Source organism: Triticum aestivum, chromosome 5A, assembly GCF_018294505.1.
Source record: "Triticum aestivum cultivar Chinese Spring chromosome 5A, IWGSC CS RefSeq v2.1, whole genome shotgun sequence".
Taxonomy (NCBI): Eukaryota; Viridiplantae; Streptophyta; class Magnoliopsida; order Poales; family Poaceae; genus Triticum; species Triticum aestivum.
In genome coordinates this window covers 165,631,237-165,775,415 of record NC_057806.1, presented here as the reverse complement: position 1 = coordinate 165,775,415, position 144,179 = coordinate 165,631,237, and positions in this window count along the sequence as shown.

Here is a 144,179-nt window from a genome sequence, read left to right as displayed (position 1 = left end):
AGACTTGGTAGTTTAATCCTGTCCACCTTATTAATGAACTGGTTCACCGAAATGAGTTTCATATACTAGTACATGCTAAACCTGTTATGTGACTGCTTGTTTCTTCTTTTAGAATGTTGACAGAATAATGGGGAAGAGTGCCTTATTAAGCAATGGTAAAGGAAGTAATGCAGATAAGGTTCAGGATAGTGAGATATCCTTGTTGGTCTCCAACAAAGCTGATAAAATAGCTAAGGAAGACTATCTTGTAGACAGTGAGACAACTCCAAAGTCCTGTATTGGTTTAGTGTTTGAGTTACTGGCCACTACCGCTTACACAAGCTATTGAAACTCATTGTCTGAATCTGTTCGGTTTCCTGAGTCTCAACTACAAGCTGAAAGACATCGATCAGCTGTGCTGCGACAAGAAGCGGAAGGACTACGGAAGTCCCTGGAGCATTCAGATGCATACTTTCTGGTGCAATAGCAAGCGTTGGAGGATTTTAGCACCAAACAGGACAAAGCTAATAAGCTTGCTAAACTTATTTCCAACATGGTGGATACCCAGGATAATGTTTCTTCAGCTCTTCTGAAGTTGTTTCAGTTATGCTCTTGTTTTGCTGCCACGTTTATTTTCACTGGTGGCCAATTTTGACGGCCAGTGTATGTAATATGGTGCTTTGTTCCCTATATTTGCACTGGTGGCAAACTTTGATGCCTAGTGGATGTAATATGTGTAATAGTCGTAATAGGCTAGCGTTAGTTGCTTGCTTATTTATTTCCTTATTGTCTTGTTTAGTTGTTTGCTTGTAGTCACTGCAGTTCTTTTTCTGTGTTTTTCTAGTGGCCACAATAACCTATTTTTGGTAACTAGGCCACAATAATCATGGCAACAGACGGACTGTTGTAACCATGGGCCTCCTACGATCTGTAGGATCCATGGGCCTTCTACGGGCCGTAGGATCCATGGACTTTCTACGGGCCTTATGATCCATGGGCCTTCTGCGGGCCATAGGGTCCATTGGTCTTCTACGGGCCATAGGATCCATGGGCCTTCTACAGGGCATATAATCATTTCACCAAACATTGGTCATACTATTCATGGATCATAACGGGCCGTTAATAGGTCGTATTTGATAAAGCTATGAAAACAGCCCAACGGGTTAACGGGCCACGAACATGCCCAATGTAACCACGGGTTGAATTTGGCCCACAAACGGAACAGGCCAGTAAAGGGCCGTAACTAACCGAATTCTATAAATGATCCCAAGAATAAATGGGCCCTTAGAAGGCCGAAAGTTAACACAGGCTGGAAACAGCCGACGGAATAATGGGCCGTTAATGGGTATAACGTGATACACTGTTCATTATGGGCCAGTTTCATCACGGGCCGGAAGTAACAACGGGCTAGAATCATGTTGGACAGCCCAGATGAAGCTACTGGGCTTAATTCTGATAGGCCATAACGGGTTGGGAGTTAGTGGGCCATAAATGGGCGATATACGAACAGGTCGTTACAGGCTTTCCCTGGGCTGGCCCGTTACCCTTTTACCAAGTCAAACGGGTCGGCCTTTTCACCAGAATGGGCCTCTGTTGGGTCGTGCCACATGTCGACGTATCATAGGCACCTCCTGTCCAATGAGTGGATGACATCTTTCCCAACGGTGAGCCAACACGTGTTTCCTCCGGCCAATGAGAATTTTACACGTCGAAAATCCCCATTGGTCCAGGCTGTTAACGGTTATCGGATCCAAAACTAGACCCGATAGCTTAACTGCGACCTGTTATGGTGGATGCCATGTGTCGGTCATGCTTGACGAAAACACTTCTATGACACGCAATTTATCGTCATGGAAGTGGACACTTTCATGATGATAATTTTGGTAATGTCATGGAACACTTCTACGACAGCACAACTATGACTATCTTGATTCTGTCATAAAATTGTCAGGGATGTACATGCATGATAGAAAACATGACCTACTGTGACAAACACGTATCATCACAGAAGTGTCTTTTTTTTTGTAGTGCCAGGTTGGTCTGCTGAGCATGTGTTGTAGCTGGGTCTCCCCCCACTGCTTCAGCGGCCGGCATCTGAATCGGTGGTGCGTCTTCAACAGTTGTAGGCCTTGCTACTGGCTGCTCTGGGCAAAGGATGACATGGCATGTACGGCACAAATTCGGGTCGACTAATCATAGGTTGATGCATCAGCCGTCGGATTACGAGTATTAGGTTCTTTGGGGGAAGCACGCGAGAGCTGCTGTGGCAAGGAGAGCATCACCGGTTGAGAGGCGACATTGGTTGCTCTTGGGGGGGCTTTAGGGATCTCATCGATGAACTCTATTTCCTTTCGCGGCCACTGGATGTGATGTAACAGTGTTTCTCACAAGGTCCTTTTCTCATCAAAGTCTCCTAGGACATTCTTCAGGGCAAATTCATTGAATCCATGCTTTACTTCAGTCACGTAGCACTTCACAAGACATAGCCCGGCTTCAATGGCACATTGTCCAACAATAGGCCCTCTCCCAAGAAGGGTGGGAAAACCCGGGCTGTTGGACATTTTAATGTATCTTCATAATGTGTAAGCACGCCCTTCAGTCTGTCTTTCATTCTAGATAGATCAGATATAGCATCATCATGAGCAGCTACAGTCTCAGTGTCGCTGGGGTCAGCTGATGCACAACTACTCTTGTGCGGTGTTGTCACGCAATAAGCAGCATCCTCCATGCCCGCCTCCCCTCCCATGTGTTGGCTATCTCTCATTGTTAGAGTCTTCTGCATCATCATTGACTCCTCAATATCCTTTCGAACAGCAAGATACATGTCCTTCCGTAACCTTTCATACAATTCATTCTGCTTCATTTCACTCCTCGCTTTTTCCATCATGAGCCTCTCTTCTTTGTTGAGTGTGAAAGCCCTCTGGTGCGGGACATTAACACCTATACCCCTTGCATGGCCAGGGGGCTCTCTTGTTTCCAGAGCATCGAACAGAATGTCACATGGCCCTGAGTTCCTGAAGAACCTTCCAGGGATCTTGGAAGCCTCTAACATGACTTGATACAGTTCTTCATCACGTGATTTTACAAAGTAATAAGTTCTGTCATCATGCCTCTTTGTACATGCCCACAAATAGTCTCTGGCGCGTTCTCCCCTGATTTCACTAAAGGTCGGTTGCCCAGCCGCCGCTACTGCTTCTTTGTCCTCCTGGTCCCATATCAGTTTCATGCCGTAGTATCCTGCCACACCCATACGGTGGGGGTGTATGTTCTTCTTCTGAAGTTCTGATTGCTTGGCACTCTTGTCAGCAAACTCTTTAGTTGCCCTGACCCTTTTGAATTCTGCCCAGTCTGCCTTTGTAATTTGGGGGTATGCGGGGATTGGGTCCTTGCCTTCACTCAAGTACTTCTTGTACAGCACGTGCTTCCAGTTTCTCCAAGCATCCCTAGCCTTGTTCAGTGCAGCATGTTCCACCTGCATTTTCCACTGCTCTGGAATGTTGAAGTGATCCATGATCTCCCAGACTATCCTTCGTCATATTTCTGTGTCATCCTTCCGAAACCCCGGCAGATTAATGTTGAGCCTTTCCCTGCCAACAAATCCACACACACTCATAAACCTCGTGCATGCTTTATCTGGTTTAGTTGGAGCCCAATACTTTAAGTCAATCTCGGTTACTTTAGATACACTTTTAGGCTGGTGTGTGGGCTTCCTTGGAGCATTCCTTTGTGTCTTGACCGGAAGGGTAATTTCTGCAACTCTATCCCGTTCAAGATTACTTGAGCCCTCACAATCTGCTAAAGACCTAGGGTTGTAGGAATCAGATGAAGATACATCGCCTGAAGCATGAGTGTTGTCGCTGCTACTCGGCATCTACAGAGAACACATGCGAAACTCAGGAAAGGAGGATAAGCATAAAACTAACAACTTGGTATGAAGCTGTCTAAACATGTCGTTCAATAATTTAGAAAATGTACAACTAATTTGTTAAGTTTGTGTGACTTGGGCACCCGCGATCTGTAAATCGGCAGTAACTTATTGGAACATATACAACTTATATGTGCTAGTTAGGAAGGTAGATAATGAACATATATACGCTATCCATTATTTTATAGCCAATTTGGGAACACACGGAACGAAATAGGTGGAGGGATTGCGAGGAAATATGCCTCACCGCGATGGAGAGCATTAACTAACAGGCTTCTTAATGCAAACCTGGCCGGACCACGGGAGAGGCGAGGGTTACAGGATCGATATACTCGAGGGTGGTCGGTGAGCAAATGAAGACGGCGAGGCGTGGGCAGCCGCGTGTTGGGAATGATAGTGGAGGTCAGCTTGACACCGAAGAGTGGGCAGACGGCCGGGGTGAGCACGCCGGTGCCGGAGAGGGTCTGCTGTGCATCAGGGGGAGGGGGAGCTGGTGATGGAGATTCGGTGGACTAGTTGAATGAAATGAGGGCGGGCAGTGTGTGTGTGGGGGGGGTGGCGGCCTAGGTGAGTTCATCGTTTTGCCTCTAAATTTTCCCCAAGTTGAGCAATCACCATTATAACACGGGTTTGATTTGCTGGCGCATTTCAGGTCTCGTGTGCTATATTTAAGACATTTTTGGCATTTACCGTGCATTTTGGCATATAAATCAAATCCTAGCCGGACTGCATTTCCCGTCAAAAGGGATGAGGATTGCTGTTTGATCTGGTAGCATCCAACGGTGCAGACGTATGATCCATGGGCTTTGGGTTCCGGCCAATCAGAACACATGACTCAGATCGCGAGCATAGCAAGGGGGGCATCGGCCATAGTTTGGTAGGCACATGACTTTCGTGAGTGAACCGTGTGCTATTTGAAAATATTTACATGAACCGGAACTACATGTGATGTCGAATGGGATGAGGATCGCCGTTCGGTCAAGGAGCATCCAATGGTGCAGACGTACGATCTGTGGGGTTTGGGTTCTGGCCAATCAGAATGCATGATTCAGATCACGTGTGTGGCAGGGGGCGGGGGGGGGGGGCGCATCGGCCACGGTTTAGTGGACACACGTCTTTCGTGAGTGAACCACGTGCTATTTGGAAACATTTACATTAACTAACATCATATTTTTGTTTGAATCAAAACATGAGTTCATCATTGTGTGTCTCTTTACAAGTTTTCATTCATTGTCCGAGAAACGGGGAAAAACTTCAAACAATTCGGCCGCAGGGTGCAGACAGAGGCGTATGCCTTGTTGGTATTTTAATTTCAGGAAATGCATATAGAGTCCGGAAAATAACGAAAATCATTGTGTCACTTTGGCGTGCTCTCACGATCGCATGGAATTTTTTTGGTAAAGTTTGGCAAAAGTTATGGTGCTCACACCTTCCATACCAGAGCATCTCACAAGAAGGATCATAGTTTCCAAAAGGAGACGCGGCACTTTGGACTCCAAATCGTCAGTTACTACATCGTTCCTCCTCGAAAAAAAATTGGGGTAAACAATCGCGGATATACCCTTGGTTTGATTTTTTGGCCCATTTTCAGGTCTCGTCTGCTATGTTTAAGTCATTCTTTGCACTTACCTTGCATTTTAGTGCATATAAAGTGAAAAAACCTACTACAACTACATATGGGTGTTTTAAATTATAGGCTATACTTAGGCTACGCATAATGGAGAGTATCATGTACTAGTATCATGGATATATATATGATACTAGTGTATTATATTACCTTTAATTATAGTTCATACTATAATAGAGTAGTATCATAGATGATCATATTTATTGCCATGCATGACACAAATTAGCATCGCATTTAACATGATACGGTATCTACCTAAATGTCACTCTAACCCTCTCTATCTTGTTTAATTCTTTGCCACATCAGCATACTTGCTATTTCCGAGTGCATGATATCAGCTATGATACCACCACTATGACCAGCCTTATAGTGGGGAGTTTCATATAACTATAGTATCATGCATATGATACTAGTGTATGATACTACGTATGTACCTTCATAGTGCATAGTATCATAGAGTCGTATCATAGATGACCGTATTTATGGCCATGCATGACACAAAGTAGTATAGCATATTTATTATGTTAAGGTATCTACCTACGTTACTTCTTTGCCACATCATCATATTTGATATTCCCGAGTGCATGATCGATACCGGCTATGATACCCCCACCATGGCCACCCTAAGGTTTGTCGTAATGGGAGTATCATAAGCGGTATCATGCATGCCAACTACTAGACTTTTAGGATGATGTAGTGGCACACAATTAAATGAGGAAAGAGAGGGTGTGGTATCATATTAAATGGTGTACTACTTTGTGTCATGCATGGAAATTAATAAGGCAACCTAAGATACTAACTTATGATACTATGCTCGCATTACGGAGTTAGTATCATATACTATAGTATCATATGCACGATACTAGTATACGATAAGGCTGGTTGTAAGGCCCCTCCCAATGCTCCACCTTGTACAGGTGCTAAGGCTGCCATGTAGGCAAAAAATCTGATGCGGCAAGGTAATTAAGAGGAGAGAGATGAGTGTGGTGACCCCGGGAAGAAACAATGACAATCATGAGAACCTAGGAAAAACACTTAAATGGAAGAATCCCACCAATGCATGAAGAACTTTAGTTGCAAAATCATTAAATGAAGGATACTTAGCACCAACAAGTTAAGCACCTATGCATTGGGGTCTTTAGTTGCTAAAGTATTTAATATGCTTAGCACCTCATGTAAGCACCAATGCATTCGAAGCAGCCTAACGGGGAGTATCATATACTTGTATCACGCATATGATACTAGTATATGATACTACCTCTCTAATGTGTGCATAGTATCATAAGTTAGTCATGTAGTATTTTATTTATTGTCATGCATGACACATAGTAGCATAACATTTATTATGATACAGTATCATGATATGATACTTAACCCTCTCTCTCTCTTCATTTAATTCTATGACAGCTCATCAAAATTGCCTAGTTGGCATACATGATACTAGCTATGATACTCCCATTATGATCAGCCTAGAAATACAAATCATTTGTGCGTCGCTTTGTGAGTTTTCATCCGTTTTTTGAGAAGCGGGGAGAAGTTTCAAACATTTCGGTCGCGAGGTGCGGCCACTAGTGTACGCCTAGTTGGTATTTTAATCAAAGTAAATTTAGAGGGAGTCCGGACATCATCAAAATCGATGTGTGCCCGTGGCGTGCTCTCACGATCCCGTGAACCAAAATGGTAAAGTTTGGCAGAAGTTTTGATGATCGCTCCTTCCAAACCGGAGCATCTCACATGAAGGATCATGGTTTCCAAAAGGAGACGTGTCAATTCAAACGCGAGTGGCCGGTGACTTCATCATTTGGCCTCATAAAAATTTCCATGGTACACAATCACCATTATACCACGTGTTTGATTTTCTGGTGCATTTCAGGTATCCATAAGTATATTTAAGACTTTTTTTGAGTTTAACGTGCATTCTGTGCATAAAAATAAAATTACAACCGGAACTACGTGTGTTGTCGAAAGGGATGAGGATCGCCGTTCGATCTGGGAGCATCCAATGGTGCAGACGTATGATCCGTGGGGTTTGGGTTCTGGCCAATCAGAAAGCACGACTCAAATCACGGGCAGGGTTTGGTCGGCACACGGCTTTCATCAATGAACCATGTGCTATTCGCGAACCAGATTACATATTTTTGTTCACGCATACTTTAGTGAGATCAATTGATTGTGCTACCTCTATGATAAAATAATAATAATAATAATAATAACAAAAAATATTTCGTATTCATTGCCTGAGCTGACAGCATATCAATGTCAACATATTAACGGTTCTTACATCAACAGAAAACTTGGCACACAAATTCGGTACACGCGACATTTCTAAATTAATCAAATTAAATTGCAGGGTAGGCATAAAGACTAGTCTTACGGCTTAATTCCCATGTACATGGGGGAACTGGGATCATTACGTTGACCCCGAATGAACTTGGGTTTTTGATGATTTTACGCTGCTCTGTTACACGGGTGCGTGATCCCTTGGCTGGGAACTCAGCAAATTCATCGTACTTGTCCTCATCGGCAACATCCTCGATACCCAGTACCCTCCTCTTCACATGCATCACTACATGGCAGTTCTTATGCAAGATGTCTTCTGCAAAGAAAATCTAGGTAGCATCGCTGGCAAGAATGAACAGGTCCGCATGATATGCCATCATTGTCCTGTTAACACAGGTCTTCCTGTAATCATCAACCCTTACATGACCAAGAGGGATCCATGCGCACCTGAATAATGCCACCTTAACTTTCACATAGTCAAGCTCCCAAATCTCTTTGATGGTTCCATAGTATACCCTTTTATCAGGTTCATCTACAGTCATGCATTCTATTCAAACAGTGTTGTTCTGATATGAGGTCTTATGATCACGTTCCTCGGTGTAGAACGTGTATCCATTTATGTCATATGCTTGGTACGTCAACATCGTAGGTGATGGCTTTAGTGCCAACCATGTAGCAATGTCATCAATGGATCCTTGTGCCAAACGATTCTTCAACCATTCGGCTTAGTTCTTAGTGCGCTCCTTCATCTCCACATATGATGAAGGCACCATTGGTAAGAAGCTTTGGCGTATCTCCACCAAGTGTTCTTCGGCATAAGCGCTGAGAACTGGGCTGTTAAGAAGTGCCGTCAAATGGGCTTTCTCTACCAATTATCCGGGTGCATCCATTTGCGTGCCAGCAAGGACCGGCTTAGGTTTCAACCTTCCCTCGTGGCGAGAGAGGGGAAAACCTATAGGTCTTTGTTTCATGTATTTGGTGAAACACTCAACCACCACCTCCGCGGTATAACCTTGTAGGATGCTTGCCTATGGATGGTTTCAGTCCCAACATATTGCGAAGAAACACACGACCACAATACTTTATCTCGTCGACAAGGTGCACAGTGAGATGGACCATGACATCAAAGAATGACGGTTGGAAAAACATCTCTAGGTTGGACAATATTCTTGCAATATCATCTTGCATATGATCCAAATCTTCAGGATCTACAACTTTCTTCCATAGTTGGTTGAAGAAAACATAGAGATCAATGAGTGTGTTTCTTATATCTTTGTCCATTAGATTCCTGATGGCCACCGGGAGGATTTGTGTCAACATTACGTGGCAATCATGTGACTTCATGTGTCCCAACTTCATTTTACCTGAACTCACATCCACGAGAATTTTGATGTTTGCGGAGTAGGAAGAGGGTGTCTTAACTGACAACAAATAGGTGAAGAACTATGTTGCTTCTTTTGTACTAAAATTGTAACTCTGGCGAGCTTTGATGAATTTGTCATCTTGTTCTGCTTCACTCTTGCGCTTTGATTGATCAGCAAGCATATCGAGCCGTGAACCCTCACCATCCTTTCTTTTACCTTTAATCTTGAGCAGAGTACCAAGGACGCTTTCACAACCGTTCTTCTCTATGTGCATGACATCGATGCAGTGACGTACACGTAGAATCTCCCAGTAAGGTAATTTCTAGAACACCGATTTCTTCTTAAACACTCGACCCTTGGGTGTTTGTTTCACCATCAAAGGGTGGTTCTTGCTGATACGTCTCCAACGTATCTATAATTTTTATTGTTCCATGCTATTATATTATCTATTTTAGATGTTAATGGGCTTTATTTTACACTTTTATTATTTTTGGGACTAACCTATTAACCGGAGGCCCAGCCCAAATTTATGTTTTTTGCCTATTTCAGTGTTTCGTAGAAAAGGAATATCAAACGAAGTCCAAACGGAATGAAACCTTTGGGAACGTGATTTTTGGAACAAACGTGATCCAGAGGACTTGGATTGGACGTCAAGAAATGAACGATGATTTTTTTAGCGATGTTGTGGAACACCTCCCCATCATAGGGTCTTGGGCCCACACCTGCCTCTGCCATACCACAAAATTCAGCTTTCATATTTTGGTATCGGTGATTTTTCCGTAAGAACCTATGATGACGCAAATACATGGTTTTGTGCGACTTGGGAAGTCTTCTGCTAGCTGTCATATCCATGCATGTGACACACCCTGCAGCTCCCTTTGTTTTCTGCCCCGGTGTGTTGCCTAATGCCAGCATATCTTGAATGGTGTGCACCAACATTGCATGTAGATCGAAGATCTCCTTTCTGTAAGCATCATAACATTTTACAGCAGGCGCATCTATCCACACTGTCACCAATTCTTCTACTAGTAGGTGAAAGTAAATGTCGATGTCATTTCCAAGTTGCTTAGGAGCTTGGATAATCATTGACATCATAATGTATTTTTTCTTCATACACAACCAAGGAGCTAGGTTATATATGCACAGAAGCACCGACCATGTGTTGTGATTGGTGCTCATATCGCCAAAAGGATTAATCCCGTCAGTACACTCCCCAAGCCTTATACTTCTAGGATCCTTGGAAAAGTCTTCCAACTTGTTGTTGATTAATTCCCACTGAGCCCCATCTTTTGGGTGCCTCATAAACTTGTCCGCAATTCGCTCATCATGATGCCACCGCAACCTCTTTGCCTCTCTAGGGTTTGCAAACAAATGCCTCAACCTTGGAATTAAAGGCAAGTACTAAACAACCTTGAACGGGATTCCTATCTTGATCTCGTCATCCAATTTGTACTTGTCCTTTGCTCTCCTGCGCTTGTATCGTGCATGCTTGCATGTGGGACATGCACACAAATCTTTGTACTCACAACGGTACAATATACAATCATTCGCACAAGCGTGTATATTTTGTACTTCAAGTTCCAATGGGCAAACAATTTTATTCGCTTCATTCATGCTTCTGGGGAGCACATTATCTTCTGGAAGAATTTCTTTGAAAAGACCTAACATCTCTGTGAAGCCCTTGTTTGATAGACCATTTGCTGCTTTAAATCTGACAAGCGCTAGGGTGGCACTCAACCTGGCATATTTCTTTTTGCAACCTATATAGAATTCTTTCTTGGAGTCCGCATCAATGGTTGGCAGATCCTTGTACCCAATCATATCCTTTTTTGGGCCCTCGAAATCTGCAATCATAGCCACAAAATCTGGCATATCAAGATCGTTGTCATCTGCTTCGATGTCCTGGTTTTCCATTAGGCGTTTCGGCTTTCCGGTGTTCCATTAATAGCTTGACGCCTCTGCCCCGATGTTAGATTCAACATCCATGTCACATTGATCGGGGGTTGGCATCTCGCAGCCCTGGGTATCTCCATCCATGACCTCCTCTTCATCGTGTCTGGTCTAACGTGTATATCCATCCATGAATCCCCGAGAGACTAAGTGCCACTGGACATCTGCAACTACATGTGACTCTGTATTGGCACAATCAGCACATAGACACATGATGTAATCCGCGTCCAATTCTCCTCTTTGTACTTTCAGCCAAATTCATGAACTCTGTCACACCACTGATAAATTCTGTAATTTTCCAATCATTCATCCATCGAGATCGTTCTATCTGCACCACACGAATGGTAATTAAAAACAAAACAACAACATTAATACACAGATTAACTGTTGCCCAAAGATGCATGCATAAATCACAAGGTTTTATTTTCATAATCACTGAGGGCACTCTGTATTGTTATCCAAACGTGCAATAACAAAAATTTATGGCCAGTCAATTTACACAGAGAGTACTAGTACAACACTACCCTTAGGAATTGAATACCTTAATTAATCCACCCATAAAACAATACCTTAATTAATTAGCCGTGCGGTGACCTGCACCTAGTAGACAGAGAAGTGCGATGCGGCGGAGCCGAGACAGCAGGGTCAAGGAGCAAAGCTTAGTGCGGCTGGCGCCTGAAGTTTGACATCCACTATCCCACCATCGACCGCGATGGATGTGCTCGAATCACGCTGCCGCGACCTTGATGGTTGAGCTCCTCCTATCACCTGTCATAGACCGAGGATTGACCACCTATGACGCTGCCACCGCCCATCGACCGAGGATTGACCTCTTCTCCGGTAGCACTACCTAGGCCGCCGCTGCCATCTCTATATGCAGAGCGGCTATTTTTTTGGATATTCGTAGAGCGGCTGTTTACACGGTATCACTGTAACTCAATTATATGTACAAGATAGTACATCGCATAGGGTTATGTAACGGCAACCGTGTCTCACCTACGTTGTCTTCTCACAAGGTTTGGTGCGGAAATCGTGTGTGACGTTGTAATATCTAACACAAACGACATGTATAAACAGTGTGCCGTATACAACATATAGTTCCATAAGTAGTTCCCGGCCGTTAGCTTATCCCCACGGTTTCCCCATTTCCCCCAAATCCCTAGATAGCCTCCAAATTTCCTCGCGTGCTGCTGAAATTGGGGGAATGCAGACGAGTGGTGCTCATGGTTTTGGTGCGGCTGCTCCTGCTCCTGCTCGTATCACTGCCACGATGGTATTCGCCGCTGAGCACTTGCCTAAGGTCATCAGAAGGCAGGTGTACTACGGATTTGAATCGTCTTGTCAGGTTCCAATCTATCCCGATCTTTTTCAGCATGTCCAAAGTAGCTCCTTGCTGAATCCGTCCTGAATGAACCCCCCCCCTCCCCAGGAAAGAGATCTGTCGCCGGATCCGGAGCATGACTCCAGACTCCTGCAACACGAGTTCAACTCCGAGTTTTGTGCCACCGAAAGTACCAAAAGCTGAGTTGTGTGCATGGGCACACTCCCGCTCGACGTGGATGCACAGAGGGATTTGACATTGGCAGGCGGTTTCTTAGTTGCCCCTTAGAGGTTAGTGCTAAGTTCATCATTTTACTTGAGTTAATGCCACCACTCATCCTGCATACTATTTAACATTGGCACGGATATGAGGCTTATGCCTTTGTTAACTGGCTGGATGAAGAATGGCATGGCAGGGCTCAGAGTGCTATCACCAAGCTCACAGAAGATAACATAAAGCTGAAGAAGAAACTGGCTGATCTGGAATGTACAATAAGTACAATGAAGCAAGAAAAAATCAATCACAGGCAACAGATGAAAGCAAGAGACAAGAAGGAACTAGCATGTGTAGTTGTGGTTGTTGCATTAGCCATGTTCTATGCGCTTTTGCAATTATGATTAGTGGTTTTGTTTGACAGTATTGCTAAAGCACATCTAGATGTGCTCTAAGTAATGCACATCTAGATGGGCTCTAAGTAATGCACATCTAGGTCATATGCCATTGATGTTACGCGAAGATTCATGCAAATATTTTCCTTTGTCTTTTTTTATTTTTCTTTATAGTTTGATTATTACTGGATTTATCAATAAGAAGAGCTCAATGATTGCTTGCCAACTGTCCTACTCCATTCGTACCGGTACCGGTGCTTAATCCCAAAACTCGTTCCTGGTTTTTTTCCTGAAAAAAGAAACCTACCAAATAGCCAATATGAGTCATGCGCAACCCCGGGAATTTGGAGCGACTGGGTACACATAATTGCAATTGATTATAACAACGGTTACATAATACCTCAACCCCACCTTCAATTGTCATTTCCTCTTCTCTGCATACCCCGCTTAAGTGTCCACCATCTTCAACGTCCCCGGCAGGCCGCGCTACACACTGGCACACACTCTGCAGCCATGTCAAGCGACAGCGAGGATGACAGTTCGGCCAGTAGTCTGGCGCCCAATGATAGGTCAACATCAGAATCATCCCGCTCAAATTCCATGAGTCCGACGTCAAGCCCAGACCTCGATTATATCTAGATCATGGAAGGGACGCCGCCTCCAAAGTCGTCAGACGACAAGCAGACGAATGAGGAGCCGTCTGAGGACGAAGAAGAGGACGACAATGATGAGGAGGAGGAATGGTCGAATGAGGAGGACGTCGAAGACAACAACGACGATAATGCGGCGGCGGCGATGAAAAGCCAACGGTCAGCGGCAAGAAGAGTCCTCTCCAAGACGATGTCGCGGGGCCATCCAACAACAACAACAACAACAACAAGAACGACTAAATTAAGCCATCTGTATATATCTTTGTTTCTGTTTGCTCATATTAATTTGTTATCTCTGTTTATCCTATCAATCTCATTGCAGACGGTTAGTAATACATATTCAACAGAGATCTTCTACATTATCGCCCATAGGTTGGTTTGTTGAACTGTGTGCCCTGACGAGTACACAATTAACAAAAAAAACACCGTATGGGCTGTCTATAATGATCACACACAATTCTAATCACCGACCTGTTTACCCGGTATCACACACATCTTGTTACGCCGAATCATTTGTGTTCACCTCGATTAACACAAACGGTTCATCGGATCAAACTGTGTGCTGTATATCACAGACACCTTGATCTGGATGCCCATTTCTGTTGTTCTGTCTCATCACAAACGGTTCGTATGGATCAACTGTATGCCCAACATCGCACACGCAACTAAAATCCGAACCGTGTTTGATGTATCATTCATCGCAAATGTTTTGCGTCTTTTTTGACGGGTTTTTACATCACCGTTTGCGATTAATGCATCGCACAAAGTTTCGTCAAAGGGTCTCTGATCGTAGTGGTGCGATAGCAGCAACCAGCAGTAGTGTATGCTTGATTTCTTGGGTGACTATATGTGTAGAACTGTTAATGATCTCAAGATTATCAGTAAACATGCTTCCATGGTAAAAACTCCAGTAGAACAAGTTCTCAGGGGACAAAATGATTTGTTGAATGAGTTGAATACTAAGAACAATGATCATGCTGTTAGAGTTATTACTAGAGGAGATAACATGACTCAGGAACCTTTGTATCCTAAGGGCCATCCTAAGAGTGTAGAACAAGTCTCTCAGAGAATTAATATTGATGAACCTAGTCCTTGTAAAAAGAAAAAGAAAGATGATAGGACTTTGCATGCTTCTAGTGAACCTGTTATAGACACACCTGAGAATCCAAATGATATTTCTATTTCTGATGCCGAAACACAATATGGTGAAGAACATGAACCTAGTGATAATGCTAATGATGATGTTCATATTGATGCTCAACCTAGTAATGAGAATGATGTGGAGATAGAAACTTTTGTTGATCTTGATAACCCACAACCAAAGAATAAAATATATGATAAGAGAGACTTCATTGTTATGAAACATGGTAAAGAAAGAGAACCATGGGTTCAGAAACCCATGCCCTTTCCTCCTAAACCATCGAGAAAAAGGATGACGAGGATTTTGAGCACTTTGTAGAAATTCTTAGACGTGTCTTTTTGTGTATGTGTTTGACTGATATTTTGAAAATGTCTCCTTATGCTAAGTATATGAAAGATATCGTTAGAAATAAAAGAAAGATACCAGAAGCTGAAATTTCGACCATGCTTGCTAATTACACTTTTAAGGGTGGAATACCAAAGAAACTAGGAGATCCAAGAATACCAACTATACCATGCTCCATTAAAAGAAACTATGTTAAAACTGCTTTATGTGATTTGGGAGCCGGTGTTAGTGTGATGCCCTTCTCTTTATATCGTAGACTTGACTTGAATAAGTTAACACCAACTGAAATCTCTTTGCAAATGGCCGATAAATTAACTGATATACCCATCGGTATTTGTGAGGATGTACCTGTTGTAGTTGCAAATGTTACTATCTTAATGGACTTGGTCATTCTTGATATTCCCGAGGACGATAGTATGTTGATCATCCTTGGCAGACCCTTTTTGAATACTGCAGGGGCTACGATATACTTTCCAAAGAAACAACCTCAAGTAAATAGCATCATTTCTATTGGAAAAATTTCAACTATTGCTATTGGAGGTTTTGAATTCCCTATTCATACTATCAAAAAGAAATATGATATGCTTATTATTGGGGACATGAATGTTCTCGTTGAGGTAACGTAGTGTTATACGAAGATTCTCGAGTTTCATGTCATTCGGAAGAAGTTTATTAATAAGACTTGATCAACCTTGTTAATGGATTCCTTTTGATGGACATGAGATGGATGAGTTTAGTAAACACAACTTTCTGTACCCAATTTTTACTACCTATTATTTAGAATAAATAAAGCAAAAATACTATTATTTTTCTGTTTTCTGAATTATCCATGCAATAAAAATGACTAGAAATAAAAGTTCTCCAAATGCCTTCAAATTTAGTATGATTTTTTATAGAATATTTGAGATTTTTTGGCATTGAAAACACGTCAGGGGGTGCACCAGTGGGCCACAAGCCCACAGGGCGCGCCTACAGGGCTTATGGGTCCCACGTGGGTCCCCTCCAATTATTCCAGCACCCATTCACTTCGTCTTCCTCCAGAAAAAATCCCACTGATGTCTGCTAGAACTATGTCGGTATTTCCCCAAAGAGGAAGGGATGATGCAGCACAACGACGATAGGTATTTCCCTCAGTGATGAGACCAAGGTTATCGAACCAGTAGGACAACCAAGCAACACTACATAAATAGCAAATGCACACAAATAACAAATACTCGCAACCCGACGTGTAAAAGGGGTTGTCAATCCCTTTTGGGTAACGGCGCCAGAAATTGGCAAACGGACGTGATAAAAATATGATAGATGGGATAAATAGATCTCGGATAAAATAAATTGCAGCAAGGTATTTTTGTTTTAATAGATCTGAAGATAAAAGCAAAGGGAAATAGATCACAAAGGCAAATATATTAAAGAAGACACCCGAGGGCCGTAGTTTTCACTAGTGGCTTCTCTCGAGAAACAATAGCAAATGGTGGGTGAGCAAATTACTGTTGGGCAATTGATAGAACTTCAAATAATCATGACGATATCTAGTCAATGATCGTTATATAGGCATCACGTCCAAGATTAGTAGACCGACTCCTGCCTGCATCTACTACTATTTCACCACACATCGACCGCTATCCAGCATGCATGTAGTGTATTAAGTTCATGGAGAAATGAAGTAATGGAATAAGAACGATGACATGATGTAGACAAGATCTATTTAAGTAGAAATAGACCCCATCTTGTTATCCTTAATAGCAACGATACATACGTGTCAGTTCCCCATCTGTCACTAGGATCAAGCACCGTAAGACCGAGCCTATAAAAAAGCACCTCTTCCCATTGCAAGATAAATAGATCAAGTTGGCCAAACAAAACCCAAATATCGTAGAAGAAATACGAGGCTATAAGCAATCATGCATATAAGAGATCAAAGAAGACTCAAATAACTTTCATGGATAAAAAGAGATAGATCTGATTATAAACTCAAAGTTCATCGGATCCTAACAAACGCACCACAAAAGAATTACATCATATGGAAGATACCATTGTATTGAGAATCAAACGAGAGAGAGGAAGCCATCTAGCTACTAACTGTGGACCCGAAGGTCTGCAAAGAACTACTCACACATCATCGAAGAGGCACCAATGGACATGATGAACCCCTCCTAGATGGTGTCTAGATTGGATCTGGTGTTTCTGGAACTTGCGGTGGCTGGAATTGATTTTCGTCGACTCCCCTAGGGTTTCTGGGATATTGGTGTATTTATAGAGTAAAGAGGCAGTCTGGGGGGCACCCGAGGTGGGCACAACCCACCAGGGCGCGCCTGGGCCTCCAGGCGTGCCCTAGTGGGTTATGCTCCCCTCGGAGCACTCTCCTGGCATTTCTTCGACCCATTGGATGTCTTCTGGTCCAAAAAAATCCACAAAATGTTTCGCTGCGTTTGGAATTCGTTTGGTATTGGTTTCCTACAATGTAAAAACATGCAAAAAAACAGCAGCTGGCACTTGGCACTATGTCAATAGTTTAGTATAAAAAATGATATAAAATGACTATAAAATGATTATAAAACATCCAAGAATGATAATATAACAGCATGGAATAATAAAAAATTATAGATATGTTGGAGATGTATCAGCATCCCCAAGCTTAATTCATGCTCGTCCTCGAGTAGGTAAATGCTAAAAAACAGATTTTTTGATGTGGAATGTTGCCTAACATGTTCATCTCATATTCTTTTCTTTATAGCATGGACATTTGGACTTCTATATGATTCAAAGCAATAGTCTAGTTTTGACATGAGACTTAAATACTCAAGCATATCAACAAGCAACCATGTCTTTCAAAATATCAACGCTAAAATTAGTTATCCCTAACCCATCATGCTCAATCATTGATCCATTCATGAAACGCACTCGCATATGAGCTACACCCAATTCTCAAGTACGATCATAGTGCCCCTAGTTGGTGCTTTATAAGAGAAGATGGAGACTGAAATAAAAAAAAATTGCATAAAGTAAAAGGAAGGCCCTTCTCGGAGGGAAGTAGTGATTTGTAGAGGTGACAGAGCTCAAAGCGAAAATTGAGAGATAAAAATATTTTGGGAGGCATACTTTTCCCACCAACGAAAATGACTTAGAGTTCCCCACACTTTCCATGCTAGATATATCATAGGCGGTTCCCAAACAGAAACTAAAGTTTATTCCTTTTTCCACCATACTTTCACTTTCCATGGCTACCTATATCCACGGGTGCCTTCCATTCCAACACTTTCCAAGAATTTATTATTAGACAACATAAAGTAAATTCATTTTTCATTTCGGGACTGGGAATCCCTAATACCTTTGCCTTACTCTCATGCAATGACAAGTGAATAAACACTCATCGTGAGAATAACACATCTAGCATGGAAAATATCAGCCACCCCTCACCGCCTCGCGAGCGGTACGAGCACACAAAAGAGAAATTTATTTTGAAAATTAGAGATGGCACATACAAATCTTCTTATAACAGCAAAAGAATACCACATATAGGTAGGTATAGTGGACTCATATGGCAAAACTAGTTTAAAGGATTTTGGATCACAAGTAGTGATCATACTTAGTGCAAAATGAAGGCTAGCAAAAGATTGAGAAGCGACAAGCCAAGAAACGAATAATCTCATAAGCGAGCATTAAGCATAATTAACACCGAATAATGCACCACAAGTCGGATGTAATTTCATTGCACAACTTTTGACTTTCGTTCTTGCATAAGGAATCACAAACCTTAACACCAATATTCTTACTAAAACATAATTACTCATCAAGAGGACTCACATATCACACAATCATATCTCAAAACTATTACAAGGAATCAGGTTTATTTTGTCCAATGATCAGCATGAAAGTTTTTATTCTATCCTTCTTGGATATCTATCACTTTGGAACTAATTTTCATCTGTTTCTTTTGATAATCTCAAACAAATATAAGTGAAGATCATGAGCATAATATTTCTTTCTCTTAAATTAATTTAAGTGAAGCAAGAGAGAATTTCATAATTTTTTACTAACTCTCAAATAAATCTAAGTGAACCAAGAGAGCATTTCTTCAAAAATACGAAAGCACACCGTGCAAAAAAAGATATAATTGACACACTAGAGCAATTCCATAGCTCATAAAGATTTAAGTGAATCATAGAGAGCAATTCTAACAAGTCATGGCATAATTTTGGCTCCCTCAAATAGGTGTGTCCAGCAAGGATTCAAGACTTAAAAGACAAAGCAAAACAAGCAAAGACTCATATCATACAAGACGCTCCAAGCAAAACTTATAGCATGTGACGAATAAAAATATAGCTTCGAGTAAAATACCAATGGTCATTAGAAGAAAGAGGGGATTCCACTCGGGGCATCCCCAAGCTTAGTTGCTTGCTTCTCTCTAGATAATATCTTGGGATGCCATGGGCATCCCAAGCTTAGGCTCTTCTTACTCCTTATTCCTTCATCCATAGTAACATCACCCAAAACTTGAAAACTTCAATCACACAAAACTCAACAAAACCATTATGAGATCTGTTAGTATAAGAAAACAAATCACTACTATAAGTGTTGTTGCTAACCAATTCATATTTTATTATTACATTGTATCTACTGTATTCCAACTTTTCTATGGCAAAAACTCTTCAAAGAAATGTAGCGATCTGACCTCAGACGGTGAAATCTCTATGCTTAAGTGTCATCCCTGGATCGGTAATGCTGACACACACAGTACTTGAAGGATTTATAACAGAGTTGCAAACACACTCTTATTACATCGAATGTCTCAAAAGAGAACTTATTACAATAATATGGCTTAAGGCCATCTAAATGCGATAACAGCGGAAGGCTTGGAAGATAAAGTGAGTCCATCAACTCCAAAGGCATAGCTGAGTGCACGACAACGACCTAGCGCATCTTACTCTTCGTCTGAAAAGTTTGAATCATAATACGTTGCAGCCCGAAAACGGTTCAGCACATGGAATATGCTGGCAAAATAACACTGTAGAGCAATGAACAAGTACCAGCTACAACTATATGCACATTTGGCTGGTGGAGGCTCTACGGTTAATATGTTTTTGTGAAAAGCCAATTTTTCCCTACAACAAAGGAATATATTTTGTTTAACTATCATGGTAGTTGATAAACATTGAGAAGGTTCCTCCAACTCAATCCAAATTAAGCATTATTAATAACCCAACAAATTAATTTAGAGTGATGAGATAAACATGACAATCCAAGAACCAGATACTCGATATGACCATAACCAGGGACACGGCTAACCATGGTTAGTTTGTACACTCTACAGAGGTTTGCGCACTTTTCCCGACAAGACTCGATCTCCTCTGTTGGATTTCTCGTACTACATAGTGTTTGAGAAATGGATGACCAAGACACAGTCTTTCAGAAGCATTAAATCTTTACTCTGGGTAGACAGTACCAACCTACATCGCCTACATCTTCTAGCCTGCCACTGAAAGAGGTCACACAACATGCTCAACTATGCCAGAGCCCATAATGGCTTGTGGCTGCACACGGAAGTTTCTAGCATGAATAATCTTATGACCCCTTTGAGCCTCGGTGGTGAACCGTAGGATGATCACACGGGTACTCCGGGATATCCTAGGACAACACTGGATTCTCTAGGTGCGCACAACCAATCCACCCATATGTGTATTTAAGTAGCCACATTAAGTTAACCATTAATTAAGAATCTCACATCTGTCATGGATACACTCAAACCCAATCCACGTCTACAAGCATAGCATAGCAGTATAATCATAACGTAGAAGTAACTCCCAGGGTTTGATAATAAAAGGGCAATAGGTTCTACCTCATCATCTACTTCCCAAACCCTCATGTTAAGAGATCCTACTCATGCAATGTTTGAGGATTGTAACTAATGCATAAAAAACGGGTGATAAAGGATATGATCAAAGTGTTACTTGCCTTGCGGACGATCTGCAAACCCTAGAGACTCGTAGTAGCACCCTTCACACTCCGGAAACTCTATCGCAAATAAACCGTAGCATACATAAGCAATCAAGCAATGATGCAAGGGTAAAACTCAGATATGAAATTCCAAACTGAAAGTTCAACTGAAGAGCTCCGAAAAGCAAAAAGAATCAATCGAATCGGAGCTACGGAACTGAAACTACGATCAAAAGAACTTCGAATACAAATATGCTTGAAACCAAATTTTAAATTGTCAAAACCATGTTCAAGTTGATTAACTGGAAAGAGGACTTCAAGGAAAAGATTTTGGTGTTGGTTTCACTGGATTTGGATGAACGGTTGAAAAGTTGCGAGGGTTTGAAGATCAGGGGCTAATGTGCGCTAAATGTAATCGCGGATAGGTCCCTGGCGAAAAAAACAGAAAAAAGAAAAAATCTATCGGACGAACGTCCACTAACAGAGGAAAACGACCGAATTCGTTCGTTATTAGATTTAAACAAACGAACGTTCGCGGAATAGATCTAAACAGAGAAAAAAACAAAAAATTGATTTAAACCGGCGAAACCGAGAAAAGCCGAACCGATCTACTCGAAATAAAACCGGATCTAGCGTTTACCGGAGAACCAAAAAAACGGCGGCGGCGTGACGCTTCCCGCGAACTCTGGTGAACGGGCGGCGGCGGCGGCGGTCTGCAGCGGCGGCGGCAGGCGGTAGCGGCGGTGGCGGGCGACAGCAACGCGGTGGCAGCGCGGTGGAGCAGTGATGTCTACTACACAACCTTCTTCTTGTAGACGTTGTTGGGCCTCCAAGTGGAGAGGTTTGTAGGACAGTAGCAAATTTCCCTCAAGTGGATGACCTAGGGTTTATCAATCCATAGGAGGCATAGGATGAAGACGGTCTCTCTCAAGCAACCCTGCAACCAAATAACATAGAGTCTCTTGTGTCCCCAACACACCCAATACAATGGTAAATTGTATAGGTACACTAGTTCGGTGAAGAGATGGTGATACAAGTGGTATATGGATAATAGATATGGGTATTTGTAATCTGAAATTATAAAAACAGCAAGATAATGAATGATAAGAGTGAGCGTAAACGGTATTGCAATGCTAGGAAATAAGGCCTAGGGTTCATACTTTCGCTAGTGTAAGTTCCCTCAACAATACTAACATAATTGGATCACATAACTATCCCTCAACATGCAACAAAGAGTCACTCCAAAGTCACTAATAGCGGAGAACGAACGAAGAGATTATGGTAGGGTATGAAACCACCTCATAGTTATTCTTTCCAATCAATCCGTTGGGCTATTCCTATAAGTGTCACAAACAGCCCCAGAGTTCGTACTAGAATAACACCTTAAGACACAAATCAACCAAAACCCTAATGTCACCTAGATACTCCAATGTCACCTCAAGTATCCGTGGGTATGTTTATATGATATGCGTCACACAATCTCAGATTCATCTATTCAACCAACACAAAGGACCTCAAAGAGTGCCCCAAAGTTTCTACCGGAGAATCACGACGAAAACGTGTGCCAACCCCTATGCATAGGTTCATGGGCGGAACCCGCAAGTTGATCACCAAAACATACATCAAGTGGATCAATAGCATACCCCATTGTCACCACGGGTATCCCACGCAAGACATACATCATGTGTTCTCAAATCTTTAAAGACTCAATCCGATAAGATAACTCCAAAGGGGAAACTCAATTCATTACAAGAGAGTAGAGGGGGAGGAGAAACATAAGATCCAACTATAATAGCAAAGCTCACGATACATCAAGATCGTGCCAAATCAAAAAGACGAGAGAGAGAGAGAGAGAGAGAGAGATCAAGCACATAGCTACTGGTACATACCCTTAGCCTCGAGGGTGGACTACTCCCTCGTCGTCATGGAGAGCGCCGGGATGATGAAGATGACCACCGCTGAGGGATCCCCCTCTGGCAGGGTGCCGGAACAGGGTCCCGATTGACTTTTGGTGGCTACAGAGGCTTGCGGCGGCGGAACTCCCGATCTAATCTCCCTTCTTGAAGTTTTAGGGTACGACGATATATATGGGCGCAGGAAGTACGTTGGAGGAGCCACGGGGGCCCCACGAGGCAGGGGGGCGCGGCCCCACCCTCGTGGGCAGCCCGTGTCTCCCCTGACATGCACTCCAAGTTCCCTGGGTTGCTTTCCTTCCAAAAATAACTTCTCTAGTTGATTTCGTTCCGTTTCGACTTCATTTGATATTCCTTTTCTTCGAAACACTGAAATAGGCAAAAAACAGCAAATCTGGGCTGGGCCTCCGGTTAATAGGTTAGTCCCGAAAGTAATACAAAAGTGGATAATAAAGCCCAATATTTCCCAAAATAGTAGATAATATAGCATGGAGCAATCAAAAATTATAGATACATTGGAGACGTATCAAGCATCACCAAGCTTAATTCCTCCTCGTCCTCGAGTAGGTAAATGATAAAAAGATAATTTTTGATGTGGAATGCTACTTGGCATAATTTCAATGTAATTCTTCTTAATTGTGGCATGAATATTTAGATCCATAAGATTCAAGACAAAAGTTCATATTGACATAAAAACAATAATACTTTAAGTATACTAACAAAGCAATCATGTCTTCTCAAAATAACATGGCCAAAGAAAGTAATCCCTACAAAATCATATAGTCTGGCTGTGCTCTATCTTCACCACACAAAGTATTTAAATCATGCACAACCCCGATGACAAGCCAAGCAATTGTTTCATACTTTTGATGTTCTCAAACTTTTTCAATCTTCACGCAATACATGAGCGTGAGCCATGGACATAGCACTATAGGTGGAATAGAATGGTGGTTGTGGAGAAGACAAAAAGGAGAAGATAGTCTCACATCAACTAGGCGTATCAATGGGCTATGGAGATGCCCATCAATAGATATCAATGTGAGTGAGTAGGGATTGCCATGCAATGGATGCACTAGAGCTATAAGTATATGAAAGCTCAAAAAGAAACTAAGTGGGTGTGCATCCAACTTGCTTGCTCATGAAGACCTAGGGCAATTTGAGGAAGCCCATCATTGGAATATACAAGCCAAGTTCTATAATGAAAGATTCCCACTAGTATATGAAAGTGACAACATAGGAGACTCTCTACCATGAAGATCATGGTGCTACTTTGAAGCACAAGTGTGGTAAAAGGATAGTAGCATTGTCCCTTCTCTCTTTTTCTCTCATTTTTTTATTTGGGCCTTTTCTCTTTTTTTATGGCCTCTTTTATTTATTTTTCGTCCGGAGTCTCATCCCGACTTGTGGGGGAATCATAGTCTCCATCATCCTTTCCTCACTGGGACAATGCTCCAATAATGATGATCATCACACTTTTATTTTCTTACAACTCAATGATTACAACTCGATACTAGAACAAAGTATGACTCTACATGAATGCCTCCGGCGGTGTACCGGGATATGCAATGAATCAAGAGTGAAAAGTATGAAAAAAAATATGAACGATGGCTTTGCCCCAAATACTATGTCAACTACATGATCATGCTAAGCAATATGACAATGATGGAGTGTGTCATAATAACGGAACGGTGGAAAGTTGCATGGCAATATATCTCAGAATGGCTATGGAAATGCCATAATAGGTAGGTATGGTGACTGTTTTGAGGAAGATATAAGGAGGTTTATGTGTGACAGAGCATATCATATCACGGGGTTTGGATGCACCGGCAAAGCTCGCGATACATCAAGATTGTGCCAAATCAAGAACACGAGAGAGAGAGAGAGAGAGAGAGATCAAACACATAGCTACTAGTACATACCCTCAGCCCCGAGGGTGAACTACTCCCTCCTCGTCATGGAGAGCGCTGGGATGATGAAGATGGCCACTAGTGAGGGATCCCCCCTCCGGCAGGGTGCCGAAATAGGGTCCCGAATGACTTTTGGTGGCTACAAAGGCTTGCGGCGGCGGAACTCCTGATCTAATCTCCCTTCTTGAAGTTTTAGGGTACGACGATATATATGGGTGCAGGAAGTACGTCGGAGGAGCCACGAAGGCCCCACGAGGCAGGGGACGCGCCCTAGGGGGGTGGGCGCGCCCCCCACCCTCGTGGGCAGCCCGTGTCTCCCCTGACGTGCACTCCAAGTTCCCTGGGTTGCTTTCCTTCCAAAAATAACTTCTCCAGTTGATTTCGTTCCGTTTCGACTTCGTTTGATATTCCTTTTCTCCGAAACACTAAAATAGGCAAAAACAGCAAATTTGGGCTGGGCCTCTGGTTAGTAGGTTATTCCCGAAAGTAATATAAAAGTAGATAATAAAGCCCAATATTGCCCAAAACAGTAGATAATATAGCATGGAGCAATAAAAAATTATAGATACGTTGGAGACGTATCAAGCAGCTACGGTGGCGCGGCGGAGCAGCGGCAGCGGCGGCTTTGGGCTGGGGCGTCTTGGGGCAGGGGCGGCTTAGGCCACACCTTATAAAGGGGCTGGGCGAGACGTGTCCGGCTCGGGAACGGCCCAGAGTCGGTTCGCGTCTTTTTATTAATTCCGCCGAAGGAAAAATCCTAAAAAAATATGAACACAATTCTAAAAATGCCAAAAACAATTTTCATCGTCTAAATAAAATATTGAGAACAAAGTGAACATTTTTCTGTCCTAAAAATGCATATTTTTCTAATTCAAATAAAATAGCAAAAAAATCCAAATAAAAATATTTATTTCATTTAAACATTTTTCCTCCAATATTTCCTTTATTTTGGAGAAGTCCTTTTATCTCCTCTCTTTTATTTTTATAGTGTAAATATTTCGGAGGGAAAAAATTAAAAGAAAAGTGAACCTCTTTTCAAATTTGAGAAAAAATTCAGATATGAAAATAGTGAAACCCCCCAACTCTCTCTGTGGGTCCTTGAGTTGCTTAGGATTTCTAGGATCGCGAACGAGATGCAAATAAAATATGATATGTATATGATGACCTATGTATAACATTCCAAATTGAAAATTTGGGATGTTACAAACCTACCACCCTTAAGATGAATCTCGCCCTCGAGATTCGGGTTGGCTAGAAAATAGGTGCGTGTGGTCTTTCTGTAGGTCTTCCTCTCGTTCCCAGGTGGCTTTATCCTCGGTATGGTGGCTCCATTGAACTTTGCAAAACATAATAACCTTGTTGCAGGTAACTCAGCTGGCAAACTGAAGAATCTTGACGGGTTTCTCCTCGTAGGTCAAATCACTATCCAACTAAATTGCTTCTAGAGGCACTGTGTCTCTCAGAGGAATATCGGCCATCTCTGCATGACACTTCTTCAACTGGGAAACGTGAAACACATCATGAACTCCTGACAGTCCTTCGGGTAACTCCAACTTGTAGGCAACTTCTCCCATACGTTCCAAAACTCGGTATGGTCGTACAAATCTCTGGGCTAATTTTCCCTTGACTCCAAAACGTTTAACTCCTCGGAGAGGTGACACATGAAGCTATGCTTTATCTCTGATTTCATAGACTACCTCCTTGCATTTTGAATCTGCGTAACTCTTCTGCCTGGACTGAGCTACCTTTAATCTGTCGCGAATCCACTTGACCTTCTCTTCGGATTCTTTGATCAAATCCGGTCCAAACAACTGACGGTCTCCAACTTCATCCCACATTAACGGTGTCCCACACCTTCGTCCATGCAAGGCTTCAAAAGGTGCCATGTTCAAACTGGCTTGATAGCTATTGTTATATGAGAACTCAGCATAAGGCAAATTATCATCCCAACTAGATCCATAATCTAGCGCACAAGCTCTCAACATGTCCTCCAGAATCTGGTTGACTCTCTCTGTCTGTCCATCTGTCTATGGATGAAAGGTTGTACTGAACTATAGCCTGGTACCCAAAGTCTAGTGCAGCTGATGCCAAAACTTCAAAGTATACTGGGTCCCTCTATGTGATACGATGGTCCTTGGAACTCCATGCAGACATATGATCCTGGTCATATATATCTTGGACAACTTCCCACTTGTACAGGTGGTCTTAACTGGGATAAAGTGGGCTACCTTTGTCAAACGATCTACTACTACCCAGATAGAATCATATCCTGATCGGGTCCTGGGTAATCTGGTGATGAAATCCATGCCAAGCTTATCCCACTTCCAGTTGGGTATTGGCAAAGGCTGCAGTAATCCTGCTGGCTTCTGATGTTCTGCCTTCACTCTCTGACATACATCACATACTGCTACATACTCGGCAATATCCTTCTTCATACCCATCGACCATAAATGCTCCTTCAAATCCAAATACATCTTGGTGTTTCCAAGGTGTATCGAGTATGGCGAGTCATGGGCCTCCTGAAGTATTAACTTCCTAATCTCCGCATTATTGGGTACGTATACATGGTCCTCAAACCATAAGGTGTCGTGCTCATCCTCACGAAAACATTTGTCTTTTCCTTCACTCATTTTCTCCTTTATCTCAGCAATCTCCTTATCATCCTTCTGAGCTTATCGAATCTTCCCCAATAATGTTGACTGAACCTCCATTGCTGCAACAAAACCTTATGGTACTATCTCCAAACGAAGCTCCTTGAGACCGTCAACTATCTCCTGCGGAAATCCTCCACTTACGAGGGTATTGGCATAACCCTTCCGGCTCAAAGCGTCTGCTACGACATTGTCCTTTCCTAGATGATAGTGTAGCTTCATATCATGATCCTTTATAAGCTCCAACCATCTCCTTTGTCTGAGATTCAGCTCCTTCTGTGTGAAAAAGTAATTCAAACTCTTGTGATCCGTGTACACATCACAACGGTTTCCAATAATAAAATGTCTCCAAGTTTTGAGTGCATGAACTATAGTTGCTAACTCCAAATCATGTGTGGCATAATTCAACTCATGCGGTTGAATCTATCGTGAGGCATATGAAATAACTCTTCTGTCTTGCATAAGTACACCTCCAAGTCCTAAGCGAGAAGCATCGCAATACACATGGAAATCCTTGCGTATATTCGACAGAATCAACACTGGGGTTGTAACCAAACGTTTCTTCAACTCCTGAAAACTTGCCTCGCATTCATCTGTCCATTTGAACTTAGTGTCCTTATTCAAAAACTCCGTCATGGGCTTCGCAATTTTGGAGAAATTCTCAATGAATCTCTAGTAGTATCCCGCGAGTCCAAGAAAGCCGCGGATCTCCCCTACTGAAGTGGGTGCTAGCCAATCAATGACTGACTGAACCTTGGTAGGGTCTACTGCTATACCCTCTCCTGATATAACATGTCCAAGAAATCCAACTTCTTTCAACCAAAACTCACATTTGCTGAACTTGGCATAAAGCTGATGTTCCCTGAATTTCTCGAGAACTTAACGCAACTGCTCCTTGTGTTCCTCTTCATTCTTCGAGTATACGAAAATATCATCAATGAACACCACAACTGTCAGGACCCTGACTCAATGCCACATCGATCTAGCATGTAACACCTCATATCACTTTGCGGCCTCACGCACGGTATTCCCACGGGTGTCGCCTTACCTTTGCCCGGGACCGTTTGCGCCTTTTGGCACACATATATGATAGTGTCGCTAGCATCCATATGATAAGGAGCCCGGGCTGACATGGCTAGTCGTAAACCCAAAGTGGCACAAACTTACAGGGACAGGCATCCATGACCCAGCATCGAACGTGTCGGTCATCAGCGAGTGAATCCAGGCTGTAGCACTGGACTGGCAGGACTCCGGTGAACCGGGCTGTAGCGGGCTAACAGGACTCTGGTATTCATCGCGTGACATTTCCCCGAAGGGACAGACACAGGAACGAAGAAGGACACATGCCGGCCAGCCTAAGTGTTCCGGAGCAGTAGCAAGCTACCATGGCTCAGTGGAAACACTAGGAGACATTTCCCGGTAAGAGAGGCTACAAAGAATAAACAACTAGATAGTCAGATCCCACACATACCAAGCATTTCAATAACATACACACAATATGCTCGATATGTGCAAATACAACATGGCATCACAACATGACTCTATAACTCAAGTATTTAATCAATAGGCTCCGAGGAGCGAGATATTACAAACAGGGGTCTCATGACCCAACATTCAGAGCATACATATCAAAGCACAAGCGGAAGCTATCATGTCTGAGTACAGACATCTATAAATGAAAAAGGCTGAGAAGCCTGACTATCTACCAAATCCTGCCGAGGCACAAGACCGTAGCTGAGGTAACAAGCTAAACGTCGAAGTCCACGTGGAACTACTAGTGAGACCGAAGTCTCTCTGCAAAAACATAAAATAGGCAAACGTGAGTACAAATGTACCCAGCAAGACTTACATCAGAACTAACTACATATGCATCATTATCAACAAGGGGATGGTGGGGTTTAACTGCAGCAAGCCAGCTTTGACTCGGTGGCTATCCTAAACTACGACTGCAAGCAACTCTTTTGAGGTGGCGCACACGAGTCCACATATTCACCATATCAATACACCACTATGGATCCGCTCCCGTCTCCCTACGAGAACGCCATCCATAGCACTCACGCTTATCTTGCGTATTTTAGAGTATCCACTTTCACTTGTCTATGAACTGATATAAGCAACCCAGAAGTCCTTTACCGCGGACACGGCTATTCGAATAGATGATATTAACCCTGCAGGGGTGTACTTCTTCATACATGTTTCCACCACTTAGCGTCTGCACACGACATGTGCTCGGCAGACTTCAAGCGAAAGCCGACGTGGGTGTAGACCACGACCTACCTAAACACCTAAGTCTCTAGTCCAGGTTTATTGCCTATTCGGGTTCCATCCATGAGGAGATCCGGCCGGAGTTTCGCTCACAGCCCCAAACGATGTGAACAGGGTTCCCGAGACACCAAACGGGCATCCGGTACACCGTGCCACGTACCTACCGCATCACAGCCCACCCCTACGGTCAGCGCTGTCCACGGCCTCCAGTAAGCTACAAACACCAGAAACTACTTGCAACTCCTGGACAGAGGACAAGGGTGAATAAGAAGTCGAGCGGGGTCATATTTCAGGGCCCAATGTATGGTAGTAGCTGAATCATGGATCACCAACACAGAACTCAGTTCCTGAGGACGGCTGCAATGAGACAACCCACCATGTACTCCTACATGGCCTCTCACCGCTACCTTTACCAAATCGTGTTCACACACTTAGCTCACACACAGTAGGACATGTTCACACACCTCTGATTCATCCCCGATGAATCAGACCTGACTCAACTCTAAGCAGTAGCAGGCATGACAAACAAACATGAATGAGTAGGCACAACAGGGCTCAAACAACTCCTACTCATGCTAGTGGGTTTCATCTATTTACTGTGGCAATGACAGGTCATGCAAAGGATAAAGGGGTTCAGCTACCGCAGCAAGTAACAGTTGAATCGTTGTTGTCCTAATGCATTAAAAGAGAGCAGGAGCGAGAGAGTAGGATTGTATCGGAATGAACAAGGGGGTTTTGCTTGCCTGGCACTTCTGAAGATAACATTGAGTCTTCATCAGTGTCAACGATCACAACGTCGGAACATCGTCTACCGGGAGGGAACAGATACCGGCAACAAAGAAGAACACAATCAATGCAATGCACAAAATGATGCATGCTATGACATGGCAATATGAATGTGTTTTGAGCTAATGCAACTAGCAACAGATTAAATGAAGTTGGTTTGAATACAAGATTCAAATTCAAACTCCATATGTGATTATTCAAATGCCATTTATATGATTTGTGCTAAACAGCATCTATAAGTTGTTCTAACATGCATGAAAATGGTACAGATGGATTCCTTGAATTTTTCTGATAATTTTTCATATATAAATTATTTAATTTGGAGTTACGGTTGAATTACTATGAATTATTGAAGTTTTTTACAAATTTCTGGAATTTCCTGAATATTTATAAAATGAACTAAATTCCAGAAAAGGAATATTGCGTCAGCATGGCGTAAGGCTGAGGTCAGCAGGTCAACTGGGTCGCCCAGAGTCAAACCTGACGTGTGGGGGCCACACGTCAGTGACACAGGTTAGACAGGGGGGGTTAGTTTAGTTTAATTAAAGATTAGGGGCACTAGGGCCCACATGTCAGTGTCAGGGGGTTAGATTAGGTGGTGATTAGCTTAAACTAATCACCTGATGGCGGGGGCCCACCTGTCATAGACCCAGGGGAGGTCAAACCCCTGGTCAAACGACTCAATCCCGCCGGCGTTGAGTCGCCGGCGAGGCCGAGGCGGCGGAGGCCTTCGGGTTTCTTGCTCCGGCGACCAAATGGCCGGCGGAGGGCATCTACGGAATGCCCAGGCTCGCGCGCATCTAACAGGGCAAACGGGAGAAGCTAGGGCGGCCGTAATCCTCGCCGGCGTCGAGCTCAGCGGCTGCCGGACCTCGGGCGTTGGCGGGAACGGCGCTACGGTGCACAAGAGGGGAAACGGAAGGGCGCTGCGGCCTCCTGGGGTTGCGGTGAGCACGACGGTGGGCTCGGGAGCGAGCTGCGGTGGCTGTGGCCACGGCCACGCCATGGCCGGCGGCGAGAAGCTCTCGGCCGCGGTGGTAACGGCGGCTACGAAGGGAAATAGAGCACGGGGAGAGAGGGGTTCGGCAGAGGAGCTCACGGCGAGGTCGACGAGCAGCTCGGTGGGCTCGGGGAGGTGGCGGAGACGGCGAATCGACGAGCGGCATCCGCGGTGGCCGAGGAGGGGAACGGCGAAGCTGGCAGCATCCAGGGCTTCCGGAGGGCCGTGGATCGGTGGGGAGGAAGAGGGGGTCGAGGCGGAGCCTTTGAGCGCATCGGCGAGGCTAGGGGGTGGCGGTGGCCGCGAGGGAGCTCGTCGGTGGCGGCGGCTCCGTTCGGGCGAGTGAGGGAGAGAGGAAGCAGAGGAGGGGGGGGAGAGTTCGGGAGGGTGAGGGAGTTCCAGGGGGGTGGCGTGGCACGCATGGAGGCGTCCGGGGTGTCGAGGTGGAGCGGCAAGCAGGAGGTGGCCGGGGCGTGCGCCGGCGTGCGTCGGCCACGCGCCTGTGCCTACTGGCGCGAGGAGGAAGGCGACAGGGGGGGGAGTGGAGATGGGCTGGGCCGTGCTGCTGGGCCAGGTGGGCTACCAGGTGAGCGCCAGGTAGTCCTTCTCTCTCTTTCTATTTCTGTTTTTATTTATCTATTTTGTTCTGTGTTGTTTTAGTTTAGTAAAATACTAAACCATTTTATAAAATCCTGAAAATAGTTATGTGGCTAGAGTTAAAATATACCAAACCACATAAAATGTTCCAGCATTATTGGACATATATTATTTATATATCAAATATATATCCAATGCAAATAGTTATTTATTTAATTCAAAGGCCCAAAATAATTAACTCTGAGATACCAAAAATATTGTTTTGAGTTTTACCTCTTTGCAATATTTTCAGAGACTAAGAGGAACATTTTCTTGGACTTCTTTGAGAAGATTTTAATGTTGATCATTTTTAGAAGGTTTCTGAGGCTTTAAAAAAATCCCTCAATTCAAATTTCATTTGAATTAAAACATGATGCTCACATGAGGTCTAGCCTAGTGCATAACAGGACCAGGGATGTGACAACTCACCCCCACTAAACAAAAATCTCGTCTCGAGATTCAAGCGTAGGGTAGGATGAAGGGGGAACGCGACCTAGCACAATCTTCACGATCCAGGTTGCACTTCATAGGAACGTTGATTTGATCATCATCCTGTCTCGACGTCTTGCTCTGGAAATTCCAACCAACATGACAACGAGAGAAGGAGGGGAACTCTAGAAGGATCAATCTTCTCGAAGGTCGAACAACTCAGGATTAACTCACGGAATGGGACATAGCAACATTTCTCGAGCTGAGGGACGAAGCACACCTCTAGAGGGATGGAGTGGAGCAGATGACGAGGTTTACCAGGTAGACTACAATTCCACACTTAAAAAGGTGGTAAACGATTGTCATCGTAGCGAGGAGTTGAGTTGCCATGATACCACAACGAGGCACCTTAGGGATGGTGACTCGTAGATATATCCCCTTAAGTGGCAAAAAGAATTACCTTTGATTCAAAGATCATTGAAACTCTTTATACCAGCCTAAGGCAATCACAAGCGATCATTTGGAGGGGGTCGGTAGAATGGCATACTCGGACTTGGATGATGTGGATTACCTAGTTGAAGACAACGTAATGGATGAATTTGCTTATCACCAGAAATGGAAGAGACCCATGGTAGAATGGCACATTGGCGGTGCAAGCTGGGAACAAAATGCAAATGCTGGGAATGATTCTGGTAACTGGGGAAGAACCCAACAATAGAGAGTGAATTCACTGTTTGAAAAGGTCATAGCATTGCCGAGGAAACTGAGAGGAATCCCAGTTAGTGCCGATGATATCACGTAGCGCTTGTGCGTGCTCTCAAGAACTTGAGCATTTCCACAATCATCAAGGTTTTACCAATATCCGTGTCAAGGATCCTGGCAACACAACTTGCTACCATGATGAATGATGATGGATGATGCAGATGCAAAGGAAGATAACACTTTCTTAGATTTCACCCTTGGCGGGGCCAAGGAAATAAAATCTGGATGATCGACCGAGAGACATTTAGCACTCCGCTTCTAATGTTCTCCTTGATGTGCTAGTGTAACCCATTCATAGATATGGTTTGATATCTAGAACATCAAGTAAAAAGGTCGGACTTCGGGATCTCAAAATCCATAGGGGCAACTAGGGAGTAAATCCTACGAAATCCCTATGGGGAGGTAGCCAACTTCCTCAATCAAGATATTATAATAACAGGTCTTCCGGCTAGGTGTGTTGGCCACGACATCCACTTTACCGGTTTTCGAGGGACCGATATTATAGTTCTTGGGAAATGTTCCAAACCATCATATCTGCCTGAGATTCAGATCTGGTTGGTGTCAGGATATTCCAGACTCATCGAGTCTAGGAAGAAAAACGAAAGTTTGCAACACAAATCGATGAGATGACGTTGCGAGATTCTCGGGAATGAACTACGATAGCAAGCTCCAAACATGAGCTGGTTCTGCTACTAACATGTGAACACGTTGTCCCAGACAAGCATGGCCACGTAGTAGTCTTATAATCAAACACTACCGAGTTCGGGTGGGGAACCATAATCGAGGATATCGAAGTCTTTACGCAAGTCCATGGATTAGATCCCAAGCATAGACTTCTTTTCCTTGAACAAGTCAATCAGTGGCTTAGTGTGCTAGGGACACATATAGAATGAAGGTTGCAAGTCTCCAGACTACAGAATACTTCGCACGTGTGCATGACTGATTTGGGATGATTCCAAAGGAAACAAAACAATCTTTCTCAAATTCACGGCGGCAACTTTCACCAAATGCACGTGTATAAGAGGAAGTCACTCCTTTCATCAAACAAATACTTCATGAGCTAGCATGAAGAAAATGCTTTCAAAAGTTTCCAACACTAGCTTAATGTTCAACAACATCATGGAGGAGATAAGGATGTTGCCAATGGGCTCAACAACAATTCTTCCGGGTTTCCCTTTAAAAGGAATTCCATAGTTAAGTGAACAAGTGATAGCATTGGTCAGACCCGAAAGATATAATGGTGTATGCTCGAGGGATCAACCACGAGTAAGACAACATTACGAATATCGTTGGTTCTGGTCTGATTGGATGATAGCCCATACTCCAATCAAAGGTTAGATAAAAATGATAGGTCCAGCAACTGATCACAGGGACCAATCGATGAAGATATCATCTTTCGTCAACACATACTACACAAGAATATCCCTTTGGAACGAACTAAGTCAGGCAAGCTTTTATCTTCCAACTCTCCAAGTTGTTGTCTAGCTTAACCAACTAGCTCAGGGATATCCAACACAGATTCTTGGAGAAGGATGGTTCACAAGAAACCAACTTGATCACGAGCTCAACACAGCGGTCAGGTGACAACCTGGTAATACTTCCGAGAAGATCTTCGGAAAATCACGAACCACCGATATGTTACTAAGCTCGAGAACAATCTTGCTTTTTGAGGCAAGACGATATGATCAATAGAGCGAAGATTTGAAATAATCCTAACTCATCGATCGAGGAGTGCACCGAGAACAAGGACTAGGTAGCATGATCAACCTTAGAATGATGATTCAAAACCAACACGCTAAGAATGAAATTATTGTCCATTAACTACCAAGCAACAAGGTTGCTAGGAGTATTGAATTCACACATCACGATTCACTTGTCGGCATTCCGGTTGCGACAACACGGAACCGAGGGATGAATAATGATGGCGAGAAGTATCACTACATCAAGAATTCACAAGAGCCGGTGCAATCCTCATGAAAATCCTGACATAAAGACGGTAATACTTCAGGGTAGAACAGAATCAAAAGCTGGGCTGGCATTTTGATCTGCGGAGCACAATTGCTTTGACCCAATCCTAGATATGGAAGAGGTACTGGAGTTTGTTTCTCCTATCATTCCGCGATAGAATGGCTTGACGGACCACAAGAGTAATAGGCATCGATAAACGAACGCACGCATACTCTTGACTATCAATTGATAGACGAAGGTCAGTAGACAACTAAAGAGGGACAACTCAAAGGAACATATAACTTTCTGAGTTGTGGATGCATAAATTAGTATGTCGAACCAAGTTCAACATAATTCTTCCGGATAACCCATGCAGAAAGGTTGAGCTGGCAGAGTCACAATATAGCATGGAGAACTCATCGAGAGCGCTCTTGTTGTCATCTTTTGGTTCAGAAGAACTCCTGCCAAGAATGATTCATGGTAATTGGAAGAAGGATGTATCATGAACCTCGAGGACTATCGCAAAGGTTACTATTATCCTAAAGGAACTAGCAACACTATCAACATGATGTAAGTAGGATGAATCTCGGGTTCAAAACCCAGGAATAGAATACCTACTCCTAAGTAGCATCACGGAATGCTTTCGAGAATAAAGGCCAGAATCATCACACTAGGACACAAATCATGGCTAGACCACTAGATGATCCCCTGAGACACCTAGGGTCATAATAACTATTCCAACATAAAGGTCGAGGCAGTAGAATACCTCAACTCAACAATTAGTGTGATTGAGCTGGCATAAAGGAGCATCGAAACCAGAGGGAAAGGATTTTGCAAATGCATCAGACTATTTAGAAACCTGGAATGACTCGGACAGCATAACGGCTGTAAATGCTCAGAAGAGATTTGAGACATTCACAAAAATGGTGGCATAACCACTCAGAAGCACAATATCAAGGTTTCGAGATCAACAATTAACATACGGAAGTAGTAGAAACTGAACTCAAGCTTAAATCCAACAATCTTATAAGTCTAAGGATTAGTAACGCGTGATCCTGATAGAAAGAAGAGATAGCCTAGCTCTTAATCCCCGTAGGAAAGATAAGATGACTCAGATCAGAAGGGCATGAGGTATAAGGAGTAAAAAGAGCCTTACGTTCCATCCCACAATCAATTCCCCTACATATAACTAAAGAATTTCTAGACTCAACATCGACCAGTTTGGCTTGGTAATCCTACAGGCAGTCAAGCTCTGATACCAACGCTGTCAGGACCCTGACTCAATGCCACATCGATCTAGCATGTAACACCTCATATCACTTTGCGGCCTCACGCACGGTATTCCCACGGGTGTCGCCTTACCTTTGCCCGGGACCGTTTGCGCCTTTTGGCACACATATATGATAGTGTCGCTAGCATCCATATGATAAGGAGCCCGGGCTGACATGGCTAGTCGTAAACCCAAAGTGGCACAAACTTACAGGGACAGGCATCCATGACCCAGCATCGAACGTGTCGGTCATCAGCGAGTGAATCCAGGCTGTAGCACTGGACTAGCAGGACTCCGGTGAACCGGGCTGTAGCGGGCTAACAGGACTCTGGTATTCATCGCGTGACATTTCCCCGAAGGGACAGACACAGGAACGAAGAAGGACACATGCCGGCCAGCCTAAGTGTTCCGGAGCAGTAGCAAGCTACCATGGCTCAGTGGAAACACTAGGAGACATTTCCCGGTAAGAGAGGCTACAAAGAATAAACAACTAGATAGTCAGATCCCACACATACCAAGCATTTCAATAACATACACACAATATGCTCGATATGTGCAAATACAACATGGCATCACAACATGACTCTATAACTCAAGTATTTAATCAATAGGCTCCGAGGAGCGAGATATTACAAACAGGGGTCTCATGACCCAACATTCAGAGCATACATATCAAAGCACAAGCGGAAGCTATCATGTCTGAGTACAGACATCTATAAATGAAAAAGGCTGAGAAGCCTGACTATCTACCAAATCCTGCCGAGGCACAAGACCGTAGCTGAGGTAACAAGCTAAACGTCGAAGTCCACGTGGAACTACTAGTGAGACCGAAGTCTCTCTGCAAAAAACATAAAATAGGCAAACGTGAGTACAAATGTACCCAGCAAGACTTACATCAGAACTAACTACATATGCATCATTATCAACAAGGGGATGGTGGGGTTTAACTGCAGCAAGCCAGCTTTGACTCGGTGGCTATCCTAAACTACGACTGCAAGCAACTCTTTTGAGGTGGCGCACACGAGTCCACATATTCACCATATCAATACACCACTATGGATCCGCTCCCGTCTCCCTACGAGAACGCCATCCATAGCACTCACGCTTATCTTGCGTATTTTAGAGTATCCACTTTCACTTGTCTATGAACTGATATAAGCAACCCAGAAGTCCTTTACCGCGGACACGGCTATTCGAATAGATGATATTAACCCTGCAGGGGTGTACTTCTTCATACATGTTTCCACCACTTAGCGTCTGCACACGACATGTGCTCGGCAGACTTCAAGCGAAAGCCGACGTGGGTGTAGACCACGACCTACCTAAACACCTAAGTCTCTAGTCCAGGTTTATTGCCTATTCGGGTTCCATCCATGAGGAGATCCGGCCGGAGTTTCGCTCACAGCCCCAAACGATGTGAACAGGGTTCCCGAGACACCAAACGGGCATCCGGTACACCGTGCCACGTACCTACCGCATCACAGCCCACCCCTACGGTCAGCGCTGTCCACGGCCTCCAGTAAGCTACAAACACCAGAAACTACTTGCAACTCCTGGACAGAGGACAAGGGTGAATAAGAAGTCGAGCGGGGTCATATTTCAGGGCCCAATGTATGGTAGTAGCTGAATCATGGATCACCAACACAGAACTCAGTTCCTGAGGACGGCTGCAATGAGACAACCCACCATGTACTCCTACATGGCCTCTCACCGCTACCTTTACCAAATCGTGTTCACACACTTAGCTCACACACAGTAGGACATGTTCACACACCTCTGATTCATCCCCGATGAATCAGACCTGACTCAACTCTAAGCAGTAGCAGGCATGACAAACAAACATGAATGAGTAGGCACAACAGGGCTCAAACAACTCCTACTCATGCTAGTGGGTTTCATCTATTTACTGTGGCAATGACAGGTCATGCAAAGGATAAAGGGGTTCAGCTACCGCAGCAAGTAACAGTTGAATCGTTGTTGTCCTAATGCATTAAAAGAGAGCAGGAGCGAGAGAGTAGGATTGTATCGGAATGAACAAGGGGGTTTTGCTTGCCTGGCACTTCTGAAGATAACATTGAGTCTTCATCAGTGTCAACGATCACAACGTCGGAACATCGTCTACCGGGAGGGAACAGATACCGGCAACAAAGAAGAACACAATCAATGCAATGCACAAAATGATGCATGCTATGACATGGCAATATGAATGTGTTTTGAGCTAATGCAACTAGCAACAGATTAAATGAAGTTGGTTTGAATACAAGATTCAAATTCAAACTCCATATGTGATTATTCAAATGCCATTTATATGATTTGTGCTAAACAGCATCTATAAGTTGTTCTAACATGCATGAAAATGGTACAGATGGATTCCTTGAATTTTTCTGATAATTTTTCATATATAAATTATTTAATTTGGAGTTACGGTTGAATTACTATGAATTATTGAAGTTTTTTACAAATTTCTGGAATTTCCTGAATATTTATAAAATGAACTAAATTCCAGAAAAGGAATATTGCGTCAGCATGGCGTAAGGCTGAGGTCAGCAGGTCAACTGGGTCGCCCAGAGTCAAACCTGACGTGTGGGGGCCACACGTCAGTGACACAGGTTAGACAGGGGGGGTTAGTTTAGTTTAATTAAAGATTAGGGGCACTAGGGCCCACATGTCAGTGTCAGGGGGTTAGATTAGGTGGTGATTAGCTTAAACTAATCACCTGATGGCGGGGGCCCACCTGTCATAGACCCAGGGGAGGTCAAACCCCTGGTCAAACGACTCAATCCCGCCGGCGTTGAGTCGCCGGCGAGGCCGAGGCGGCGGAGGCCTTCGGGTTTCTTGCTCCGGCGACCAAATGGCCGGCGGAGGGCATCTACGGAATGCCCAGGCTCGCGCGCATCTAACAGGGCAAACGGGAGAAGCTAGGGCGGCCGTAATCCTCGCCGGCGTCGAGCTCAGCGGCTGCCGGACCTCGGGCGTTGGCGGGAACGGCGCTACGGTGCACAAGAGGGGAAACGGAAGGGCGCTGCGGCCTCCTGGGGTTGCGGTGAGCACGACGGTGGGCTCGGGAGCGAGCTGCGGTGGCTGTGGCCACGGCCACGCCATGGCCGGCGGCGAGAAGCTCTCGGCCGCGGTGGTAACGGCGGCTACGAAGGGAAATAGAGCACGGGGAGAGAGGGGTTCGGCAGAGGAGCTCACGGCGAGGTCGACGAGCAGCTCGGTGGGCTCGGGGAGGTGGCGGAGACGGCGAATCGACGAGCGGCATCCGCGGTGGCCGAGGAGGGGAACGGCGAAGCTGGCAGCATCCAGGGCTTCCGGAGGGCCGTGGATCGGTGGGGAGGAAGAGGGGGTCGAGGCGGAGCCTTTGAGCGCATCGGCGAGGCTAGGGGGTGGCGGTGGCCGCGAGGGAGCTCGTCGGTGGCGGCGGCTCCGTTCGGGCGAGTGAGGGAGAGAGGAAGCAGAGGAGGGGGGGAGAGTTCGGGAGGGTGAGGGAGTTCCAGGGGGGTGGCGTGGCACGCATGGAGGCGTCCGGGGTGTCGAGGTGGAGCGGCAAGCAGGAGGTGGCCGGGGCGTGCCCGGCGTGCGTCGGCCACGCGCCTGTGCCTACTGGCGCGAGGAGGAAGGCGACAGGGGGGGGGAAGTGGAGATGGGCTGGGCCGTGCTGCTGGGCCAGGTGGGCTACCAGGTGAGCGCCAGGTAGTCCTTCTCTCTCTTTCTATTTCTGTTTTTATTTATCTATTTTGTTCTGTGTTGTTTTAGTTTAGTAAAATACTAAACCATTTTATAAAATCCTGAAAATAGTTATGTGGCTAGAGTTAAAATATACCAAACCACATAAAATGTTCCAGCATTATTGGACATATATTATTTATATATCAAATATATATCCAATGCAAATAGTTATTTATTTAATTCAAAGGCCCAAAATAATTAACTCTGAGATACCAAAAATATTGTGTTGAGTTTTACCTCTTTGCAATATTTTCAGAGACTAAGAGGAACATTTTCTTGGACTTCTTTGAGAAGATTTTAATGTTGATCATTTTTAGAAGGTTTCTGAGGCTTTAAAAAAATCCCTCAATTCAAATTTCATTTGAATTAAAACATGATGCTCACATGAGGTCTAGCCTAGTGCATAACAGGACCAGGGATGTGACAACAACAAACTTATCCATGAACTCCATGAACACCTTGTTCATCATGCTCATGAAATAGGCAGGGGCATTTGTCAATCCAAATGACATAACCGTGTACTCATATATCTCGTACCTTGTGGTGAAAGCTGTCTTGGGTATATCCTTTTCTCGGATCTTCAGCTGGTGGTATCCTAATCGCAGGTCGATCTTGAAAAATACTTTAGATCCTTGTAGCTGGTCAAACAGATTGTTGATCATCGGTAGTGGGTATTTGTTTTTGATCGTCACTTCATTCAACACACGATAATCAACAACCATTCTCAAAGATCCATATTTTTTCTCAACCAAGAGCACTGGGGCTCCCCATGGTGACGAACTTCGTCGAATGTAACCTTTCTCCAATAACTCAGTAATCTGCTTCTTAATCTCCTCCAGATCATTTGCGGGCATCCGGTATGGTCTCTTTGATATAGGTCCGGTGCCTGGCGACAACTCTATCTATGTCTCGATCCGGTGGCATGCCTGGTAGTTCCTCTGGAAATACATCCGGGTAATCCTTCACTACAGGCACTTCCTCCTGAACAACTCCTGAGAGGGAATTTACTTGGGTTCTCCTTGGCGCATGCCTGGATACATACTTAATCCTTTTTCCCTCCGGGGTGGTGAGCAGAATTGACTTACTAGCGCAGTCAATGTTCCCCCCATACTTCGATAGCCAATCCATGCCTAGAATTATATCCAACCCTTGTGACTCCAAAATTATTAGGTCTTAGGGGAAAACATGGCTACCAATGGTTAAGGGTAACCGATCCACCATCAGCTGGCCATATACTCTGCTCCTGGCAAGCTTACTAGCATGGGTGTCCTATGGGATAAGGTGGGTAACTTAAACTTGTCCACAAATCCCCTTGATATGTATGAATGTGATGCACTAGTATCAAAAAGAACAATTGCATTAAATGACTTAACCAAAAACATACCAATAACTGCATCTGGCTACTCTTTAACCTCCTCCATGTTAACGTGTGGTTCACCTGTCCCTTGTTGAAAGGGTTGGGCTTCTTCCCTGAACTTCCATTGCCATTTCCATTCTTGGCTTCAGAACACTCAGTGTCGTAGTGTCCAGTCTTCCCGCACTTGAAACAAGTAATTTGACTTAGATCCTTCTTGGCGGGCGTTGCTGGGTTGGAACGATTCTGGCTGCTGCTTCCTCCATTCCCATTTCCATTCTTGGGGCCACTGTGGTTATGCAAAATTCCTCCATTGTGAGTATGGCTTCCATGGTTATGAGTGTATCCTCCGGAGTTAGGGGTAAAGTGAGGCTTCTGGTGAGCTCCAGAATTGTACTTCCCCTGTCTATACTTCCATTTGCGGTTCTCTATCTGCTGATGTTTGTTTTCAATCATCAGGGCCCGGTCTACCAACTCCTGGTAATTAGTGAATGTTGCCACCATCAACGGCATACTCATCTCATCATTCATCACTTCCATAAACTTCTCCTGCTTCGCGGCATCTGTGGCCACATCAACTGGGACATAACGGGCTAACATGCTAAACTCATCCACATATTGCCCCATAGTACGGTTTCCCTGGCGCAAGTTGCGAAACTCATGCTTCTTCATATTCATTGCTCCTGTAGAGACATGGGCTATGCGGAATGCTTGCTGAAACTGATCCCATGTGACATTAGCTATGGGAAAAGTGGCAGTGTAATTCTCCCACCATGAGGCTGCGGGTCCATCCAGTTGGTGTGCGGCAAAGTGCACCTTCTCCGCATCTATGCAACCTGCGGTGGTCAACTACCTTCCAATCCTACATAGCCAGTCATCAGCAAAATTCAGCTCGGTGCTACTGGAAAACACCGGCGGATTCAACCTCAGAAAATGGGCTAGGTTCTCCAATGGAGGTGGTGGCGGTGGGTTGTTGTTATTATTGTTGTTGTTGTTGCCTTGGTTCTGGACTAGCAGCTACATTAAGGCATTCTGTTGTTGGATCAACGGAGTGAGCTCCGGTGGGAAGACAAATCCGGGGTCACGTCTCAGAAGCATCTGATGTGTTTAGAGGGAAGATATTAGAATAGAATGAGGTCTAAAGAGAAAGCACTACCCATATGCACATGAGACAAACACATTCATATCACACCAATCAATTCAAACAAGGGCATACAATCGATCTAGCTACCGTTACAAAATACTCGGACTACTACTATATACATGGGGGTAATTCTACTGATAATATGGTGGTCATCTAGAAATTTTGATCGGTGGAAGACTCCATGATATCCGCTCCAGCTTCGCCTTCATAATCATCATGACTACGGTCGGGGTCGGTGTCGTCGATGATGATGTAGTCCTCGGGATGGTCGTCATCTCCTCTTGGCGCGGGGTCTCCCATGAATACTCCTAGCTTCCTCATCAAGTCATCATTATTTTCTATTAGTATTGCGATTTCCTCCTCATATCCATCGTGTGTAGACTTGAGTTCCTCTTCAAGCTACATGTTCCTTGTCATCACCTTCTTCAGATCTATCATGCTTGTGCACATTTGGTTCTCCTGGCGACGAATGTGCTGGTTTAATTCCAGGATGAAAGCTGCAATGATTTGTCCCTCCTGGTGCTGATCATCTCCCATTGCTCATCTCGGAGCCCACATATCTGGTAGATTGTGTCTTTAAGATCCTTGTGATAAACTTCGCCGATGCGTCCCATGGCGATGTGGGCTGCCATGCTTTTTCCTAGACTCCAGGTTGGTGCATCAAAGGAAAACTCTATGGGCTCAGTAACTGGCGTGAATGTCCTTCCTGGAAGTTGAACTCGAATCATCCAACGCTCCTCTTATGGTAAAGTGGCGGTGTAGGTCCTGGTGAAGCTTGGTATTCTAATGTTCAGGTACCTAGTGACTTCCTTCAAATGTCGTCCAAAAGTTGTGTCTTCATGCAGTTGAGCAAACTTGTTCCTTGGGTCCGCCATCTATAGAGTGTAAAATGGAGAGAAGTTAGAAATGAGTAGAGAAGAGTGATCTATGGCTTATCTTAGTGGTCGTGTCCTACAATCAGCGTGTGCTCTGATACCTTCTTGTAGCGATCCGACCTCAAACGGTCAAATCTCTATGCTTAAGTATTATCCCTGGATCAGTAATGCTGACATAGACAGTACTTGAAGGATTTATAACATAGTTGCAATCACACTCTTATTACAGCGAATGTCTCAAAAGAGAACTTATTACAATAATACTGCTTAAGGTCATCTAAATACAATAACAACGGAAGGCTTGGAAGATAAAGTGAGTCCATCAACTCCAATGGCATAGCTGAGTGCACGACAATGACCTAGCACACCTTACTCTTCGTCTGAAAAGTTTGCAACAAAACACGTTGCAGCTGAAAACGGGTCAGCACATGGAATATGCTGGCAAAATAACACTGTAGAGCAATGAACAAGTAACATCTACAACTATATGCACATTTGGCTGGTGGAGGCTCTACGGTTAATATGTTTTTAACAAAAATCCAATTTTTCCCTACAACAAAGGAATATATTTTGTTTAATTATCATGGTAGTTGATAAACATTGAGAAGGTTCCTCCAACTCAATCCCAATTAAGCAGTATTAATAACCCATCAAAAAATTTAAAGTGATGAGATCAACATGACAATCCAAGAACCACATACTCAAGGTGTCCATAACCGGGGACACGGATAACCATGATTAGTTTGTACACTCTACAGAGATTTGCGCACTTTTCCCCACAAGACTCGATCTCTTCCGTTGGATTTGTCGCACTACATGGTGTTTGAGAAATGGATGACCGAGACACAGTCTTCCAGAAGCATTAACTCTTTACTCTGGGTAGATAAAACCAACCTACATCCCCTACATCTACTAGCCTACCACTAAAAGAGGTCACACAACATACTTAACTATGCCAGAGCCCATAATGGCTTGTGGCTGCACACGGAAGTTTCCAGCATGAATAATCTTATGATCCCTTTGAGCCTGGGTGGCGAACCGTAGGATGATCACACGGGTACTCCGGGATATCCTAGGACAACACTGGATTCTCCAGGTGCCCGCAACCAATCCACCCTGATGTGTATTTAAGTAGCTACCTTAAGTTAACCATTATTTAATAATCTCACATCTGTCATGGATACACTCAAACCCAATCCACGTCTACGAGCATAGCATAGCAGTATAATCATAACGTAGAAGTAACTCCTAGGGTTTGATAATAAAAGGGCAATAGGTTCTACCTCATCATCTACTTCCCAAACCCACATGTTAGGAGATCCTACTCATGCAATGTTTAAGGATTGTAAATAATGCATAAAACTAGGTGATAAAGGATATGATCAAAGTGTTACTTGCCTTGCTGACGATCTGCAAACCCTAGAGTCTCGTAGTATCATGCTTCGCACTCCGGAAACTCTATCTCAAACAAACAGTAGCATACATAAGCAATCAAGCAATGATGCAAGGGTAAAACTCAGATATGGAAGTCCAAACTGAAAGTTCAACTGAAGAGCTTCGAAAAGCAAAAAAGAATCAATCGAATCGGAGCTACGGAACTGAAACTACGATCAAAAGAACTTCGAATTCAAATCTGCTTGAAACCAAATTTTAAATTGCCAAAACTATGTTCAAGTTGATTAACTAGAAAGAGAACTTTGAGAGGAATAGTTTGGTGTTGGTTTCACTATATTTGGACGAACGGTTGAAAAGTTGCAAAGGTTTGAAGATCAGGGGCTAATCTGCGATAAAAGTAATCGTGGATAGGTTCCTGGTGAAAAAACAGAAAAAAGAAAAAAATATATCGGACGAACGTCCGTTAACAGAGGCAAACGAACAAATTCGCTCGTTATTAGATCTAAACGAATGAACATTCACGGAATAGACCTAAACCAAGAAAAAAGACAAATAACCGATCTAAACTGGCGAAACCGAGAAAAACCGAACCGATCTACTCGAAATAAAACCGGATCAAGGGTTTACCGGAAAACTAGAAAAAAAACCGGCGGCGGTGCGACGATTCCGGCAAACTCTGGCGAACGGGCGGCGGCGGCTTTGGGCTAGGGCGGCTTGGGGCTGGGGCGGCTTGGGCCTCGCCATATAAAGGGGTTGGGCGGGACATGTCCGACTCGGGCACGGCCCAGAGTCGGTTCGCGTTTTTTTATTAATTTTTCTGAAGGAAAAATCCTAAAAATATATTTTTTTTAAATGTGAAAAACAATTTTCACCGTCTAAATAAAATATTTAAAAAAAGTGAACATTTTTCTGGCCTAAAAATGCAATTTTGAAAAATGCATATTATTCTAATTCAAATAAAATACAGAAAAAATCCAAATAAAAATATTTATTTCATTTTAACATTTTTCCTCCAATATTTCCTTTATTTTGGAGAAGTCCTTTTATATGTGGAAATATTTTGTAGTGGAAATATTTTGTAGGGAAAATATTAAAACAAAAGTGATCCTCTTTTCAAATTTGAGAAAATTCAAATATGAAAATAGTGAAACCCCTCAACTCTCTCTATGGGTCCTTGAGTTGCTTAGAATTTCTAGTATCGCGAATGAGATGCAAATAAAATATGATATGCATATGATGACCTATGTATAACATTCCAAATTGAAAATTTGGGATGTTACAAGAAAACCATAGAATCATCAAAACAAGCACACAACGCAAAGAAAACAGAATCTGTCAAAAACAGAACAGTCTGTAGCAATCTAGGTATTTCGAATACTTCTTTAACTCCCAAAATTCTAAAAAAATAGGAAGGCCTGACAAATTTGTATATTAATCTTCTGGAAAAAGAATTGGTATTTTATTGTGCTCTAGTTAAAAATGAAAATTATTTTCATGAGCGTGAAACTTTCTGTTTTTCAGCAAGATCAAGTCAACTATCACCCAAGAAGATCCTAAAGTCTTTACTTGGCACAAACACTAATTAAAACAAAAAACACAATCATAATAGTATCATAATTGTGCTAACACTCAATAACAGGAAGCAAAGAGTAAAAATAACATTTATTCATTGGGTTGCCTCCCAACAAGCGCTATAGTTTTATGCCCCTAGCTCAGCATAAGATTTCAATGATGCTCACACGAAAGTTAATAATTGAAAAATCAAGAGAGAGCATCATGAAGCATGTGAAAATTACTTTTAAGTCTAACATATTTCCTATGTATAGAGATTTTATAAGCAAACAAATTATCAAAACAAGCAAAAACTAGCATATGCAAGGAAAATGAATAAAACATGGACAATCTCAACATGAAGAGAGGTAATTTAGTAACATGAAATTTTCTACAACCATATTTTCCTCTCTTATAATAATTACATGTAGGATCATAATCAAATTCAACAATATCACATAAAATATTCTCTTCATGATCCACATGCATGCAAAGTTGACACTCTTCCAAAATAGAGGGATTGTCATCAAATAAAGTCATGACCTCTCCAAGCCCCCTTTTATCAAAAAATTCATTAGATTGAACATTCTCCAAATATGTGGGATTATTTTTAGCTAAAGTTGACACTCTTCCAAACCCACTTCTAATATTTTTGCAAACATATTCATCATGGGATTTAAATAAATTTTCAAGATCATAAGAATCATTATCACCCCAATCATGATCATTGCAACAAGTTGTGGACATAACAAAACAAGCATCCCCAAGCTTGGAGTTTTTCATATCACTAACACAATTGACAATAATAGAATTTACAATCACGTCATTGCAATCATGTTTTCCATTCAAGAAGCTATCATGAATCACTTTATAAATTTCTCCGTTTAACACTTCATCACAATGTTTAGATTCATGAATCTCAAGAAAAACTTCATAAAGATAATATAGTTAACTCAATTCACTAGCAATTGGTTCATCATAATTGGATCTTTTGAAAATATTAGGAAGTGTATGAGGATCCATATCAATTGATTTTTAGCAAGCAAAGATGCAAGCAAATAGAAGACACATGGCAACACAAGCAAACAAGAGATCTGACGAGAAAAAGGCGAACAAAAAAAAGAGAGCAAACAAAACGACAAATTTTTTGTGAAGTGGGGGAGATTAAAATAAGAGGCAATGACAAATAATGTAAATTGCAAGGAGAAGAGATTTGTGATTAGGAACCTGGTAGATGTTGATGATGTCTCCCAGGCAATGGCGCCGGAAATTCATTTTGATGTCTGCTAGAACTACGTTGGTATTTCCCCAAAGAGGAAGGGATGATGCAGCACAACGACGGTAGGTATTTCCCTCAGTGATGAGATCAAGGTTATCGAACCAGTAGGAGAACCAAGCAACACTACGTAAATAGCACCTGCACACAAATAACAAATACTCGCAACCCGACGTGTAAAAGGGGTTGTCAATCCCTCTTTTTAGGGCAAATGACAGTGGGAAAGGCTCCCACTGACTTTATTTTCTTTATTAAAATATGTTAGGGGTCAACTATACAAAGTTTTTACATAGTGGTGTAGTTGGGGTCAGTGTTTTACAAAAGGAAACCTAGAGGGAGTGTTATAATTATTATACAAAGGAGAGCACAAAATAGACTAGCTTATGCTTTGATATATGATTAAGAAGGACAAAATCTTTTTTAAACCTAGCTAGCCATGAGCCATGAGATGGAGGAACCCCTCTGAAGTGTTTGTCATTTTGTTCCTTCCAGATCCCCCACGCAGCCATCGCAAAAACTTCCATGAACATGGGCTTATTCCAAGTGGCCCTGCTAGCGTGTATCAGTTGCAACCTACATTCCGATTGGGGCCATAAGATCACCAAGGTATTCCAATAGGCAATACTAAAGGGGAAACTTTAGAATAGGTGCACAATGCATTCCTCGGGTCGGTCATTGCAGAACAGACATCCATAATCATCATTCACAATCTTGTAGTGTCTCCTCCTCAACATATTTCTGGTGTTTAGGAGATCAGCGAGAATCAACCATAGGAAAACCTTCCATTGCATAGTGCAACATGAGCTCCAAATCCAAATAAATGCAGTGTCCACTTGCATCTCGGAGAAGCAGCGTTTGTAGAAATTATTTGCTCTGAATTCAGATGCACCCCAAACAAAGCGCTAACAGTCATTGCCATCAGTTCCAAGATTAAGGTGTCCAGTGATATGTTGCAGTTCTTCTACCTCTTCCCTGGCTTCGATAGACAGTGGAAAGTGGAATACTTGACTGAGTGTATAAGATGTTAGCAGTCGTTTGACTGAGATGTCTTCATCTTTGCAGAATGAGAACAATCAAGGTTAGGTGATCGACATTAGTTCCTCATTCCATAGATATTTCTAGAACAACACCGTGTCACCCACAGGCACCTTAATGTTGGTAACACCTCTGTATACATCCGAGCTTTGTAGTAAATCTCGCCACCAAAAAGATCCACAAGGATCAGAAGCATGTGGCAGTATATCTGTATAATAAGTATTGCAAATCAAACTGACCCACAGGATATCTGCCTTGTTAAAGAACTTATGCAGTTGTTTTAGAAGGAGCCCCTAGTTCTGTAACTTGAGGTTTAAAATCCCAAGCCCACCCTTCAGTTTCGGCCGGCATACCAGCTCCCAAGATGCAAAGGAGTTGCCTTTCATCCCATCATCTAAGTTTTTCTGCCAAAGACAGCATCTGCGAATTTTGTGTAGGTGTTCCACAATTGTAGGATGGATTTTTATAGAGAACATGGCGTAAATGGCCAGTGATGTGACCACTGAATTGACAAGAGTGAATTTCAATCCATAATCCGGAAGAGAGGCCGCAGCCGGAATCCTTCTCTGCACTGACGAGACAATCGGCATAAGGTTAGTGACAGTTGGTCTCGTTGTCCCCATGGGCAAACCGAGGTATGTAAAAGGCATTCGCCCACCACACAGCCAAAGATTTTCGGCAAGACTTCCGTTTGCATCCTTTCTAAGTTGATGGGCACTAGAGTTGACTTGTGGAAGTTCATTTTCAAACCAACAGAGGTTGCATACTGAAGTAGAATGTGCTTCATACGATTAGCTTGTTGTGGGCAGGCCGGCATCACGACAATTGTGTCGTCGGCGTACTGGATGATAGGGTAATCTCCATCTTGAGTGGGGATTGGATGCTGTAGCTCTCCTTTAGCATGCGCCTCATTGATGGTAGATTGCAGGAGGTCTGCTGCAAGGACAAAGATTAACGGCGATAGGGGGTCACCCTGTCGAACACCACATTTGCAATGAAACTGTCCCCCTGGCAACCCGTTAAGCAGCACATCCGATGTGCCAGACGAGAAGATACACCTTATCCACTGCAACCATTTTCACAAAAGCCCATATGTCGCATGATGTAGGTCATTGGTTTGTGCTCCATTGTACTGAATGCTTTGGCGAAATCCAATTTCAGCAGACAACAAGCCCGACCTAAAGCTTGACATTGATGGATGTACTCAAACGCCCAAATCAGACAGCCTTGTATTGAGCGCCCCTTTAGAAAACCATATTGATTTCGATGGACAATTCGAAGAATTACTCTCTGAAGACGGTTGGCTAGAAGCTTGGTGATTAATTTGAGACAACAATTAAGGAGCGTAATTTGCCTAAAATCATTAACATTCTCCGGGGACTGAACTTTGGGGATCAGTGTGATGTAACCTGAGTTAAGACTCTGCAAATCCAAATTACCATCATAAAAATCAAAGCAAAAATTATAAAAGTCCTCCTTGATAATATGTCAACATGCTTTAAGGAAGCAACCATTAAATCCCTCAGGGCCAGGAGCACGATCGCTTGGCATTTCCATAACCACCGGGTCAATCTCATCCCAAGTAAAAAGGCATAGTGAGCTCGTCAAGGCCCTGTACTTTTTTGATGATCCGAGGCAGGTTAAAAAGCATACAACTATGGTTGGATTGCCCAAATCTATCTTTATATGTAGTGAATAGCACATCAACTTTGTTTAAATGCTCAGACACAACAGTACCATCTTGATATTTTAGTGTTGCAATGGAGTTCTGGCGAAAACGTTCAGAGGCAGCAGCATGGAAGAATTTAGTGTTATCGCCCCCGCATTGAAACCATCTTACTGTGTATCTTTTTTCTAGTATTCTTGTTTATATCTTAACAGAGTAATGAGGTGAGATTTCAGAATGCTCCTGAAGTTTCTCTCTGGGGTAGTCAACTCTCTCTTGTCCTCGATCCCATCAATCTCAAACAGGGCCCAATTACAATTATCAATACAATTGTTTAAACGAGAAATCCCCTTTCTCCATCCTTTCAGAGCATACCTTAGGTTTTTGAGCTTTTTGCATAAGAGAGTTGCAGAGGACGGAGCATAACAATATTTGGACCAAGATTGTTGTACTATCTGAAAGAAACCAGGATGAGATATCCAGAAAATTTTAAAGCAGAAGATTTTGCTCTTGGGCACAGTGGATTCAATATTTATGATGCAAGGCTGTGATCAGACACGGGCTTGGGAAGAGGTGTCACTACTGTGTTGGGGTAATTTGTGGTCCAATTATCCGACGTGAAACACCAGTCCAACTGTTCGAGCAATGGGCCGTTCTGCATATTGCTCCATGTGAACCTCCAACCTTTAATTGGGAGCTCAACAAGAGATTGTGAATGAATAAAATCATTGAATATGAGCATGTTGTTGGCATTGCCCCCAGGCTTTACAGTTATTTGGACTTCTGATATAGTTAAAGTCGCCAATGATCAACCAGTCGTCAGGGTCGTTAATTTCAATGTCAAATAACCAAGAGGTGAATGTGATTCTGTCTAGTCCATCACGTGGCCCATACACATTTACTACTGACCAACTCTTAGCAGTCTATACGGAGGTGAAGCTAACACCCACATCAAAGGATTTAATAAACATATAGTACCAACAAACACTGAGCTGTCCCAAATCATGATTAAACCACCTGAAGCACCAGCAGAAGGCATGAAAACAAACTGATCGAAATTTCTAGGACAGAACAGTTTGACAAAAGACTTGTCAAACATAACACGCTTGGTTTCTTGAATACACATGACTGAACAACCACTGCTGGAAATAGCATTACGGAGGGCAAGTTGTTTTCGTTCAGAGTTTATTTCGCGGACATACCAGCAAAGAACCTTCCATTGCTTGTTGTGTGACATGAGGTTACAAATTTCTCTCCTTGTCTTCCTGTGTGCTGGCTAGCAGTCTCCCCGGGCTAAGATGGTCAAAGGGAATGCCGCACATTCTAGTGCCAATATTCTGTATGGTGGAAATAGCAGTTGGTGGTGGTATGTCAAGTGCTACCTTTTTACCGCCCAAATCAGCAGGAGGAGTAGCAGATGAGGAACACTAAACAAAGGGTTGTTTCCTTGGTTTGACCTTAGAGACACATAGTTTGCGGTCAGAGGGTGGTGGCACCCTGAAACCGACATATTTATTGCATCTAGTACTACGCCTGAGCATGGTAGTATCTATTTGTTGTGTTTCATTCTGCATCATACATTCCAAAGGTGTCCACTGTGTTCCCCTGTTTGAAGTGTCGCACAAAATATCCTGACAGTGAACATTTTTTAGCAGACTAGCTTCCCTAGCAGACTCAGATTGGGTTTGAAAGGTTGGCCCAACATAAATGGCGGGAGCTTCCAGAATTAAAGTGTGGGCTGGCAGATCAAAGAACGGCACAAGATTGTAGTCCGATCCAATTGCCTCCACATATTCAGAATTCTCATGTGTTACCATGCATATAGAGTGATAGCCACCTTCAGAAACATTCAGGCACACAGAAATCCCCTCCAAGAACAGACCATTGCTGATAAGTAGATGAAACTCTTCATACATGTGTGCAGCAAACACTGAAGGTTGCCTAGGAGTACACAACACAATAAATAAACCTCTCATAACAACCATTGGATTAATAGGGAACAACTCGGGCGTACAATAAATATTGTAGGTGATTCTTGGAGTTGATCTATCAAGATATAAGTATGGAAGCCAATCTAAGAAACCCAACACACCAGTAATAAGAATTGTGAACTCAGCCCCTCCCGCATGAACAAACTGCAGATGCATGGATGACCTTCCACTGACCAGATTGTCCGCAATTTCACATAAGTTCGAGTATGCATACCGTTCATCATGAGGGTCGTCAGATAAGTGTTCCGCACCATCAATCAAAGATGGTCCTGTATGCTGAGGGGGTGTTTGTTTCCAGGGACTTTTTTGTGTAGGGACAAAAAAAAGTCCCTCTTAGAGACTTTTTTACCAAACGGGAGGGACTTTTTAGGGACTAAACTAGGCATTTGGGACTAAATGAAGAAGACTCTCAAGGTGAGTATTTTTTGGGACTTTTCCAACAATGCCCCTCCATGCATTCATTGGCCCGCCACCCCATGATGTTGTTTGATTGTTATTTCTCTATATACTAGGGGCAACATGGTTATTTAATAACCTCTAGGAAGGGACTAGGGACTTTTTAGTCTCTGGAAACAAACAGGGAGGGACTTTTTAGGGACTAGAGACTTTTTAGTTGGGACTAAAAAAAGTCCTAGGACTTATGAACCAAACAGGGCCTGAGAATACAGAAGCAGAGGAGGTGGAGACCTATTAGTAACAGCCGAAGTAAATCCCAACTGTTTCAGCACCCATATTTTCTTAAAAGAAGTATGCTTATTGGGCTCTGATTCTATGAGCGCTTTCACCACGTTACAACTGTTTGTCATTCTCCAATAAAGAGTGGCTGATCAAGGCCTGCCACAATCCCGCCCCAGATGGCCCAACCAACCACAATAGCCACATATCCAATGTGACGGGCACATTTTTTTCATGTGAGCACTCGAGTTGCAGATCCGACAATCCCACAATCAGATATATTGTGTTTCTGCATGTTGTTGCAAATACACGCTCTATCAAAGAGTCCGCACCATGCACAAAGACGTTTCACGCACATATCAGATGTATGACCAAGAGCAAAACAATTGGAACATCTTTTGAGTCTTTTATAAATATAATCCATTGATGGCAAGGAGACAATATTTAGAGCACTCATAACTTGCTGGTCCAAATACCCAGCCTGCCAAAGGTCCATAATATGATATAGAGTTTCAGAAGGAATATTATCCCAAATTGTCGTTTTACAAAGTGAGCCCACAAATTTTGGAATATTAGCATTCAAACGATCTGGACAAACCGTTAGATCAAAACAACCAAATTTGACGTGTCCCCTATGACCCACTAAAATCAGACCTGAAGAGCCACCGCCGTCGTCGGAGTCCATTGAACTCGCCGGAGCAGTGTACGAAATGTACTGATGAGTATCCTTAGGCCCCATGAGAGCAGTAGAAAAACCAAATTTAGTTAATTCAATCGTAGCAACCGAGTCAGAGCCAGCACTAGGCTGCAGAAAGCTGAAATTTGATTTAATAGCCAAAGGAGAACAAGACACAATCTTTGGTAACTGATGATCTGCATGCCAGTCGGAAGAAGACCGAAATTTTGCCTGATGATGATGCACATAAAGATTGAAATGGCAAATAAAATCTGGCCAAATCCTATCCTTGAGGCCGTAAAGGAAATGGCCAACCTTGTTTGAAGCAATAGAGAATCGGAATTGGCGATCACCAATTTGAACCACATGAAAACTACGAGCTGATCCACCAATACAATATTGGAGAGCCAATCCAACAGAAGAAACGGAGAGAGGGAAAGAAGCCGGAGAGAATGTGACCACCAAGAAAAATTCCTTGGAGTTTGAGGTGGGAGAGAAATGAACCGTAGAACAAAAATGCCTACAAACCTGATCCACAACCGAGAGGCCGGGATTGAAATCCCAATGAATAAGAACATCCATGGGGCTAGCCTAGAGGGATCCATGAGAGAGGACAGTGATGGTGTCTACGGGGGGTGGACGGTTGTCTGGCGGCGGCGATGGTAGGGAGGGCGGCGGCGGTGGTGTGAGTGTGGGAGGGAGCCATTGATGCCCGCCCGTTTCTGGTTGTTTCTGGTTGTCAATCCCTTTCGGGTAACAGCGCCAGAAATTTGCAAACGGACATGATAAAAATATGATAGATGGGATAAATAGATCTCGGATAAAATAAATTGCAGAAAGGTATTTTTGTATTTTTGGTTTAATAGATCTGAAGATAAAAGCAAAGGGAAATAGATCTCAAAGGCAAATATATTAAAGAAGAGACCCGGGGGCCATAGTTTTCACTAGTGGCTTCTCTCGAGAAAAAATAGCAAACGGTGGGTGAACAAATTACGGTTGGGCAATTGATAGAATTTCAAATAATCATGAAGATATCCAGCAAACGGGCGGGCATCAACGGGTTGTGTTCCCCTTGGACTACCCCCAGGCGCTTCTCTGGCCCATTGGATGTCTTCTGGTCTAAAAAATCCACAAAAAGTTTCGCTGCGTTTGGACTCCGTTTGGTATTGATTTCCTACGATGTAAAAAACATGCAAAAAACAGTAACCGACACTTGGCACTATGTCAATAGGTTAATACCAAAAATGATATAAAATTACTATAAAATGTTTATAAAACATCCAAGAATGATAATATAACAGCATGGAACAATCAAGAGTTATAGATACATTGGAGACGTATCACCCACCATTGCTCAAACCCATATTCTTCCTCATTTTGCTGCCATTTTTGATCTCCTTGCTTAGAACTGCATTTCTGAAACTGTTTTGGGGATTTGTTCATCGATATGTGACACCTCCAATGGTCCAAATAATTTTTGTTCTAGTGCTTTATGTATTGCAAATTTTTGCTGCTGTGGTGACCATGTTCTTAAGCTTGCCTATCAAATTTATATGGTCCAAAGTAGTTTTGTTGCATGATTCGGCCTCTAGACACTTGTGGGAGTAGTTGCTATCAATCGTATTAAGTTTTGTTCACTTTTATTTTGAGTCACTAAAAATTTCAGAAATTTTCAGAGAGAGAAAAACCATGAAGAGGTGGTTAAGGGGTTCTTCAAGACGGAATTCAAATGAAAATGAGAATGAGGAGAAGAAGAAGCCCAAGTACAACCTTCCTCGCGTCACTGAGGTTCAGATGTGTGAGTGGCCAAGTGATGTATTCTTGAGGGAGGCCAGAATTTATAATGATTTCTATTATTTTGGCGGAGAATGTCGGCCTCACCACCTTCCTCCAAGATAAATGTGAACAATACCTTCTACTCACTAACACCTTCGTGCAAAATTTTCACTTTTATCCTAGGAAATCACCACCCACGGTATAATTTCATTTATATGATGAGCATAAGGAGATGACGGTTTATGACTTTTGTGATGTTTGCAAATTACCTTATGAGGGCAGCGTAGTGAACCACATCCTAGAGAGGTGGAATACTTTATTGCTGAAACTACTGTAGGGAAGAGAGAGGAGTGTCGGAAGCGAGAGTGGCTAGCTTACATTTTCATGTTTTATGCTATTATTCATTATTTGCTGGGATATGTTTAACTGGTTGTGGGGAGAGTGGAGGCTTTAGTGCCCCTGACCTTGATATTTTGCGACATGCTTTATATTGTGATAGAACTTTTAGTTTGGGCGTCATTGTTGCTCGACAGTTAAACACAAACCGCTTGAAGGGTCCTAGCTTTGGAGGCATCTATGCCTCCCGCCTTGCTAGACGTTTTGAGATACCCATTAGGCATGATGAGGAGGAGATGTTGTTACCCTCTAGATTTTTGAACTATAATAGTATGGTAGCACATGATTTTATTAAGAAAGACGATGATAACGACTCCTCTACAACCTAGTATTTAGTCAGGGTACTTGTGAGACTATTGCTCTGCCTGCACCTTCTTTGTTCGATGTTTATTCAGGTAGGTACACTATTATGCCCGAGGACATCTATAGATTTTGGGGTCTTTCACAACCCCCGGCACCTGAGCCAGCACCAGTTCCTGATCCGTATCAGGAGCCTATTTTCTAGTGGGAGCCACAGGAGCTTTCCAGCCAGTGGAACCCTCCTGAAAATCCAAAGTATCGAGGAGAGGATTATTTCGAGCCATGGCCCTAGACCAACTTTGGACAAAAGCCTAAGCTTGGGGGAGTACGTATTTATCACCGACAGTACATTCATGTACCCACACTCATTTTAGTTGTCGGTGTTCATACTTTTCCATTTTATTATCCATGTTAGTTTATTTTTCTTACTTTCTTCTTGTGTGTTTGAAAACTTTGAGAAAATTCAAAAAAAAATAGTTCTAGCTTCTTTTTAGTTTTCTTTCCAGTTTATTTAGTAGTAGTATTAAAAGAAAACCCAAAAAGATTTCTCGTTCTTCTTTTGCTTGTTGGGAGCTTTCCTGTGTCATAGTTTTTCTTGTTCTTGTTTTGCTTTCTTCAGAAAAACAAAAATTTCAAAAAATATATTTTAGTTTGTTTCTTTGAAATTCTTTTTCCTTTATTTGGGTCGTAAGGAGAAGAACACGATGAAAATGTTGAGTGGCTCTCATTTGAATTATTGTTGATCTAACAAAGAGCCCATATTACCTTGTCTTCTCCTTTGAATAAATGTTTGTAGATTCCATCTTAGTCCAATGCACGTGCACTCTTATTATTATGCACACCATTCAATCATGCAAGTGAAAGACAATAATGACGATATTTGATGAAATGATTGAGATGAAGAAAAGCTGGTACGAACTCGGCCTATTTTATTTTTGTAAATATGATTAGCTCATCGTTCTTGATTCAGCCCATTATGAATGGAACATATTTGCAATGACAATTAGAGATTATAGTTACTCATGCCATACTTAATTAGCTAGGAGTTGATAATGGTTTACCTTGCGTGCCAACATGCTTTTATAATGGTTATGATGTACTATCCTCTTATAACATGCACCAGTTAGAGAGCACCACTATCATTTGTATGTTTTGTTATTAATTGATGTTGAGTATGAGTGTGACTGGATCTCTTTTTCCATGAATTATAATGTCTAGTCAGTCCTTGATCTTCCGGGGTGCTCTGCATTTATGTTTTGCGGTCTCAGAAAGGGCTAGCAAGATACCATTTTGTCATATCATATCATGATTGTTTTGAAAAAGTGTTGTCATCCGAGATTTATTATTATTGCTCGCTAGTTGATTACGCCATTGATTTGAGTAAATGTGAATATGGTTAGTTCATAATTTCTGTTGAAAACCTGAATACTGGCTAGACATATTTGCAACAACAAGATCAAACAGAGTTTGTAAAAGTTTTTCTTTGTCATTTTAAGTTTATCCACTGAATTGCTTGAGACCAGCAGTGGGTTAAGCTTTGGGAGTTGATACGTTTCCATCGTATCTACTTTTCCAAACTCTTTTGCCCTTGTTTTGGACTCTAATTTGCATGATTTGAATGGAACTAACCCGGACTAGCACTGTTTTCAGCAGAATTGCCTTGGTGTTATTTTTGTCTAGAAATAAAAGTTCTTGGATTGACCTGTAATTTTATGGATAATATTTTTGGAATATGTAAAAAATAGTGGTGCAAGAATTAACCAGAGGGGTCCACCCGGAGGCCACAAGCCTGGGGGCGCCCCCTGAGGGCATGCCTAGACGGCTTGTGGGCCCCCTTCACCTCTTCCGACCTCAACTCCAACTCCATATAACCCTATTCGGGGAGGAAAAAATCAGAGAGAAGGAATCATTGCATTTTACGATACGGAGCCGCTGCGACCTCCTGTTCTTCATCGGGAGGGCAGATCTGGAGTCGTTCGGGGCTCCGGTGAGGGGGATTTGTTGTCATCATCATCACCAACCTTCCTCCATCACCAATTTCGTGATGCTCACCGCCGTGCATGAGTAATTCCATCGTAGGCTTGCTAGACGGTGATGGGTTGGATGTGTCAGCGTTCTGGGAACGGGGGTAACCGAACTTGCCAGCCTGCAGCCCACGGCGCGACTCCATCGACGGCCTGGTACGGCCCACCTTCGGCATCGACTAATCAAGACGCTCGCGAGGAGGACGACACCAAGACCACCAGAAGGAGCAGCCTCCTCAGGCTGGCTCCAGAAGAGCGGAGATTTCTATGCAAGCCTCACCTCGTGAGGTTCAGGTGACGTGAGCCATGACTACCAAGGCCAGGCAGGCACCAGCGAGCGCGGGACAACAGTTTCCTCTTTGGTGCTAAGGAGGCAAGTGCAGGCGCGGAGTCTCGAGGAATTAGCCAAAGGTTTCCATTCCCGTGCAACAAGACCAAGACCACTAGGATGGCAGGATGGAGGTCATCGCCGAGCCCACCACGGCGTCACGACTAGAGGCTTTTGCAGCCGAAGACTGCTTTTGTCAAGATAACATGTACTAGTTGTCTTCCTTCGAATTTGGCCGTTGTGGGATCGCTTCTCTCCTTCATTTGGGAAGAGGACCAAGCCCACTATAACTAGGACCTAGCCACCACCATAGAGAGGGAGGGAACCCCATCGGATCCATTCCATCCTCACCAGCTCACTCGAGCACAAGAACACACCTCCTGAGGTTGTTCTCCCACTGTACTAGTTCATCCTCAACCCCACGAGGCCAATCCACCACAAAGCAGGAGTAGGTTTTGCACCGCAAGGTGGCCCAAACCTAGGTAAGCTGTTGTGTCCCATTTCCTTCATATTCATCGAGCTAGGCCGTGAGATTGGCGAGTAGGCAGACTGGGGAGGTTTATTTCTTCGCACACACCATAGAGTTCGAACATCTCAAGGGTCTACGGATCCTGTAATCCGACATTTGGCGCGCCAGGTAGGGGTGCGTCAGAGCCTCGCTTCTCCCAGTTCATTCGCCGCCGTTTCGCCATCCCCATGGCTGATGCTCATCGAGTTCGTGCTGAGCGCCGGGCCGCCCTCGCCGCCCGCGTCACCCAGATAGCACCCGCGGGCGACGCTGCTCCCCGCCGTTCCCCGTAGCCCGCGGCCAACGCTGCCAACGGCCTCGCGTCCCACGAGCAGCGGGCTTCACCGATGCAACCCTCCGTGCGGCGTGATGGTTGCACCGCCACTCTGTCGCTGACCCCGGCAGCCGCTTCATCGTCTCATGCTCGTCGCGGGCCAGCACGCGAGCTCCTGTGCTACCACCCCATCGACGACCTCTACGAGGACTAGCTGGACCGCATCGCCGAGCTCGTCAGCATCGCCGGGGACGCCCCTGCACCGTCCCGCTCGTTGCCTGCTCCGCCGCCTCTCACTAGTGACGTGGCCTATGGAGCACCTCCTCCATCTCCCAGACAAGACGCCGCCCTCGATCCAAGGTGTGAGGCTCCACGGCGCACCCGCCGCACAAGGTGCCGACGCACGACGAGGAAAGCAGCCAGGTGTTGCAGCGGCCACAAGGAGAGGGGCATGCACTCCCAGCACCGCCACCTCAAGACCGCATGCCGCCTACAGTGGTGGCACGCAAGCACCAAGATCAGGCTCCACCTCCACGACGGGCTCCGGTGACCACAACAGGATGCCGTGCATTCACCCCGGAGCTATGCAGCATCGTCTGGCAAGGGAAGTTCAAGCCTGACCTACCTCCATGCTACGACGGCACCCCCGACCTTACCGAGTTCCTGTAGCTCTACGAGTTGAGCATCGAGGCGGCCAACGGCGACGAGAAGGTTGTGGCAAACTGGTTTCCCATGGCCCATAAGGACGGCATGCACTCGTGGCTCCTGAACCTCCCCGCGGGATCGATCTCCTCCTGGGACGAGATGCGAGAGCGTTTCGTCGCCAACTTCCAAGGCACTCGCGACCTCCCACCAGCTACTGGCGACCTGAGGTGCATCAAGCAGCAGCCAGGAGAGACCTTGCAGAAGTACATCCAGTGCTTCAACACTGTACACCTCAAGATCACCAAGGTGTCGGATGAAGCCATCATCTCGGCGTTCACTAATGGTTTCTGTGGCGTCAAGATGAAGGAGGAGCTCGCCATACACGAGGACCTATGCACAGCTCTGGAGATGTTCTACATGGCAACCAAGGGCGCGAGGGCTGAGGAAGGACGCCTCTCCCTCCTCGAGCTCATTAACGCGGACCCAGAAGACAAGAAGACCAAGGCTAAGGATGTGAAGCGCAAGGGACCGGCCGTGCTTGTGGCCGAACCAGAGATGAAGCGTGGTTGTGACCATCCGAAGTCATCCAAGAGCAGCTGCCCGTTCTACGTCTTCCACAATAGGAATAGCCACAACACCAATGACTGCCAGGAGCTCAGGGCCATCCATGAAGGGTGCCTCGGTTGTCGCCCTGAGCGCAACGATCGAGGCTATGGCCACGGAGGAGGCCCAGGTAGAAGACGCTGGGACGGCTGCGACCCGCACCAGGAATGGCGCGACCAGCCTCGTGAGGACCGCTTGCAGGGCCAGCCTCTTAAGGGCGCCTGGAGGGATCAGACTTGTGAGGATCATCCCCAGGGAACCGCTGGCCTTCCTCCGCTGCCTCCACCACCAAGAAGGAACGATGACCACCACCAGGACGAGGGGGCTGGGGGCTTCCAGGAGCCTCGTGCCATCGCTTGCATCCTAGGCGGTGCTCAGGCCTCGGCCTCCCACCACATCTTCAAGCAGTTCACGCGTGAGGTGAATGCGGCCCTCCCCAGGCTCGAGGCGACGCGTCCGCTCAGGTGGTCCAAGTACGCCATCACCTTCGACTCCTCTGACCAGCTCAAGTGTGCGGCCACAACCGGTGCCCACCCGATGCTCTGCTCACCCATCATCAGCAATGTGCTCGTCAACAAGACACTCATTGATGGTGGTGCGGGGCTCAATGTCCTCTCCATCGAGACGTTCCACCGACTCCAGGTGCCCTACAACCAGCTTCAGCCTAACAAGCCCTTCTCAAGAGTGATAGACGGCTCCACCACCCCGATAGGGCAGGTCCGCCTCCCTATCACCTTTGGCAAGCGTGACAACTACCGCACTGAACTCACCGACTTCGATGTCGCCAACATTCGCCTCACGTACAATGCCATCCTCGGGTACCCAGCCCTGACCAAGTTCGTGGCTGCGACCCACCATGGCTACAATGTCCTCAAGATGCCAGAAAGCTGCGGCATCATCACAGTTGCATTTAAGGAGGGCGCAGTGTGCTCTCTCGAGCGCGCCTACTAGGCTGCGGCGGTCGAGGACCCAGATGAAGAGGGTGTTGTCTACCCTCCTGAGGCTATCCCCATGAACAAGGAGCAACTGTTCCGCCAGGGACCTCAGGAGGGTGGGGCGCCTGGCGGTGCTACCTCAAGCCCTGCGCCCACTAATGGGGCGCCTTCCCCTCTCGCATAGGAAGGCACGCCCAGCGCCCCTCTCAGGCTGGGCTCGGGGGCTCTCCTATGGAGGTCCTCAGACCTGGCCAACATCACGAGGGAGGCGCTCGGGCACCATGTGGAGGCATGCTTCAACGTGTGCTTCCATGAAGAAAGCGCAGGGCGGGAGGCGCCAGGTGCTCAGGAGGCAAGAGCTATGCGGGGCGACCATTGCCCACCACCCGGCGTAGCTCCCTGTGCCGGCGAGGATAGTGAGCTACGCGCCTGCGTCAACATCCCCGGGCTCAACAGAGCCGCGTCTTGGGAGCACTTCTAGCCATCCCACGTTGGCCGGTCCGAGGGCCCCCCTCACAGCTACATTCGCATGCCCTTCGGTTTGGTGAATAGGGCTGCCGTGCACCAGCTCCACATGCGGGGCGTCCTGGCAGCTCATGAGGCCAGGAACCAAGCGATTTTGATGGAGATGACGATGGATCCTCGCGAGCCCCCGGGGTCTCCAGAGCCTCCCGAGGTTCAGGACCTGGGCGACTCATGAGGAGAAACTTCTGCAGCACGCATCTCTAGCTACTCCGACACCTATTCAGAAATGGTACCAGGTGACGTCTTTTGGTTTGTTCAGTTGGGGGCGCCCTCGGGCTGCATCATCCCCAAGCCGCGTGGGTCCATCCCTGTGGCATTTATCCTTCTTGCATCTATCAAAGCTGGCCTTACCTTCTTCCATGAGTTGCTTTATGATTATCACCTATCTGCCTGGTGCTTCATCGCCATGAACATCGTGCGCCCTGGCAAACTCACCCACTACCGCCTCATGATTAAGGATTGGCATGGCATATGTGCTCAGGTCCGTCCCTGCAGCATCGTTAAACCCAAGTGGCTGAGCTCTGGCTCGTTTGCCAGCTCCCGTGCACGTCATCTCCCATGGTCCTTGGTGCCTTGTTCTCGCATGAGCTATTTGGGGGCGGATAACTTAGGGCGCCCGACCCGGTGCCTCGCCACCGCGGGAGCCGCACACCGGCTGCCTTCCTTTAGTACTTTCGCATGAGAAGACTGGCCATGGCATCTGTGCTCGGGTCCATCCCTGTAGCGTCGACAAACCCAACGGCGGAGCTCTGTCTGGCAGGCCGGCCCCTTTCACATCACCTCCTAGGGTCATTAGTGTTTGGCCTTCTCATGCTATAACCTCAGGAGAATCACCCAACGCAGGTTGCCTAACCATCTCGCGGGACTATCACAAGTGTTCCATATCAAATTCAGGCGCAACCCCCCTTTAGGTAGGGCCTCGTGAGTCCCGCGCTGACTCACGAGTGCCCATACACACCTCTTCTAGCCCTGTCATGCAAGCCACGTGTCAGGGCAGGGTTGTACATGTCCCGGAGTCTCCCCTCAGAGGGAGCTCCCACCCACGTACCAGTGGAAGCACCATGCTCCGTGCTGGCAATCGACATGGTCGAGGAGCGGCTATGCTCGTGCAAGAGCGGAAGCGCCATGCTCCGCACTGGTGATAAACAACTGAGGGTGGCCTCCTGGCTGTAGTAACCTCAGGAGAGCCACCAGGCTCGCCGTTCAGCCTCACCATGCTGCTTCTCACTCGGGAGAATTGCGTGAGGGGGCTGGGCAGGGGGCTACGTTCAGGTCACGCCTGGAACACGCCACCTCACCAGGTCCCTCGGACCGGGTCTTCGCTCACCCCTCTCGAGTGAGAGCCTACCGAGGAAAGGTATGAAGGTTTCTTCGTACGTCAAGGGGGACCCCTAGGCATCGTGACCCAGGGGCCTAACTGGTCACGTAGCCCCTCACCCTTGGTATCATCCTGGTGATCCAGATGCCCCAACAGGGGCTGAGGTATGCACGAGGCCGGGAAATGTCGACGCAAAATGCTAAGACCTACTCTCGCATCTCCTTCGCAAGAGTTGTTCACACATCAAGGGGGACTCCTGAGCATCGTGACTCAGGAGCCTAACCGGCCACGTAGCCCCTCACCCCTTGGTCTCATCCAGGTGATCTGGACGACCCAACGCGGCTGGGGTATGCGCAGGGCCAGACCCTGCCGACGCAGAGCACTAAAGCAAACGGAAAGGAAATCGCAGAATCCTCGCAAATTATTACAAAACATACTGTCTCTTAAAAGCTCTAAGCATAAGTTCTTACGCCTCCACGGGGCATGATACATGTTTCGGGATAAGCAGAGGGGAAGCGCCGCTCTCTAACCTCTTCCTCAACCTTAGGCACCGCCGTCACCTGCCTGGGGAGCCCCCTCGTTGACACCGCCACTGCCGTCCTTGCCATCAGCCACAGTCATGGGGTCACGGCGAGGAACTTCCACAGCAGGGCCTCCACCTGATCCTTCACGACCTCGGCAGCAGTGGTGTAAAGCTCAAGGTCCATGGGCTCAAGCAAGGCACCAAAGTCGAAGCTGGGGTCCCGAACATAGAGGTGGCTGAAGACACGCATCGCGGCTGAGGTGGAAAGTGCGAGGGCCTATCCCTCCACCATGGGGCCTACTCTGACAATGAGGCCCTCGATCACCGCGACGAGCTTGAGGAGCAACCTGGCGGGGCCTCCCTCCGGAGTCACCAGCGGCTTCTTGTACCTGCTCCCATAGAGATCCTGCAATGCCTTGCGGGACCTCAGCTCGAGGGAGTCGAAAGCGGCACGCTCGGTGGCGGCCGTCTCCTCAGCAACGGCGAGGAGCTTCTCCCTGGTCCCCAGCCGAGCCTCGTCCTTGGAGATGAGCTTGGCGTGGGCCACCTGGGCCGCCTCCACCTCCTCCTTAAGCTTCTCCAGGCAACCGTGCTCCGTGGCCTGTTCCTGGACCGCCTGCTCCAGCTCGGCATCATGGTCGGCGATCACAGCCTCCTAGGCCTTCATTTTCTCCTCCTGCTCCTCGAGCTGGCGGGAGTGGGTGGCCTGCTCGTCACGGAGGCCTTTTAGCTCGGCCGCCGCCGCACAATACTGCTCCCCGGTGGCCTTTGCGTCCTTCAACTCCATGTCGCGAGCAACTGTGGCTACATCGGCCACCTTCCGGCCCTCCTCTGTGGCTGCCTCGGCCTGGCCCTAGGCCGCCCTGATGGATCAGCCAGCCTGGAGCCACCCCAAGACCAGCTCCAAGCGCCCCAACGCCCTGCGCACGTAAGGGCCCCGAAGATCGTCCCAAAGCCGGTCCAGCGCGGAGACGGCCTCCTCTAGAGCATCGGGCATGGCGGAAGAACCACGGCCCACTGGCGTGGTGGCTGGGGGAGGAGACGACACTGGCATCAAGACTAAAACAGCAGCAGCAACGATGGCCGGGGGCTCCGGGCCTTCGGATCGTCAGCAGGTGTGTTGAAGGCGAGCGCCACCAGAGTCGGCTGGGCCGCAGGGGCAGGCTTCTGCCTAGGCTGGGCCCATGAGCCCCGAGAAGACAACCCAGCAGCAGGAGGACACGAGGCAGCCTTGCCTTTTGGCGCCGGAGTCTTCGAGGCCGTGGCAGGCCGGTTGGCCTTGGGGCCCCCAGCATCCTCCTTCCTCCTCTTCGCCGCCAACGTCAGCCTGTCCATCAAGATGAAGATGTTGAATCCTGCGTCAAGATCAAAGAGCAAAGACAAGGAGATACACATATTGGTCCTCGGTGACATAGTCCCTGTTCCAGTCCAGGATCACGGTGCCTCGGAGCCTCCTGAGCACAGGCTTCACCGCATCTTTGGGGGAGGACAAGCGAGCGGACGGCTCTGCGACGACGGAGGTCGGCGACGAGGTGGCGGCACCATCCCGGGGAAGTGACATCGTCCTGCTCTTCTTCGGGGTCCCCTGCCTCAGCCTCTTCAGAAGGGTGTTGTCGGTGTCAAAACCGGTGGATCTCGGGTAGGGGGTCCCGAACTGTGCGTCTAAGGCGGATGGTACTAGGAGGCAGGGGACACGATGTTTACCCAGGTTCGGGCCCTCTTGATGGAGGTAATACCCTACGTCCTGCTTGATTGTTCTTGATGATATGAGTATTACAAGAGTTGATCTACCACGAGATCGTAGAGGCTAAACCCTAGAAGCTAGCCTATGGTATGATTGTCTGTTGTCCTATGGACTAACCCTCCAGTTTATATAGACACCGGAGGGGGCTAGGGTTACACAAAGTTGGTTACAAGGGAGGAGTTCTACGTATCCGTATTGCCAAGCTTGCCTTCCACGCCAAGGAGAGTCCCATCCGGACACGGGGCGAAGTCTTCAATCTTGCATCTTCATAGTCCAACAGTCTGGCTAAAGGATATAGTCTGGCTGTCCGGAGACCCCCTAATCCAGGACTCCCTCAGTAGCCCCTGAACCAGGCTTCAATGACGATAAGTCCAGCGCGCAGTATTGTCTTCGGCACTGCAAGGCGGGTTCTTCTCCAAATCCTGAATATCTTCTAAGTAGTGTCCGGCTCCCATAAATGTTGGACTTCTTGGCTTCTGTGCCCAATAAGGGCTATCTTCCACGTGTTGAGAGAATGCGAGGAGCCAGGGCATTTCTACATTCGCCCCCCTAGTCAGGTAAATGAATCATTTATTAAAGGGATGGGATTCTTGGATCCAATCCACACCATCCTCCCACGGCGAGAATCCATTGGAGCGCGCTCAAAAAAATCCATTCCATCATGGCTGGCCATCGCAGCTCCTCCTCCCGCTCCTGTAGCCCTAAGCCCAGTGATTGGGAGAAGTGTTCCGTCCCGCACAGCCGATTAGTAGAGTTGCAGACCCAGGGATTTCTCCCTCCAGCGTATGTGGTCCCCGTCTGAGCTGGGCTTGCCACCTATAATGGCAGGGAGCAAGCGGGGATCTTCCCCAATCCCTCCAAGCGGGAGCGCGTATGCCTTGTCCCTTACTTACTAAGGTTGGATTTCCAATCCATCCGTTCCTCTGCGGACTCCTGGAGTTTTACAGCCTCCAGTTGCATAATTTCACCCTTGCTTCCATATTACACATGCTAGTTATGTCGCCCTTTGCGAGCTACTTCTGGGCTGCGAGGCTCATTTCGAGCTGTGGAAGAGGCTATTCTGCCTTGTGCCCCATACACAGGAGGGGTCACTTTATCAAGTGGGCAGAGCCGAAATATGGTGCATCGCCGAGACCGGATACTTGTCCGGTACCCTGAAGAAGACATCCGAAGACTGGACTTCGGAGTGGTTTTACATGGAGGACGTGCCTCTTCCAGACCTTGTTCGGAGGGGTCTTCCCGAGTTCAACGATGCTCCTCTGAAGAAACGCCGAAGTTGGTGCACACGGAGCCCCCAGGAAGGAGACAACGGAGAAGTCCATTACCTGATGGACTGGATTAAAGTGTTGGCTCAGTCAGGATTGACAATAATCGAGTTTAAGTCAATATGCATAATGCGGGGGGTGCAGCCGCTTCAATATCGAGGGCACCCCCTATGGTGTTTTAACGGGGAAGATGATGCCACCCGCTGCGGGTGTAAGGGACCGGACTCCGCTGCTGCTTTAGCAAAAATTCTGTCCGATTTGTTCAAGGGAGAGGAAGAGGAGTTCATCCGTATTAAGCCGCAGGATGGATTCTCCATGTACAACCCTCCAAGCTGGGTGAGCTGTCACTCTTTACTCCCAACCTTCCCGCATTCTTTGTCATAAATACTCACCTTGCCGTTTCACGGCAGGAACTGCGAAAAGCTGTAAGGGAGATCAACATCCCACCTCCACAACCGAAGGACCCTGACCGGGCCCTCGATCCCAGACTTGAAGAGGATCCGGACATATTTGTGGAGCTGATAGACAGGAAATTTTATCAATTGAGTTGCGATGACGCCATGGTGGCCATAACGGCCGACTATCCTGGACCACTCCCTGCATCGCATGTAAGAAAAGACCGGCGTCCCAACTTCCAAAAAGGATCCCCTTTTACGCACTTCACCTACCGTACACATATGGTGTTTTAGAGGGAAGGCCTTCGGGGTGCCATGCCGAACCCGCAGCGACTCGCCAACAAGGGGCACCGAAGCCTGGTAGGCCAAAAAGGAAGGCCGTCAGGACAGAGACGCCGGCGCAGAGGTATTACACAAAACCTTGCTCCGTGGTTATTGTCTTTCTTAAAATATAATGACGTCCATGTTTCCTAGTAGAAAAAATGCTCGCCGGACTATATCTGGAGAGGCTGCCGATCACGCCTCCACTAGTCGGCTCCAGGGCCGGACAGAGAGACGGAAGCTAACACGGGGCGGACACCGAATGCTCCTACAGAGGATGCGGATAGACTATCCGCTACAAATTCCGAAGTGGAGAGCGCCATGAATCACAGGCGTCACTGGGCCGTACTCCATGATGCTTGTTTCTCCCAAGAGGCATTCGATGCCTTCAACTCAGGAGACGCGTACATCCGTGTTGCTCAGAATGGTCTAGCCCGAGTGAAAGGTTCGGGAAAAGGTGTCTAGAGGGGGGGGGGTGATTAGACACTATGTGCTAAAAGTTGTAGTTTTTAATTTTCTTAAGTTGAAGTGGAGTTTAGGCATAAGTTTAACAAGCACAATACGTATCAAGCAAGCATGCAACAAGTAAATGAGAAGTGGAAATTAAAGCATGCAACTTGCAGGAATGTAAAGGGAAGGGTTTGGAAGATTCAAACGCAATTGGAGACACGGATGTTTTTGTCGTGGTTCTGATAGGTGGTGCTATCGTACATCCACGTTGATGGAGACTTCAACCCACAAAGGGTAATGGTTGCGTGAGTCCACGAAGGGCTCCACCCACGAAGGGTCCACAAAGAAGCAACCTTGTCTATCCCACCATGGCCATCGCCCACGAAGGACTTGCCTCACTAGCGGTAGATCTTCATGAAGTAGGCGATCTCCTTGCCCTTACAAACTCCTTGGTTCAACTCCACAATCTTGTCGGAGGCTCCCAAGTGACACCTAGTCAATCTAGGAGACACCACTCTCCAAGAAGTAACAAATGGTGTGTTGATGATGAACTCCTTGCTCTTGTGCTTCAAATGATAGTCTCCCCAACACTCAACTCTCTATCACAGGATTTGGATTTGGTGGAAAGAAGATTGTAGTGGAAAGCAACTTGGGAAGGCTAGATATCAAGATTCATATGGTAGGAATGGAATATCTTGGTCTCAACACAAGTGTAGGTGGTTCTCTCTCAGAAAAAGTAAGTTGGAAGTGTAGGTTCGTTCTGATGGCTCTCTCCACTAATGAAGAGGAGGTGGAGGGGTATATATAGCCTCCACACAAAATCTAACTGTTACACATAACTTTCCAAACTCGGTGGGACCGAATGGTTAAACTCGGTAGGACTGATTCAGCAAAGCTACTGGTCGTTAGGGTTTTTAGTGGGACCGACATGTAACTCGGTAGGACCGATGTGATTAGGGTTAGGGCATAACGTAATCTCGGTGAGACCGATTACACAAACTCGGTGAGACCGATTTTGGTAATAAGCTAACAAGAGAGTTGGTCAGGTAAACTCGGTGGGACCGATCGCTCATTTCGTTGAGACCAAAACGTTACGAAGGGAAAACAGAGAGTTTACATTGCAATCTTGGTGGGACCGACCGCTCATCTCGGTGAGACCGAAATATTACGAAGGGAAACAAAGAGATTACAACCCCATCTCGGTGAGACCGAGATCCCTATCGGTGAGACCGATTTGCCTAGGGTTTGTGGCAGTGGCTATGACATTTGAAACTCGGTGGTGCTGGATAGGAAGAATCGGTGGGGCCGAGTTTGACTTTTGGTTTAGGTCATATGTGGATGTGAGAAAGTAGTTGAGGGCTTTGGAGCACATCACTAAGCATTTGAGCAAGAACCTCATTAAGCAACACCTCATCCCTCCTTGATAGTATTGGCTTTTCCTATAGACTCAATGTGACCTTGGATCACTAAAATACAAAATTTAGAGTCTTGAGCTTTGAGCTTGAGCCAATCCTTTGTCCTTAGCATTTTCAAGGGGTTTCACATCCTCTAGTCCATGCCACTTCACTGTTGAACTTATCTGAAACATAGTAGATAAAAATGTTAGTCCAACAAGAGATATGTTGACATTAGTTACCAAGACCACCTAGGGAGCACTTGTGCTTTCAATCTCCCCCTTTTTGGTAATTGATGACAACATACATCAAAGCTTTAGATCAAGATATTGAGAGTAGTAAGTAAAGCTTTGGAAAGACATGTAACTTGCATAGGCTCCCCCTACATGTATGCAATCATGTGAATATGGAATATAGGAGCATGTGAATGCATAAACATGGCAGAGTAAGCAATATGTTACATGTATCTTGGCTATATGCATCAGAGCAAATGATAAGAATAAGAGAAATTTACCTTCATGCTCATGAGTCCTTCTTGCAAACAGTATGTACATCAGCAAGAAATTCTCATTCACATGACTGTGATGCATATACTTACCTTGTGGTCTTCAGTTGGCTTAGGATGGGATGAACCTGCGTAAACAAGGTTAGATAACACAGATACACCTACTAGCCAGAGAAAACAAGAGAAACCAAAATAGTACCAAGACTGGGATGACATGTAGAGTGAGTACTAAGTACCACATTGGATAAACACATGTCCCCAAAGGTAAAGATTTGCAATCAATTCAAGGATTTCCTTCTCTTAGATGTCTTGCTCCCCCTGAATCTAACATGGGATACTGGGAGAAGATAGGGAATAGAAAATCAGAGCAAAATCAAAGCTCAAAGGAAATAAACAGAGCTAATGCAAACGAGAAAAAATGAACATGTCTTTCCCCTCTTGAAGACATGTGATTTCTCTCCTCTTGAACACCAAGCATCTGAGGTCCTTGATGATTACTCTTTCTTCCCTTGATTATTCTCTCCCCTTATAGATACGATTAAGCTTTGATGTGATCTCTCTCTCCCCCTTTGACATTAATTTCCAAGAAGGGTTCTTCTGGATTTTTGTCATGATGGGTTTGGTCCTTGAGTCGCAGAATAAAGAAGCAAGTCGAATGGGATGCTGGTCGAGGACAAGATTCATTGAGTGGAGCTGGATAAAAAAGAATGCAGAAACAAGTGGCAAGATGTCTTTCCTGTAGTGAAATCGGTGACACCAAGTTGTATGGTTCGGTCGTGCCGAGAGGATTCAGTTGGACCGAAATCATCAGACCGGTGAGACCGAGTTCAACACAGAGAAAACGCTTGTCACCTCACCTCACTAGACAAGTAAGATCTCACAAGGATTTGCAAGGAATGCAGAACAGAAAATAAAAGATAAGAAACTAAAAAGAATTCTAGATGAAGTTGGAAACAAATATGTATGAGACAAATGCAAGAGCACAAAAAGAACTCAAGAGAACTTCATCTAGAATTGGTCGGCGACAAAGTCACCTATGTTAGAGTACATTGACTTAGGAGTCAAGCGAGATCACTTGATCATAGGTCATACTCATCGTTTGAGATCAAAATGGGGTTACCATTTTTCTTTGAAGCTTTTTGATGTATTCACATCTTGTCGAGTTGCTTTGACTCATGACTTGGAGTAAAGCTTCTCTAAGATGGAATAACATACCTTGGGTGGAGGCGTTGATCATGATCATGTAGTTGAACTTGTGTGGGTTGCTCAAGGTTGATGTATCTCATCAAGAGTTGGGAGCACCACTTGGAGTTTGAGTTCATCTACCTTCATGGGTTAGTTCTTGCAAGGAAGAGCACTTGTGTATCCAAAATGACAATCATGAAACTCAACATAGAATTTGTCAAGGGATATGTCTGAATGGTTGTGTGCTTCCTTGTCTTCATCCACCATTGTGTAGAGACTTGGTGATATAGAAATTGCTCAAGATGTGAGTGAGTTGCAATCTCATAGATTTAGATTCATCCAAGTACCTACACGGGTTAGATAACATGCAAGGTGCAAATATATCCAAGACATGAGATAGTCAACATAAGAGAAATATCAAGGATTAGTCATAGGCTCATGCCTTGCATGTATCAAATGGAGTTCCTACTCCAGGTTTGAAGCATCAACGATGTTCAATTCACCTCTTAACCTGCAAACCACTTTCTCATCAAGTGGTTTAGTAAATATATCCGCTAATTGCTTATCAGTACGAACATGCTTAAGATTAATATCCCCTTTGGCAACATGATCTCGAATGAAATGATGACAAACTTCAATATGCTTAGTTCGAGAATGTTGCATGGGATTGTGAGCAATTTTAATAGCACTTTCATTGTCACATAGCAATGGAACATGTTTCACATATATTCCATAATCTTTAAGAGTTTGGGTCATCCAAAGTAATTGAGCACAAAATGATCCAGCGGCAATGTATTCCGCTTCGGTGGTGGATAAGGATAACGAGTTTTGTTTCTTGGAGGACCAAGATACAAGAGATCTACCAAGAAATTGAAAAGTACCCGAAGTGGACTTTCTATCAACCTTGTACCGGCATAGTCCGAACCGGAGTAGCCAACAAGATCAAAGGAAGCCCTCTTTGGATACCAAATGCCAAAATTTGGTGTATAGATTAAGTATCTCACTATCCTTTTCACGGCCTTAAGATGACATTCTTTAGGAGAGGTTTGATATCGTGCACACATGCACACACTTAGCATAATATCGGGACGTGAAGCACATAGATATAACAATGAACCAATCATAGAGCGATAAACCTTTTGATCAACCGGTTCACCATCTTTGGTTAAATCAAGATGTCCACTAGTAGGCATGGGTGTAGTCATACCTTTGCATTCTTGCATATTGAACTTCTTGAATAAGTCATTGGTGTACTTCGTTTGAGATACAAAGGTGCCTTCCTTAGTTTGCTTGATTTGCAAACCGAGAAAGAATTTGAGTTCACTCATCATCGACATCTCAAACTTCTCCCACATTAGCTTTCCAAACTTTTCACTAAAATGAGGGTTAGTTGATCCAAATATAATATCATCGACATAAATTTGGCATACAAATAGTTCTCCATTCACCCTTTTAGTCAAAAGACTAGAATCTATTTTTCCAATTTCAAAGCCTTTTTCAATAAGGAATTTGGTCAAGCATTTATACCATGCTCTAGGAGCTTGTTTAAGACCATAAAAAGCTTTGTGAAGTTTGTAAACATGATTAGATTTCTTAGGATTGACAAATCCGGGAGGTTGCTTAACATAAACTTCCTCCTCAATTTCACCATTTAGAAAAGCACTTTTAATGTCCATTTGGTACAAGGTGATATCATGATGATTAGCATAGGCAAGTAAGATGCGAATGGACTCAAGTCTAGCAATGGGGGCATATCTCTCACCATAGTCCATACCTTCGACTTGAGTGTAGCCTTGGGCGACTAGGCGTGCTTTGTTGCGGACGACTTTACCATCTTCATCTTGCTTGTTGAGAAACACCCATTTGTTACCAATGATGTTGTGGTTGTTGTCGGGCTTTTCAACCAATGTCCACACTTGATTTCTCTCAAAGTTGTGTAGCTCTTCATGCATGGCATTTATCCAATCCGGATCTTCCAAAGCTTCTTCAACCTTCATAGGTTCAATGCGAGAGATGAATGAATAGTGTTCACAAAAGTTAGCTAAACAAGTTTTTGAGCGAGTGATTCTCCCAGTTTGGATATCATTGTAGATTTGCTCGACGGGATGATCTTTAGCAATTCTTGCTCGAACTCGTGAAATCTTTTGCTTGGATCTTGGTTGAACATCTTCTTCATCTTGTTCTTCTTCTTGGCCTTCTTCGTTGTTGATGTTGTCGTTCTCCTGTCGTGGTGGAGAAGGAGGTTATTGGCGTTCATCTTGATGCACTTCCTCGTTTTCTTCATCTTGATGTGTCCCACTTGTGGATGCTTCCGTATCAACTCTTCGTTCACCTTGTCGTGAGGTAGAAGCTTCCACTTGGATGGACGAGGTACTCTCCTTCACCTCCGTTGGACGAATCTTGCCAATAGACAAGTCTTGGATTGCTTCCAAAGGGTCTTTGTCTCCTACATCAATTGGCAATTGCTCTACTTGCGAGCCGTTAGATTCATCAAACTTCACATCTACCGTCTCTTCAACCTTTCGGGTGAAATTATTGTAGACACGGTATGTGTGAGAGTTTGAGCCATAACCAAGTAGGAAACCTTCACGAGACTTAGGAGAAAATTTAGAGTGACGATGCTTATCAAGAATGTAGCACTTTGAGCCGAATACTCGAAAGTATCCAACTTGGGGTTTGTTACCGGTGAGGAGCTCGTATGCCGTCTTGCCGATTAGCTTGTGAAGATATAAGCGATTTGTAGCATGACAAGCTGTCTCAACCGCTTCTACCCAAAAGTGTTTTTGAGTCTTGTACTCATCAAGCATCGTTCTTGCCATCTCAATAAGAGTCCAGTTCTTCCTCTCAATGACTCCATTTTGTTGAGGTGTGTACGTAGCCGAGAACTCATGTGAAATCCCTTCTTTGTCAAGAAAGGTATCCACATTTGCATTCTTGAACTCCGTTTCGTTGTCGCTTCAAACCTTCTTGATCTTCACGACAAATTGATTTTGGGCCTTCCTAGCGAAGTTTTTGAAGATCTTTTCGACCTACTATTTGTCATCAATAAAGAACACCCACGTAAATCTTGAAAAATCATCAACTATGACTAGTCCAAATGAGTTACCACCGAGACTCTTGTAGGCATTTGGACCAAATAGATCCATGTGAAGTAGCTCGAGTGGTCTTCTCGTGGTCATGATGTTCTTCGTGCGATGACTTCCTCCAACTTGTTTCCCTGCCTGACAAGCACTACAAAATCTATCCTTGTCAAATATAACATCTTTTACTCCAAGGATATGATCACCTTTAATAAGCTTATCAAGGTTTCGCATACCGACATGACCTAATCGTCTATGCCATAACCAACCTTTAGAGGATTTAGCAATTAAGCAAGTTCTAGGTTGAGCCTTTTTAGTGAAATCAACAATGTAAAGATCACCTCTACGCATTCCGGTAAAGACCATTTTACGGTTGTCTCTACGAAACACTTGGCAATCTACCTCAGTAAATAGGACATTGAAACCGAAATCAGCAAGCCTAGATATTGAAAGTAAGTTGTACCCAAGAGATTCGATGAGCATGACATTTTGTATGGAGCTGTCATGTGAGATTGCCACCTTACCGAGGCCAACCACCTTACCCTTTGAGTTTTCACCAAACGTGACATACTTTCGTGAGCCGTCATTTTCAGCAAGTTCATGGAACATATCTTTATCTCCGGTAATATGATCAGTACATCCACTATCAAGAACCCATTCCTTTCCTCCAACCATGTAGCCATGAATATTTGCCATAAGACCAAAGTGTCTCATTGCATTATTAAGATCATAGTCACTGTCATCATCATCCTCATCAGAGTATCCATGTTCAACATCATCTTGTGATTGATCAATTCCTAGAGAGGATAATTCATTAGATAAATGATCATTTCTATAGTTATCTTTATGAATTCTAATAGCTCTGGAAATGATATTTCTAATGATTCCAACATCTCATTTGGCACTCATAAGATTAGTAAGCTCAAATAAGCGGTTACCAAATTTGGGATCATTGGAACTCATCTTAATCAAGGCAATAGACTTATGGAGGATTTCATCTAGATCTTTCAAGGAATAATATGGAAAGAGTTCCTCAAGAAATTTCCATATGGTGTTGGCACACTTAAGAGTAGGCAAACATCCAATCAAGTTTCTAGGCAAGCCTCTAGTGATAAGATTAATAGTTCTAAGATTGCGAATCATGTCAATTGACTCATCAAGGGTAGGATGCATGGGATCAACATGAGGTGTACAAGGGCTAGCAATATACTTGCTCAAATGATATTCATTGAAAATCTCAAGCATTTCATTTTTCCACTCATGAAAATATTCTCCATCAAGAATAGGCACTCTACGTCTAAGACTCCCCAAAGTAGACTCATCCATCTTCCTCCAATGGTGTTTAAACCAAGGCAATGGAGACCAAAGCTCTGATACCAATTGAAAGGATCGAGAAGAGGTGTCTAGAGGGGGGTGATTAGACACTAAGTGCTAAAAGTTGTAGTTTTTAATTTTCTTAAGTTGAAGTGGAGTTTAGGCACAAGTTTAACAAACACAATACGTATCAAGCAAGCATGCAACAAGTAAATGAGCAGCGGAAAGTAAAGCATGCAACTTGCAAGAATATAAAGGGTAGCGTTTGGAAGATTCAAACGCAATTGGAGACACGGATGTTTTTGTCGTGGTTCCGATAGGTGGTGCTATCGTACATCCACGTTGATGGAGACTTCAGCCCATGAAGGGTAACAGTTGCGCGAGTCCATAGAGGGCTCCACCCACGAACGGTCCACGAAGAAGCAACCTTGTCTATCCCACCATGGCCATCACCCACGAAGCACTTGCCTCACTAGCGGTAGATCTTCACGAAGTAGGCGATCTCCTCGCCCTTGCAAACTCCTTGGTTCAACTCCACAATCTTGTCGTAGGCTCCCAAGTGACACCTAGCCAATCTAGGAGACACCACTCTCCAAGAAGTAACAAATGGTGTGTTGATGATGAACTCCTTGCTCTTGTGCTTCAAATGATAGTCTCCCCAACACTCAACTCTCTCTCACAGGATTTGATTTGGTGGAAAGAAGATTTGAGTGGAAAGCAACTTGGGAAGGCTAGAGATCAAGATTCATATGGTAGGAATGGAATATCTTGGTCTCAACACAAGTGTAGGTGGTTCTCTCTTAGAAAAAGTAAGTTGGAAGTGTAGGTTCATTCTGATGGCTCTCTCCACTAATGAAGAGGAGGTGGAGGGGTATATATAGCCTCCACACAAAATCTAACCGTTACACATAACTTTCCAAACTTGGTGGGACCGAATGGTTAAACTTGGTCGGAATGATTCAGCAAAGCTAGTGACTGTTAGGGTTTTCGATGGGACCGACATGCAACTCGGTAGGACCGATGTGATTAGGGTTAGGGCATAATGTAATCTCAGTGAGACCGATTACACAAACTCGGTGAGACCGATTTTGGTAATAAGCTAACCAGAGAGTTCGTCAGGTAAACTCGGTGGGACCGATCGATCATTTTGGTGAGACCGAAACGTTACAAAGGTAAAACAGAGAGTTTACATTGCAATCTCGATGGGACCGATCGCTCATCTCGGTGAGACCGAAACGTTATGAAGGGAAACAGAGAGATTACAACCCCATCTAGGTGAGACCGAGATCCCTATCGGTGAGACCGATTTGCCTAGGGTTTGTGGAGTGGCTATGACATTTGAAACTTGGTGGCTCCAGATAGGAAGAATCGGTGGGGCCGAGTTTGACTTTTGGTTTAGGTCATATGTGGATGTGAGAAAGTAGTTGAGGAATTTGGAGCATATCACTAAGCATTTGAGCAAGAACCTCATTAAGAAACACCTCATCCCTCCTTGATAGTATTGGATTTTCCTATAGACTCAATGTGACCATGGATCACTAAAATAGAAAATGTAGAGTCTTGATCTTTGAGCTTGAGCCAATCCTTTGTCCTTAGCATTTTGAAGGGGTTTCACATCCTCTAGTCCATGCCACTTCACTGTTGAACTTATCTGAAACATACTAGATAAAAATGTTAGTCCAACAAGAGATATGTTGACATTAATTACCAAAACCACCTAGGGAGCACTTGTGCTTTCACCAAGCCACGGACTAGTATGTAAGGGATATACCGGTAAGAAAATCTGACGATTATATGTATCAGTAGCCCCTGAGAGTTGAAACAGTTGACGCAACTGATTTAAGGATCATTATTTGTGCAAGTTCTCACAGAGAAGAATTCCCTCATGTCTCAAGAGTTGGAAGAGTGCAAGGCCCAGCTAGGGGCCGCTGTTGCCGCGTTGAAGGAGTCTGAGAAGGGGCCCTCTAGTAACACTTGTTTTCATTTCAAGGAATACAGGTACCAGGTAGTATACGGCATGCATGCAAATCTAACAGTAGATGTTGCAGATGACCCCGGAGTGAATCCAGAGGCCGTGGCGGTGAACGCGGCATGTGTTAATCGACAGCTAAATTCTGGCGAGCGCATGCTTACGCGAGTCAGACAGGAGAAAAATAATCTCCAAGACGCCAATATCCGGCTGGGCGTGGAACTGAAAGATGTCCGAGCCTAGCTTGCGGACTCCGTGAAGGAGAATAAGCGGCTTAGGCGCGGCATTTTTAGTAAGTGCTTGAACGAACTTTTCGAAGGAGTTCGGCGAAGAAGCCGGCTAACAGAGTTATGTCTGCAGGTATGCCAACGGGTCGTCCCACGGAGGAGATGCCTGGGTCTTCGGGTGATCTTCTACCAGAGCTCTCACAACTACACGAGCAAGTTTGGCAGGTGATGCAGGATATTGCCCAAGCCTTGTGGCCATCCACGTCCCCGCCAGGAGGCATGGAGGAGCTTATAGAGAAGCTCAAGGGAGCGCGGCGGCGCTTCCGATTATGGAAGATATCAGTTTGCCGACAAGGTGCGAGGGAAGCGTGGGCTATGGTAAAGACGCGATATACCAAAGCTGACCAAACCACATGGCCGAGGTCGGACCTGTGGGTCCCGATGGGAAAGAGATCCCCGTCAGTTTAGTGTATGACCAAGTAGAATTAGCCGCAAAGTATTCCCAACAGGATTGTAGGCTAGACAACCTGTTGGATGGTATAGAAGAAGAATTTAATCAGTCTTAGTGACTGTGTCTTTCAAGTGACATATGTAATGTCCTAGTCGGATTGTGAATCATTTGTCATGGCGGACCTTTTCGCTTTGACCTCTAGACCCGATAGTCCGGAATGTATCCGAATACTAGCTCATTATGTAAAAACCGAGGTATGCATGGAAACCAGACGTAGGGGTCATAAGTGCTTAAACAGACAAGTACCCAACTAGCTATGTTATATTACATGGGTAGTAAGAAACATCTTCCAGGGAGAATAGTTCCGTTAAGGGTTCCTTTTCCTGGGTATGCATGCCCTAATGTGCATTTCCGAACTTCAAAAAGAGACGCAGGCTATAAACATCTCGGGGCATGTTTCAAATTAAATAAAAGTCATCTTTTATTCACCGACCGAATATTCCCCTAAGAACGCTAGCTTTCAGCTTCACTCAGTCTGAGGTACACATCTGGCTGACCCGGCAGTAACAATCGCAGAGGTGCTCCCCTTATGCCCTAGCCGAATTAACGGGAACGTAGGGCATAAATACAAGAGCCAGGCAACCCAGCTTGTCCAAAACTTAAGTCATATCGATGCATATAATGGCGAAAAAAGGTACATGCGGAAGAATAACACATGTATGGGACATAAAGCCCAGCAAAATAGTTAGATTAAGCTTTTGTATAAGAAGCCCCCAGGTATAATGAGCGCGGTTAGCGCGGCAAGATTGTGTAACCAAGACACAAGGTTAGCCTTTTAGAGCCTTAATGAGAAATAAAAAGAGAGAAAAGACAGATATGCAAAAAATTGACGGAGGAAAGGAGACGAACATAGAGTCCGGCACTAGGCGTAGAATCTTCGGAGTCTGGCTGAGTTCCATGGGTTTGGCTCGAGTCGATTATCCGATGCATCCCGTAGACGGTATGCTCCACCGGTCAGAACCTGGTCGATAATGAATGGACCTTCCCATTTGGGCTTGAGCTTGTTCTTTTTCTTCTCCGGCAGGCGTAGAACTAGTTCGCCAATGTTATAGGTTTTGGCCCGTACTTCTCTGCTTTGATACCTTCGAGCATGTTGCTGGTAGAATGTGGAACGGGAATTTGCCACATCGTGCTCCTCCTCCAGGGTGTCCAAACTGTCCTGCCAATCGAGCTCGGCCTCTTTTTCTTTGTACATGCGCACTCGAGGTGAGTCATGAATTATGTCGCAAGGCAGAACCGCCTCTGCGCCGTACACCATAAAGAACGGTGTGTATCTGGTAGTGCGATTCGGCGTGGTCCGCAGCCCCCATAGTACGGAGTCGAGCTCCTCTACCCAGTGCGTGTTTGATTCCTTTAAGGACCGCACTAGTCTAGATTTAATGCCACTCATGATAAGACCATTTGCTCGCTCGACTTGATCATTAGTTTGCGGGTGAGAGTCAGAAGCATAATCGAGCTTGATGCCCATATTGCTGCACCAAAGCTTCACCTCGTCGGCTGTAAAATTCGTGTCGTTGTCAGTGATGATGCTATGGGGGATGCCATAACGGTGTACAACCCCAGATATGAAGTCTATCACTGGTCCGGATTCAGCCGTTTTGACGGGTTTGGCTTCTATCCATTTGGTGAATTTATCCACCATGACCAGTAAGTATTTTTTTTGTTATGGGTTCCCCCTTTAAGGCGTCCGACCATATCAAGCCCCCAGACCGCGAAGGGCCAAGTAATGGGGATTGTTTGGACTTGGAGAGTGGTAGGCGGCATATGGCTTTGGTTTGAAAAAAGCTGGCAACCGACGCAATGTTGGACTAGATGCTGCGCATCTGCCCGGGCCATCGGCCAATAAAAACCTGTATGGAAGGCCTTGCTTACAAGGGGCCGGGCTGCAGCGTGGTGGCCGCCGAGTCTGGCATGGATTTCTGCCAAAAGCTTCCGCCCTTCCTCTTCGGATATGCACCTTTGAAGGACTCTGGTAGTGCTTTTCTTATAAGGCTCTCCCTCGTGGGCCTTGTAGGATTTAGATCACCGCACTATGCAGCGTGCCTCATTTTGGTCCTCGAGTAGTTCCTGCCTGGTTAGGTAGGCCAGGAATGGTTCTGTCCATGGGGCGATGATGGCCATTATTACGTGGGCTGAAGGTGTTATTTTGAAGGCAGAGCCTCCGATTGTCTCAGAGTGTTCGGTACCTGGTGTTGTGGCCGGGTCCGGACTATTATTTCCGGTGTCCCCTTCCCGTACCACGGATGGCTTAAACAGTTTTTCCAGGAAGATGTTAGGTTGGACAGGGTCGCGCTTAGCGCCGATACGGGCGAAGATATCCGCCGCCTGATTATTTTCCCGAGCCACATGGTGGAATTCAAGCCCCTCGAACCGAGCTGACATTTTGAGGACGGTGTTGCGATATGATGCCATTTTCAGATCCTTGGCATCGAAATCTCCATTTATTTGAGATATTGCAAGGTTTGAATCCCCACGTACCTCCAGGCGTTGAATGCCCATGGAAACTGCCATCCGGAGACCGTGTAATAGGGCCTCATATTCGGCTGCGTTATTGGAGTCTGTGTATAGTATTTGGAGTACGTACTGAACTGTATCTCCGATGGGGGACGTTAGGACGACGCCAGCCCCCAGACAAGCCAGCATTTTAGAGCCGTCGAAGTGCATGATCCAATTGGAGTATGCGCCGTACTTTTAGGGAGTTCGGCTTCTATCCATTCGGTGATGAAATCGGCCAGTAATTGCGACTTAATGGCTCGCCATGGTTTATATGTTATGTCAAACGGGAGGAGCTCGATAGCCCATTTGGCAATCCGGCTCGTGGCATCATGGTTGTTTATTATGTCGTTGAGTGGTACTTCGGAGGCCACCGTAATTGAACACTCTTGAAAGTAGTGTCGTAATTTCCGGGATGCCATGAATACCGCATATGCTATCTTTTGATAATGTGGGTACCGTGATTTGCATGGAGTGAGGAAAGTAGATACACAATATACCGGCTTTTGAAGTGGGAATTTATGTCCGTCTGTCTCTCGTTCGACGACGAGCACTGCGCTTACAACTTGGTGAGTTGCCGCTATATATAATAGCATTGGTTCGCCGACATTTGGCGCGGCCAAGATTGGGTTGGTGGCCAGGATGGATTTTATTTCTTCCAATCCGGTCCTGGTTGCGTTCGTCCACTCGAAGTGTTCGGTGCGTCGAAGAAGGAGATAAAGGGGGTGCCTTTTCTCCTAATCGGGAGATGAAGCGGCTTAAGGCCGCCACACATCCAGTTAACTTCTGGATTTGCTTGAGGTCAGTTGGGATAGCAAACTGCGACAGAGCCCGGATTTTAGCCGGATTTGCTTCAATTCCTCTGCTGGACACGATAAAGCCTAGGAGCTTTCCAGTGGGTACACCGAAAATGCATTTTTCCGGATTGAGCTTAATGTCGTATGTTCGGAGATTGTCGAACGTGAGCCTCAAGTCATCTATTAAGGAGTCGACGTGTCTAGTTTTATCTACCACATCGTTGGTGTATGCCTCCACTGTTTTGCCAATCTTCTTTTCCAGACATGTCTGAATCATGCGCTGATACGTTGCGCCGGTGTTATTGAGCCCAAAGGGCATTGTGTTAAAACAGAAGGGGCCGTATGGAGTGATGAATGTCGTTGCGGCTTGATCGGACTCTGCCATCTTAATTTGGTGGTAACCGGAGTATTCGTCGAGGAAGCACAATGAGTCGTGTCCTGCGGTAGCATTGATAATTTGATCGATGCGAGGGAGGCGGAAGGGATCCTTTGGGCACACCTTATTAAGGCCCTTGAAGTCGACACATAGGCGCCAGGATTTTTCCTTCTTTGGCACCATCACCAGGTTTGCTAGCCAGTCCGGATGCTTTATTTCTCTAATGAATCCGGCCTCCAGTAGCTTTGTTAGCTCCTCTCCCATGGCTTGTCGCTTAGGTTCAGAGAAATGCCGAAGAGTCTGCTTGACCGTCTTGAATCCTTTTAGAATGTTAAGGCTTTGCTCGGCGAGCCTGCGTGGGATTCCTGGCATGTCTGAAGGATGCCAGGCGAATATGTCCCAATTCTCGCGCAGGAACTCCCATAATGCGGCATCTATGGCGGGGTTTAACTGTGCCCCGATGGATGCTATTTTTGTGGGGTCCGTTAGATGGACTTGGAATTTGACTACTTCATTCGCTGGTTTAAAGGAGGTGGACTTGGATCTTTTGTCTAGTATCACATTGCTACCTCTTGAGCACTGCGTTGGTTTTCCCTGAAGAGGAAGGGATGATGCAGCAAAGTAGCGTAACTATTTCCCTCAATTTTTTGAGAACCAAGGTATCAATCCAGTTGGAGGCTATGCGCGAGTCCCTCGCACCTGCAGAAAACAAACAAATCCTCGCAACCAACGCGATAGGGGGTTGTCAATCCCTACAGCCACTTACGAGAGTGAGATCTGATAGATATGATAAGATAATATTTTTTGGTATTTTTGCAATAAAGATGCAAAATAAAATAAAAGCAAAGTAAAAGGCAAAGGAAATAACTAAGTATTGGGAGATTAATATGATGAAGATAGACCCCGAGGCCATAGGTTTCACTAGTGGCTTCTCTCGAGAGCATAAGTATTCTACGGTGGGTGAACAAATTACTGTTGAGCAATTGACAGAATTGAGCATAGTTATGAGAATATCTAGGTATGATCATGTATATAGGCATCACGCCCGAGACAAGTAGGCCGACTCCTACCTGCATCTACTACTATTACTCCACTCATCGACCGCTATCCAGCATGCATCTAGAGTATTAAGTTAATGAAAACAGAGTAACGCCTTAAGCAAGATGACATGATATAGAGGGATAAACTCATGCAATATGATGAAAACCCCATATTGTTATCCTCGATGGCAACAATACTATACGTGCCTTGCTGCCCCTACTGTCACTGGGAAAGGACACCGCAAGATTGAACCCAAAGCTAAGCACTTCTCCCATTGCAAGAAAGATCAATCTAGTAGGCCAAACCAAATTGATAATTCGAAGAGACTTGCAAAGATAACAAATCATACATAAAAGAATTCAGAGAAGATTCAAATATAGTTCATAGATAGACTTGATCATAAACCCACAATTCATCGGTCTCAACAAACACACCGCAAAAAGAAGATTAGGTTGAATAGATCTCCACAAGAGAGGGGGAGAACATTGTACTGAGATCCAAAAAGAGAGAAGAAGCCATCAAGCTACTAACTATGGACCCGTAGGTTTGAGGTGAACTACTCACACTTCATCGAAGGGGCTATGGTGTTGATGTAGAAGCCCTCCGTGATCGATGCCCCCTCCGGCGGAGCTCCGGAACAGGCCCCAAGATGGGATCTCGTGTATACAGAAAGTTGTGATGGTGGAATTAGGGTTTTGGCTCCGTATATGATCGTTTGGGGGTACATAGGTATATATATAGGAGGAAGGAGTACGTAGGTGGAGCAACAGTGGGCCCACGAGGGTGGACGACGCGTCTGGGGGGGGGGGGTAGGCGCGCCCCCCTACCTCGTGGCCTCCTCTTTTGTGTCTTGACGTAGGGTCCCAGTCTCCTGGGTCTTGTTCGTTGAGAAAATCACGTTCCCGAAGGTTTCATTCCGTTTGGACTCCGTTTGATATTCCTTTTCTTCGAAATCCTAAAACAGGCAAAAAACAGCAATTCTGGGCTGGGCCTCCGGTGAATAGGTTAGTCCCAAAAATAATATAAAAGTGGATAATAAAGCCCAATAATGTCCAAAGAAGTAGGTAATATAGCATGGTGCAATCAAAAATTATAGATACGTTGGAGGCGTATCAAGCATCCCCAAGCTTAATTCCTGCACATCCTCGAGTAGGTAAATGATAAAAACAGAATTTTTGATGCGGACTGCTACTTGGCATAATTTTAATGTAATTCTTCTTAATTGTGGTATGAATATTCAGATCCGAAAGATTCAAGACAAAAGTTCATATTGACATAAAAATAATAATACTTCAATCATACTAACAAAGCAATTATGTCTTCTCAAAATAACATGGCCAGAGAAAGTTCATCCCTACATAATCATATAGTTTAGTCATGCTCCATTTTCGTCACACAAGAATGCTCTCATCATGCAGAACCCCGATGAAAACCAAAGTAATTGTTTCATACTTTAGTAATCTCAAACCTATAAACTTTCACGCAACATATGAGCGCGAGCCATGGACATAGCACTATGGGTGGAATAGAATATGATGATGGGGGTTATGTGGAGAAGAAAAAAAGGAGAAAGTCTCACATCAACGAGGCTAATCAATGGGCTATGGTGTTGGGGAACGTAGCAATAATTCAAAATTTTCTACGTATCACCAAGATCAATCTATGGAGTCATCTAGCAACGAGGGAGGAGTGGATCTACATACCCTTGTAGATCGCGCGCGGAAGCGTTCAAGAGAACGGGGTTGATGGAGTCGTACTCGTCGTGATCCAAATCACCGATGATCCTAGCGCCGAACGGACGGCACCTCCGCGTTCAACACATGTACGGAGCAGCAACGTCTCCTCCTTCTTGATCCAGCAAGGGGGAAGGAGAGGTTGATGGAGATCCAGCAGCACGACGGCCTGGTGGTGGAAGTAGCGGGATTCCAACAGGGCTTCGCCAAGCGCTGCGGGAGGAGGGAGATGTGTCATGGGAGGGAGAGGGAGGCGCCAGGGCTTAGGTGTGGCTGCCCTCCCTTCCCCCACTATATATAGGGCCAAGGGAGAGGGGGGGGGGCGCGCAGCCTTGGCCCTTCCTCCAAGGAAGGGTGCGGCCAGGGAGGAGTCCATCCTCCCCAAGGCACCTAGGAGGTGCCTTCCCGTTTTAGGACTCTTCCTTTCCCTTATCTCTTGGCGCATGGGCCTCTTGGGGCTGGTGCCCTTGGCCCATATAGGCCAAGGCGCACACCCCTACAGCCCATGTCGCCCCCCGGGGCAGGTGGACCCCCTTGGTGGACCCCTGGACCCCTTTCGGCACTCCCGGTACAATACCGATAATGCGTGAAACTTTTCCGGCGACCAAAACAAGACTTCCCATATATAAATCTTTACCTCCGGACCATTCCGGAACTCCTCGTGATGTCCGGGATCTCATCCGGGACTCCGAACAACTTTCGGGTTACCGCATACTAATATCTCTATAACCCTAGCGTCACCGAACCTTAAGTGTGTAGACCCTACGGGTTCAGGAGACATGTAGACATGACCGAGATGACTCTCCGATCAATAACCAACAGCGGGATCTGGATACCCATGTTGGCTCCCACATGTTCCACGATGATCTCATCGGATGAACCACGATGTCAAGGACTTAATCAATCCCATATACAACTCCCTTTGTCTAGCGGTACGATACTTGCCCGAGATTCGATCGTCGGTATCTCGATACCTTGTTCAATCTCGTTACCGGCAAGTCTCTTTACTCGTTTCGTAACACATCATCCCGTGATCAACTCCTTGATCACATTGTGCACATTATGATGATGTCCTACCGAGTGGGCCCAGAGATACCTCTCCGTTTACACGGAGTGACAAATCCCAGCCTCGATTCGTGCCAACCCAACAGACACTTTCGGAGATACCTGTAGTGTACCTTTATAGCCACCTAGTTACGTTGTGACGTTTGGCACACCCAAAGCACTCCTACGGTATCCAGGAGTTGCACAATCTCATGGTCTAAGGAAATGATACTTGACATTAGAAAAGCTTTAGCATACGAACTACATGATCTTGTGCTAGGCTTAGGATTGGGTCTTTGTCCATCACATCATTCTCCTAATGATGTGATCCCGTTATCAATGACATCCAATGTCCATGGTCAGGAAACCGTAACCATCTATTGATCAACGAGCTAGTCAACTAGAGGCTTACTAGGGACATGGTGTTGTCTATGTATCCACACATGTATCTGAGTTTCCTATCAATACAATTCTAGCATGGATAATAAACGATTATCATGAACAAGGAAATATAATAATAACTAATTTATTATTGCCTCTAGGGCATATTTCCAACAGTCTCCCACTTGCACTAGAGTCAATAATCCAGTTCACATCGATATGTGATTAACACTCAAGGTCACATCCCCATGTGACTAACACCCAAAGAGTTTACTAGAGTCAATAATCTAGTTCACATTACCATGTGATTAACACTCGATGAGTTCTGGGTTTGATCATGTTATGCTTGTGAGAGATGTTATAGTCAACGGGTCTGAATCTTTCAGATCCGTATGTACTTCGCAAATCTCTATGTCATCTTGTAGATGCAGCTACTACGCTATATTTGGAGCCATTTCAAATAACTGTTCTACTTGGAGCTATTCTAAATTGTTGCTCCATTATACGTATCCGGTATCTCTACTCAGAGCTATCCGGATAGGTGTTAAGCTTGCATCGACGTAACTCTTTACGTCGAACTCTTTATCACCTCCATAACCGAGAAACATATCCTTATTCCTCTAAGGATAATTTAGACCGCTATCTGGTGATCTACTCCTAGATTACCTTTGTACCCTCTTGCCAGATATGTGGCAAGGCACACATCAGGTGCGGTACTTAGCATGGCATACCGTATAGAGCCTATGACAAAAGCATAGGGGACGACATTTGTCCTTTCTCTTTCTTCTGCCGTGGTCGAACTTTAAGTCTTAACTTCATACCTTACAACTCAGGCAAGAACTCCTTCTTTGACTGATCCATCTTGAACACCTTCAAGATCATGTCGAGGTATGTGCTCATTTGAAAGTACCATTAAGCGTTTTGATCTATCCTTATAGATCTTGATGCTCAATGTTCAAGTGGCTTAATCCAGGCTTTCCATTGAAAAACACTTTCCAAATAACCCTATATGCTTTCCAGAAATTCTACATCATTTCTAATCCATAATATGTCAACAACATATACTTATCAGAAATTCTATAGTGCTCCCACTCACTTCTTTGGAAATACAAGTTTCTCATAAACTTTGTATAAACCCAAAACCTTTGATCATCTCATCAAAGCGTACATTCCAACTCCGAGATGCTTACTCCAGTCCTTAGAAGGATTGCTGGAGCTTTGCATACTTATTAGCATCTTTCAGGATTGACAAAACCTTCTGGTTGTATCACATACAACCTTTCCTCAAGAAAATCGTCGAGGAAACATGTTTTGACATCCTATCTGCAAGATTTCATAAATAATGCAGTAATCGCTAATATAATTCCAACAGACTCTTAGCATCGCTACGAGTGAGAAAGTCTCATCGTAGTCAACTCCTTGAACTTGTCAGAAAACATCTTAACGACAAGTCGAGTTTTCTTAATGGTGATACTTACCATCATTGTCCGTCTTCCTTTTAAAATCCATATGTACCTAACAGCCTTACGACCATCAAGTAGTTCTTCCAAAGTCTACACTTTGTTTTCATACATGGATCCTATCTCGGATTTTATGGCCTCGAGCCATTTATCGGAATCCGGGCCCACCATCACTTCTCCATGGCTCGTAGGTTCATTGTTGTCTAGCAACATGACTTCCAAGACAGGATCACGTACCACTATGAAGTAGTATGCATTCTTGTCATCCCACGAGGTTTGGTAGTGACTTGATCTGAAGTTTCATGATCACTATCATAAGCTTCCACTTACATTGTTGTAGGTGCCACAGGAACAACTTCCTGTGCCCTGCCACACACTAGTTGAAGAGACAGTTCAATAACCTCATCAAGTCTCCACCATCCTCCCACTCAATTCTTTCGAGAGAAACTTTTCCTCAAGAAAGGACCCAATTCTAGAAACAATCCCTTATTTCTTTCGGTTCTGAGACAGGAGGTATACCCAACTGTTTTGGGTGTCCTATGAAGATGCATTTATCCGCTTTGGGTTCGAGCTTATCAGCCTGAAACTTTTTCGCATAAGCGTCGCAGCCCCAAACTTTTAAGAAATGACAGCTTAGGTTTCTCTAAACCATAGTTCATACGGTGTCATCTCATCGGAATTACGTGGTGCCTTATTTAAAGTGAATGTGGTTGTCTCTAATGCCTAACCCATAAACTATCGTGGTAATTCGATAAGAGACATCATGGTATGCATCATATCCAATAGGGTGCAGTTATGATGTTCGGACACACCATCACACTATGGTGTTCCAGGCTGTATTAGTTGTGAAACAATTTCCACAATGTCTTAATTCTATGCCAAACTCGTAATTTAGATATTCATCTCTATGATCATATCATAGATATTTTATCCTCTTGTCACGACGATCTTTCAACTTCACCCTGAAATTACTTGAACCTTTCAATAATTCAGACTCGTGATTCATCAAGTAAATATACTCAACATCTACTCAAATCATCTGTGAAGTAAGAACATAACGATATCCACTACATGCCTCAGCACTCATTGGACTGCACACATCAAAATGTATTACTTCCAACAAGTTGCTTTCTAGTTCCATTTTACTGAAAAACGAGGCTTTCAGTCATCTTGCCCATGTGGTATGATTTGCATGTCTTCAAGTGATTCAAAATCAAGTGAGTCCAAACGGTCCATTTGCATGGAGTTTCTTCATGCATATACACCAATAGACATGGTTCGCATGCCTCAAACTTTTCAAAACGAGTGAGCCCAAAGATCCATCAACATGGAGCTTCTTCATGCGTTTTATACCGATATGACTTACGTGGCAGTGCCACAAGTAGGTGGTACTATCATTACTATCTTTTGGCATGAACATGTGTATCACTACGATCGAGATTCAATAAACCATTCATTTTAGGTGTAAGACCATTGAAGGTATTATTCAAATAAACAGAGTAACCATTATTCTCCTTAAATGAATAACCGTATTGCGATAGACATAATCCAATCATGTCTATGCTCAACGCAAACACCAATCTCGATGGTAGAGGGAGCGTACGATATTTGATCAACCTTGGAAATACTTCCAACACATATCGTCATCTCACCTTTAGCTAGTCTCCGTTTATTCCGTAGCTTTTATTTCGAGTTACTAACACTTAGCAACCGAACCGGTATCTAATACCCTGGTGCTACTAGGAGTACTAGTAAAGTACACATTAACACAATGTATATCCAATATACTTCTATCGACTTTGCCAGCCTTCTCATCTACCAAGTATCTAGGGTAATTCTGCTCCAGTGGCTGTTCCCTTTATTACAGAAGCACTTAGTCTCGGGCTTGGGTTCAACTTTGGGTTTCTTCACTAGAGCAGCAGCTGATTTGCCATTTCATGAAGCATCCTTTTGCCCTTGCCCTCCTTGAAACTAGTGGTTTCACAAACCATCAACAATTGATGCTCCTTTTTGATTTCTACTTTTGTGGTTCCAAACATCGCGAATATCTCAAGGATCATCATATATGTCCCCGATACATTATAGTTCATCACGAAGCTCTAGCAGCTTGGTGGTAATGACTTCGGAGAAACATCACTATCTCATTTGGAAGATCAACTCCCACTCGATTCAAATGATTGTTGTACTCAGACAATCTGAGCACAAGCTCAACAACTGAGCTTTTCTCCTTAGTTTGCAGGCTAAGAAAATCGTCGGAGGTCTCATACCTCTTGACGTGGGCACGAGCCTGAAATCCCAATTTCAGCCCTTGGAACATCTTATATGTTCTACGATGTTTCAAAAACGTCTTTGGTGCCTCAATTCTAAACCGTTTAACTGAACTATCACGTAGTTATCAAAATGTGTATGTCAGATGTTCGCAACATCCATAGATGACGTTTGAGGTTCAACACACTGAGCGGTGCATTAAGGACATAAGCCTTCTATGAAGCAATGAAGACAATCCTCAGTCTACGGACCTAGTCCGCATAATTGCTACTATCAACTTTCAACTAAATTTTCTCTAGGAACATATCTAAACAGTAGAACTGAAGCGCGAGCTACGACATAATTTGCGAAGACCTTTTGACTATGTTCAGGATAATTAAGTTCATCTTATGAACTCCCACTCAGATAGACATCCCTCTAGTCATCTAAGTGATTACATGATCCAAGTCAACTAGGCCGTGTCCGATCATCACGTGAGACGGACTAGTCATCATCGGTGAACATCTTCATGTTGATCGCATCTACCATACGATTCATGCTCGACCTTTCGGTCTCTTGTGTTCCGAGGCCATGTCTGTACATGCTAGGCTCGTCAAGTCAACCTAAGTGTTTTGCATGTGTAAATCTGTCTTACACCCGTTGTATGTGAACGTTAGAATCTATCACACCCGATCATCACGTGGTGCTTCGAAACAACGAACTGTCGCAACGGTGCACAGTTAGGGGGAACACCTTCTTGAAATTATTATGAGGGATCATCTTATTTACTATCGTCGTTCTAAGTAAACAAGATGCAAAAACATGATAAACATCACATGCAATCAAATAATAGTGACATGATATGGCCAATATCATATAGCTCCTTTGATCTCCATCTTGGGGCTCCATGATCATCTTGTCACCGGCATGACACCATGATCTCCATCATCATGATCGCCATCATCGTGTCTCCATGAAGTTGCTCACCAACTATTACTTCTACTACTATGGCTACCGGTTAGCAATAAAGTAAAGTAATTACATGGCGTTGTTCAATGACACGCAGGTCATACAATTAATAAAGACAACTGGCTCCTGCCGGTTGTCATACTCATCGACATGCAAGTCGTGATTCCTATTACAAGAACATGATCAATCTCATACATCACATATCATTCATCACATTCTTCTTGGCCATATCACATCACATAGCATACCCTGCAAAAACAAGTTAGACGTCCTCTAATTGTTGTTTGCATGTTTTACGTGGCTGCTATGGGTTTCTAGCAAGAACGTTTCTTACCTACGCAAAAACCACAACGTGATATGCTAATTGCTATTTACCCTTCATAAGGACCCTTTTCATCGAATCCGATCCGACTAAAGTGGGAGAGATAGACACCCGCTAGCCACCTTATGCAACTAGTGCATGTCAGTCGGTGGAACCAGTCTCACGTAAGAGTACGTGTAAGGTCGGTCTGGGCCGCTTCATCCCACAATGCCGCAAAATCAAGATTGGACTAGTAACGGTAAGCATATTGAACAAAATCAACGCCCACAACTACTTTGTGTTCTACTCGTGCATAGAAACTACGCATAGACCTAGCTCATGATGCCACTGTTGGGGAACGTAGCAATAATTCAAATTTTCTACGTATCACCAAGATCAATCTATGGAGTCAACTAGCAACGAGGTAGGAGTGGATCAACATAACCTTGTAGATCGCGCGCGGAAGCGTTCAAGAGAACGGGGTTGATGGAGTCGTACTCGTCGTGATCCAAATCACCGATGATCCTAGCGCCGAACGGACGGCACCTCCGCGTTCAACACACGTACGGAGCAGCGACGTCTCCTCCTTCTTGATCCAGCAAGGGGGGAGGAGAGGTTGATGGAGATCCAGCAGCACGACGGCGTGGTGGTGGAAGTAGCGGGATTCCAACAGGGCTTCGCCAAGCGCTGCGGGAGGAGGGAGATGTGTCATGGGAGGGAGAGGGAGGCGCCAGGGCTTAGGTGTGGCTGCCCTCCCTTCCCCCACTATATATAGGGCCAAGGGAGAGGGGGGGCGCAGCCTTGGCCCTTCCTCCAAGGAAGGGTGCGGCCAGGGAGGAGTCCATCCTCCCCAAGGTACCTAGGAGGTGCCTTCCCCTTTTAGGACTCTTCCTTTCCCTTATCTCTTGGCGCATGGGCCTCTTGGGGCTGGTGTCCTTGGCCCATATAGGCCAAGGCGCACACCCCTACAGCCCATGTGCCCCCCCGGGGCAGGTGGACCCCCTTGGTGGACCCCCGGACCCCTTTCGGCACTCCCGGTACAATACCGATAATGCGCGAAACTATTCCGGCGACCAAAACAAGACTTCCCATATATAAATCTTTACCTCCGGACCATTCCGGAACTCCTCGTGACGTCCGGGATCTCATCTGGGACTCTGAACAACTATCAGGTTACCGCATACTAATATCTCTATAACCCTAGCGTCACCGAACCTTAAGTGTGTAGACCCTACGAGTTCGGGAGACATGCAGACATGACCGAGATGACTCTGCGTTCAATAACCAACAGCGGGATCTGGATACCCATGTTGGCTCCCACATGTTCCACGATGATCTCATTGGATGAACCATGATGTCAAGGACTTAATCAATCCCGTATACAATTCCCTTTGTCTAGCGGTACGATACTTGCCCGAGATTCGATCATCGGTATCCCGATACCTTGTTCAATCTCGTTACCGGCAAGTCTCTTTACTCATTTCGTAACACATCATCCCGTGATCAACTCCTTGATCACATTGTGCACATTATGATGATGTCCTACCGAGTGGGCCCAGAGATACCTCTCCGTTTACACGGAGTGACAAATCCCAGTCTTGATTCGTGCCAACCCAACAGACACTTTCGGAGATACCTGTAGTGTACCTTTATAGCCACCCAGTTACGTTGTGATGTTTGGCACACCCAAAGCACTCCTACGGTATCCAGGAGTTGCACAATCTCATGGTCTAAGGAAATGATACTTGACATTAGAAAAGCTTTAGCATACGAACTACATGATCTTGTGCTAGGCTTAGGATTGGGTCTTTGTCCATCACATCATTCTCCTAATGATGTGACCCCGTTATCAATGACATCCAATGTCCATGGTCAGGAAACCGTAACCATCTATTGATCAACGAGCTAGTCAACTAGAGGCTTACTAGGGACATGGTGTTGTCTATGTATCCACACATGTATCTGAGTTTCCTATCAATACAATTCTAGCATGGATAATAAACAATTATCATGAACAAGGAAATATAATAATAACTAATTTATTATTGCCTCTAGGGCATATTTCCAACATATGGGGATGCCCACTGAGTGATGTTACTGCAAGGAGTAGGAATTGCCATGCAATGGATGCACTAGATCTATAAATGTATGAAAGCTCAACAAAATAAACTAAGTGGGTGTGCATCCAACTTGCTTGCTCACGAAGACCTATGGCACTTGAGGAGGCCCATTGTTGGAATATACAAGCCTAGTTCTATAATGAAAATTCCCACTTGTATATGAAAGTGACAAAACTAGAGACTCTCTATCATGAAGATTACGGTGCTACTTTGAAGCACAAGTGTGGCAAAGGATAGTAACATTGTCCCTTCTCTCTTATTCTCTTATTTTTTATTTGGCCTTTCTCTTTTCTTTTATGGCCTTTCTCTCTTTTTTTATAATTCCTCACTTGGGACAATGCTCTAGAAAATGATGATCATCACACTTCTATTTATTTACAACTCAATGATTACAACTCGATACTAGAACAAAAGATGGCTCTATTTGAATGCCTTCGGCGGTGTACCGGGATATGCAATGGACCAAGAGTGACATGCATGAAAGAATTATGAAAGGTGGCTTTGCCACAAATACTATGTCAACTACATGAGCATGCTAAGCAATATGACAATAATGAATGTGTCATGATAAACGGAATGGTGGAAAGTTGCATGGCAATATATCTCGGAATGGCTATGGAAATGCCATAATAGGTAGGTATGGTGGCTGTTTTGAGGAAGATATAAGGAGGTTTATGTGTGAAAGAGCGTATCATATCACGGGGTTTGGATGCACCGGCGAAGTTGGCGCCAACTCTCAATGTGAGAAAGGGCAATGCACGGTACCGAAGAGGCTAGCAAGGATGGAAGGGTGACAGTGTGTATAATCCATGGACTCAACATTAGTCATAAAGAACTCACATACTTATTGCAAATATCTACAAGTCATCAAAAACCTCGGCACTATGTGCATGCTCCTAGGGGGATATATTGGTAGGAAAAGACCATCGCTCATCCCCGACCGCCACTCATAAGGAGGACAATCAAATAACACCTCGTGTTTCAAATTTGTTACATAACGTTTACCATACATGCATGCTACGGGACTTGCAAACTTCAACACAAGCATTTCTCAATTTCACAAGTACTCAACTTTCGGAGTAATGGGCCACGGGTAGGCCAACCCGAGTCCCATAACCTTTCAAGACATCGGGGCAGGCTGCGCCCCTCAATACCCCAGGGCGAAGAGCCGTCTCCTGAGGAGTCGACGGCGGGGCGGCCGACTGCCCGCTCACGGCCGAGTCCCAGGGACGACTTCCAGAGAAGCCGGCGACTCCGACGAACCATGACCCCATCGAGGGGGACGGGGCAGAGGCGTGGCTAGAGTGAAGCCCACTCCGCCCCTTACCAAGGGCAGGCATGGCCACAGCACGCCGTACCCAGGAAGATCTCCGTGCGGCATGGCACTGTTGCCCGGCCAGCCCTGACATCAGCACCATAGTACCAAGTCCTGCGCCCACGACGGCTTGTCTGTACGGCCCGGAGGCAGCGGGGCCCACCAATCATCGAGACCTCGGGAGACGGCGGGAGAACCACCAGTCGGACCCATCGGGAGTTGGCCCGGGGGAGTTGGCAGAGCCCTCTCCCGGGGCCCATGCGCCATTAATCAAGATGAGATGGGGAGTGGCCACAGTGATCAACGCCAGGCGGCGGGGCTGTTGCCACGACCCCATGACCAAGCCTGCGTCATCAGAAGCACGGCTACAGTAATCAGCGGCCGGCAAGACCCGCCCGCGGCGGACGCGGCCTGTCGGCTCCGTACCAGACTAGTCGGCGGGGCCCACCAGTCGGCGGGCCCCAGCAGTCGGCGGAGAAGTCAGAGGTCAGAGGCGCTGATGGCTGGGCCCGCTCCCAATCGAATTACCATTGTACCCCTGGGGGGTAGGCCTATATAAACCCCCAGGGCACCCATACAAAGGGTTGGATCCCAGTAGTTCTATACCATACCAGATAGAAGGAGAGAGCTAGCCTTGCCCTCTCCTACCACCAGACACAGCTCAAGGAGCAACCGTGTAAACACTTGACCATAGTGATCATGCGGAGACCCCGCAGAGCAGCAGTAGGGGTATTATGTCCCCGGAGAGCCCCGAAGCTGGGGTAGATTCGCCGGCGTGCATGTCTTCGCCTCATCCCGTTTCCAGGCACCGGCGACATTCTACTCGCCCCCACCATGATAAGCCATCCGTTGGCATATGTCGCACCAAACCCCCGACATTTGGCGCCCACCGTGGGGCATGGTGCACCGCCCTCCGGAGATCTGTTCTGGACGGGAACCCTTTTCCTCCCTGGCGAGCGCTGCCAGCCAGGCACGCCAGACGAAGTTTGCATCGACGCGTTGCGCGGCGTTGAGATCGCCTGCGCAGCCAGCTCCTTGGCCGAACTTGTCAGCGAGGTCTGTCTCTCCGATGAACCTGCGTCCGACGCAGGTGCAGGCGGCCCCGAAAACCTCCTCGCGGGCCTCCTCGATTAACTCCACGTTTCCGGCGAGCCTGCCGTAGACTTGGAGTCCGTAGGCTCCACCGACCCGATGTTGGTCGACTCCGACACCACGTCGGTCGACGCGTTCCCCACCAACATGGTGGTCTACGACGAACCTCTCCCCCACGCGGAGAGCGACAGAAGCACCATCACTGAGGTGCTGGTCATCAGTCATGACGAGTTCCCTGGCGGAGGGGCGCCCGACTCACTTGGAGCGGCGCTGCAAGACCTAGCTGCGCCCATTCCGGAATATGCTGACGCAGAGACGTTGGAAGCGCGCCACCTTCAGCTCGTCGAAGGCACGAAAAGCTGGCCAGCATGAGACGCCTGTCAGAAGCTTACCAGCGGGAGATGGATCGCACCGTTGGCGGCTCGCCGGCCCTGGCAGGGCCCAGCCGCCTTGGCGCGGTCCAGCAGCACGGCGTAGCCATCGCCAGCCTGTTTGGGGCTAGCCGCCCCATGTATGCTACACCGGTGGAGAACATCCGAGCCACCCAGGCAGCGGCGGATGAGCTGGACAATTTCGAGGGCGAAGAACGCCGCCTCATGATGGAGCGAGTCCAGCGGCTCCTCGACGCGGCCGCCGCGCAGAACGAGGCCGGCTGCCGCACGGAGGCGCCGCAACAGCCAAACGACGACCTGCACCGAGATCAAGGCGCACGTCTCGGACGCTAACTGGCGGCGCCTGAGGAAGAAAGGACAAGGAGCCGGCTGTCAGCCACAGTCGGACTCACATTACCATAGAGCGCGACCGAGATGGCCGCCCGAGAGCAGTGGAACGACGGGACGACTGTCCGCCTCCCCCTCCCCGCAAGGAGAGGCGAGTCTCTCCGCCGCCTGTTGACCATCCAACTCTCGGCGACCGCCTTGGCCGCCGAGAGGGAGTTGGAGGGAATGACGCCCGCCACCGGATCGACCGACTTCACCGATCCCTGACGCTGGAAGAAGAAGACGAGCTGGGTCCGCCTTGTTTCGGGCCCCGCATTCGGGACGAGCCCTTTCCCAGAGGGTTCACGCTCCCAAGAGACATGCCCAAGTATACCACGGCTGTCAGCATAGCAAACGACAACAAGCGTGTCACCGTAAAGTACGTTCCGCTCATGCTCCAGGGCACAGCCCGGACATGGCTGAACAACCTAAAACCCCGCAGCATCAACAGCTGGGTCGACTTCACTTAAGCATTCGTCCGCAACTTCACCAGCATGTACAAGCGTCCTCCCTAGCCGTGTCAGCTCTCCTTGTGCGTGCAAGGTCCTGACGAGTCGACTCGCGACTACCTCACGCGTTGGGCTGAGCTCCAGAACTCCTGCGAGGGAGTGCACGAGGTACAGGCCATCGAGTACTTCACAGCCGGGTGCTGATAAGGCACCCTCCTCAAGCACAAGCTCCTCTGCAATGAGCCAGAAACCCTCGACGAGCTGCTGATCATAGCGGACAAGTACGCTACGGCCGACTCCTCCATGAAGGCGGAAATTCAAATCAGCACGACTGGCAAAGTAGCTCCTCAGGCTCCAAGAACTCCGGCGGCAGACACCGGCCGGCGACAACAGCAGGGCGACAACAAGCGCAAGGCCCCACAGCCGGCTTCCAGCAGCCGGCAGGTCGCGACCGTTGAAGCCCAGCAGCCAGAAGAGCAGCCTCCGCCCAAGCGACAAAAAGGCGGCAAGCCGAACTGGTTGCCGGCCTTCTCCTATGAGCAGACCTTGGATGGACCTTGCAAATTCCACAGTGGCGCGAAGCCGTCGAATCACACCACCCGAAAGTGCCACTGGTTCACCAGGATCGCCGAGGGAGACGGCCTCCTGCCACTCCTGCCTGCTGGGCAGCCGCCTCCGTCTCCGCCCCAGCAGCCGGCAATGAGGCCAGTCGGCGCAGTACAAGACGAATACCCTTAGGAGCATGGAGCCTATGTGGTGTTCACCAGTGTGGCTGATGATCGACGCAGCAGGCGGCTGCAGCGACAAGAGGTGAATGCAGTAGCCTCAGAGACGCCAGAGTTCATGCACTGGTCTGAGAGGCCCATCAGTTGGAGTAGGGCTGACCACCCAAAAGTGATGCCGAGTTCGGGCTCCTACACCTTGGTCCTGGACGCCACCTTTGCCACGGACAAACGGGCCGCGCGTTTCTCGCGAGTTCTGATAGATGGGGGCAGCAGCATCAATATCCTGTACAAGGACACCATGGAGAAGTTAGGAATCAAGCAGAGACAGCTTCAGAATAGCCGGACTGTGTTCCACGGCATTGTTCCTGGGCTTTCCTGCTCACCAATCGGCAAGATCCTGATTGACGTCCTCTTTGGGGACAAAGATCACTTCCGAAGAGAGTCTGTTTGGTTTGAGGTGGTGGACCTTGAGAGCCATACCATGTGCTACTTGGCCGACCTGCCTTGGCCAAGTTCATGGCGGTCCCCCACTATGCCTACCCCAATATGAAGATGCCCAGTTCCAAGGGAATTCTGACTATAGCCAGCAACTACCGGAAGTCGTCCGCTTGCACGGCCAAGAGCAGTCGGCTGGCCGAGTCCCTGGTGATCGCAGCCGAGAAGCGACTCCTTGAACGAGTTGTGGCGATGGCCGGCAAGCAGTCGGAGATATCGCCCGACCCAAAGGAGTCGGAAGCCAAAGGTTCGTTCAAGCCGACCAAAGAGACAAAGAAGATACCCTTGGATCCGGATCACCCAGAGAGGTATGCCGTCGTAGGTGCAAACCTCGACAGCAAATAGGAAGGCGAGCTCGTCGATTTCCTCCGTGAGAATCGGGACATCTTCGCATGGTCTCCCAAGGACATGCCAGGTGTACCGACGGATTTCGCCGAGCACAAGTTACACGTCCGATCTGATGCAAAGCCAGTCAGGCAGCCCCTGCGCCGCTTATCAGAAGAGAAGAGAAGAGTTGTCGGAGAAGAGATAGCCGGACTCCTAGCAGCCGGCTTCATTATGGAAGTTTTCTTCCCGGAGTGGCTGGCAAATCCGGTACTGGTGCTAAAGAAGAACAAGCAATGGCGAATGTGTATTGACTACACAATCCTCAACAAGGCCTGCCCCAAGGACCCATTTGCTCTACCAAGAATTGACCAGGTGATAGACTCCACAACTGGATGCGAGTTGTTGAGCTTCTTGGATGCATACTCAGGATATCACCAGATCAAGCTGAATCCGGCTGACAGATTGAAGACTGCCTTCATCATGCCGTTTGGAGCATTCTGCTACCTCACCATGACGTTCGGCTTAAGGAATGCCGGCGCCACCTTTCAACGTTGCATGTAGAAGTGCCTCCTGAAGAAGCTCGGCAGGAACGCCCACGTTTACGTGGATGACGTGGTGGTGAAGACGGAAAAGCGAGGAACACTGCTGGAAGACCTCAAGGAGACCTTTGAGAACCTACGCCGGTTCTAGATCAAGCTCAACCCCGAGAAGTGTGTCTTCGGAGTACCAGCCGGCCAGCTGCTAGGTTTCCTGGTCTCTGAACGCGGCATAGAATGCAACCCAGTAAAAATCAAGGCCGTCGAGAGAATGGAGGTACCCAGCCGACTGCTGGATGTGCAGAAGTTCACCGGCTGCTTGGCGTCCATCAGCCGATTCATCAGTCGGCTGGGCGAGAAAGCTCTCCCCTTATACCAACTCATGAAGAAGACCACTTTTTCGAGTGGAACCATAAGGCGGACGAAGCTTTCCACCAGTTGAAGAAGATGCTGACTACTCCACCCGTCCTGGCGGCTCCGACTCCCAAGGAACCTATGCCGAGTAGTCAGCACAGTCATTGTAGTAGAGCGCAAGGAGGAAGGCAAGGCGCTACCTGTCCAGAGACCAGTATATTACCTGAGCGAGGTACTTTCGACCTCCAAGCAAAACTACCCCCACTACTAGAAGATGTGCTATGGCGTGCACTTTGCCGCCAAGAAATTGAAGCCGTACTTTCAAGAGCATCCAATCACAGTGGTCTGCACGGCTCCACTTGCCGAGATCATCGGTAGCCGAGATGCCTCTGGTCGAGTGGCCAAGTGGGCCATAGAGCTAGCTCCTTACACCATCTACTACTAGCCCCGCACCGCTATCAAATCACAAGCACTGGTTGACTTCCTCGTCGACTGGGCCGAGACCCAGTACCTGCCTCCAGCGCCTGACTCCACCCATTGGCGGATGCACTTCGACGGCTCCAAGATGCGCACCGGCTTGGGAGCCGGCGTCGTCCTCACCTCTCCCAAAGGCGACAAGCTCAAATATACACTGCAAATCCATTTTGTCGCCTCCAACAACGTGGCCGAGTACGAGGCGCTCATTCACGGGCTCCGGCTTGCCAAAGAACTTGGCATCCGCTGGATCTTGTGTTATGGCAACTCGGACTTAGTGGTCCAGCAGTCATCTAGCGACTGGGACGCGAAAGACGCAAACATGGCGAGCTACCGTTTCCTCGTACAGCAACTCAGCGGGTATTTCGAAGGGTGCGAGTTCCTCCATGTGCCAAGAAACGACAACGACCAAGCAGACGCCTTGGCACGAATCGGCTCTACCCGCCTAGCAATACCATCTGGCGTCGCCCTTCAACGCCTCCTCAAGCTGTCTGTCAAGCCTTCACTAGAATCAGACTCCATTTTTGTGCCGGCTCCTCCCGAAGATGGCGGATCCGACTCCAAAGCTCCGGCAGACGGAACGGGGACTTTGGCGGGCGACTCCAAAGCTGCCACAGTCGAGCCCGGCCCGAGGACTGCGGTGGCGAACTCGAAGATTCCAGAAATTGGCCCAAGGACCGCGCCAGTCGGCTTGGGGACTTCATCAACCCAGCAAGCGGCTGTTGACTCCAGCCCGCCACCTCCCAGCCCAGTCGCCCTCGTCCAAGTCGCAGTTCTGGTAGTCGAAGAAATAGAAGCACCCTCATGGGCCCAGCCCATCCTCAAATTCCTGGTGAACAAAGAGCTACCAACTGATGAGACATCAGCTCGACAAGTACAACGCCGGGCGGCAGCCTATACCATAATCAACAGAGAGCTGGTCAGGCGCAGCGTCACTGGTGTCTACCAGCGCTGCGTAGAGCCAGAGCAAGGCCAGGCGATCCTCAAAGACATCCATCAAGGCGAATGCGGCCACCATGCGGCTTCAAGAGCACTCGTCGCCAAAGCCTTTCGGCACGGTTTCTTCTGGCCGACTGCCTTGGAAGAGGCCAAGGAGTTGGTCCAAAAATGCAAAGGGTGCCAGAAGTTCAGCTCCAAGCCGCACCAGCCGGCTTCCGCGCTCAAGACCATCCCCATTTCCTGGCCTTTCACAGTTTGGGGTCTAGATATGGTGGGACCATTCAAGACAGCACGAGGTGGTTTAACTCACCTACTTATCGCAGTGGACAAGTTCACCAAGTGGGTGGAAGTGAAGCCAATTAAGAAACTGAACGGTCCGACTACCGTGACCTTCATCACCGATATCACAATTCGGTACGGCATACCACACAGCATCATCACCGACAATGGCACAAACTTTGCCAAAGGCGCCTTGGCCCGTTTCTGCGCAACACAGGGCATCTGACTGGACCTAGCGTCCGTCGCCCATCCACAGTCAAACGGCCAAGTGGAGCGGGCAAACAGCCTCATCCAGTCCGGCATCAAGCCTCGGTTGATCGAGCCTCTGGAGCGCTCGGCTGGCTGCTGGCTCGACGAGCTGCCAGCCGTCCTCTGGAGTCTGCGCACGACTCCAAACAAGTCAACCGGCTTCACGCCCTTCTTCCTCGTCTATGGTGCCGAAGCCGTCATCCCAATGGACATAGAGTTTGACTCCCCACGAGTCACCATGTACACCGAGGAGGAAGCAGAAGAAGCATGACAAGACGGCGTCGATCTGCTGGAAGAGGGCCGGCTGTTGGCACTCAGCCGGTCCAGCATCTACCAGCAGAGCCTGCGCCGATACCACAACAGGAAGGTCAGGCCAAGATCTTTTCAAGAAGGCGACCTTGTGCTCCGGCTGATCCAGCGAACAGCCGGCCATCACAAGCTGTCGGCGCCTTGGGAAGGCCCTTTCATCATCAGCAAAGTACTGGGCAACGATTCATACTACCTGATCGACGCTCAAAAGCCCCGAGCAGGCAAGAGGGATGACTCCGGCAAGAAGACAGAGCGGCCATGGAACGCAAATCTCCTCCGAAGATTTTACAGTTGATGCAGTATGTACCATGCTACGTTGTGTATTAAAGTACCAAGACTTCGGGCCCCCCGAGACGAGCTCGGGGACTGCCCTCTTTTGTCTGTATGATAAAAATTATGCCTACAAGTATGTCACTCTTTGTCACGCTGCTTGGCACCAAGCTCGACAAGTCGGCCCGGGGACTTGCCGCCTTGCACTATGAAATGCTTCGTGCAGCCGGACAAGTAGTGTGTAACACCTAAGCCGTCTTCTGTCAGAAGCCGCAGCTCACAGAGCGACTGTACGGTGGACAAAGGTAAGGTAGATTGGGTGTTCGCACGAAAAATGGCTAAGGACTCAAAGCGTAAAACATAGCTCAAGACGGCTTCCAGCCTTTCTCGCAAACCGACTCTCGGATAGTCGGATTGTCGTTTTCTATCCAACTTTCTCAAACAATCTTGAAATCGGCTAAGTACTTGCTTTTCCAAAGTAGCCTAGCACTTGATCCAGCAACAGTCCGTAGAGCGGCTGTCCAATTGGCAAGGCAGGCAACTAAGAGAAAGCGGCAAAGGAAAAAAGCCAAAAGAACAATGAGCAAGAAAAGATAGATATGTATATTTACATAACGTAGGCCCTTGGCCGAATTGTTGAGTAGAGGTTCAAAATACACCCCGCGGGTGGAATTGTGCGAATTAATAAGTTCTTCAAAGACTATTGAAGCAGATAAAATAAAAGATACAACGGCAGCTTAGGAGGCGGCAGACGGATTCGGAGGGTCGGAGGAGGCGCCAGCTTCAGGCGTCGGGGCAGCCGGCTGGCTAATCTCGGCTTGATCACCTCCAGCGGCAGTCGACCCGGTCGCACGCGGCTCATTGCTGGAGGCGCGGTCGGGCTGAGGCTGGCCGTCTGCTCCGTCTTCTGGTGCCTCCGCCTCGCCTCCATCCTCCGCTTCGTCCTCCTCCTCGACGCTGGAGCCAATCACCTCCGCCGAGTCTTCGCCGTAGTCTGGGTTCATCCCAAACCACTATGGCGGTACCTCCTCGCCGTCTTCAGACCGCTCGGGGACGAAGATACTGGTGTCAGTGTACTCGGCGATCGCCGCAGCATGTTTGATGAGGGCGTCTTCCGCAACCGCCAGCTCCGGCTGGGCCTCCGACCGAAGCGTGGCCAACTGGTCTAGATCTAGCCCCGGGTACCACGCCTTGATGAACTCCAAGGCCCGGCGCCCTCCAGGCCTCAAGACGACCAGCCGCGACCTCCAGCCAGTTGGCCGTCAGGCTGGGGGTGCGCGGAGCCTGTATATCCGGCCAAAGGGCGGCAATCGCCTGGGCACCGACGCGCTGGAGCCGGCGCAGCATCCGGTGAGCCGGCCGGAGGCGAGCCTCGATGCTTAGGATGTGCTCGTCAAGAGTTTGGGGGGCATCGGCGGCGATCTCTGCGCCCTCCGCCCTCCGACTCTCATGATCAGCCTCAATGGGTTGGATGGCGGCCTACGACTGCCTAGGGAAGAAGTCTGCACAAACACGAAGAAACGAAGAAGCAAGTCAAAAACCAGGAGTCGGCACGATTTAAATCAGCAGCTCGAGGAAAGAAAATAAAGAGACTCACCATCAACGATGTCTTCAATCTCGTGGAAGCCAGAGGACAACAGCGCCTCCTTGTCAGACCAGGAGGAGCGCTCGCTCGCAAACTCGGCCAAGAGGGCGGTTTCCGTCTCCTCCGCCTCCCTCTGCGACTTCACAAGCAGCTCCTTCTGCTCGGCCAACTGAGTGGCTAGCAGATCGCGCTCTGTGGCGAGCTTGCTGCACTCCTCCCCTTTGGCTCGCAGGGCGGAGTTGGCTTCGCTCAGCTGCTGTTGAAAAGCAGCATTGGCCCCTGAAGGAAAGGAAGAAAGATAACAGTCGTCAATAAAGTAGGTCGCCGGGGAGATCCGGCCCGACTGCTCAGCAGTCAGCTCGAATCTCGGGGACTACAGCCCACGGGTGCGCTAGCGCGCCCCCGCGGAGAGGAAAAAAGGACTTACTCCGGCTCTCCGCCAAGTCGGCAGTCCGCTTGCCTAGCTCTTCAACGTTACGGTTGAAGGCAGTGACGTGGAGGTTGTGGTAATCCTGCGACAAGCATTTCAGACAAAGTTAGTACCCAGAAGTTCATCAATTAGAGTTCCGAGCCGCCTGCTCAGCAGCTGGCCCGAAACTCGGGGACTACACCCAGTGGGTGCGCTGGTGCGCCCCCATAGAGAGGAGCAAGAAAACAAAGACCAAACAAAAAGACATACCCGGACGGCTGCCCGGCGACGCTAGGAACGCCTTGGTGCAACTCTGGAGAGCGTCGGCCTCAGCATAGAGCTTCGCCTGGACGTCCAGGAGCGCCCGATTCAGCGGCCCCGTGCCACCTCTTCGCACCCACCCAATAGGTGCGGCGCTCGTCGCCTCGGCATCTGGGGCCGCCGAGCTGGCGGTGCCGGCTTCCAGGGGGCGGGGTGCCCAAGTCACCTTCTCCAGACGACGGCGCGTTGGCGAGCCGACCTGGAGGAGTAGCCTCGCCACGGCCTCGTCTTCGGTCGGCGGCACCTGTAACACCCTCGATGCGACTATATCTCCCACGTGTCGAGGCACGACTTAGAGGCATAATCGCATTGAAGGCATATGTTGCAAGTTAGGCAATCTTCACAACATCCCATGTAATATGAATAATAAAGGGGAGATAACATAGTTGGCTTACACTCGCCACGTCAATCAAGTACATAAATAACATTACATCATCCAAACACTCATGGCCCGACTACGGCGCCAAAATAAAAGATAACCCAACAAGCGACACGGTCCCGATCACCCCCAACAGGGCACCACTACTGATCATCGAGAAAGGAAACATAGTAACGTTGAGAGTCCTCGTCGAACTCCCACTTGAGCTCAAACGCGTCTCCTGGAGGGGAATCATCAGGCCCTGCATCTGGTGTAATAGTAATCTGTGAGCCACAGGGACTCAACAATCTCGCACCCTCGCGACCAAGACTATTTAAGCTTATAGGTAAGGCAAGGTACAAATGTATGTGGAGCTGCAGCAAGCGACTAGCATATATGGTGGCTAACTTATTCGCAAAAGAGAGCGAGAAGAGGAGGCAAAGCGCGAGCGATAAACTAGAGAACAACCCGCGCAAACATTACTCCAACACCGTGTCCACTTTCCGGACTCCACCGAGAAGAGGCCATCACGGTAACACACTCAGTTGATTCATTTTAATTAAGTTAAGGTTCAAGTTATCTACAACCGGACATTAACAACTTCCCATCTGCCCATAACCGTGGGCACGGCTTTCGAAAGTTCAAATCCCTGCAGGGGAGTCCCAACTTATCCCATGACAAGCTCTCACGGTCAATGAAGGAATAGACCTCCTCCTGAGATGTTCCGATCAGACTCGGTACCTCGGTTCTTCAAGACACTTCGACAGGTTAAAACAAGACCAGCAACACCGCCCGAATGTGCCGACAAATCCCAATAGGATCTGCACATATCTCTTTCTCAGGGCACATGCAGATTGTCCTAGGTATGGGTAGACCAGCCCAGAGTTGCCCCTGGTGGCCACCGGCAGCTGACAGGTTGGACCAACACTCAGAGAAGCACTGGCCCGGGGGGGTTAAATAAGATGACCCTCGAGTCTACAGAACCCAAGGGAAAGAAAAGGCTAGGTGGCAAATGGTAAAACCAAGGTTGGGCATTGCTGGAAAAGCATTAATCAAGGCGAACTATCAAGGGGTTCCCATTATAACCCAACCGCGTAAGGAACGCAAAATCCGGGAACATAACACTGATATGACAGAAACTAGGGCGGCAAGAGTGGAACAAAACACTAGGCGAGAGGCCAAGCCTTCCACCCTTTACCAAGTATATAGATGCATTAAGATAACATAGCAATATAATGATATCCCAACATGTAAATAAATGTCCCAACAAGGAACAACCTCCAATCTTCACCTGCAACTAGCAACGCTATAAGAGGGGCTGAGCAAAGCTGTAACATAGCCAATCAACGGTTTGCTAGGACATGGTGGGTTAGAGGCTTGACATGGCAATTTTGGAGGCTTGAAAGCAAGTGGTAGGCATCGTAGCATTGGCATAGCAAAAGAGCGAGCAATCTAGCATAGCAAAGATAGTAGTGATTTCGAGGGTATGATCATCTTGCCTGCACAGTTGTCAGAGTTGACTGGATCCTCAAAAGCAAACTCAACGGGCTCCTCGTTAGAGAACTTGTCTCTCGGCTCTACCCAAACAAGACAAACAAGCAACAATGTCACAATCAACCACGTGCAAGGATCAAACAAGATGATGCAAAGATGATATGCTATGCGAGATGCGATGCGGGATGCAAATGCAAGATGTGACAAGGAATGCAAGAACCTGGCCTCAACTTGGGAATCCAAGTGTGCCACCGGAAAGATGAGATGAAATCGCTTGAAAACGATATAAAGAACGCCGGAATCGGAGTTACGGTTTGGAAATGGCAAGCGATTCAAATATGACACCGGTCTGCGATTACAGCAAGTAGCCATCTAAATGCAATGAGATGAACATGCTACAGCACCCAAACATGACAACAAAATACATGGCAGGGATGCATTCAAGATTCTTAACAAAAGTCTAGCACTGAGCTACGGCCAATTCATCCATTAACAGGTTCAAACAAGCATGGCAAAATGCATATGGCAAACAGATCTCAGACTTAGTGAAATTAACACTTGTCTGGAATTTCAGATCAGGTAGCCCTCTTCGGAGCAGCAAACCTATATGCTACAGGACCTGAACATGGCAAAGTAAAGCATGGCATGGAGCTACTCAAAGATCTTAACAAAAGTCCCTTAGTGACCTTGATCCAAAAGGGATCAGAAAATACAATTGCAAGCATGTGAACATAGCAAAAACATAATCAGTTTTCAGACTGGCACATGCTGAAACATAACTCAAGTAGGCATGTTGACGAGCTCGATGCACTCACTACGAAGCAAGTCATGACAAACTAAGTATACATCTATCAAGAACACACAAAATGCAAGCTAGACATGGCAAGAACAATAGCATAGCATGCACGGATCAACGACAACATCATCGGCTAAATTGCAAACGAGTTGATAATCTGCCCAGATTCACAAAGTAGCAAAAGTAGAGCTCGATTGACTCAAGCTAGGGTACTCCATAATTTCAAAAAAAGACATGGATGGATAGAGCACTAAAATATTAACAAAACATCCTTACTGATCATCCTCAAAAGAGGCACGGATCACTAGGAAACAACATGAACATATGGCCATATGAGATAAACAGCTCAAGGACTTAGTGGAATTACTAAGTCCCTGAAATCAGAATTAACAAGTGCACCACTTTGCAAGCTTGTGCTAGTCACCACACACATCACAAAAATACATGGGTTTCACCTCTGGAAAGATGACAAAACCCTTAACAAAACATATGTAGAGCATCAGGGCATATCATGCACACAATAATCATGGCAAAAATGACAAAAAGCTAAACGGAGTAGCAGATCTGACAATTATCTCAAGTAGCCCTCTTCTAACAGCATTTCGGGCATCAAGATGAACTCAAATGAAAACGATGCAATGGAATGAAATGATGTACTCTCTGAGGTGAACATTTTGATATGCTACATGCATGAATCGGAGCTACGGATGCAAAGTTACAGGGCTATGAACATGAGCACTTGGATCTGGGATCTCGAGGACTTAGTAGAAAAAATCAACCTCCGGATCTAGGGTTTCACGGCACGCAACCTGAGGCGGCGGCGCACTGTTCACCGACGGGGACGAGGACAGCGGCCGGCGAGGTTGAGGACGGCGGATCCGGCGCTCCCGCGGCCAGATCTGGCCGGAGACGAGGCGGCGGAGATGGTGAGGAGGCGCGGGCACGGCGGGGCCGCGGAGGCGGTTGTCGGCGACGGGGCCGGCTTGCTCCGGCGGCGGCGGCTCGAAGGAGGAGGCGGCACGCTCGGAAGGCGGAGCCAGGCGGCGCAACGAGGGCGGCGCCCCTCGGGCGGTGGGCGGTGGCGACTGGGCCTCGGGGGCCCTCCCTGGGCCTCCCGGGCCGGCGAAGTGCGGCGAGGCGGCGGCGAGTGAGGAGGCGACACGTGGCGGCGGCGGGGTCGGCCCGGACGTGTCCGTGAGTGGGATTTTTTTCCGGCGGCGCGCGGTGATGAGATCTAGGGTTTTCGGGGGGGGGGAGGAGACGGAGATTTTCGGGGATCTTTAAATAGGCATAGGAGGAGCTAGGAGAGTCCAAATGAGGTGCGGTTTTTGGCCACGCGATCGTGATCGAACGCTCTAGATGATGGAGAAGGCTTAGGTGGGTTTTGGGCCAAATTGGGGGGGCGTTGGGCTGCAACACACATGAGGCCTTTTCGGTCCCTCGGTTAACTGTTGGAGTATCAAACGAAGTCCAAATGGTACAAAACATGACAGGCGGTCTACCGGTAGTAAACCAAGGCTGCTTGCCAAGTCTCGGTCCAATCCGGAATTTTTTAATCCCCACACACGAAAGAAAGCTACAAATGACCACCGGAGGAGAACGAAGCGCCAGAATGCAAAACGGACAACGGGAAAAATGCTCGGATGCATGAGATGAACACATATGCAAATGCAATGCACATGATGACATGATATGAGATGCATGACAACGATAACAACACACGGAGACAAAGACCCGAACCCGAGAAAATAAAATAACTTAACGCCAGAAACGGCAAGAGTTCGAGTACAAATTGGGAAAGTTACATCCAGGGTGTTACAGCACCGGAGGGTCCGCTGGCTGCTCGCCTTGCGCGCCTTTAGACGGCGGCGGAGGCGGCGGCGGAACATTCGCAACCGGAGTAGAGGGGTCGCCGCCTTCCCTCTCCTCGACGAGGTTCTCCCCGCCGGCTTCTCCAGTTGGCCCCGTGAGCTCCGGAGGCGGCGACGCGGAGTTCAGCGGGGTGACGAGCAAGGCCGACTGGCCGCGTGCTGCTTCATCAGCCCGCTGCTTCCCCGCGGCGGCGGCTTCGGCCTCCACTAGTTTTTTCTTAGCGGAGGCCTCTGCCCTGTCGGCCTCCGCCTTCTCCAGGCGGAGGGCCTCTTCTTCGTTGCGCCTCTCCTGCGCATTCCGCTCCGTCGCCTCCCGGAGGTCAGCGGCGGGGTCAATCCGCCGAGTGGTGGCGGACGTCTCCGCTGACCCCATGACGGAGGCGGCGGCGACCCTCTCAAGGGAGAGGGGAGCCCTAAAGAAAGAGGGGCAAGCAGAGACTCAGACAAATCATGAAGAAAGAATAAAACTTTGAAGACAGAATACTTATGCGGAGACCAACGGCGGCTTCTTCACTTCCTTACGGAAGCGGATGGCCTTCGCAGCTCCCTCGTCCCACCGGGTCGCCACAGCCGAGCCCTTGGGCTTCTTCGGCCGACTGCCGAACAAGGTCGGCACAGCCCTGCGCTTCTTCCCGCCGCCTGGAGCGCCCGGCGTGGCAGAAGAGCCCACGCCAGGCTGGCTGGCTCCTGGCCGATGGCGAGGGGCGACTTCTCCCTCGGCGCTGTCTTCAGGCCAGTCGGCGAAGGTAGCCGAAGGCCTGAAGTCGCCTGCAGTCCCTCCTCCCTCGGCGTCGTCTTCCAGAGCCGCCGCCCCCAGATCGGGGTCGTCGACGTCGCTCTCCGCCCGGTCAGCAAGGAACTCACAGGCCGGCCCCGAGGGGCCGGCTGGTGGGTGGAGAAGGGGATTCTAACCAAAGACGACTGGTCAAAACCAAACTCGGCAAGAAGAAGACAATCTGAAAGAAAGAAAGGAAAGGCGACTCACCATGGGCGGGGGGTTGGCGTGGGAGTACGGCTCCTTGCCGAATCGGCAGTCCTCCAGGAGCCTGCTGTCCGAGAGGTAGTTCACCATGAAGGCCACCTCTTCGTGAGGCATGTCCTTGGTGCACATCCGACTCGGGTCGCGGTGCCCGCTCATCTGGCATATCATGTGAGGGCGGCCTTGGAGCGGGAGAACTCGGTGCGAGACGAAGGCGGCCAGAAGGTCCGGACCAGTCAGACCCTCCGACTGCGTCAGCACTCGGAGTCGCGTGATGGCGCCGGCTCCCACAGGCGTCAGCGACCTGGCCCGGTACGACCAGTTGGGCAGTCTCCCAGCCGGCGAGCCGGCTTCAAAAGCCGGCAGATTGACCTAGTCTCCCCTCGTGGCGACGTTCCTCACGTAGAAGTAGGATCTTTGCCACATCTTCACCGACTTTATCAGCGAGATGGAGGGGAAGGGGTTGTCGGCTCCTGACCTTCGCACGGCGATGAAGGCGCCGCATTGAGCTGGCACGCCCGCGGCCTGGGTGCCGAGCTTGGAGAAGAAGAACTCCCCCAGAGCTCGAGGGTGGGGAGGACTCCAAGGAAGCCCTCGCACAAGGCCACGAAGGCGGACAGCAGCACCACTGTGTTGGGGGTCAGGTGGTGCGGCTGGAGGCCGTAGAACTCCAAGAAAGACCGGAAAAAGCTGCTCGCCGGCAGCCCCAGCTCGCGCAGGCAGTGCGAGCGGAAGATGACCCGCTCGCCCTCCTGCGGGGCAGGGGAAATCTCCCCCTCCGACGCGAGACACATCTGCATGCGATCCTCGCCGGGAAGCCGACGGGTCCGGCGGAGGAACTCAATATGGTCTTCATGGACCTCGGAACCGTCCCAGGTGCCGGAACGCACGGGGGGAGGCGCGGCAGCGGAGGAAGAACTCATCGCGAGTTGTCACCGCGGCGTTCGCCGGAGCTTGGGCATGCGGCGGAGCGAGGAGGAGAGCGAGAAGCAACAAGGAGGAGGAGAGCGAGGAGCAGCAAGGAGGAAGAGAGCGAGGGGTAGTGGGAAGAGGGGCGCGCGTGCCCCCCTCTTCCCCCTACTTATAGCCCATGGGCTGCGAAGCCTAGGTGGCGGACATGGGGATTTACTGCGCCCACAACCCCATGCCCCCCATGATCCACGTAAAGTTACTGTGCGCAGTAACTCCACGGGAATCCCAACCGTCCACTGGGGCCGCAGCGGATCCGCTCGGGCGCCGAGGCGCGGTAGTGGCGGGCCCCGCCTGTGGGCATGTCCTGTCGCGCACGTGGGCTGGCAGGACGGCCTAGCCACGTGCCCCCGCATGACAGGCCAAGAATGGGCGGCGGCCTGGAGGCTTCGCTAGCACGCCACTTAAAATCCCGCCGCGAAGTTCGAAATACCGAGCAAGTCGAAATAGAGTGAAGTCCGAGTTGAGCAAGTCCGACTCCTTCTAGACGGCCCGGCAGAAGTCAATCAAGACCATGTGTTGAGCACCCGGAAAGAGAAACTGCTGAGGCTTCTCGGCCAATCGTCCGTGGTGCCTCACCAACTTCGGGGACTACTATCGGAGTAATGGGCCATGGGTAGGCCAACCCGAGTCCCATAACCTTTCAAGACATCGGGGCAGGCTGCGCCCCTCAAGACCCCAGGGCGAAGAGCCGTCTCCTGAGCAGTCGACGGCGGGGCGGCCGACTGCCCGCTCATGGCCGAGTCCCAGGGACGACTTCCAGAGAAGCCGGCGACTCCGACGAACCATGACCCCATCGAGGGGGATGGGGTAGAGGCATGGCTACAGTGAAGCCCACTCCGCCCCTTACCAAGGGCAGGCATGGCCACAACACGTTGTACCTAGGAAGATCTCCGTGCGGCGTGGCACTGTTGCCCGGCCGGCCCTGACATCAGCACCACAGTACCAAGTCCTGCACCCACGACGTCTTGTCTGTATGGCCTGGAGGCAGCGGGGCCCACCAGTCAGCGAGACCTCGGGAGACGGCGGGAGAACCGCCAGTTGGACCCGTCGGGAGTCGGCCCGGGGGAGTCGGCAGAGCCCTCCCCTGGGGCCCACGCGCCATTAATCAAGATGAGATGGGGAGTGGCCACAGTGATCGCCCGCCAGGCGGCGGGGCTGTTGTCACGACCCCATGACCAAGCCTGCGTCATCAGAAGCACGGCTACAGTAATCAGCGGCCGGCAAGACCCGCCCGCGGTGGACGCGGCCTGTCGGCTCCGTACCAGACCAGTCGGCGGGCCCCAGCAGTCGGCGGAGAAGTCGGAGGTTAGAGGTGCTGACGGCTGGGCCTACGCCCAGTCGAATTACCATTGTACCCCTGGGGGGTAGGCCTATATAAACCCCCCAGGGCACCCATGCAAAGGGTTGGATCCCAGTAGTTCTATACCATACCAGATAGAAGGAGAGAGATAGCCTTGCCCTCTCCTACCACCAAACACAGCTCAAGGAGCAACCGTGTAAACACTTGACCATAGTGATCATGTGGAGACCCCGCAGAGCAGCAGTAGGGGTATTATCTCCCTGGAGAGCCCCGAAGCTGGGTAAGATTCGCCGGCGTGCATGTCTTTGCCTCATCCCGTTTCCAGGCACCGGCGACGCTCTACTCGCCCCCACCATGATAAGCCATCCGTTGGCATATGTCGCACCAAACCCATGACACAACTAGTACGACTTTGATATTATTACCTCCATATCTCAAAACAATCATCAAGCATCAAACTTCTCTTAGTATTCAAAACACTCATAAGAAAATTTTACTAATCTTGAATACCTAGCATATTAGGATTTTAATCAAATTACCATGCTATTTAAGACTCTCAAAATAATCTAAGTGAAGCATGAGAGATCAATAGTTTCTATAAAACAAATCCACCACCGTGCTCTAAAATATATAAGTGAGGTACTAGAGCAAAGCTATATAACTCAAAAGATATAAGCGAAGCACATAGAGTATTCTAACAAATTCCAAATCATGTATGGCTCTCTCAAAAGGTGTGTACAGCAAGGATGATTGTGGTAAACTAAAAAGTAAAGACTCAAATCATACAAGATGCTCCAAGCAAAACACATATCATGTGGTTAATAAAAATATAGCTCCAAGTAAAGTTACCGATAGAAGGAGATGAAAGAGGGGATGCCTTCCGGGGCATCCCCAAGCTTTGGATTTTAGGTGTCCTTATATTATCTTGGGGGTGTCATGGGCATCCCCAAGCTTAGTCTCTTGCCACTCCCTGTTTCATAATCCATCAAATCTTTACCCAAAACTTGAAAACTTCACAACACAAAACTCAAAGTAGAAAATCTTGTGAGCTCTGTTAGCGAAAGAAAACAAAAGACCACATCAAGGTACTGTAATGAACTCATTCTTTATTTATATTGGTGTTAAACCTACTGTATTCGAACTTATATATGGTTTATAAACTATTTTACAAGCCATAGATTCATCAAAATAAGCAAACAACACACAAAAAACAGAATCTGTCAAAATCACAATAGTCTGTAGTAATATGTAGCTAGAGCAAGATCTGGAACCCCAAAAATTCTAAAATAAGTTGCTGGACGTGAGGAATTTATCTATTAATCATCTTCAAAAATAATTAACTAAATAGCACTTTCCAAATAAAAATGGCAGCCGTTCTCGTGAGCGCTAAAGTTTCTGTTTTTTACAGCAAGTGTAACAAGACTTTCCCCAAGTCTTCCCAACGGTTCTACTTGGCACAAACAATAATTAAACACAAAAAAACATAACCTAAACAGAGGCTAGATAAATTATTTCTTACTAAACAGGAGCAAAAATCAAGGAATAAAAATAAAATTGGGTTGCCACCCAACAAGCGCTATCATTTAACGCCCCTAGCTAGCCATAACAAGCAAGGATAGATCATGGTATTGCCATCTTTGGTAGGCAATCCATAAGTGGCTCTCATAATAGATTCATAAGGTAATTTAATTTTCTTTCTAGGAAAGTGTTCCATGCCTTTCCTTAATGGAAATTGGAATCTAATATTTCCTTCCTTCATATCAATAATTGCACCAATCGTTCTAAGGAAAGGTCTACCAAGAATAATAGGACATGAATGATTGCAATCTATATCAAGAACAATAAAATCCACGGGCACATAATTCCTATTCGCAACAATAAGAACATCATTAATTCTTCCCATAGGTTTCCTAATAGTGGAATCCGCAATGTGCAAGTTTAGAGAGCAATCATCAAAATCACGGAAACCTAACAAATCACACAAAGTCTTTGGAATCGTGGAAGCACTAGCACCCAAATCACATAAAGCATAGCATTCATGATCTTTAATTTTAATTTTAATAGTTGGTTCCCACTCATCATAGAGTTTTCTAGGGATAGAAACTTCCAATTCAAGTTTTTCTTCATAAGATTGCATCAAGGCATCAACGATATGTTTACTAAACGCTTTATTTTGACTATAAGCGTGAGGAGAATTTAGCACGGATTGCAACAAGGAAATACAATCAATCAAAGAGAAATTTTCATAGTTAAATTCTTTGAAATCCATAATAGTGGGCTTAGCAACATCTAGGGTTTTAATTTCTTCGATCCCACTTTTATCAATTTTAGCATCAAGATAAAAAATTCCTAATTCTTGGAACGCCTTCTAGGTAAAGGTGGATCATATTCAGTCCCATCATTATCAAGATTCATATTGCAAAACAAAGATTTAATAGGGGACACATCAATAACTTTTAGATCTTCATCTTTATTTTCATAGGAACTAGAAGAACACGCTCTTATAAAGGCATCTTTCTTAGCACGCATCCTAGCGGTTCTTTCTTTGCACTCATCAATGGAAGTTCTCATGGATTTGAGAGACTCATTGATATCATGCTTAGGTGGAATAGATCTAAGTTTCAAAGAATCACCATCAAGAGAAATCCTATCAACGTTCCTAGCCAACTCATCAATCTTAAGCAATTTTTCTTCAATCATAGCATTGAAACTCTTTTGCGAAGTAATAAATTCTTTAATATTAGATTCAAAATCAGAGGGCATCTTATTATAATTTCCACAAGAATTGTTGTAGGAATTACCATAATTATTAGAGGATTACTAGGAGAAGGCCTAGGATTGAAATTTCCTCTATATGCTTTGTTACCAAAATTGTTCCTACCAACAAAATTCACATCCATAGATTCATTATTATTCTCAATCAAAGTAGACAAGGGCATATCATTAGGATCAGAAGAAACATTCTTACTAGAAAATAATTTCATAAGTTCATCCATCTTTCCACTCAAAACATTAATCTCTTCTATCGCATGCACCTTTTTATTATAGATCTTTCAGTATGCCATTGAGAATAATTAACCATAATATTATCTAGGAGTTTAGTAGCTTATCCTAAAGTGATTTCCGCAAAAGTGCCTCCCGTGGCCGAATCTAAAAGATTTCTAGAAGCAAAATTCAATCCGGCATAAAAAATTTGTATAGTCATCCACAAATTTAAACCATGAGTAGGGCAATTATGTATCATTAGTTTCATTCTCTCCCAAGCTTGTACAACATGTTCATGATCAAGTTGTTTAAAATTCATAATATCGTTTCTAAGAGAGATGATCTTAGCGGGAGGAGAATACTTAGAGATAAAAGCATCTTTGCACTTGTTCCATGAATCAATACTATTTTTAGGCAAAGACGGAAACCAAGCTTTAGCACGATCTCTAAGCAAAATATGAAATAGCTTAAATTTAACAATATCATTATCCACATCTTTGTTCTTTTGAATATCACACAAATCAACGAAGCTATTTAGATGGGTAGCGGCATCTTCACTAGGAAGGCCGGAAAACGGATCTTTCATGACAAGATTCAGCAAAGCAGTATTAATTTCACAAGATTCAGCATCGGTAAGAGGAGCAATCGGAGTGCTAATAAAATCATTATTGTTGGTATTGGTGAAGTCACACAATTTATTGTTATCTTGAGCCATTGTGACAAGCAAGAAAACTAACACAGAAGCAAACAAAAAGCAAGAGGGCAAAAAGAGGCAAATAGAGAAAGAGAGGGAGGATAGAGAGAGAGGGCAAATAAAACGGCAAGGGTGAAGTGGGGGAGAGGAAAACGAGTGGCAAATGGCAAATAATGTAATGCGGGAGATAAGGGTATGTGATGGGTACTTGGTATATTGACTTTTGCGTAGACCTCCCCGGCAACGGCGCCAGAAATCCTTCTTGCTACCTCTTGAGCACTGCGTTGGTTTTCCCCGAAGAGGAAGGAATGATGCAGCAAAGTAGCATAAGTATTTCCCTTAGTTTTTGAGAACTAAGGTATCAATCCAATAGGAGTCTACGCGTGAGTCCGTCGCACCTGCACAAAACAAATAAATCCTCGCAACCAACGCGATAAGGGGTTGTCAATCCCTACACGGCTACTTACGAGAGTGAGATATGATAGATATGATAAGATAATATTTTTTGGTATTTTGCGATAAAGATGCAAAGTAAAAAGCAAAGGAAATAACTAAGTATTGTGAGATTAATATGATGAAGATAGCCCCCGGGGCTATAGGTTTCACTAGTGGCTTCTCTCGAGAGCATAAGTACTCTACGGTGGGTGAACAAATTACTGTTGAGCAATTGACAGAATTGAGCATAGTTATGAGAATATCTAGGTATGATCATGTATATAGGCATCACGTCCGAGACAAGTAGACCGACTCCTGCCTGCATCTACTACTATTACTCCACTCATCGACCGCTATCCAGCATGCATCTAGAGTATTAAGTTAATGAAAACAGAGTAATGCCTTAAGCAAGATGACATGATGTAGAGGGATAAACTCATGCAATATGATGAAAACCCCATCTTTTTATCCTCGATGGCAACAATACTATACGTGCCTTGCTGCCCCTACTGTCACTGGGAAAGGACACCACAAGATTGAACCCAAAGCTAAGAACTTCTCCCATTGCAAGAAAGATCAATCTAGTAGGCCAAACCAAACTGATAATTCGAAGAGACTTGCAAAGATAATCAATCATACATAAAAGAATTCAGAGAAGATTCAAATATTGTTCATAGATAGAGTTGATCATAAACCCACAATTCATCGGTCTCAACAAACACACTGCAAAAAGATGATAACATCGAATAGATCTCCACAAGAGAAGGGGAGAACATTGTATTGAGATCCAAAAAGAGAGAAGAAGCCATCAAGCTACTAACTATGGACCCATAGGTCTGAGGTGAACTACTCACACTTCATCGGAGGGGCTATGGTGTTGATGTAGAAGCCCTCCGTGATCGATGCCCCCTTCGCAGGAGCTCGGGAATAGGCCCCAAGATTGGATCTCGTGGATACAGAAAGTTGCAGCGGTGGAATTAGGGTTTTGGCTCCATATCTGATCGTTTGGGGGTACGTAGGTATATATAGGAGGAAGGAGTATGTCGGTGGAGCAACAAGGGGCCCACGAGGGTGGAGGGCGCGCCTGGGGGGGGGGGTAGGTACGCCCCCCTACCTCGTCGCCTCCTCTTTTGTGTCTTGACGTAGGGTCCAAGTCTCCTGGATCTTGTTCGTTGAGAAAATCTCATTCCCGAAGGTTTCATTCCGTTTGGACTCCGTTTGATATTCCTTTTCTTCGAAACCCTAAAACAGGAAAAAAACAGCAATTCTGGGCTCGGCCTCTGTTTAATAGGTTAGTCCCAAAAATAATATAAAAGTGGATAATAAAGCCCAATAATGTCCAAAACAGTAGGTAATATAGCATGGAGCAATCAAAAATTCTAGATACGTTGGAGACGTATCAGACGTCGTCCCTGTCCACCGTGGAGCGCAGCGCGGTTAACTCCTCCGCCACAAGGGCTTCGGATAATGCCTCAAGGGCTAGTGCGGTTGTGTTGTTCTCGACGTGGAGTGCTATGTCCGGATCACTAGCTAGAGTGATGATTCCATTGGGTCCGGGCATTTTGAGCTTCATGCACCCGTAATGGGGTATGGCTTAAAAAATCGTGAATGCCTCCCGCCCTAGAAGGGCGTGGCATCCGCTACTGAATGGGGCCACTTGGAATGTGATTTCTTCGGACATGTAATTCTCCAGAGTGCCGAATACCGCATCTAGTGTGATTTTCCCAGCGCAACGTGCCTCCCGACTAGGGATAATTCCTCGGAAGGTCTCGTTGCTTTGCTCAATCCGGTTGTTGTCTATTTCCATTTTTTGAAGAGTCTCCACATAAATGAGGTTTAGTCCGTTGCCATCGTCGATGAGCACATTAGTGAGCCGAAAGCCGTCCACAATTGGACTGAGGACCAAAGCGGCTGGTTCTCGGGTTGTTCGGAATTTAGGTTTGTCACCGGCATTGAAGGTGATAGCCGTGTCGCTCCATGGATTTATTGCTGCCACGTGGCAGACTTCGACAAGGCTGCAGAGTGCTCGCTTACGCCTATTATTTGAGGCGAAGGTCTCGAAGACTGTCAATACTGTATTGTTATCCACGGGAAGGTGCTCTGGGTTTTTTTGGATGAGGAGATCCTCACCGCTCTTGGCCACCTGCCGGATTACCCAACATGCTCTAAGGCTATGTGTTGGTATGGTATCCGCTGTACTATGAATTTTGCAGGGCCCGTTAAGCCATCCCTCCAATATGGTTCCACGCCCTGTAGTGGGATTTTGCTTCTTTGTAATTGAGTCGGGCGACTTATGAGAGTGCATCCTTTTAGTTCGGACTGGGGGTTGTGTCAGAGCCGGATTATCCCAAAATTGTGTTTGGGTTTTCCAGGCGCTTTCCATCGCACAGTACTTCCGTATTATGGCCGCCAAGTCAGCGAAGTGTGCTATGTCACGGCGACTTATGGCGTTGAGGATTCCCTTGTCCGTGCAATTGTGGCAAAAGAACGAAATTGTGTCTTCCTCGCGACAGTCCTTGACCATGTTCATTACAAGGAGGAATCTGGCCCAATAGTGATGTACTGTCTCTTGGGGCGCTTGCCTAATGTGGGAAAGATCGTTTGTATCCGGGTGGGTGGGTGGATTTAAGTCCGGACCTTGACCCAATATGAGACCCTAGGGCAGGGGAGTTTCTGATCTTGGAAGTTCGGGCTCCGGGATGTTGCCCCGTAGGTTCAGTATGCAGCCTGATTCTAGGTTCAGGGTTAGGGCGATGTCCTCTCGTGAGCGGGTATCCGGCTCGGAGAGCTCGGGAATCCGGACATAGTTCGTCCTCAGGATAGAGGGAGAATCGCTGCATTTCTCCTCCACCACCGCTATCTGATGGGTGACCGGCGGAGACTTAATCTCCCTTTGGTTGTGTTTAAGCCCAATCCGATCGTAGTCCGTAGCGACTCCCAGAGCGGCGATGCGATCCAAGAGCTCGTTCAAAGAGGAGAGCTCCATTGGATCCATCTGCTCGGCGAATTTCGAGCCGATGTGGAGGCTATTTTCGATGACCCGAGAAGTCATTGTCGGCGCAACGGCCGAGCGGGCAGTCATGACGAAGCCGCCTAGTCAGGGAGTTTGGGCTACAGCCAGGGCTCCCCTAGAGGTGATGTTGTCCTTGGCAATGAGACGAGCCATCCCTCCTTATGATGACGACACAGTGGAACTCTCAATGAAAGCACCAATGTCGGTGTCAAAACCGGCGGATCTCGGGTAGGGGGTCCCGAACTGTGCGTCTAAGGCGCATGGTAACAGGTGGTAGGGGACACGATGTTTACCCAGGTTCGGGCCCTCTTGATGGAGGTAATACTCTACGTCCTGCTTGATTGTTCTTGATGATATGAGTATTACAAGAGTTGATCAACCACGAGATCGTAGAGGCTAAACCCTAGAAGCTAGCCTATGGTATGATTGTCTGTTGTCCTACGGACTAAACCCTCTGGTTTATATAGACACCGGAGGGGGCTAGGGTTACACAAAATCGGTTACAAGGGAGGAGATCTACATATCCATATTGCCAAGCTTGCCTTCCACGCCGAGGCGAGTCCCATCCGGACACGGGACGAAGTCTTCAATCTTTCATCTTCATAGTCCAAGAGTCCGGCTAAAGGACATAGTTCGGCAGTCCGAAGACCCCCTAATCCAGGACTCCCTCAGGTGCCCCCGGACCTGGTGGCAACCCCGATGGAGCGTAGTGACCCCCCGATCAGGTACTCGCCGACATCGTCGTCATCGGAGAAGGCGTGGAAGAGCTCGCTCTGCCACGGGGGAGAGGTCTCCCCCTCCCCCTCCAAGGTCGCCTTCGAGTCTCCCTCCTCCCCTTTCTCCTCGGAGTGCTCGCTGGAGGACACCAGCACCGGGGAGCTAGGGGGCTGGGAAGGCTGCGGCGGCACGAGCCCCCGCTCATTGAATACAGGCATCGCGGTGACCACCTTCTCCCCGTCATCGCAGCGGTACAACAAGAGATGAGTTTCTGGAGGTGCGCTCTAGTCCTTCTCAACCAAGCTATGCACGGCCTTCCTCAGCTCCCCATCGGATAGGTTGCCGGGCGCAGCCGGAGGTCGTCTTCCGCGCCCTTGGAGCTCCACAGAGGGAACAAGTGCGCCTGGAGTGGAGCCAGGCGCTGCGTCAGGAACTCCTTGACAAAGCATGGCCCCTATCAGTGAAAGTGCGTTAAGTGGACTAGAGAGGGGTGAATAGGAGATTTTTACAAATTCGTCACTAAGGAATTTCAGGGTGAAGAAATTCCTAAGTCACGAACGAATAGCAGCGGAATAAGTACTCGGGTGCAAACATAATAGAACAAGGGCACATTCATCATGATGAAACGAAAACAAGCACAAAGTATAGAAAGCATAAACACAGGATAAGCAGGCTTAAGACAAACTGACTGAAGAAATTGAACTGAGGAAATAGATAAAGTCTTCAGTCGAAGTCTTTAAACAGTAGCAATCAAGTACAAAACAAAGTAATGAGATAATGAAAGGGTTGAGGAAATAGAACTAGTTAGCTCGGTGAAGACAATGATTTGGTAGACTAGTTCCAAATGTTGTGACAGTTGTACATCTGGTTGGAGCAGCTAGGTATTTAAACCCGAGGACACACAGTCCTCACTATATTTTCCCTGAACCAAGGTCACACAGACCTCGCCCAATCACTCATGGTAAGTCTTCCGGTGACTTCCAAACCTTCACAAACTTGGTCACCCGACGATCCACAATTTCCTCTTGGATGCTCTAGACCATGATGCCTAACCGTCTGGAGGATGCACAGTCCTCAAAGGTAACAAGCATCGGTTCCACCCAGGAAAAATATCTTCAGTGATGCTCAATCACTTTGGGTTTGTAGGTGTTTGGTTTGGGGTTTTGGGTTTTTCCTCACTTGATGATTTTCGCTCAAAGTCATCGGAGGATGGGATGCTCTCAATGACTAGTGTCAGTTTCTCACGGAGCAGCCAACCAGCTAGTGGTTGTAGGGGGCGGCTATTTATTGCCTAGGGAGCATCCCAACATGATAAGACATAAATGCCCTTCAATGATATGACCGTTAGGTGGATAAGATATTTTGGGACAACTGGCGCATAGCATAGCAACGGTCGGAAATTTGAGGTTCAAATTCCTCAAGGCTATCATGTTCCTCAGTTGTAAGCAATCCACACTGGCGAATTCCTAACTCCTCAGTCGGGACAAATTCCTCAGAGACCAGAAGAACTTTGTCTATGTTACTGAAGAAATTGACTGAACTGTATGAGATTTCCAATGGCTTCACTCGAAGGGATTTGTAGGTGTAGGATTTTGAGTTGAGCATGACATGAAAACTTTTCCTTAATTTTACCTTGACCCCCTTTAACAGTATGGTGTTTCCTATGCCTCAAGAAAGAGAAAATGAAACTACGAAAACAAAAGTCTTCATGCTTCACGTTCATCGCATCAATACCAAGTCTTTGGGATCACACCAATTTCTTCACTTTCAAAGTCTTCAGAAAACCAAAGTCTTAGGTTGAAGACATTCATTTTTAGGGGTCGACTTTCTTTGTAAATATAAAACTCCTCATAGACTTGTAGACCTGTGTACACTCACAAACACATTAGTCCCTTAACCTATAAGTCTTCAATACATCAAAATCACTAAGGGGCACTACTATCGGCGTTCTGGGAACGGGGGTCCCCAGACTTGCTTGCCTGCGGCCTGCGGCGTGGCTCAAAGGGGGGCCCAGCACGGCCCATCTTCATCAACACAGACCCAAGACCCTCGCGAGGGGCCAAGCCTCGTGGGGCGGACGACGCGGAGCTTCCTCAGGCACGGCCTCACCAGGCTGGCTCGCGAGGAGGCGGAGAGATCAAGGCGGGGTACCTCACGAGGTGCCCGTGACGCAAGCCATGACGACCAAGGGCGCCAGGCGGGCGCCATCCCGCGCAGTGTCCTCCTTTCCTCTTTGGTGCAAAGGGGGCAAGCGCAGCCGCGGAGTACCGAGGCATCAGGCAAAGGTTGCCATTTCGGTGCAACAAGACCAAGATCAGGAGGACTGCAAGACGAAGGTCATTGTGGAGCCCAAGACGGCGTCACCACCAGAGCTTTGTGCAGGTGAAGACTACTTTTGTCTGGATAGCTGGTACTAGCTGTCCCCCTTCAAATTAGCCCGCCATTGTTGGCTCCCTTCCCGCTCGATATTTGGGAAGAGGACCAGGGCCTCTATAAATAGGACCAGCCACCCACAGGAAGGGAAGGTTGGGAAAAAGGCATCAATGATCATGTAGAGAGGAGATCGAGACCAAGCATCAAGAGGTTCGGGATCGAGACCAATGATCGAGTAGAGAGGAGGTCGAATCAGATCAACAATTGTGAAGAGAGAGAGAGAGAAGGGTGACTGAACTCCTCCCAGCAGTTCATCGCCCCAGCCAAGAACAGACCCTCGCGAGGCTGTTCTTCCTTGTATTGCTCATCATCATCAGCCCAAGAGGCAATCCACCACACCACACACTGGAGTAGGGTATTACACCACAACGGTGGCCCGAACCAGTATAAACCCTGTGTCTCTTGTGTTGTTCTTTCCATAGCTTAGATCTTAGCGAGGCGGAGGGGTGCAGGTAGGTAGGAGGCGAAATCTCTGCGCGCACTCCAGTGTTCGAACCTCAAGGGTCTGCCGGAACCCGAAATCCGACAACTACATGCACTTACAATCTCCCCCTTTTTGGTGATTGATGACAATATAGGTTAAGTTTTCAACTGGGATAAACATATGAAGTGTAAATACTAATATTGAGGAATTTGATTGCAAGATATAGAAGAACTCCCCCTGAAGATGTGCATATGTGAGGAAGCAATGCACATTGAAGAGTAGTATCATGGAGATCCCTCCCTATATCTTGTAATTCATACACACATTTAACATATGATATGAAGAATTTCAAATGCATGATGAAATATGGTGACTGATGTAATTCAGCATGCGTGCATTATCATACATGAGGAAACAACATGTAGAAGAACATAGCGAAAGTATCAGACCACCATCGAAGTTAAGATTACAACTCGATCCAACAAATCTTCAGAAGAACAAGAGTTGTAACTTAGCAAAAAAATGCCCATATAGATAGACCCACTTGAAGACTAACTCAAATTTCTCCCCCTTTGTCATCGAATGACCGAAAGGGATGAAAAATGAGGACTAATGCCCCTGAAGAATACCATCACGAAGTTGATGGAGGAGCGCCAGCGTTGTTGGGGTCGTCCGTTAGAGTAGGCCCTACCGCAATGTCATTCAAGTCTTCATTTTCATTAGTCTTGTGCGATGAAGAATAAGAGCTGGCCACCAAGTGAGGAACTTTGACCTTCATAAATTTCTTCGGAGGTGGCTGAGACTAGTCAAAGTCCTGCTTGAATCCCATCTTCTTGAGGTCATCTTCACCATAGAGATGAGATAGTACAACCCAGGTGCGATCAAATACTTCATGGAAGTAGTAATGATTCTTCTTCACTGAATTCTGAGTGATGGTCATGTTCTGAAGAATTGAACCAAACTGACGCTTGACCCATTTATGGTTGCGATCGACCTTCTGGTGAAGACTGAGGAGAAGCTCACGATCAGTCAGCACCCTTGGAGCTGTGCCTTGAGGATTTTGCTTTGAAGCATTGGCGGCAGAGTCATGAGTGGCAGAGTCATCATTGGTGGAGCAGGATGCAGCTTTGCGAACCTGTCCATCCAAAGGATGAATGCCTTCATTGATAATAGCATACTTGCCCTTCTCATCAGATGAGGAAATAGGTCGTCAGAAGACTTCAATGGGCGGCAAGTAGCTGAGATGATTCTGAAAGTCAGCCTTGTAATTGATCAAAGACCTTGATCTGAGGAATCTCATAATCCAGAGAGAATAAGGCTTCAACTCAAAAGGTGACAGTGCAACATTGGCCAGAGTTCTCATGAAGAAATCATGGTAGTTGACTGGAACGCCATGAATGATGTTGAATAGCAAATTCTTCATGATGCCAACGACTTCTTCTTCATTAGAATCGTGGCCTTTGATAGGACTCAGGGTCTTGGTCAGCATGCGATAGATAGTCCTCGGCACATATAGGAATTCCTTCACAAGGAATTTGATTTTGGGGGCTTGACCAGGCTTCAATGGCTTCATCAATACTTGCATGTAATGATCAGATAGCTCAGGTTCATGGTAGATGAGCAACGCACCTTCAAGGGGAGGACTGAGAGGCAGGGCATGAAGCAATTCAGAGGCCGGTGCTTTGAAGTGAGTGTTTTCTGTCATCTAGTCCAACACCCAAGAATTCACATCTTCAGCATTGCCGGTGATGTGCAATGTAGCATAGAACTGAAGAATTAGCTCTTCATTCCAGTCAATGATGTCAGTGCATAAATTGAGCAGCCCAGCGTCATGAAGAACACTTAGGACGGGGGTGAAGCAATGCAGCGACTCCATGTCAACATGAGGAATATGCTCATGGTCGAAGATCTTGTGTTTGTCAAAAAGCAGAGAGGAATAGAAATTCATCTGACTTGTTGTCCAGAAATGCTTCCTTCAAAGACGAGCAGAGTCATATGGGGTGTAGTCAGTGAAGAATACATGCTCATGAAAGAAGTCATCTGCTTTGAATTTCTGTTTCTTTGAGAAGGGATTCTTCGGCTTGGGTTGAGGAGTATTAGTCAATGTCTTCGCAGCCTCAGGAATCACAGTCTTAGGAGCCGCAGGCTGAGGAATTTTAGTGCCAACATCTTCAGTGGCAGCCTGGGTCTCCATTTCTTCAGCAGCATGAGCATCAACACTAGTGGCTGGAATTTCTTCATGTATGGGAAGAAGACAAGCTTGAGGTTCTTCATAGCCCATAGGAATTTCTTCAGTTTGGACACGGGACTGAGGAATTTGTTGCAATGGGGTGAACAGTGGTTAATTGGGGTGCTGACTTTCCCAATAGTCATCGTTCAGAACAGGAGTGGAGCACCCAATGTCCATGTCTTCTTCTTATGCATCAATTTCCTCAATGCATGCATCTTCAGCTGTGAACTGAGGCATGGGCGATGATACCAATGGAGTTGAAGGGATATCCTCCACTTCAATTTCTTCGTCCAACTGCTTTGACAAAGCAGCAAAAGGAACATCTTCATCAGATCCGCTTGGGATCTCATAATCCTCACCAAAGGGAACGAGTTCCTTTGATGGCATGCTCGAAACAAGAATAGCATCAATGGGATTGTTAAAAGAGCTTGTCAAAGTCTTCATCTTCTTTGGTACTGAAGGCTCTGAGGCGGCTGATGCTTTCCTTTTCTTCATGGTTGCTCGCTTTGCAGCTTTGGTTTTCTTCGCTTCTGATGCAGAAGGAAGAACTGGGCATGGTGTTGGTGCAGGAGGAGTAGAGGAAATTGGTTCATTTTCCTCAGGTGCAACTGATTCAGTTGCCCTGGCATTGCCAGTGTCTTCAGGCACAGCGACAGATACTTTAGCTGGCCTGGCTTGTTCTTCAGGCACAACACTAGTGGTTGCCTTGGCAATGTCATCAGCGCCTGGAATATCTTCATCAGCCATGGTACTTTCAGTTTCTTCAGCAGCCTGATTTTCATCAGCGGTGCTGGCATGACCTTCAGTTGGCTGGACAGATGCTTCAGCCTGAGGAGATTCATGTTGCATTGGGGCAGCAACATTGGAGGTGAATCCTTCAGCCAGTTTCACAAATCTGACTTTGGCTCCAAGCCAATCTGCACGGTAGGTCCTGAATTCATCACTGAGATGTTTGATCTTAGACTGTATAGCAACAAGTTCATCAGTTGTCATGTTGACAACATTCTTCTCCAGAAAATGCTCCTTCTTGTACTGAGCTTTCTTCAGCTTCCTGGCCTTCTCAAATTTCCACTTTTCTTCTCCAATGAAGGCGGTCAGCATGTGACTTTGGCCAGGAGTAAGCTTGAAGTCATGCATAGGTGTGTTGGGGTCCTTGTGCCAGAGATCAATGTACTCAAGGATCAACTTGGGATCTAGAAGAAGAGGCACTTTACTTCCTTTGGCTCTAGCGGCCCTTTGATGTCTATCTTTGATAATTTCAGCAAGTTCTTCATCATCAGCTTCGTCATCCCTCGACGGTACATGAAAGGCATCCTGCTTCTTGTGAGGACTTGGTCTTGAGCCTCGTCCAGCAGTAGCCTTAGTCTTCAGCAAGGTGGGGCCTGTTGAGGATCGTGGAGGAGTTGAAGAACTTGCAGAGGCTCCTGAGGCAATTGAGATGCCTTTGGTCCTTTGACATGAGGCGAGATGCACATGTGCTGAGGACTTCGCCGGAGGAGCTGAGGTTTTTGTAACTTGAGGAACTGGGGCATCTTGAGGAATTGGCCTTGAGGGAATTGATGAGCTTGGTCGTGAGGGCATTGGTGAAGAACTGGGCTTGCGAGTTGGCTTCTTTTGCATACACTTCTTGGGCTTGCTAGCAGAAGCCACAGCAGCAGCAGCAACAGACAGTTCATTAAATTTCGTCACTGCTTCTTTAGCCATTTTGGCTAGCTTCGCTTGTCGTTTTGCCCATTCATCAGGATATTCCTCACCGCGCTTGAGGCTGGTGGGATCAGCTTCTTGGCCAGGTGCCAATGGAGGTCTTGGGAAAGGAGGGTGAAGAGAGAATTTCTTCATGTACTTTGGAGTGACATACCTGTACTCCCACCATTCCCGTGCCCATCTCCTCTCTATCCTTTGTATGCGCACCTTGCGTTGATTTTTGTTCTCCTTGCCATGTTTGGCCTCATCAAGAGTACAATATTCTTCATAAATGTCCTCAGGGATCTCAAACGCTGTGTTGCCTTCTAGTCTCTTGCCTCCCTTCTAAGGTTTCTTGCCATCTGCCATATTCTTCAGCTAAGGATTTTGAACAATTGAGTTCTCTGAAGAAGTGTGCAATTTTTCTTCGAAGAACGCTGCAAATGAGTTAAGTTGATGAGAACCTAGTGATTCAGCAGCGGACATGAGTACATGTGAACAGATTATAGGTGCGAAGAATTTGGAGAGGTCATATGCGTTCTCAGAAGTTTTTGAAAAAAGAACAAGTTTGAGGAATTTGACCAGTGGCGTCTTGAGGAATTTCACTAAGCGCCTTTTGACTTAGGTTCCAGAGTTGTATAGATTGAAAATCCACACAATTGAGGAATCTTGAAGAAAAATGTTTCTTAAGAGAAATAGATCAAGAACAGATGCTTGTGTCAGGTGTTCAAAGTGTGGAAGTTGAAGAATAAACACCTTTTTGAAGATTTGTGAAAACCATCAGATCAACAAGGGTGGTAAAAGTAACTGTTAATCACCCTTGACGAAGAACACGATGAACTGGGAATGTAGATTGGAAGTTCGTCACTCTAGATCTTCCACGCCCTAACTTGGTACAGGAAGACAACTATGGCGGACTGAAGAAATCTGCGGCATGCGCGAGTACGCCGGCGACGAGGCCGAGGTAGTGAAGCTCTTCCTCACCGGCGACAATGGAAGTAGCGACGGCGCTAGGTCAGGAAGCTCAAGTGAGGGGAAGTGAGGTCGAGCAAGGTAAATGCAGTCTGAGGAGGTGAGGGCTATATATAGCCGAGGTGAAAAACCGCTCGCCCGAAGAAATTGGACGAACGTGCCCCTGACTCTTCTCAACCTAGCAACATGTGTCACCCACGTACAGAGCGGTGGCGATCATGGGTGAATAGATAATTCTTATCATGGGATGTGGAACAGTTTAGGCGACAAAAGCCGAAAATTTAGATAAGAAAATTTTAATGTTTCGTTCACAAATTCTTCAGCTGACAAGGACACCGTGAAGATTTTGATCGGGATTCAAATAGAACGCACATGAAGAATTTTTGAACAGACTGGGTTGAGTATAGCATATAGGGGAAGGGTCCGATCACATTCACTTAGCAAAAAAGTCAACTTGAAGAATTAGCAATAAGTGAATGTTGTAGAGGACTAAAAATCATATATATGAAGAATACAATCAGAAAGAGAGAAGACTATGCAAAGTTGAAGAATTTGGACAACTGAGGAATTTCAAAACTAAAGAAATACTCAAATTGAAGATTTTCAACTTTTGTTGGTGGCGTGACCCACCGTATAAGAATGATGATTTCAGACGCTGCGTACAATTTTCGTAGGGCTCTGAGAATCAAATTCTTCATTAATTTCTTCACAGTTAGAGGGTTAGTCTTCATTTATTGAAGAAAAACGTTACTTCGTGTGTTGCACATCTAAGTCATCAATTTTGCATAAGTGTTAGGATGTGTATCCTTTTCAAAGGGCATTCGAAGATTCTAAGATATTTAGCTCACACCGCAACTTGCTAAATCTCTTCTCATCCAAGGGCTTTGTGAAGATATCAGCTAGTTGTTCTTCAATCTTCACGTGATCGATAGAGATGTCGCCCTTCAACACATGATCACGAAGAAAATGATGACGAATCTGAATGTGCTTTGTCTTCGAGTGCTGAACTAGGTTATGAGCAATTTTAATGGCACTCTCATCGTCACAGTAGAGAGGAACATTCTTCACATTGATGTCGTAGTCCTTGAGGGTTTGCTTCATCCATAGCAATTGAGCACAGCACGAACCAGCAGCAATGTATTCAGCTTCAGTAGTAGAGAGTGATACACAGTTCTGTTTTTTCGAGGATCAACATATCAAGGATTGTTCGAGGAAATGGCATGTGTCTGACATTTATTCGTGGTCCACACGATCACCAGCATAGTTAGAGTCTAAATATCCAATGAGATCAAAAGCCGAGCCCTTGGGATACCATAATCCAAGTGTTGGAGTGTGAGCTAGATATCGAAGAATATGCTTCACAGCCTTATTGTGTGATTCCTTTGGTGTAGCTTGAAAATGGGCACACATGCAAACACTAAGCATAATATCTAGCCTAGATGCACATATATACAACAAAGAGCCAATCATGGAGCGGTATACCTTTTGATCGAAGTCAATACCATTTTCATCAGTGCATAGATGGCCATTTGTGGGCATAGGGATTTTGAATCCTTTGCAATCTTTCATGTTGAATTTCCTCAATACATCCTTGAGGTATTTCTCCCGAGATATGAAGATGTTGTTGCGTTATTGACGTATCTGAAGACCTAAGAAGAATTTCAATTCTTCCATCATAGACATTTTATATTCTTCACTCATCGTATAGGCAAATTCATCACTGTAACGTTGGTCAGTACAGCCAAAAATGATATCATCAACATATATTTGGCACATGAATAGTTCATCATCATTAGTTTTGGTGAAGAGAGTTGGGTCAAGTGAATCGGGCTTGAAGCCTTTCTTCATGAGGAATTCCTTCAAAGTATCATACCATGCCCGAGGGGCCTGCTTGAGGCCATAGAGGGCCTTATTGAGTCTGAAGACTTTGTTAGGATGCTTTAGATCTTCAAAACCTGGGGGTTGAGCAACATATACTTCTTCCTCAAGCTTACCATTGAGGAATGCACTTTTCACATCCATTTGATATAAGATGATATTGCGATGGTTAGCATAAGCAAGTAATATGTGAATAGCCTCAAGTCTAGCAACAGGTGCAAAAGTTTCATCAAAGTCAACTCCTTCAACCTGTGTGTAGCCTTGAGCTACCAGCCATGCCTTATTCCTCACCACAAGACCATTTTCATCTTTCTTGTTGCGGTAGATCAATTTAGTGCCGATGATATTGTGCTTGCGTGGGTCTAGTCGCTTGACAAGTTCCCACACATTTTTGAGCTCGAACTGATGCAACCCCTCTTGCATCGCTTAAATCCACTCAGGCTCCTCTTGCATCGCTTAAATGATATTGTGCCATTTTCCTCAGGTGCAACAGCATGATGTTCTTCACGATCAGGAATGACTTCTTCAGCAGATTCTTTAGTAGGAATGACATCCTCAATAGCCTTGAACTTGATGGTTTCCTCAGGTGATTTTTCATCTAGCACAAGAGGTAGGTGCTCTCTTTGTGAGCCATTAGTTTCATCGAACCGCACATCTATAGTTTCAACAACCTTGTCGTGATAGGTGTTGAAGACTCTGTAGGTGTGCGAGTCCTTTCCATAACCACGCATAAAAACTTCATGTGCCTTGGTGCAAATTTAGAACCGTGATGAGGATCTCTAATCCAACATTTAGCATCGAAGACTTTGAAATAACTCACATTGGGCTTCTTGTCAGTGAGGAGTTCGTATGAGGTCTTTTTGAAGAATTTGTGAAGATATACCCTATTGATGATGTGGCACACAATATCAATTGCCTCAGGCCAGAAGCAAGGAGGCGTCTTGTATTCATCAAGCATAGTGCGAGCCATCTCAATAAGAGTCCAATTCTTGCGCTCCACGACGCCATTCTGGTGAGGAGTATAAGGAGCAGATAATTCGTGAGTAATACCAAGTTGATCCAGATAGTCATCAAGACCAGTATTCTTGAACACAGTTCCATTGTCACTTCTAATGTGCTTGATCTTCACACCAAAGTTGGTTGAAGCCCTCGAGGAAAATCATTTGAAGACTTCTTCAGTTTTGTAGCATAGTCATCAACTATGACGAAGCCATATAAAGATGCAGCATTAGTAAATGTAGCATAGTGAGTAGGGCCAAAGAGATCCATGTGAAGCAACTCAAATGGATGAGTGGTAGTCATGATGGTATTTGAGGGATGCTTGGCCTTGGTCATCTTTCGAGCTTCACAAGCTCCACACAGATGGTCCTTGAGGAATTTTACACCCTCAATGCCAATGACATGCTTCTTCTTCACGAGCTTGTGCAAATTCCTCATGCTAGCATGACCAAGTCATCAATGCCATAGCCAACCATCTGAAGCTTTTGCAAGTAGACATGTAGCAGGTTGTGGTCCTGTATAGAAATCAACAATATACAAATCTCCTCTCCTAAAGCCTTCGAAGACTTTTTAAATGTCAGCTTCCATGATCACAACACAACGATATATGCCAAAGACAACAACCATATCAAGATCACAAAGACTGAGACAGACATGAGGTTGAACCCTAAGGACTCGACAAGCATGACTTTGTCCATGTGTTGATCCTTTGAGATTGCAACCTTACCTAGACCCAATACCTTGCTTTTGCCTTTGTCAGCGTAGGTGATATGCTTCAGATGCGATGGAGTTAGAGCAGTGTCCATCAATAAGTTCTTGTGACTTGTCATGTGATTTGTACATCCACTGTCGAGTACCCACTCAGTGGCTTTGGGTTGATCATCCTGCAAATGAATTAGTGCAACTTACGAACTCATATACTTCATCAGTGAAGAATATGACATCAATTTCATCAGATCAATTTCATCAAGGAAGAGAACAGGTAAAACAGTATGAGGACGAGAGAAATGAAGGTTTATTTCTTCAGGATTAGCTCGCGTCCTTTCAAGCATATTCAGGTCTCCGGCAAATTCTTCAGACGTTTAAGTTTGTCTGGAGACCTGACCATGCATAAGAGATTAGTTCATTTTATTAACTACCCACATCTGGAGGGGTGGCAAAGAGTTCATCATTCAGCGAGCTCCATAAGAGAAAGGTGGCATAGATGCCAATCCACTTCATTTCACATAAGAGTGGTTAGGGTAAGCATATGAATACGCAGAGAAATTCTTTGAGGACTTATGAACATAATGATTTGAAGAATAATGCACATATTCAAATCCCTTGGTCTTTCCCTGCGAAACAAAAGTGTTAGCACGATATTGTTCATATGAGGACTTTGATACAGATGAGGAATTTAATCCATATGAGGACTTGGATCCCTATGAAGACTTTGCTCCATATGAAGAATTTGATCTGGGTTCCTATTCTTCATAGGTGGTATCATGATGACATTCACCTGAAGACATGCAAGGCACCTTTTAGGAACCCAGATTTTCTTCATAGGGGGGCCGTTCCTACAGTTAGTGCCAACATATCTAGCAAATACTTCACCATTTTGATTTTTGAACAGTTTATAATTGGAGTCAAATGACTCATCAGAAGAATACGAAGATTCACATGTAAATCCAGATAAGGTAGATGGATCCACTAAAGGTCCCTTTGCAGCAACCCATGAGGTTTTGGGATACTGCTCAGGTTTCCAGTAGGTCCCATCAGCATTGAGTTTTCTCTCAAAGGCAATAACCTCTTTCCTAGGGTTCTTGTTGAGGATCTGCTTTTTAAGCACATCACAAAGTGCATGATACCCTCTGAGACTTCTGTACATGCCTGTCACATACAATTCCATCAGCCCTGCATGGTTAGTGATACTAGTAGCATCCTTAGATGAGGAATTAGTGATTGCAGAGACAGTTGAAGAATTTCCAGCAATAGAAGCATTTGAACTTTTAGGTGAAGAATTAGCAGATTCACGTTCCATGCATTTCAAACATGGTGGGATGGATTCAACCTGAGCGGAACTGATTTTTTGAGCAAGCAATGAATCGTGTTCCTTCTGAAGATCTTCATAACTCACTCTTAGCTTCTCAAGGTCTTGCTTTCTTTGAAGAAATTCATAAGAAAGCTTCTCGTGATTAGATAAGAGAGTGTTATGATGACTCTGAAGATTATCGAACTTAGTCTAAAGTCTTTGAAGATTTTCAGTCAAAGTTTTAGTACGATCCATTTCTTCACCCAACATATCATCGCTTTTGTCTAGCATATTTTGAACCCTTTCAAGAGCCTTTTGTTGTTTCACAGAAATCTTAGCAAGTTTAGAATAGCTAGGCTTGAGGTTTTCATTAGATTCATCCTCACTTGATTCAGAGGAGGGGTATTTGAGTACCTTTACACCTTTTTCCATGAAGCAATAGGTGGGAGCGTAGTCATCATCTGCATTGTCAACAGTGTTGGGGAGGTCATTTTCCTCAGAGTTGAAGATGGACTTGCTGACAAATGTAGTAGCGAGAGCTAGGGTTGCCACACCAGAGTATAACTCCTCAGATGCCTCCTCTTCCTCATTTTCCTCAGATTCAGCCTCAGAGTCCATTTCCTTTCCAATGAATGCCTGAGCCTTCTTGGAGCTGCTCTTCTTGTGAGATGAAGACCTTGAAGGTTTTGATGAAGAGGACTTTGAAGATTTCTTCTTCTTCTTTGAATCATCAGAACTGTAGTCCTTGTATTTCTTCTTCTTTGATTCCTTTTCCCACTAAAGACAATCTTGAATGTAGTGATCGGGTTTCTTGCATTTGTGGCTAAGTCTCTTTTGTAATCACGGGATGAGGAATCTGATCTTATGTCATCACTTCTTGAGGATTTTCCGAAGTGACCACGTCTTCAGAACTTCTGGAATTTCCTCACGAGCATTGCTAGCTCCTGCCTCAGTTCTTCAGGATCACCAAGGCTGCTACTAGAATCCTCACCTTCGGATTCAGACACTGCCTTGGCCTTCAGAGTTCGTGATCTGCCATAGCTCAGTCCATAGAGAACTCTCTTCTCAGCAAGCTGGAACTCATGAGTGTTTCACCTCTTGAGGATATCAGCAGGATCAAGTGACTTGTAGTCTCCACGTTCTTGTATCATCCGTGCAATGGTGTCAAATGAGGAATCAAGCGATCGAAGCAATTTCTTCACCACCTCGTGGTCGTTGATGTCAGTGGCACCAAGTGCTTGAAGCTCATTTGAAATGTCAGTCAGGCGATCGAAGGTTTGCTGAACATTTACATTGTCAAGTCTTTTGAAGCGGTTGAAGAGATTGCGAAGAACGTCAACTCGACAGTCACGCTGTGTTGAGACTCCTTCATTGACCTTAGACAGCCTATCCCAAATAAACTTTGTTGTCTCCAAAGCACTCACTCTGCCATACTTCCCTTTGCTCAGATGGCCACATATGATGTTCTTCGTTTGAGAGTCGAGTCGATTGAATCTCTTCATATCAGCAGCGTTGATGGTAGGAGTGACAGAGGGAACGCCATTTTCTACAACGTACCAGAGATCGTTATCAATTGCCTCAAGATGCATTCACATCTTATTCTTCCAGTAGGGGTAGTTCGTCCCATCAAAGGTAGGACACCCTGCAGAGACCTTGATCATACATACAGTCGACATAACTAGAACTCCAGGTGGTTAAACCAAAATCACACAAAATAAGGGAGTACCTTGCTCTGATACCAATTGAAAGTGTGTTAAGTCGACTAGAGGGGGGTGAGTAGGCGATTTTTACAAATTTGTCACTAAGGAATTGCAGGGTGAAGAAATTCCTAAGTCACAAACGACTAGTAGCGGAATAAGTACTCAGATGCAAACATAACAGAACAAAGGCACAGTCATCATGATGAAATGAAAACAAGCAGAGAGTACAGAAAGCGTAAACACAGGATAAGTAGGCTGAAGACAAACTCACTGAAGAAATTGAACTGAGGAAATAGAGAAAGTCTTCAGTCAAAGTCTTCAAACATTAGCGATCTGGTACACAACGCAATAATGAGAAAATTAAAGGGTTGAGTAAATAGAACTAGTTAGCTCGGTGAATACAATGATTTGGTGGACCAGTTCCAACTGCTGTGACAGTTGTACGTATGGTTGGAGCGGCTAGGTATTTAAACCTGAGGACACATAGTCCCGGACACACAATCCTCACCGTATTCTCCTTTAACTAAGGTCACACAGACCTCGCCTAATCACTCATGGTAAGTCTTTAGGTGAATTCCAAACCTTCACAAACTTGGTCACCCGGCGATCCACAATTTCCTCTTGGATGCTCTAGACCATGATGCCTAACCGTCTGGGGGATGCATAGTCCTCAAAGGTAACAAGCATCACAATATCTTTAGTGATGCTCAATCACTTTGGGTTTGTAGGTGTTTGGTTTGGGGTTTTGGGTTTTTCCTCACCTGATGATTTTCGCTCAAAGTCCTCGGAGGATGGGATGCTCTCAATGACAAGTGTCAGTTTCTCAGAGAGCAGCCAACCAGCAAGTGGTTGTGGGGGGCTGCTATTTATAGCCTAGGGAGCAACCCGACATGATAAGACATAAATGCCCTTCAATGATATGACCGTTAGGTGGATAAGATATTTTGGGACAGCTGGCACATAGCACAGCAATGGTCGGAAATTTGAGGTTCAAATTCCTCAGGGCTATCATGTTCCTCAGTTGTAGGCAATCCGCGCTGGCGAATTCCTAACTCCTCAGTCAAGACAAATTCCTTAGAGACCAGAAGAACTTCATTTCTGTTACTAAAGAAATTGACTGAACTGTATGAGATTTCAAATGGCTTGACTCGAACGGATTGGTAGGTGTAGGATTTTGAGTTGAGCATCACATGGAAACTTTTCCTTAGTTTTACCTCGACCCCCTTTAACAGTACGTTGTTTCCTATGACTCAAGAAAGAGAAAATGAAACTACAAAAACAAAAGTCTTCGTGCTTCATGTTCCTCGCATCAATACCAAGTCTTCGGGATCACACCAATTTCTTCACTTTCAAAGTCTTCAGAAAACCAAAGTCTTCAACTGAAGACATTCATTTTTAGGGGTCGACTTTCTCCGTAAATATCAAGCTCCTCATAGACTAATAGGCCTATGTACACTCACAAACACATTAGTCCCTTAACCTACAAGTCTTCCATACACCAAAATCACTAAGGGGCACTAGATGCACTTACAGTCAGCTTCTCCGCCTTCAGGTCGGCCGTTATGTTCTCCAGCAACCGCTCCTTCCGGGGGTCGGTGAGCTTCTCGTGAGCCCATCGGTCCAGAGGCGTCAGCAGCTCCAGCCGGGCATGGGAGCGTCGGACATCCTTAAAGATCCACTTATGTAGGAAGCCCTCCACCTTCTTCCCGGTCCTCGAGATCGCATTGCTGTTGTTGACCGCGATGAAGCTGGCGCATCCATAGCATAGGGAACTGCCCTTCCGGAGGTAGAAGAAGTGGCGGAAGAGTGCAATGGAGGGCATCACCCCCACAAACGCCTTGCAGTAGAAGGCGAAGATCGACCGGAGGAGGACAGAGTTGGGATGAAGATGAGGGGCATGGATCTTTTAATGGTCGAGAATGGCGAAGAAGAAATTGGAGAGAGGGGGGCGAGCCCCACAAAGACACTATGTAGAATGAAAGGGTAGAAGGTCTCCCCCAAGGTCTCCAGCTTGGCGGAGCCAGCCTGGAGCGTCGTTTCTCCTCCCTCATTGCCGCTACTGGCCGTCAATGGGAGCACGGTGGAGAGGTGCTTCTGCTCGGCAACAGTGGACGTGCTAAGGGCATGCTTGCACCAGGAGGCAAGCGCGCAGCAGGGGCTGATAACTTCGCCTTGTCGGTGGCCATCGGTGGCGAGCTCAGGGAAGGATTCAACAGATCTGGGGGTGCACGGAGCAGGGAGAGGAGGGGATCTGGAGCAAGGTGAAGGAAAGGCAATGAAGACTAAGCGTCAAGCGTCAGCCATTTTGTCAGCCAGGGACAGTTGCCGAGGCGGCGTGGAGAAGCGGAGATGCCCACGTCCCATCAATCGCCACACATCAACCAAGGCCGCATGCGGTTAGGGCCCGTGGTGCTCCGCACGTGCCCTTTGGCTTCGCCTCGAAGCCAAGTTCGAGCGCGCCTTGGCCCGGGGGCTACTATCGGCGTTTTGGAAACGGGTGTACCCAGACTTGCCTGCCTGCAGCCCACGACATGGCTCCATCAATGCCCTGATACGGCCCACCTTCAACTTTGACTACTCAAGACCCTCACGAGGGGCCAAGCCTCGCGAGGCAGATGACACCAAGACCACCAGAAGGAGCAGCCTCCTCAGGCTGGCTCCTGAGGAGCGGAGATTTCTATGCAAGCCTCACCTCATGAGGTTCAGGTGACGTGAGACATGACAACCAAGGCCAGGCGGGCACCAGCGGGTGCAGGGCAGCATTTTCCTCTTTGGTGCTAAGGAGGCAAGCGCAGGCGTGGGTCCCGAGGAATCAGCCAAAAGTTTTCATTCCCGTGCAACAAGACCATGACCACCAGGACGGCAGGACGGAGGTCATCGCCGAGCCCACCGCGGCGTCACGACCAGAGGCTTTTGTAGGCGAAGGCTGCTTTTGTCAGGATAACTTGTACTAGTTGTCTCCCTTCGAATTTGGCCGTTGTGGGATCCCTTCCCGCCTTCATTTGGGAAGAGGACCAAGGGCACTATAAATAGGACCTAGCCACCACCATAGAGAGGGAGGGAACCCCATCAGATCCATTCCATACTCACGATCTCACTCGAGCACAAGAACACACCTCCTGACGTTGTTCTCCCACTGTACTAGTTCGTCCTCAGCCCCATGAGGCCAATCCACCACAAAGCAGGAGTAGGGTTTTACACCGCAAGGTGGCCCGAACCTGGGTAAACTGTTGTGTCCCATTTCCTTCCTGTTCATCGAGCTAGGCCATGAGATTGGTGAGTAGGCAGACTAGGGGATGTTGAGTTCTTCTCACGCACCCCAGAGTATGAACCTCTCAAGGGTCTGCGGAGCCCGAAATCCGACAGGATGAGATTTATCATGTAATCGAGTTAGTTTTGTTAGGGTTTGATCCCTAGTATCCACTATGTTCTGAGATTGATGTTGCTATGACTTTGCTATACTTAATGCTTGTCAATAGGGCCCGAGTGCCATGATTTCAGATCTGAACCTACTATGTTTTCTTGAATATATTTGTGTTCTTGATCCTATCTTGCAAGTTGTAGACACCTATTATGAGTTATGATCCACATACCCCAAGGTGACAATAATTGGGATTCTTTCTAATGATTACCGTAGTTTGAGGAGTTCATGTATTCACTAAGTGCTAATGCTTTGGTCTGGTTCTCTATTAAAAGGAGGCCTTAATATCCCTTAGTTTCCATTAGGACCCCGCTGCCACGGAAGGGTAGCACAAAAGATGACATGCAAGTTCTTTTCCATAAGAATGTATGACTATATATGAAATACATGCCTACATTATATTGATGAATTGAAGCTAGTTCTGTGTCACCCTAGGTTATAACTTCTACATGATGAATATCATCCAACACAATTATCATTGGCGATCCATTGCCTACGAGTTTTTCACATATTCATATCTGCTAAGTTACTTCCGTTGCTACTGTTGTTACAATCACTACAAAACTGCTACTGATACTTTTGCCACTGTTACCGTTACTTCCATACTACTTTGCTGCAGATATTAAGTCTTTCAAGTGTGCTTGAATTGACAACTTAGCTGCTAATACTCGTGAATATTCTTTGGATCCCCTTGTGTTGAATCACTAAATTTGGGTTGAATACTCTACCCTCTAAAACTATTGTGATCCCCTATACTTGTGGGTTATCAATCGCCGAAGGATCGATGGCTCGCCTGATCATTGGAGATGGCATCAACATCGGGGACATCTTCGTCCCCAGCCAGCTCTTCACGTTTGGTAGCATTGTTCTGCATGCCAACTCGACCAATCATCTCGACCATGTCGACAGTTTCGCCCCTGAGCACCAGATCAGATTTGGTAACCTAGAGTATGTCACTAACACTTGGGGCGACCTCATCTTCATTGGGTGCTCTACCTCATCTGAGATACCCACAAACCCTGAAGCATCAACTTTGGGACCTCTTCCCGAATAGGTCATCTCTCACCTTGCAATTGGCTTCTAGTCTGGACACGACATCCCCAGCATCGCAAATGTGGCTTTGAGCCTTGACGCAGGATCGACATTCGAAGAGCGAGAATTACCCTGGGCTGGACTCGCCCTCCTCACCGCGGATCTAGCTTCGAGCATCGACGTAGGTTCAGCATCCGAAGACCAGGAATCACTCTCGGCCGGACTCGCGCTCCTTACCGCAGATCCGGCTTTGAGCCTTGACACAAGTTTAGCACCCGAAGACCAGGAGTCAGCCCCAGCGGGGCCCACCCCTCGTCTCACCATCACACCGGAGGACGAATCCGAAGAAATCTCATGTGTTAATCCAGCTAGTCTAGCCCTGATAAACGAGGTGCTAGACCGGATCCAGATGATGACTATCTTGGATGGCCCATCCTCGGCCTACGCTCATAATGGCCTCGAGGTGGGCCACATGTAATTTACATCCCACCCACTTAGTAGCCACTGTCGAAGACTTAACCGACATGTTGTACTACACCTCTGAAGAGGCCGAAGACATAGACGAAGACGTCAAAACCATGGCCCACACTGACACCGCCCCTCCCATCACCGGCAGCTGGATGGCCAACTCCACTTATGATGTTTACATAGTGGACACCCCAAGGACAACAATGATGGTACCAATAACGGTGATGGCACCCCCATGAGAGATAGCAACAAGCCCGACAAGGAGTCGTCTAAACGCCGGAGACAGTGCCGACGATCCAAGGGGCGTCGAGGCAGAGAAAGCAACATGGGCACCAGAGAAAATGACACCCCGGACAATATGGAAGACCTCGGTGACCCCGCTGTTACCGAATAACAGCCAGATGACTCAGAGGAGCGAGAAGATCAGTTAAATCCCGAAGACCTCAATGACTCCGAAGATAGTAACTACCTCCCTCTTTATGAAGAGGAGGTCAGTCTTGGAGCTGAGGATTTCATCATCCCGAGGGTCCATTGGACCAAGAGCGGTTTAAATGGCAGCTTATTGCCACCGCACGAAGCTTGAAGAAAAAGCAGCAATGAATAAAAGCCAAACAAGACACCCTCAACGACAGATGGACCAATGTCCTAGCGGCCAAAGAAGGGTACGGCTATCAGTGGCAGACCAAAAGCTACCAAAAGCAGAAATTGTTGCCACAATTCGACAACGCGGCCCTCGAGCCCGCACCTCCAAAATACACTCAGGCGGATCAGCCAGACCGCCCCCTCGAGAATAGAACAGGCATGCTGAAAATACCGAACACCCACCCACTCCCCCTCACGGAAGAGGCAAGGAGCCGGTACAACCAAAATATGAATACAACATACGACACAACCTGGATGCTAGAGCAGGTCAAACAAGATCCATTTAGGGATCCTGATAGTACCCTCCCGCTAGACGGGACGAATACCAAGCTTGGCTCGACTGAAATGATAGATCTCAGGTATAGCAACGAGCCCGGATGGCAGACGAACTCTGTTGTGACGTGGCCCAAGTCAGGGGCACCGGCCACCCGATGTGTTTTACAGATGAGGTGAAGCAACATTAGTTCCCTGAAGGGTTTAAACCCGTAAACATCGAATAATACGACATGACTACAGACCCGGCCGTGTGGATTGAGAACTTTCTTCTCCACATTCATATGGCTGGCGGGGATGACCTCCACGCCATAAAATACTTGCCACTAAAGCTCAAGGGACCAGCTAGGCATTGGCTAAATAGCCTCCCCGAAAACTCCATAGGATGTTGGGAAGAGCTTGAGGATACCTTTCGAGCCAACTTTCAAGGCACTTATGTCCGGCCTTAAGATGCCAATGACATGAGCCATGTGGTCCAGCAGCCCGGAGAGTCAGCCCGACAATTTTGGAATTGGCTTTTGACCAAAAAGAACCAGATCGTCGACTATCCAGAAGCCGAAGCCATAGCCACATTTAAGCATAGTATTCAGGACGAATGGCTAGCGCGCTAGCTCGGCCAGGATAAGCCGAGGACGATGCCAGCACTTACCTCTTTGATGACCCGCTTTTGCATGGGGGAAGATAGTTGGTTGGCTCGTAGAAGCACCAACCCAGAAGAACCCTGCACCTTAGAAGTTCAAGATGGAAACGGGAAACCACGACGCAACAAAAATAAGCATCGTCACAATGGTGATAAAGCCGAAGACACGACAGTGAATGCCGGATTCTGCAACCCCAAGTCAGGACCATGGAAAAGGCCCTCTAAAGGCAATTAGGATGGACCAACCAAGTTGGACACTATCCCGGACAGGCCCTTCCAGATACACGGCACCTCTGACAAGCCTGCCAACCACACCAACCGTAACTGTTGGGTGATAAAACAAGTCAACGGGCTCACAGCCGAGGATTCAGGCAAAAGCCCCTGATACGTCTCCAACGTATCTATAATTTTTTATTGTTCCATGCTATTATATTATCTGTTTTGGATGTTTAATGGGCTTTAATATGCACTTTTATATTTTTTTGGGACTAACCTATTAATCGGAGGCCCAGTGCCAGTTGCAGTTTTTTTTGCCTATTTTAGTGTTTCGCAGAAAAGGAATATCAAACGGAATCCAAACGGAATGAAACCTAAACGAGGATCTTTTTTTGGAATAAATGCAATCTAGGACACTTGGAGTGGAGGTCAAGGAAGCAACAAGGCGGCCACGATATAGGGAGGCATGCCCAGGGGCTGGGCGCGCCCCCACCCTCGTGGGCCCCTCGTAGCTCCACCGACCTACTTCCTTCGCCTATATTTACTCTTATACCTTGAAAACATCTAGGAGAGCCACCAAACCACTTTTCCACCGTCGCAACCTTCTATACCCGTGAGATCCCATCTGGGGACATTTTTCGGCGATCTGCCGGAGGGGGATTCAATCACGGAGGGCTAGAACATAGCCTCTCCGATGATGTGTGAGTAGTTTAACACAGACCTTCAGGTCCATAGTTATTAGCTAGATGGCTTCTTCTCTCTCTTTGTTTCTCAATACAAAGTTCTCATGGATGTTCTTGGAGATCTATTCGATGTAATTCTTTTTGCGGTGTGTTTGTCGAGATCCGGTGAATTGTGGGTTTATGATCAAGTTTATCTATGAACAATATTTGATTATTCTCTGAATTCTTATATGCATGATTTGATATCTTTGCAAGTCTCTTCAAATTATCAGTCTGGTTTGGCCTACTAGATTTATCTTTCTTGCAATAGGAGAAGTGCTTAGCTTTGGGTTCAATCTTGCGGTGTCCTTCCCCAGTGACAGTAGGGGCAGCAAGGCACGTATTGTATTGTTTCCATCAAGGATAAAAAGATGGGGTTTGTATCATATTGCTTGAGTTTATCCCTCTACATCATGTCATCTTGCCTAATGCGTTACTCTATTCTTATGAACTTAATACTCTAGATGCATGCTGGATAGCGGTCAATGTGTGGAGTAATAGTAGAAGATGCAGAATCGCTTTGGTCTACTTGACACGGACGTGATGCCTATGTTCATGATCATGCCTAGATATCATCATAACTACGCACTTTTCTATCAATTGCTCGGCAGTAATTTGTTCAACCACCGTAATATATGCTATCTTGAGAGAAGCCACTAGTGAAACCTATGGCCCCCGGGTCTACTTTACATCATATAAGTTTCCAATCTACAATTCTAGTTTACTATTTATTTTGCAGTCTTTACTTTCAATCTATACAAAAAAAATACCAAAAATATTGATCTTATTATCTTTATCAGATCTCACTTTTGCAAGTGGCCACGAAGGAATTGACAACCCCTTTATCGTGTTGGTTCCAAGGTTCTTGTTTGTTTGTGCAGGTACTAGGCGACTTGCGTGTAGTCTCCTACATGATTGATATGTTGGTTCTCAAAAACTGAGGGAAATACTTACGCTAATTTACTGCATCACCCTTTCCTCTTCAAGGGAAAACCAACACATGCTCAAGAGGTAGCAAGAAGGATTTCTGGTGCCGTTGTCGGGGAGATCTACACTCAATCCAAGACATACCAAGTAACCATCACAAACTCTTATCCCTCGCATTACATTATTTGTCATTTTCCTCTTGTTTTCCTCTCCCCCACTTCACCCTTGGCGTTTTATTTGCCTCTTTTTCGTCCGCCCTTTTTTCCGTTTGTCTTCTTTCGCTTGCCTCTTGTGTGATTGTGTGTTGGATTGATTGTTTGTCACGATGGCTCAAGATAATACTAAATTATGTGACTTCTCCAATACCAACAACAATGATTTTATTAGCACTCCGATAGCTCCTCTTACCGATGTTGAATCTTGTGAAATTAATACTCCTTTGCTGAATCTTGTCATGAAAGATCAATTTGCTGGCCTTCCTAGTGAAGATGTCGCTACCCATCTAAACAGCTTTGTTGATTCATCTGATATGCAAAAGAAGAAAGATGTGGATAATGATACTGTTAAATTGAAGCTATTTCCGTTTTCTCTTAGAGATCATGCAAAAACTTGGTTCTCTTCTTTGCCTAAAAATAGTATTGATTCTTGGAATAAGTGCAAAGATGCTTTTATCTCTAAGTATTTTCCTCCCGCTAAGATCATCTCTCTTGGAAACGATATTATGAATTTTAAGAAACTTGATCATGAGCATGTTGCAAAAGCTTGGGAGAGGATGAAATTAATGATACGTAATTACCCTACACATGGTTTGAATTTATGGATGATTATACAGAATTTTTATTCTGGATTGAATTTTGCTTCTAGAAATCTTTTAGATTCAGCCGTGGGAGGCACTTTTATGGAAATCACTTTAGGAGAAGTTAATAAACTCCTAGATAATATTATGGTCAATTATTCTCAATGGCACACCGAAAGATCTACTAGTAAAAAAGTTCATGCAATAGAAGAGATTAATGTTTTGAGTGGAAAGATGGATGAACTTATGAAGTTGTCTGCTAATAAGAGTGTTTCTTCTGATCCCAATGATATGCCTTGTCCACTTTGATTGATAATAATAATGAATCTTTGGATGTGAATTTTGCTGGTAGGAACAATTTTGGTAATAACGCGTATAGAGGAAACTTTAATTCTAGGCCGTTCCCTAGTAATTCCTCTAATAATTATCATAATTCCTACAACAACTCTTATGGAAATTTTAATAAGATGCCCTCTGATTTTGTTACTAGTGTTAAAGATTTTATGAGTTCACAAAAGAATTTCAATGCTTTGATTGAAGAAAAATTGCTTAAGATTGATGAGTTGGCTGGGAACGTGGATAGAATTTCTCTTGATGTTTATTCTTTGAAACTTAGATCTATTCCATCTAAGCATGATATCTATGAATCTCTCAAAGCCATGAGAATTTCCATTGGTG